This window comes from Watersipora subatra, chromosome 4 (assembly GCF_963576615.1).
Source record: "Watersipora subatra chromosome 4, tzWatSuba1.1, whole genome shotgun sequence".
Lineage (NCBI taxonomy): Eukaryota > Metazoa > Bryozoa > Gymnolaemata > Cheilostomatida > Watersiporidae > Watersipora > Watersipora subatra.
The window spans coordinates 41,918,890-42,043,063 of record NC_088711.1 but is presented as its reverse complement, the minus strand read 5'-3'; the positions used below and the strand labels follow the sequence as shown (position 1 = coordinate 42,043,063).

General features: G+C 36.8%; 6 protein-coding genes across 10 annotated transcripts; 3 read left to right on the top strand and 3 right to left on the bottom strand.

Annotated features, from left to right (window-relative positions):
* The first annotated feature begins 8,530 nt into the window (after nt 1-8,530).
* LOC137393088 (uncharacterized) lies at nt 8,531-24,064 on the top strand. The gene is made up of 3 exons (XM_068079495.1): nt 8,531-8,648; nt 21,821-21,943; nt 23,764-24,064. Exons 1-3 carry the CDS (start codon nt 8,549-8,551, stop codon nt 23,877-23,879), a joined length of 339 nt encoding a protein of 112 aa, XP_067935596.1. The 5' UTR covers nt 8,531-8,548; the 3' UTR covers nt 23,880-24,064.
* A 188-nt stretch (nt 24,065-24,252) lies between these two features.
* LOC137393087 (uncharacterized) lies at nt 24,253-39,505 on the bottom strand. The gene is made up of 6 exons (XM_068079494.1): nt 39,438-39,505; nt 36,247-36,379; nt 35,030-35,121; nt 32,717-32,855; nt 30,782-30,892; nt 24,253-24,752 (listed from the first exon to the last, which is right to left on the bottom strand). The coding sequence occupies exons 2-6, from the start codon at nt 36,331-36,333 to the stop codon at nt 24,714-24,716; spliced, it is 468 nt and encodes a 155-aa protein (XP_067935595.1). The 5' UTR covers nt 36,334-36,379; nt 39,438-39,505; the 3' UTR covers nt 24,253-24,713.
* A 712-nt stretch (nt 39,506-40,217) lies between these two features.
* Nucleotides 40,218-59,715, top strand: LOC137393084 (calumenin-like). Of its 2 annotated transcripts, none has more exons than XM_068079488.1 (8): nt 40,218-40,311; nt 53,404-53,511; nt 53,805-53,932; nt 54,411-54,604; nt 55,164-55,403; nt 56,545-56,636; nt 58,093-58,200; nt 59,031-59,715. In XM_068079488.1, the coding sequence occupies exons 1-8, from the start codon at nt 40,279-40,281 to the stop codon at nt 59,136-59,138; spliced, it is 1,011 nt and encodes a 336-aa protein (XP_067935589.1). In that variant the 5' UTR covers nt 40,218-40,278; the 3' UTR covers nt 59,139-59,715. The 2 variants fall into 2 exon arrangements, with proteins under 2 accessions (XP_067935589.1, XP_067935590.1); XM_068079489.1 differs by lacking the exon at nt 40,218-40,311 and adding an exon at nt 40,318-40,480.
* Nucleotides 59,716-61,684: 1,969 nt separating this feature from the next.
* Nucleotides 61,685-86,719, bottom strand: LOC137393081 (cysteine-rich with EGF-like domain protein 2). 3 transcript variants are annotated; one of them, XM_068079485.1, is made up of 13 exons: nt 86,597-86,719; nt 78,413-78,559; nt 77,115-77,197; nt 76,240-76,297; nt 74,013-74,130; nt 73,438-73,526; nt 73,227-73,350; nt 69,464-69,565; nt 67,278-67,367; nt 64,298-64,408; nt 63,899-64,048; nt 62,940-63,044; nt 61,685-61,985 (listed from the first exon to the last, which is right to left on the bottom strand). In XM_068079485.1, exons 2-13 carry the CDS (start codon nt 78,527-78,529, stop codon nt 61,975-61,977), a joined length of 1,158 nt encoding a protein of 385 aa, XP_067935586.1. In that variant the 5' UTR covers nt 78,530-78,559; nt 86,597-86,719; the 3' UTR covers nt 61,685-61,974. The 3 variants fall into 3 exon arrangements, with proteins under 3 accessions (XP_067935586.1, XP_067935584.1, XP_067935585.1); XM_068079483.1 differs by lacking the exon at nt 61,685-61,985 and having other exon boundaries at nt 62,208-63,044; XM_068079484.1 differs by lacking the exon at nt 61,685-61,985 and having other exon boundaries at nt 62,208-63,002.
* A 1,192-nt stretch (nt 86,720-87,911) lies between these two features.
* On the top strand, nt 87,912-92,743 carry LOC137393083 (zinc finger protein 880-like). Of its 2 annotated transcripts, none has more exons than XM_068079487.1 (4): nt 87,912-88,332; nt 89,137-89,406; nt 90,127-90,229; nt 92,125-92,743. In XM_068079487.1, exons 1-4 carry the CDS (start codon nt 88,074-88,076, stop codon nt 92,420-92,422), a joined length of 930 nt encoding a protein of 309 aa, XP_067935588.1. In that variant the 5' UTR covers nt 87,912-88,073; the 3' UTR covers nt 92,423-92,743. The 2 variants fall into 2 exon arrangements, with proteins under 2 accessions (XP_067935588.1, XP_067935587.1); XM_068079486.1 differs by having other exon boundaries at nt 89,137-89,508.
* An 83-nt stretch (nt 92,744-92,826) lies between these two features.
* On the bottom strand, nt 92,827-114,516 carry LOC137394260 (chromatin remodeling regulator CECR2-like). The gene is made up of 14 exons (XM_068080981.1): nt 114,468-114,516; nt 114,259-114,347; nt 113,617-113,723; nt 110,361-110,544; nt 108,402-108,529; nt 106,589-106,636; nt 105,206-105,401; nt 103,101-103,190; nt 102,333-102,504; nt 99,713-99,807; nt 98,104-98,251; nt 96,179-96,397; nt 93,666-93,946; nt 92,827-93,448 (listed from the first exon to the last, which is right to left on the bottom strand). The coding sequence occupies exons 1-14, from the start codon at nt 114,514-114,516 to the stop codon at nt 92,849-92,851; spliced, it is 2,406 nt and encodes an 801-aa protein (XP_067937082.1). The 3' UTR covers nt 92,827-92,848.
* Nucleotides 114,517-124,174: the final 9,658 nt, after the last annotated feature.

Here is a 124,174-nt window from a genome sequence, read left to right as displayed (position 1 = left end):
TATTTGCGCAATTAGCCAAATCGGCTTCGTAAACAAATCTATGCCATTTTTAATACGGCGCGTGTTCGCTATCACCGATAACACATAGGTCCTTAGTCTGTTTCCGCTATCGCCTTGTTAGAAACAGCTATCAGCGTTGATAGTAGCGGTGAAAATTTAATAACTCTGTTTAAATTGATTACCACAGCTAGCTATGATGGATTACATAATTCATTATAACCAAGTTTTACTAAGCCAACAAGCCTTACTAACGGAAAAAGTCGATAATGTAAAAGTTTTTTTATATTTGGAGCACCATCTACAAAAAGTCAGAGGTACATAGAACATGCTTAAGTATTAAGCTACCATAGACCCTATCTTCTGCCACCTGTTGACACGAAAATGCCCTGTAGCACCAGACTATCTTGACTGTTTAACAATCCACCTGTTAACGCTGCAAGTACGAATGTCGGTCAATAAAAACTGAAAAATTGTTATATCTCGTTTTGTCAGTTTCTGCTTACCGAAAAGGAGTTATCTCCTCATTGCTGGGAAATTCGACCTTTGCATTATCTAAGTCGGAACTGCGTAGGAAATTGCATTATGGTTTGGATCCGCCATCTTGTAGTCCACGTTGACATTTCGTTATAGTGTATTAGGCGCGATTAGTACGACCAATAATATTGCGTAGCTGGCCTACGTCACATTGGTATAGCGTGAGTTATTTCTCTTAATAGGGGCAGTGCTGATAACCTCCCCCTGTCACAGTCCTTGCACTCGTTGGTCTTCATATACAACATCTAACCGGGAGATTCGAACTATCCTTCTTTTTTTTGGGATGAACTTGAAGTAAATTCTGATCGTTGAGGATAGCCAACTCTCAACTCAAGAGCGAGTCCACGCAAACTTAATGAGTTGATGAACAGACTCGTGGGCGAGTCGATAAACAGACTCGTGGGTGAGCCGATAAACAGACTCGTGGGTGAGCCGATAAACAGACTCGATGGTGAGCCGATAAACAGACTCGATGGCGAGCCGATAAACAGACTCGAGGGCGAGCCGATAAACAGACTCGAGGGCGAGCCGATAAACAGACTCGATGGTGAGCCGATAAGCAGACTCGATGGTGAGCCGATGAACAGACTCGATGGCGAGCCGATAAACAGACTCGTGGGTGAGCCGATAAACAGACTCGGGAGTGAGCCGATAAACAGACTCGATGGTGAGCCGATAAACAGACTCGATGGTGAGCCGATAAACAGACTCGATAGTGAGCCGATAAACAGACTCGATGGCGAGCCGATAAACAGACTCGCTGGTGACTTCTCTCAATTGTTACACCCTAGCAAGCCAAGCGCAATAATTCTTGATGTTCGGTCAATAGCATTTATAGTGAAAGCAGCTATGATACGCTGGCTAATATCACAATGCTGAAGGCAGAAACAGTGACAAGAATTTTATACCCTATTTGCTTTTGAAAATCAAACAGAGCTTATTATAAAGAACGCAGTATCTTTATTGGTGTTATATCTCTCAGTACCAAGCAGTAACACACCAGCAATGATAAAACTGACAGGTTATATAGCAATTCCAAGAAAAATCTACAGTTGATTGGCTGCACAGTAATTAGGTCAACCAATTCCACAATAACATATTTCGAATACAAAAACGGTAACATTTGTCCCTAACTAATCACGCAATACGGGTATTAATAATTTTTAGTGTTTGTATAGTAACATACAAATTTTAGAACAATATGGTAATAAATGATTAACATAAAAAAACTGCTAGTATAACCCATACATATACACTACATTGGACAAGTGTTAAGCGTGTGCCTTATAAATGACTATTCAAATTTGTCTGAATTGCGACGAACGTAATATAGATCCATTGAGTCAGCAATTTGAAGCTGCCGGATTATAGGCTTGGAAAAGACGTCATCAACTCTCTTACGCATGCTGACTGTCTATAAATACGGGTACACACTGATTTACAGTTCATTCGCTTTTACAAGCATGAAGCACTCGTGCACCTTTTGCGATTTTTCTTGCCACAAGGAGCGTGACCTACAGAGGCACGCTCGTGTACACAGACACCGTTGCTCCTCCTGTGATGAGGTATTCACCACTCAGCCTCTCCTGCATGCGCACGTCTCTGCTGAGCACCGGAGAACACAGTCTACCCAGACTGAATCCCAGAGACCGAGGGCGCGTTCACCTCGTCGCCAACACCATCACCATCACCGAGGGCAACGCTACCAAAGGCCACGGCGGGACCGAAGGCCGTACTGGAGGCCAGCCCGTGATGCTTGCCCTACTCCACGGCATGAAGTGGAGTCCAAGATCGTCCGCCCATCGGTAGACTCCATCGGGGATGATAGTGACCCTCTCGGGCTACTGGACTCACCAGTCAAAATTGACTTCTGAGTGCCAGTAGTCCCACCAACCACCTCGGCCCTTCTCAGGGCCACCATTTCCATTTTAAGGGTTTTGTTCTGCGTCAACAATGGCGGAAACTCAGTGTCGTACTTATCATCCATTTTTTTTATTACAAACTCTCGACCGGTGAAGGCCGCTTCCGCGAGACGGTGATCGTCCTGCATCTTTACTATCAAAATCCGTGCCTGGTCACGGCAGGCTGTGGACATCCAAGAAGGAGTGACCAGTCTGCAGTGGGCGATCACTGATAAAAAGGTAGATTACAGTTATAACATATTTTCATAATTAAAGCCATTTTTATATTGAATCGCGCATCCCACAATGTAATAGCTATAAGGTTCACACCGTAATATTATTAAGCTCTGCTTAATAATATTATATAATAATAATAACAGCCAACGGCTATCTTTCTCTCGCATGCTCAGCGAGCTGTTAAATATTGTGATATGTAGAGAATTTTAAATACCGATAAATTTCAGTTACGGATAACTAATTTATAGCGAATTCTTTCATATCAAAATGATAAATAAATTGAAAAGAAATATGATTGCTTTGTAAATTTGAAGATATATCTGTTAAGAAAATTTAAACATAAACTCCATATTTCATATCAATAAACCCGATACCCGAAAAACCCGTAGGCAAAAAATACCCGAGCCTAGCACTACTAGCTACCCGATACTCGAAAAACCCGAACAGAAGGGGACGGGTCTAAACCCGTTGACCAAGAAGTACTCGTGCCCAGCACTAGCTTAATTGTGTTCATATGCAAATTTACTTCTATCAAATCTAAAGCTTGATGGAAGTAAATTGACATTTGACTATATGGGCTAAAAAAGCTCATTGGCATAAGGGGCCAATGAGCATTTCACGGAATGGGTGTGAAAAGTTCATTGCAAGCACCGTAAGTGCCAATAGAGGTGCCACTTAGAGTGCTCTAGGGGCACCCTAAATGCTCTGCCGTTTGCACCCTAAGAGATGCATCCTCTTAGGGTTGCAACATTTTAGGGGTGCTCGAAGTTCCCCACTGGCACCCCTAAGAGGTTTGAGCTGCTATTCGTTGAGGTGCAAGAATCAATTGTGAAGATGAAGAAAGTGTATTTGTCTTCACAAACAATATGAGTTTAGATTTTTTTCCTAACTGTTCACAATTTATCAGCCGGCTCAAATAGCAAAAAATCACAATGTATTGTGTATACTCCTTCACCCACAAGGAACCAAGTTTCAATGAAATAACAGCAGAGAAGAGACAAGAAAAAAGTATAAGATCATAAGGTGAGTCGTTTTCATTTGCTGCTGCTGTGTGAAAACATTAGAATCTTCTTAGGATGACTTCAAATAACACATTTTTTTCATATATTCCGAATATGCCTGTTTTTCTTTGTTTTGAGCTTTTTTGTTTCATTCAGAACAAGAGTTTGCAAGGATGCCGTCATCAGTTGTAGGGAGTTTGGCAATGGAGATGAATAGGAAAACGCTGTTCTAATTACACGGTGTCACTTAACGTTGTGCATTCCATTTGTTATGTTTGGCAGTACCAACAATTATTGTAATGACAGCGGGATTTATAGAAAAGTGGACAAAAGAGTCTGCAGTACTTAACACCTTGAAGTCCTCTATAAGTGAATACTGAAGGCATGCATATGAGAAGAAAATAATAGGTAGAGAGCTTTACTCTTTACAAATATCCGCCAGCTGCTGTCCTAAAACTCGTTAAAAGCGACGCGCATTACTTCTATTCTTCTGAATGCTGTGAAACCAATGTTGATGAAAATGTAAAAGAACTGCAAATCACATTATCTATATAAACAGTCCTTGACCTTGTAGGATGTATTGAGCCCCATTTGTTTCACACGCACTCTCATTAAACCCTTCTTTATTGAAAAACTAGCAGAATGTTTGGCATTGTACGGGTATAAAAATCAGCTTATAAACAGTGGCGGGTAATGTAGTTGCTTGCCACTTGCCATTAGCCTGGCACATTGCCAATGATTATTTTGAGTAAGCTACTATTCGTATTTCTAAACTTACTAATAAGAGTCGTGAGAGCAAGCTTTAGTGGCGCTGCGCCGTAATGCAATGCAGAATCGCTATACTATTTTAACCTAGATAACTACTCATATTGCCCAGAGAATCCAATGCATCTTGCGTAGCTCAATTGGTTAGCCTATTGCCTGGTGAAAGAGAGGTTCTGAGATCAAATCTTCTGCGATACAGATTCTTCATTCCATGATTGTAATAGCTTTCACTGGACAGACTGAATCACAGAATAACAAATGACACACAAACTTTGAGATTTATTTGAACAATAAAATATGTTTTTTCAACATTGAAAACCAGTAAGTTTCACTGGTGAACAAAATGAACTGTGTGTCAACATCACTGTGTTCAAAGAACAAAACCAATACAATGCATGAACCTACAATAAATTACATATTTTCTCAAAAAGACGTATCTTTGCAAATTTGTGTGACTCCTACTGTTGCCTTCGATAGACCTCCGCTGAATCCCTGAGACAGACTCATTGAACCCATAGGGTTTAGTAAGTCTGTCTCCGTAGGTAAGTCTGGTAATGCTGCAACTTGAACGCAATAACCACTAACGCAATAACCACTAACCACTAACGCAATAACCACTATCAATAACTAGAGAGGCAGGCAGCCGAACAACTAGTGGCGTCGTTTCAGCATGTATTTTTCTTTTGAGCGCATTAACCGCGATCAAATTTGTCAATTTTAATCTTGAAACAGCCTGACAGTTAGATCACTTCAAACATCAAAAACTATGGCGAATGATAACAAACACTGATACTTTCTGATGAACTTTACTAAAATTCTGTGTAAGTTTATCTTTAATGACAGCATGTGTGTCCACTCTCTGAGCAGTCGCTCCTTGGCCAGCTATTGCTACTTAGATTTCTCCAAGGCAGCAGGAACAAGCCTTAGCTCACACAGTGGCTGTCAATGCAACTGCTCCAGTTATAGTTGTTGATTTACAGTAATTACAAAGGGTATACGTTTCTACACGTTCCTTTAGTAATGTCACAGGGTGATTTTGAAACACCCCAAACATTTACAAAAGAAATTTCACAGCTAAAAATAACTACATAGAATAAAACAGCATAAAGCAATGACACTAATAAAGAATGACTCCTTAAGGCTTTCGACTTCATTTGTTTGGAGCTAAGACTAACGCTAGGCAGAAGGGAACAATAAAGTTCAAAGGAGTCTAATGGCATATCTTAGCAACGCGAAACTCTGTTTGAACAAATAATAAAATATTCAGAACTTCCTGTTCAAATTTAGTGGTAGCCGATACATCCCGTATCCAGGTTCAAGTTTTTGCTTGTACTTTATTTATAATAGAAAGAACCTCTCTCTTCCGCGAAGACGCAATGGGTATGTACTGATAGGAATATAGCTGTACTTGCTTTTGGTACATCAACCAAACATTTGATAACAGGACCTTTTAAAGCTATAATTTTTACTGCTTTTATTTAGTGCAGTTACTCTGGTGTTAAAAATGAACTTACAAAAACTTTTTTGTAGACATCTGAAAGTATCGATATTTTTTATTGTTTTTGATGTTTGAGATAAACTTATAGCCAGGATGTTTCAAAATTAAAGTCGATAGAACTTGATCACAATTAAAATGCTCAGATCAATTGAAAGTGCGATTATGACGTCTATTATAGCAAAGCGATTGACGGAATAGACACGTGTGACCCTTCAGCATAATATCTGATATCAACTACTGCAACAATATCAACTAATGACGTCATTTTGCACCTATTTTATTCTGAGCGTTTTAATTACTGAATAGTACAATTATAATATTATTATAATATAATATTATAATTATAATAATATTATAATATAATATTATAATATTACAATTATAATATTATTATATTATAATAATATTATAATTATAATAATATTATAATTATAATATTTAATTATAATTGTAATGTTTTTATCTTAGTAGCAGTTACTCTGGTATTAAGATGCTAGGTTTAACAGTTTTAAAGACGGTAGTTCTAACACCAGAGTAACTAAGATAAAAACATAGATCTCCAACATAGTCAGAATCTTCGAGGCACAAATCTAAATCGGATTGGTGTGGGTGTGTAAAATAGTGTGTGTGATTGTGCGTGTGCGTGTTTGTGCGTGCATGCAAGTGTGTGCGTATTTTGATTTATTTAAGCTGTTCATGATCAATATAGGCTTAGCAAGTTGCTCCTGACAGTTCTTTTGGTAGCCACTCTATGAAATGTTGAAATATTTCCCAAGTCCATTGGTAAACTATTCCACTGTGATGGAACTCTGTATTCAATTGTTTTATGCTGGAAGCAGTATAAAATATTAGTAACGGTAGACTGGTTTTCAAATATTTAGTATTGTAGTTAGGATCTTCTTTTACTTTATAATCATTTGAGTAAAACTTATCTCAAATATAATTTTTTTGTCTCAGATAAGATTAAGGTGAAAAAAAGTTATTTAAGTTTACATAAGCTTCATTTGAAGTAACACCTTTGCTCAAAATTTTAAAGTTTGTCTAATGATAGCGTATAGTTTTAATTTTTGTTAGAATATTTGGTACACAGTTTTGACATTTAACCTATTAAATATGTTAGCTCGCTTTACTAATGTTGCTTGATTCAAAATACTGAAAAGTTTAACTCCTTCATACATCTCTGATATGTTTTAAGTCTTAAGTAACAGATATCCAAGGCATGATTATTATATTTTGTACTTACCCAAAGATGCAATCAACAATTATATTGCTAATTATTTTAATATTCAATCAAAAGAGACAAGATGTATACCCAAACTTAGTTGTTTCAAGTCTTCTTTCTATAAATTTTTATTTTTGCGATTATGGCACCACACGGCAATACCATTCTTTGTATTTACTTTCTTTTGTGGCGCCATAGGTAAAACATTTTTTTATAAAAATAATTATGGACTGCCCAATAAAAGCATATATATTTTATGTATATATTTGTAATTTACTACGTAGAGTTACAATGTATAATTTATTACATATATTTCTATATTTATAATTTATTGCATATATTTATACATATATACTTTTATTTACATATATATATTTATTTATATATTCATTATATTTATACATACTTATATATCTTTGTACTATTTATATATATTTATATATATTTATATATATTTATATATATTTATACATATTTATTATATTTATACATATTTATTATATTTATACATATTTATTATATTTATACATACTTATATATGTTTACACATAGTTGTATTTACATATATTTATTATATTTATATATACTTATATATATAATAGTGGCAGTATTTGCAGTCTCTTGCGTAAAAGTGCTCAGTAATAAAATAGAGCGATAAATTTATAGAGCATACTACTATAAATTTACAAAGCACAAAAAACTAGTCTTCAAATAATATCAAAAGAAGGAACGTGGGCTCAATTTATGCACGATTTGATTATTCTGTGAGCAGGTGGTTCAATATACAAGATTTAGACCTAGTGTATATTTTAGCAAGCCGAAATCGTCCAGCAAGCATACTTTATACTATGTGAACTAATAAGACAGGCTTTGTTTTATTAGTTGTCTTATTTTATCTGATCTTTTTATTTTGAAGTTATCTTCAAAATAAAAAGATAAAAAAAGAGGAATCCGTTGCATTCTATTTCCTGCTCCGGACAGCTAATAAAAATTCTAAAGTTTGTAACCTTCCATTTACTACAAATAAACAGAACTATTGAGGCTCCTAGTATTCACTCTCAATATTTATTGTTTTCTTATAAAAGACAGTCACATGACAGAGCCAGCTCCTCCTCCTTACACCGAGAAACCAGAGAAGACAGTGATAGATCTGCAGTCAGCGCCGACACCAGCACCCGCTCCTACACCTGCTCCAGCACCTGTTCATGTTGCTGCCCCTGCTGCTGCTCCTGCCCCAGCTGCTGCTCCAGCTGCTGCTTCGGCTGCTGCTCCGGCTGCTGCTCCGGCTGCTGCTCCAGCTGCTGACTATGCTGCCCCTGCTCCAGCAGCAGCAGTCCCGGGTTATCCAGGTTATGGGCACATGCCGCCGCATGGCTATTACCCACCACCCATGTGGGCATCTCCTCCTCCTCAGCAGCAGCAGCAACAACAGCAAACAACAGTTAATACTAATGTGGTTGTGAGCCAACCTTCACCTGCAGTTGTACTTGGTAAGTGTCACTTGTCTGCCGGTGTCTTTGTTTGCTTTTAATAATGGAAACTTTTCAAGAGCCCTTTTAATGCAGCTTTTTCAGCTCATCATGAGAAAAAAGATTCAATGAACATACATACATATATATATACATATATATATATATATACAATATATACATATATACATGTATACAATATTCTGATTGGTATATATATATATATATATACATATATATACATACCAATCAGAAATGTATCCCGTTGTCCATAAAAGTGCTCGAAGTTTCCAGGTATATTCTTGGTCGAATAATCAAACTTTTTCGACTCCATAATAGACTAAGAGATAAAGTGCTCGAGTATTTGATGAGTGCTAAATATTTTAAAGGTTGACTTGCAACAAAATTCACATTACAGTTATTTGGTATCAAAAGATTCGCCATGTTTTACTCTGTTGTGTGGTAGGTGCCAAATATGTGGAAATGTGATTAAAAGCTCTTAAAAGCTCAAAAACAAAAAGCCGCCGTAGATTGGAATCTCTTGATTTCGATGACGTATCCGCGCTGTATGGTTATTGTCTTGTCACGTGATGTTCTCGCGTGAATTGAAAGGCCAATAAAAAGCTCAATATCAAACTTATCGTAGCAATAGTTTATGATAATCACTTCGGGTTTTACCTAAGACCCCGTATCAAATATAGATGCTCGCTACTTTACAGTTTCGGCTTGGCCATTCCGTTCGACTATTCATGTATGAGTTGCGATCATAAAAAATGTCAAATTCTGAAGAGTTAAGACCCTGGCGTTTTGAGCCTGACGCTCTATCTGAAGAAAATCCTCAACAGAATAAAACCTCCCAGCAAGTAAGCACCGCCACTAGCCAGCTCTTATGTGCCAAGCTAGCTAGTAGTAATTAGTTTTAGCTTGAGAGTGATAGAACGAATATTATTATATATGATTTTAATGATGATAATTATCGCTTCAATATTGCGAAAAAATAATTACAGATTTTTCTCGAATGACAACATTAACAATTTTAATATTTAAATCTAGTGCTGCACTGATTTACTGTTGGATAACATCGACCTGATGTATTAGCTATGGTTGCATAGACATATCTGTTCATTTCTTTAGGAGCTAATACCACCGGCTACAGAGTGGTGTGCCTGCGAGCGTTGTCAAGACATGCCATCTCTTCCTGATTGTTTGTGCTGCCATTATGCTGAGTTTGCGCATTGTCTCCTTCACCGAGGGGAGCATGAATGCCTGCGTATGCATCTTGGTGTAAACGAATTTGTGGCGTCTGCACCCCTTGAGTTGAGGTGGAATAATTACCTGTGATATCATAGTGAGTTGGATATTCATTTAATGCCAACAACACCAAGGTTATGCTAATGTGTCAAGCATTATCTACAATTCTTGTGTTACACATTTAATGCATCAGTTGAACACACATATTCTGAACTCGTGGAACACAAGGAGAACTGGTATATTTGGCTTGTACACTTACTACAGTAGAGAGTGTATTAGTTTTATGATTTTATTATATAAAGATCGAGATTATTTTGATGATCAGCAATTATTGTTTTTCAATAGTTGTTTTGGTAGATAATCTATTCCCATTTGGAGAGCCATCGCCAAATGCTCGGAAAAGGTTGTGTGCATACCGCAATCTTGTTTTGGTTTATGCCGCAAATCTTGTTTGCAAGTCTGCAAACTCTTCTTCATCATTCGTTGGTGGGAAAAGAGCCCGAATCTTAGACACCAAGCATGCAGGTAGAGGCCGTCGCTCACGGCGACAAATTTGCGGCATAAGCCAAAACACAAGCTTGCAGTATGCACACAACCTTTGTAACAACATCCGTTGTAATGGACCTCACTCTCAGGCCGTGGGAAATTAGATCGGACTGGCATCGCTTGAAGCCTTCCAGCTCCATGGTGTTAGAGCTGGTGGTCTCTGTTGACTGCAATGTAAAGAAAGTTACGACCAACAATTACTTTCACATTATTTGAATGAACTATTTAGCTAGATGAGCAACTTCATGTTTATGTATTGATAACTACTAAAAAATTTGGGTTTTTGTCAGGCTGTGAAGTAAAAACTGTCAAAGTTTTACCTTGACAAGATGGCTGCTGACTATTAAACCGCAGCTTTGATCCATCATAGTGTAGGCTCTGTATAGTGCGCAATGCCCCGGACTATCGCATCTACCGTCACCTGCCAAATCAAGCTCCCAATCGATTGCTGCCATCAATCCCTCGTTATGCAGGGTGTACTGCTCAGCAATACACTGTAAAATATTGTAAAACTTCATTATACAAGATTAATTTGTATCATTATCATTAGTCTAAGAATGTAGAATCCTCTTCCCCCTTTTTGTGCTATATTATGATGAATCAGAATTTTGAATTATAATATATTTTGCTTGAAAGATGACATATTTTCATTTCAAAAAAAAATTGTTTCTAAATGTTGTTATTCAATTAGTGTGCCAAGCTTTTACTCACATTTTCCAAGTTTATGAGTAAATATTAACACTCACACCATGTAAGTATTCTCTTTGTTGGTAGAGGCAAACGCTGTGGCTTGGTATTGCGATGTTCAGGAGCGACAGAAAACGGAGGTTCTGCGTAAGGCATCCGCCAGAAAAGAGTGATGCAGCTGCCAGCAGGGGGTTGATGACGTGAGCTCTGTTCACCCTGGCAGTTGTTTCCCAAGTGTACGATCGGTGACAGGAGGCACATGTAACCTTGAACTCTACCCATCCGCCTTCTTGCACCATCGTGAATGAGCAGGGGAGGGCGCAGGTGTGACAGTGAAATAGTCGCTGGAGTGCTGTCACACTTACTATTATTTTCTCCTCTTTGAAGGAGGATTCGGTTCTGAAATCACAACACAATAGTTGACTTGCAATAAGATTTGTACAACATCATTTCCTGTTATTATATCATATTTGCTTGATCAGAAAAAGAATAAATATATAGCCATGCAATCATGACACAGATTTTACAAAACCCTATCAGAATCCATGATATTGTAAACATAAAATGTGAGTAATAACTCTATGGATATTTTTTATATTTTGTCAAGTTTGGTTTAGTTCAGCTCTATCTTACATGTAATTGGAGAGCGTTTGACGCTGGCCAACATAGCGCTCAAACTCTCCCCAGTCTTCAGTGGTTGGCACAAACTCTTTATCTAATAATAATCAACTAATAATATTAATATGCTATTAACGATGATACCAGAAAATGACAATAACTATTTTATATAACATATCTATAAGTGAGTGGGGTTAAGAAATTTGGCGAAATTAATCGTGAAACAACATTATTTTATCAATTATATATTAATATATTACGTTTTACAGATAGATATGCAGTATGAATTAGTTTTGTTATTATAATAAGAATAATACACGTAATTAAAAAGATAAAATACTAATAATATAATATTACAATTAAATGACATTAATATTGTTATATTAAATATAGATTAATACAGTACTATTAGGAGAATACTAGATAATAACCCGAGTTACAACTACTAATACAAGTAGTTCATAAAATAAATTATTCACGTGCTTTGGTGATATGTGGAGTATGCAAACAGGTTAGAAAACATGTCGTCTTTGAACTGGCGAAAACAAAGGTAAGAGTAAGCAGACGAATAAATAAAGTTTGTCACATCCAGCTTCACCCAGTTGCTCCACGCCCGGTGAAGGTCTAGTCTTTTCTCAGCTCTTGGCCAAAAAAAGGTGCTTCTCAGTTTGGCAGCTGCACAAACACTATGTGGCGCGTTAGACATTATGACGAATTGAAATAAACAAGTTTAATATGAGATAGCGTGTTTGCCATTTGCGATAGATCAAACTTGAACTGAAACTAACATTATCTGATCATGTGACTTACAATTCCCGCTATATGGCGCGAAAAATTTCTACAGCATTTTTCAACCATCATAGCGGACCAAAAAGCTCATCATTTTTATCAGAGAATCATATGCAATCGTTCAAGCTAAGCTTAAAAAATTAAACATATTTTTATGCTATGTTTTGAGATATCAGTGCTCAAAGTTGCAGCATTACGATGCCGATAAAATAGACGCGTAAGAACAATAGACATGGTTTTTATCGCAAGCGTGAAGTATATTTGTGAAAATAGTTCGACGAATAAGGATGCATGAAAGTGTAAACATAAACTATCTCGCACACATTTTAGCCGTTTTAGCACACATACGTCACATTTTAGCCGTTTTGGAAAACGAATCCAAACTAGGGCGGTCTCGTGTGGCTGCGATTTTCTGTTCGTTTTTGAGCTTTTAAGAGCTTGTAATCACATTCCCACATATTTGGCACTTACAACACAATAGAGTAAGACATGGCGAATCTTTTGATACCAAATAACTGTAATGTGAATTTTGTTGCAAGTCAACCTTTAACATCTTTTTAGCATGAGACTCTAAGTTATACAGTTTTTATCATTTTTTCACTGCTCTTTTATTATCTATTATATATATATATATATACATGTATATACGTATATACATATATATATATATGTATACGTAAATATATATTACATATAATATATATATATATTACATATTATATATATATATCCAGAAAGATTATGTAGCGACCTCTCTGGATATATATATATAGATATATATAGATATATATATATATATCTATATATATATCCAGAGAGGTCGCTACGTAATCTTTCTGGATCATGCCAGAAACCAAACATTAGTGCATATGCCTGCAAGTCACAAACATTTACATTTATGATTTTTTAAACCTCTCGAGCCATTGTTCACACAGAATGTTTAAATGCTGTTTAAATGATGTTTCCATGCAACGCTAAGGGTTAACTCAAATTAGAGATCTATTGATTTCTCTGTGGTTTCTTTCCGTGTATTCTCTCTCGCTACGGCAAACCGAATCATAAAAATATTTTAAGTGTATGTACAAGATAAAAAAAAAGTTGGACAGTTTCTCATACTAAAATAATATTGTGTTGATATTATAATAATAATAATAATAATATCACCATACCTATAATGATATTATCATATTTACGCGCCTATTTGAATCAGAAGACAGTCAAATTGGGCTGCAAACAGGGTTTTTATAGAAAAAGAAGTATTATGTTTAATAATTTACAGTAAAGTTATAATATTGCAAAAACTTCAAAAGACTTTTAGTAATGAATTACTAAGTTATTAGCATATATCATAATTTATTAAAATTAAAATGGCAATACGAACTACGCGAATACAAATTACTACCTGCAAAGAAGTGAGCTTGCCAAGTTAATACACACTGCAATGTCAAAAACATTAAAACAGATTTTTTGCCTACCAAGTCTTGTAGCTAGTAAACTAAAGAAATAACTTTCATGCTGTGTTCTAAACGCAACCAATTCTCTACTCACTATTGATGCCTTCTGCCATGCCTTCTTTGCACGTTAATCTTTCATTCTGTCATATACATGTGCAATCAATTACTGAATATTTAATACTAGTCGAATATCCGGTGTTGCACAGGTAATGAAGAAAGTTTTTGCGTAAAAAGATATTTTAAATTTTCACTAGCTTTTTACCCAATGAATTGGAGTAACTTAAGCTAGTTAATCTTACTATAATAAGAGTCGTTATTATAACTTATACCAGAGACAAGAAAAAGGGGTTGCCATGGTCTTTAAGCGTGCTAGGGGAAGGGTGAGTATTTTTAAGATTAGCGGGTGTAGTAAGTATGATGTGCGCAATTATTCCATAGTATAGCAATGTACCTAATGTACAATGGACTAATGGTTTAGCATGCCTGTCTGCAGACCTGTAGGCATTGAGTTCAAATCCCATTGGCAGCGCATTTTTTATTCCTAAAGCTTTATCGCTGTAACTATAGACACATCAACGGATAAGCAGCAAACAGCAAACACTGAGACTTATATATTAATAGATCTAAACTATTTCATATTTCAAAATTCTGATTCAACAATTTAAATTCTCAATAAGCATCAAACATTCACTTTTGTTACGTTGTTCGGCATCCATATCATCTCCAAAGATATATGCTTTTAATTTTGCCAACATATAGAAAAGTATGTAAACTCCCTTTAGATCTGTATTACTTTGCTTGCATGTAGAAAATCTTTGCTTGGTTTGAAATAAAAACGATGCACCGTAGTCGGGCCGTAGTCATTCTAAAGACAAAATTGTTTTACTAATTTTGTCTATGTAACCTTGTTGGTAAAAGTCAAGCATTCACTTCTATTTCTTTATTTAGCACCAATATCATTTCCAAAGATAAATGTTTTTTTACCTGAAGCCTTTTTTTCCCCTTTTTTCCCCCATCAAATTTATTAATATTTTATAACTCTGATTAAACAATTTAAATGTCAGTTAAAGTTTTAAACAGAAGCAGTAACTGCTCAAATGATCTTCACCAACAGAGATTGTGCTCAGAGTCTGTTGTTATTGTCGGAGTATAAATTAGTGGGAAGGTACAGCAGATGCGGTACTTCTCTTCGCTGCCAATGGTGCTTACTGGTGCAACTTCCCAAGCCGCTTGACTGACCTTGCCAGTTTCTTTAGAGCAAATCAACCTTTATTGTTTACACAGTTTTAAAAACTAAAATTGCTCTTTTGTTTGGCACAAAGTGACTGGCGCCTGACGTAAGTGAATATGAACAAGGAAGTTTGTGATATTTCATGCAGAATTGATATGGTCGGCAGGAAAAAGAAACTATGGGTATGAGCAGACAGGGTGAATTAATCAGTCTACACAAGTTTCTATCTATGAGCTTACATTTGTAATATGTGACAAGTTATATCACTTTAGATACAAATTAAGTCCAATTACAAAATTGTTTGTTAACGCTATGTAATAGAGAAATTTCTCAGTTTTTCAAAACTGTTTTTGGAATTGGAGTAGCAGCAATTTAACCTAATATACAGCTTTTTATCGAGGGTGGTGTTGGTCAATATGGTAAACACAAAAAACAAAAATTTGTCGTCAAAGATATATATGATCAATTAGATTTTAAACAAAACGATTCGTTGACGTTTAGGAAGGTCATAGCAACCGCATGCTACAAACATTACATTTTCATGAATGTTGGGAATGACTTGGCTTTACAAAAGTTTAAGCCACATAGACAAGTTTCACCTTTGGAAGACTATTGCGTACTATTTAACATGCCTCATTTGTATTAAAAATAATACAACCTGTCACATATTTTAAGTTTTCTTGTAGTTTGAACTTTGACGTCAGCCATATTACTAAGTTTATTATTTTGTTATTATTATTATATTATAAAATATAATAATAATTATTAATAATATCTTAATTATTTAATAAGATATAATAAATATTATTATCTTATTAAATAATTTGTGTTTATGTTTGAGTTTCCCAAATAGCTGCAAATGTCTCAACGAGTTTTACTAATAGATTTTGTTGTTTAAGAATGTAACACTTAAATGATTGTAACAGATATGAAACGACAAGGTTGCAGAGCAAAAGATTTACAGAACTTACAGCGTTTTACCATTTTTAATTTGTCTAGAAAATCATAGAGTATGATTTCACACTTGGCTGGCTTTAGAGAAAAATTATTTTCATGTCTCTGTTCTTGGTCAGTGTGATAGCAGTGACATATACATGTGTGTCCTCTTTTCAAATTGGTCAAGTAGTTCACAAGAACCTGCTCTGTGTGTTTAAAAGGTTTTGGCTTCAATGCTTGTGCAAACTACTAAATGAGCTAGCTAATGCTTAAGCTATATAGCCCCATTATAGCTTTAGGCTGTAATGGAGTTCTATTATAGCTTAAACTATATAGTTCCGTTACAGTATCAGCTATATAGTTCCATTATAGCTTGAGCTACACCTACAGCTGCGTTATAGCTTAAGATATACAACTGGATTATAGCTAAAGCTATAGAGTTCAATTATAGTTTTAGCTATATAACTCAATTATAGCTTAAGCTATATAGATTCATAATAGCTTGCTATATTCTCATGTATTTACATGTAAAGCCGCTAAAAGATTAACAGCCAGTGTACCGGCCCTTATCTTGCAACAAAGCCTGTGTCAGTTGTCATGGTGATACCAACAGCTATTGTTCTAGAGTGTGTGAGCGATCATATTAACAACACAAAGCGAGAAATATTATCGCTAAGGTCTAAACAATCGTCAAGGCACAACTCCAGGCATAATTTACTTAATGGATTTGAGGAATGTTTTTATTTCAGTACGTTGTTAATCGAAAATGTAGAATCAAAACGCACTGCATAGGGTTCATGGCTCAACGTCCAAGAATTTCTTCATTGTTTTCAGCATAAGCTAACTCTGCATGTTTAATGAAGTTGATTTATCTCATTGTATAACGTTATATAAAACAACTAGTTGAATGTCTGGTGTTGCACGGGTATTGTTATTGGTGGAGTACGAATTAGTACCAAGAGACAGCGAATGTGGTACTTCTCCTTGCAGCCAGAGTGATTATTGGCGTACCTTCAAGCACTGCTTGACTAACCTTGCTGAGTCTTTTAGAGCAAATTAACCCTTAAAGGTTGACTTGCAACGAAATTCACATTACAGTTATTTGGTATCAAAAGATTCACCATGTCTTACTCTGCTGGGTTGCAGGTGCAAAATATGTGGAAATGTGATTACAAGCTCTTAAAAGCTCAAAAACGAACAGTTAATCGCAGCCATCACGAAATTGCCGTAGATTAGAATGTCTTTCCAAAACGGCTCAAATGGGACGTAGTTGAACAAGATGGCTTCTGTTCACACTTTCATGCAACCTCATTCGTCGATATAGTTTCACAAATGTGCTTCATGCATTCAATAAAACCATGTCTATTGTTCTTACGTGTCTGTTTCATCATCATTGTAATGCTGTCATTTTGAACACCAATGTTTCAAAACCTGCCGTAAAAATTCGTTTAATTTTTTAACCTTAGCTCGAAGGAGTGAATATCATCCACTGATAAACATGACGAGCCATTAGTCACCTGTGATAGCAGAAAAATGCTGCAAAAATTATTCCCGTTGTTTGGCAGGAAGTATGGGTCACATGATCAGATTACGACTAGACAATTAGACCAAGCCGAAACCAAACTGTAAACTAGCGAGCATCTATATTTAGTAAGGGCTCTTCGGTAAAACCCGAAGTGTTTGTCATAAACTAGTGCTACGAAAATTTTTATATTGAGCTTTTTATTGGCCTTTCAATTCACGTGAGAACATCACGGGTCAAACAATAACCAAATGGATTGATTACGTCAGAGAAATAAACTGATTCCGATCTACGGCGGTTTCATGACGGCGGCAATTAACTGTTCGTTTTTGAGCTTTTAAGAGCTTGTAATCACATTTCCACATATTTCGCACTTACAAAACAGCAGAGTAAGACATGGGGAATCTTTTGATACCAAATAACTGTAATGTGAATTTTGTTGCAAGTCAACCTTTAAGACTGGTTCACATTATGTCGCCGTAGCTCTACGTTGATGCCAAAATACTTTGAAGATTGTCAATAATAACAGTGTTTACACTACCACAAACCCTTTCGCTTGCATCAGCAAATACTTCGTGACATAGTGTTCTAACTTTTCTTTTTAATTTTTTATGAAGAAACTTCTTTGTTTCCGCTTGCTCGGACCAAATACTATGCCGGCAACAACTATCATAAATGTAAATATATCTCGCTATCCGCAATCATGAATTACTATCGCCAAAATAGTCCACATAGAACAGGCTGTCGTCGATGCTCAGCGAAATATGGAGAAAGTTTGACAGCTGTAAACGTTCCCTACATATTCACAATGCTTCGTCGATGCTATCGACCAGCGGTTCACATAACTGACGATGAATGTAGAAAGGATGTCGCCGACATATTGTGATATAGTGTGAACCAGCCTCTAGTGCTCACCCAGTTATGCAGACCATCACTCGTCTTTTGTTTTATACAAAGCGATTGGCAGCTCATGTAAGTGAATATGGACAAGGAAGTTTAGTAGTATTCCATGCGGAATTAATTAAGTCACCAGATAATAATAAACTAGTGGGCATGATCAGAGGAGTAAATTGATAGGAAACGCCGAAAAAATCCATATTAAGTATCTGCGGTAACTCACAGTGAAGATAATTAGTACATTGTAGCAAAAATGGATCATACTTGTAGATGTGCGGAAGCCACTAGAATTGAAGTGTCTGGATAAACTAAAAGAACCAGTTGTTTTCTGCTTAAGTTGTGTGAACCAAATACAGGTCTCCGATTTAAGTTTTCATATTTCCATCCTGGTCTTTACATCTTTTTTAAACTAATCGTCAATAGACCAAATTGTATATTGAACGAATCGGTTTTAGACGAAATGTCTTTAGACGAATTTGTCTATCAGCCTAATTGAATTTGAATGAACCTGTCTATCAGCCCAATTGGATTTGGACCAGTTGTATCAAGTCTGAATGAATCAGCCCACAAAAACTTTTCTCTTACATAAAAGTAGAGCTTACATAGTATGTTACCTTTTCTAGTAATTTGAATTATGACCTCAGCCATATTACCAAGTTTATTTATACCTTCTGAGATGGTTTGTGTCTGAGTATTTTCAAATAATAGCAATCGTCCCTAACCAGTTATGCTGATATATCTTTAGCGAAATTTTAAAAATGTAGTGATAGTGACAGATCTGACATGACGAGGTTTCAAACTGACCCTTCAACATCTTATTATTTTTCCATATCTCTGTACTTTGTCAATGTGATAGCAATAACATATCACATGACTATATAGCTCAATTATAGGTTAAGCTATATAGCTCTATTATAGCTCAAGAGCTCCATTATACATGTAGATTTCATTATAACTTAAACTTTGTAGCGCCATTATAACTTAAGCTATATAGCCCCATGTAAGCTTTTTCTTTTGGCATGGATATAAAGCTGCTAAAAATTTAACCACCAGGGCACAGGCTGTCATCTTGCAGCAAAGCGTATTTTAGTTGTCACGGTGATATAAACATACCATGTTCCACTTTGGGTTGTAAACAATCATGTTAACAACACAAAGTGAGAAATTTTTGGATGAAATAATTTAGTTTAATATTTTTGGACGGTCCTTTTTCTTTTAATCTCTGACATATCCAATCAATATGGAATATAAATTTTAACTGTGGAACGACACATTTATTTTTGGTGAAGACATTGCTTTAATGCAAGTGAATCTGGTTAATCGTGTAGGACTGCGTAGCCGATAGCCTTGCATCAAAATGCTTTAATGTTGTTTTTATTAGGTATCATAACTGCAGGTAGACGTAATCTGAATATTTGAAAAAAAACAATAACTATTAAAAGGTATTTTTTTAGATTTTACATCAGTGACCTCTCCATCTCTCTTCTTCCCCCTTGCAAACGCTTGCCTTCTTTCCTTTTTTTTGCAAGATCACTTATGTTTTTTTTTTCAACCCTTTGTTCTGGATCTGGATCTGGATGATGTTTAGTCCCTAGAGCCTCATGAGAAGCAAGAAAGGGGCCCTCCGATCGCTAGGTCTTTTTTTTTGTTTTTTTTTTGTTAGTCCGCTACAATCTCCCCAGTGCGGATCTCCCGAGATGTCCTGAGGATGAATCCCTGCAAAAACTGACCAGAGTCACAGGAGAGGGCGTTTAGATTGTTAGAACGTGTGGTCATGTAGTGAGTAGATGCGTTCATTTTGGTCAGTGTGTCATAGATGGATGGAAACGTATCTTTGTTTGATACGATATTAATGTACAAAGACAATCTCTGTTGCTGTCGCTGCTGTTGTTGAGCTTCGTCTTTCTCCCTCACCCACCTCACTCCCTCACCCACTCATTCTCCCTGTAAATGACCATAAAGCTTTTAAGCACCTTCAAGCGCATGATTGAAAATACATACCAGTTAACTTTAATGTTGTCTCCTCTGATATCTCACTCTCGATGTTTGTTTTTAACTAGAGTTGAGGCAGCCATTGTCTACTGACCACATATAGTAATAGGAATGCTAGGAACACAGTCAACAACTTAGACCGTCAGATAATGGGTCAAATTGCGAGAAAGGTCTGAGTTAGATTTCATTATTGAAGAACTTTAAAGATTTCATGTTATGCAACTGTGATCTTTTTAGTGTTACAGCCACATGTCCTCCAAATTAATGGCTGTCCTCCATTGTTCAAATCTAGCCGAATATCTGAATATTCTTTTTTAGACTACTTTCCTTGGTTTTATTCATCTATCAAACATTAACGCTGCCCCCCTCCGTATCGTAATGGTTATCACAGCCTTGACTACTCATGGCACCGCCTTAATAACTGAGAGGGCATCGCAGCAGCTAGGGAAAGAGGCTTCACTAGCTGGCATTACTATACCTCGTTAACAATATCTTTGGCTGCAATGCTTATCAATGCTGCCGGCAAGCAAAGGCCGCCTGTTCTAATAGCCTTTCTTTCATTTTTACTTCCTTATCAATGGCTCTAATTGAAATATCGGAGAAAATTACTTTGAATAGCAGCATTTTGTTAATAGAATCAAAACTTTGTTGTCGGTGAATATGTTCATGAATAAATTTCAGTGAAAGCTTTATCATATAGACAAAACCAAGACTCCTATTATTGTTCTACGTAAGTGTCTCATTAACTGTAAGCTCATGCAGCTGTTTCAATAACTGTATTTTGTGATAAGATCAAGGGGCATGTTATGGTTGGATAAATGCTTTCGATTCTACTGTGAGACTAGTATGGTTGGCTTTAGTTGAACCACTTTTGCATCGCTTGTCTCTCATTGACAAGCACTTATAATATCTGATATTAAAAGCTTGTCAGAAATGATAAACTCGCCAAAACTCAATAAGGATTCGTACAATTAAAAGTGACGAGGATAAACCCATTAATGTTCGAAAGTTATTTTGAAAAGTCTTTACTATAATAATAGCCATGTTCGTCCAAAGCCACGGTTGGATGTTGTACAAAAAGGTTTGCGATCTGCATGTACAACCACTCAAGCATTTGCATGCTTCCCATCAAATGTCGATACCCTAAGCAGCAGTTTGTCTAGTTAACATAACACAACAGATAACAAAGTAACCTCTCATTTCAATATGTGTGCACTTAGAGAAAACCAGGCACTCAATTATTCAATTGTCTTCTTTTAATGTTTTTCAGTCAATAACAGGGTAGGTCGTGATTGCCTCGGCTGTTCCATAACCAACATGCTTCTGTTCAACCCAGTGTTGGGACTCATAGCAGTTATCTTCTCTTGCATGGCCAGAGACGCTTACGAACAAGGTAAGTCCTTGCAATAACAAAATGAGTTTCTCAAAAAGGTGCAAATGATGTGTGTTCTAAGTTTTATGGAAAAACTAAAGTAAGCCCGATGATGCCCCGGATTTTTTTTATTCCCAATCAGATAGCGAGCAGGTGGATTCTCAAAAACCATATAAAGTTTGAAGCCAAATATTTTAGTGACCTGGTGGAAACTACAGAGCGTGCGAAGCTAGTGTGAAAAAAACAGTATGCGTGTAAAGCTTGGATAAAATTGGCAAAAAGATATGGAAAAGCAAGTAAAATTTATTAAACGTCGATTTTGTTAGCATAATGTAAAATTGTGATATATTTGCCCAAAAACCTTTTTATAGTATTGCTTTGATAATGAAAATAATTGTATCATCTGCGTGTACCTACTCTTGATTATCTCTCCGATGTCTTTGCTGTTGGACTTCTACTACAAATACTTCAAGAGACTCTGCTATTGTAATACAATATTATAATAATCATATAGAACTAAACAAATTTTTGTAAACTTTTTTGAAATATTTGTGGGCACTTTGAAACTTATATCAAATCTAAATAGCTCAGGTCATCTAAATAAGGAGTTACATGCTCCTGATGAGCCTATTAACATAATCTTGTTACCCCGTGCAATGTTTGCTAGTGTCGGTCAAATTGAGTTGTCCTCTCTCTACTGCATTCCAGCTACCTTCTTCTAATGTAAACTGACCTGCAGGAGCAGTTAATTGACGGTAAAACTGCTTCCCAAATTAGTTTTAAAGGCTGCGTAGTGATTTTTTTTAAAAGGAATTACATGAAAGTAAAATTAAATGGACAAACTGGTTTGGATTTAAATTTCAAGAAATGCCTGTTTAATTGTAGTTATGCAAATCTGACAATTTGCAGAAACGTATTTATTGCACTTGTGATTAAATGTTGCAAAACTTAATTTAAGATAAAGCTAAAATTGATCACATCTCAGTAAACAGAATTATGAACAAACCATCAGAGATAGCTCTGAATGGAGAAGCAGCGGTGTCAGACAATGTCAACAGTTCATGACAGCCATGTACCCCAAATAGTCACTTTTCTGTCGCCGTTATGATGGACAAGTGTGATACTTATGTGGTGGATAAACCTATTTAAATTCTATTCTCATTAAAATTATTTTGTATTTCTGTTTAAACATCAGTCTATTGGTTAAAAACATTTAACCTGATAAGAAAGTAGCAAAATATGCTCTTTATACTATTGTTGCTCGAGCTCAGTATGAAATATTCCACAGCTCTGACAATGGACTCAACAATGTTTAGATGTACTAGCCATTTTGGCACTGAAGGATATATATCTTAACGATTCATATTTTCTTCAATTTATAGTTGAAGCTTGTCATGTATTACTTGTTACTTTCACACCTGCACAAATGGCTACACATGTAATGGTTACACCTGTAGAAATAGCTACATCTGTACCAATGGTTGCAACCTGTACAAATGGTTACAACCTGCACAACTGGATATACCTGCAAAAATGGCTACACCTGTACAGCTGCAGAAATGGCTACACCTGTACAGCTGCAGAAATGGCTACACCTGTACAAAAGGTTACGCTTGTAAAAATGGTTGCACCTGTACAAATGGTTATATCAGAATGAATGATCAGACCCGTACAAATGATTACACCTGTACAACTGGCTACACCTGTACAAATGGTTACACCTGTAAAAATGGTTTTACCTGTACAAATGATTAAACCTGTACAAATGGCTACTCCCGTGCGAGTAGTTATATCTGTTCATACAAGTTATATCTGTTATATACAAGTTCATATGATTTTAGGTGACTCCGATAAAGGATTCGCTCATTTCAAGGTTGCCAGAATTTTGAACATTCTCTCACCACTTGTGACCGTTGGGATAATCATACTCGTCATTATCATTAGTTCCACAACTTAATAAAGCATTACAATAATCTAGAAATGTCCTATTCTAGAATATTCCATTTCATCCCCAAATCTGGTATATTAGTTGTAAATCGAATATTCTATTTTTTCAGGCAAGATTCTATTTCTGGTTTTACAAATCCTATCGTTTGATGTTTGTACGAAGATTTGGTGACTTTTTTTCAATTTACAATATTTTTCTAAATTCTTTTGAGTGACAGCATTTTAAATAAATAATAGCTAGTGTTCAGTATGAAACTAATGCAAACCAAGTAGCTGTTGGGAAACTTGATTGAAAGGTTATGCTGACACAAATATATAATAAACAGAGAACTGGTTGCGTGTGAAACTAATCTATTATAGTAATTTTGGTTAAAATAGACTAGTTTTGAGTCAGTATGACTCCGTCTTTCATACTTTGTACTGGAAGACTGAGCATAGGAGTTTATTTGACAAGAAAGCCCATGTATGATGTACAACAATGTTCCATTAAGGGAAAAATAAGTAGACATAACAACTATAAATAAACCAGATGCAAAGTAATTTATTTTACAGCTCCCTACCAAATTCACCACAACTGTCCATATAAAGTAAATATTTACTAATGCCTAGAATATGTCAAGTGACACAAAAAAGAACGATCTCAGTCTTTCAAAAACCGAGATAGTTGCTATCGTATTCTTCATGCATGAAATCAAGAGTGCTAAATAAGCTAGAAAAATGTAGTCATGCCCTTCCTCGAATATCGGCTCTGAGGCTCTGAAAATGAGCTGAGCGCGGATAGCCAACAGGTCTTGGTGAGCTATACAAGGGAAGATAACTAACTCTAATTCCACTCTTGATTTGTTCACACTGTTGTTGAAATGTCTCTGAACTCAGGAGTCAGCTACAAAAATTACTGCGAATGTGAACAAGAATTTAACGAGCGCAAAAGGCAGAAATCTTACAACACAAGGAGAAGACAACTTCTACAATGATCTTGAGAAGACAATTTCTAGTTAGTTTAAATTTAGCTTATTTTGATTTGACAGATAAAATCTGATGACCATTATAACACACAGGGTTATTACATCTGGAAACCTGCAATATGCTATGTAGCTTCTACACTACAGGTGTTACTTCCCATGCACAGCAGGGTGATGCTTCTCACAAGCCTGTGAAGCACGAAGTTATCGGCATTCCTTTGAAAATTTAGGTGATGTCACATTGGTGGACAAAGTCAACAAGAGCACAAAATGGGTAATTTTACTATTAGCTTAATATTTACATCTGAAAATTTAATAAAAATTTATAACTGCAAATCTTATAAAAGATACTGGCAATTGTCAAGGACAATTGTTTCGACTTATACACAATATGACAGCGATTACCCAAAGCGGTTACACATTGACTGTAAGCAGACCAATTTAATTACACTTTAGAAACAAAATCATATCATAATTTGTAGAACACTTGTGTGCTAACATAACCAATGGCTTTTATATTCACCCCTTCATAGAATCTGGTCTATGCTTACTGGATCTCTGCCAATTACCCTACAGGATGAATTTATTCGCGGAGTTATATTTCGCGAAAATTGTCTTTTCATGCATATTCGCGGATGAATTTATTCGCGGCTGAAAACTGCCGCTTTCTAGGAAAAGTTAACTCTATTGCGGCTAATAATAGTTATTACTACGCATGCGCACACTGCGTGTTCCGGTTTATATTTAGCTTACGACTGCGAGGCGATCATGCTATTCTACGGTAAACAATTTTTGCTGCGTCCAGAGGTTTTCACGAATATTCATCGCTTTGGAGGCCTTTAATAAGCCAACAACTTGTGGTGAGTAATGAGTTTTTACATTTACTAAATTAGTTGAATTTTACTTTGGTTCTTCGGTAAAACGCAATACTACCGTATTTTTTCCATCCCTACTGCTTCATTATTTGTTTTAGTGTGAGAGAAAGATTTTTCATCATACACCGAAGAACAATGATTGCAAGGGTGGTAGATGTCATTCTTACAAGAACACCAATCATTCAGGGAGGTCTGGAAATTCAGGTTGAAGTGACCGCAGCTACTTACGAGAAGAATATATCTGTTTTTAAAAAAGGAACAAAAACGCCTTTACGAGCGCAAATATTTGGCCAACCGGCAGAACTTTGCAATAGTAAGCCACGAGGAGAGTTCTGATAATAACTTCCCACCAGCCATGTAGTAGCGAGAGAATCGCCTTCAACACCTACCCAAGACAGTGACAGATCTGCTATTAGTAAAATAACTAGTCAAAAAGCACCATTACACGCTAGTATTCACACATCAAGAGTACCAGTTTAATTTTATTGCTAGACAACCGCCATATGGACTAAACTGTTTATATTTACTCCATTCATCATTTGTAAAATTTTATTTGTATTTAAAATATTTTATTTGTACACTCAAGTTTGTAATAAATTATAATATATCTATACATGAAATGAAATATATAATTTAATCATGTTTGCTACAGCGATATCAAGGAGTTGTCGATGAAGCAACTTGACTTCTAGGTTGACTGGTTGCCTTCCTGCCTTGATGAATATTACTACTTGTCTCTAGTTTTCGTAATCGGAGTAGGTTGTTTCATTCTCAATCTGCAGTGAACACAAAAAAGAAAAAATATTAACGAGTGTTGAGGAAGTACAAAAACAATAGCTGAAGTATTTGATGAAAGCGATCAGTTTTTAAACAAAAGAATTAACTAATGCAGTTGATTATGGAAAAACGTATCTGCACTGCAAATCAAATACATACCATAATGTCCAGATCAGAATCATGATCGTCCTTGACTTCGGTATTAGAGATTGATGAAGTTGATTCTAATGTAGAGAGACTAGGAGAGCTTTTTTGCTATGCTGAAGCCATGCCGAATAACTTGTAAAAACTTTGAATAATTTTGTAAAGTTTGAAGCTATGGCAATAAAGCTCGAAGCCTGACGATGATTTTAAAGAAGTTTTGGAACTCGGCTACGTTTAGTATTTCTGCCTCGCGGCTATTTTCGCGATGACGCCATTCTGCATATTTTGTGACAACCTCGAATAATTTTGTAAATAAATGTGGTACATTGCCAATGGTGTTAGCTCAAAGCTCAGGCAATGATTTTAAAAATGTTTTGGAACTCAATTACGTTTAGTATTTACATTAAAAACTAGGCTAGCGACTAGTTTTCAATTTGATGCAAGAGTTATTCTCTCTTGTGATTAAAAATAGAACTAATTATTCACTGAATTTAATAATTCGCGGGATTGACTGCTCGCGAAATCGCGAATTTTTATGACCAACGAATATTTTAATCCTGTAGGGTAGTAAAATGTCAATACTCTGGGTGCTACCAAATATCCGATTGGTTATGGCATTTGTCCTGTTACACTCGCAGTGATCATCATCCATGTTTTTCCGCTACCAAAGCATTCCACAAGTTCAGCAATGTTAGTAAACAACCCGTTAACCAGTTTTGCAATTTACGGAGACAATGTTCAAATATACTACAAACTAAAATTTTAAAATAAAAACATTTACCTAACCTATTGAAAAGAAAAATCTCAAATTTTTTTTATTTATTAGGCCTAAGAGGTTAGGAAAAATTAAAAAAAAGTAAAAGTTATAAAACGAATTCATTTATATAATCCAAGTTAGTACATTACAATGTATATTTCTATTATCAATTTTATTATCGAACTTGGGTGTTGCTGAGTCTACACTTCATATTTCTGTAAGGTAAAGCTAAAAACCTTTTTACTGATTTATTAATTTAGTTTGCCTTAAAATTTAATTTTAAGTTTTTGTACATAATTTTATATAATGTATTTTTTAGTGTTATACGTAATTACTTAAAGCATTTATCGTGGTTGTGAACTTCGGTACGAGTCAAACAGAATACGATGTATTCTTATATATGCCCCAATATATGACAGTTCCAATATAAATGCAAATGTTGAAACAGAATAACTTAGAATTTCAAGGTCTCAATGTAAGATTATAGTTAACTTATACTGCACAGAGTTTACCTGCTCATACCAACCTTTAATATAGGAAAATTTCAGGTTGTCACACGTTATAAAAAACTAGCTTCACGAAAAAATTGAATTCTGTGGAAAATTGCTAAAAAGATGTGGCCGTCTTTATTGTTTTTTTATTTAAGATGCTCTAAAATAATATATTACATATCTGCTATGTTATTTTTAGCAGACAATCTTTGCAATCGGACATCAGAATCAGGAAACACACCTGCACGCGAGCTTAAATGAAACATTGCATCAGCGGCAGCATTTTTTGAATACTCTATTATGTTATGCCTAGTTTTTAAAAGGAATATGTTCTCACTTCGTCTACAAATAAAATTTTGGTTTGCCTCACAATTAGTGAAACTGCTACAGTCTGTAACTGCTTTGCTAACTTACATGATAAATGACAAAGAAACCTGATGCACATTCATCCAAGGATTAATGTTAATGTGTGTGCATGATTTGTCAGGCAGGCAAATGGCAAGCTTGAATTGTTGCTGTTATAGCTTCATAGCGACTATTAATTTGACCGGCTGGAAAAGTTCATGTTGCGAGCGTTCTTACAGTTTTCCAATAGTTGTCTAAAAACTTTTTAAAACTAGCCTAATATTTGACACCATGAGTTCTGTAATTATGAATCTTGTTCTATGTACCAATATATTGAACATAAGTTCCATAGGTATGCATTGTCAAAGAATGGAAGTCTACCAGTTGCTGCTGTTCTTCAATAGTAGTAATATTATAACATGTTTCGAAACACATAAAAAGCACTGTTTTTTATCAATTAGATAAAATCTAAATATATAAATCTCAAACTCAGTGTGTATGTAGTTCAGTTTGTCCAGCTATAGTTATTAAAATATGGGGATGAAGAATCCGTATCGCAGGAGATTCGATCTCGAATCTTCCCGTTCACCAGGCAAATGCCTTACCAATTTAGCTATGTGAGATTGATGGATTCATTGGGCGATATATGTTGATGTGAGTGAAAATACGCTACTGCTCTCGGTTACCATGCAACGTAATGTTATGCTTGCTCTCCCGTGAGAGCAAGTAGTTAGCTCTTATTAGTAACCTTACTCAAATTAGCCATCGGCAATGTGCCAGGCTAATAGCAAGAGGTAGGCAACTCTCATGACCTCTCATTGTTTATAAGCTGATTTTAATACCCGTGCAACGCCAGGAATTCCCCTAGTAATCTATACTAAAATAAGAGCTATGTCTGGCCGTATGTCCAAAGATGGTAGATGGTAGTGCTTGGCACGAGTACTTCTTGGCCAATGAGTTTAGACTCGGACCTTTTTGTTCGAGTTTTTCGAGTATCGGGTAAATGGTGGTGCTTTGCATGAATACCTCTTGGCCAACGGGTTTTTCGGGTATCGGGTTTGTTGAGATGGGTTTATGTATTAAAATATATTTGTTCATGTATTAAAATAACATATTTTAAAATTTACGATGCAATTATAATTCTATTCAATTTATTTATTGTTTTTTACTATTTTCTAATGACCGATATTCGTGCTCGCAGCCTTAACCCTTTGAAGTTTGAACCCCAACTGTCAGTTTTCAGGCATGGCGTAGGGTGTGTCAGAATCTCTATCGGCCAGAATTCCAGCATTCACATGGCTTTGTTTACAAAAGCCGTTTCTAAGCAACAGCCGTAAATCAATCAAATTAATTTTCGCACAAGATATTAGACCAGCAACTTTACTCCCATATGTAACAGTTTCAAATATCTTTACTTTGTTTTAATACCAAACTTGATTTGAACAATATCGCGAACAAATTGACATGACTCATTTGTTGGTAGGTCATGAATGACTGTGATGCAAATAAAGATCTTTATAATACAAATTACAATTTTCCAGTATATTTTGAGTCATAAAATAATGATGAACATGTGCTCAATGAATATGATATTATTGTAAATGTTTTTACGAGTTTTTTAAAATAATACAAACTTTTATAGTTTTAGCCCGAATAATGATAAAGTACTGCTTTTTCTGTTTGATGACATTTGCTGTGGGTTGCCCGACTTTTTTACTAGTTTTTTACTAAATACCATTGTATTATGAGCACGTTCAGATATATATATGTAACAAAAGTTTAAAAACTTCGGATCATTGCCCAGATTTACTGACACGCAATGACAAAAAAGGCCAGTGTTCAAAGGGTTAACAGGCGGGTTATTAAACAGTGTTTAGAGAGCAGGGCGCAATAGACCGAGTTTTTGTCCCCTCTACTCGACGGATCCATGTACCAAAACCTGAACTCGAAAGTCAAAACCCAAACCTGCAAGACCGAGATACTTGAAATCTCTATTACCCGATACTCGAGAGAAGATAAACCCGCGAGTACGAGTTTTCGTACCAGTGCCCAGCACTAGTTGGTGGCCAGGAAAAAAAGATTATATCAAACTTAACTCGAACTCACAACTGTCAGCATGGTAGAACACTAACAACTGCGCCAATCGACCAATCACTGGCTCTTCATAACAACTGTACGCATAGGTATAACACCCGAGGATCTCTCAAGGCGCACTAGTTCACCAGGGTAGCTGTATTTATAAAGATTATTACATCGTCATATTTTTAACTGCACTAAAAATACAAATTCTTATATTTGTCAAGCATACATCTATAAAACGTGGGGGCAGAAAAACATATCTAGTTGGCACAATTTGACCAGACAAAGATAAAAAAATATCAAAGATGATATAGATAGTTAGCCACATTTGCAATATTCTGTCACATATTTTTGACTGCCTTTGTACAACACAGTGACAGGGCGACGGCAAGACAAAATAAATTCTTTTTTTATTGAGAGATTAAAAGAGAGCTATTATAGTAGACTTTGACTAAAGAAATAAAATTACGACACAAACAGACCTGATAAAGAACTTTGCCCTGGACGACGGCCACAGGAACTGGACCAAAATACCTGCTATCTCGTGAGCACCCGGTGTTGTCTCCAGCCACCCAGACATGTCCAGATGGAACCTACAGGTATGTACTGTATATTAATGTATATATATATATATATAGTTCAAAAGGTATCACCGTGGTAAGGGAGACAATCTTTAGAACGTTGTCCTTTTGGCGTTCATCGGTGACTATGAGAACCGGGGCCATTAGCATCGACGAAGCAATGTGAATAGCAAATGTGAATAGAAAGTCTGCAGCTGTCAAACTTTCCCAATATTTCGAAAGGGAATAAACGACAACCTGTACGATGTTCACCATTTCGATGATAGTGATTCACAATCGCAGATACCACGATTTATTTATTTCCGTTTATGATAGTTGCTGCGAGACTAGTATTTGATTCAATCAAAATCAAACTAAGAGGTTCCTTCGCTAAAATTTAAAAAAAAAGTGAGAACACTACGTCACTGATACAAACGCGGATGGGTTTGTGATAGTGTGAAAATTGTTATTAACGACCATCACCGAAGCATGTGTACCAGCCTCTAATGCCCAGTTATGCTCTAATCTCATAAATTAGCTAAGGAATAACGAGCTTCAACAAAATTGCATGAAGTAAAAGCTAAGTTACGTTGAGGTGGCTAAAGACAGACTATCTATAAAATCAACGGTTCGTCTTAACAATGAAGTGAAAACAACATTATCGTCAAAAACAACATTTAGTCATCATGCGATCGTCTATACAGAACTTATATTTCAAATAAGTATAGCGCTCACGGTTACCTGTAAATCCCTGGATAAAACCAACTTTTTCCATTACTAATTGTGAGTTGGTTTTTCATGTTTTACACTTGTTACTGTATTGTACTTTATCTCTAATTTGTAAAGATCACAGAAAACTTTGTATCCATCGGTTTTTTTACGCGTCATTACCGTTTGCACATGCGTTCACTCACAAAAAAGCTGCTATATTTGTAGAGAATGATCATCCTTCTCTTATTTAATAGTATTTTTTAGTATTGTTTTCATACTATAATAAAAAAATTGTAAACAAAAGCATAGTTTTCAAAAATTTATTGCAAAAGCTTCATCTTTTTAACGATAAAAGTTGTCTACAAAGATGGCCGGTAACGACATCATGAATGACATCAAGAGCACACATATTGTCTATTTGTAAAAAACATGCAAATGTAGCACCAGTAACAAGATTCAATGGGTATCACAAGTTGTTTAATATGATTGTAGAAGTTCTTATATGCATCGATCCCAAAATGTTGAGGGTCACGTATTAGCTTGTCTCACAAAAGCAACATTTCATTTGAATGAAATTTGACAAGTCTGTTCGCTTCGCACAAAAAAATATAATGACATCACGAAAAAGCGAAAGATTAAAACATGCAAGAGTAGTGTTGGCAAAAAAATTGCATTCCAGCACAAACGCAATGAGACACAGGAATTGTCAGCATACCACAAAGCGAAAGCGGGAGCTGTCGATACACCACGTGTCCACTGAATAGAATAAGCTATTAACATGAGATGAGCCAATAAAAGACAAAACTTGTCAACATGTCAGATGTTGAGAAAAAAGCTGACCGCAAGTAACAAGTCAAAGTAGGAGCTGTCAACTTGTCACCTGTATATAAAGGTATGAGGTGTCAACATGTCACCATCCAAGAAAAAGATCTGACAATACGTAACAAGTGAAAAAAAGGAGCTGTCAACATACAACAAGTGAAAGATCTGAAAATGTCACTCTAGCTTTCCAAGAGCTATCAACATTGTGAACATAGATATTCTTTGGAAAGAAATCACTGCATATGAAAATACAAATAGACTCCGCAATTAGCTGTATTACACGAATGCCACAAAAAACGCATGTGTGTCAACAATAGGACTCACACGAATATGATCAGCATAGTGGAGATATCTGTTGATCGGTTCAGTGCTGTCAGGCATTATATCACCTGACATGGCAGTGATTCGCTTTATTAGCAACTCGTCTGGGTTCGAGACACTCCTCAACATAACTACATCTCCCCTACAAGTAGAGCCCCTACATCATCATCTACAACACAGTTGTATTCGGAACTTATAAGTTCCGATGCGATCCGATGCGATATAAATGCGATCAAGTATTTATTGACTAATAGTTTTTATACTATGCTCCCTAACATAACTTGAATCGGTAGACTGAAAATACTTATCCGCCTGTTGCTGACTTGAATACTCAATGAAAGCAAGATATCATGCAACAAAAATTAGACTATGCAAAACTAATACCCAATATAAAGCTATGCTTTGATTTAAATTTGTCTGTCCATCATTACCCTAGGACACTTATATTTCGCTAGTATTTAGTTTCGTGAGTAGCACACAGAGTAAAATTTCGCTGCAACTTAATTTCGCGGCTCTGATGAGTGTGAAAATATAGCGATGTGAAAATAAATGCAGTGGAAAAAACAGATTACATTCCTCAGGTCCAGTTCGCTAATAAGAAAAAAATTCAATTTGGGACTAGTTCGTATTTGTAAACCACAGGTTGAAATGTGTGGGTGAGATCGACAATTCAATTTGATCACTTGCTGCCATTCGTTTCTTAGACTATCAATGACGTCTAGGTCCTACCGCCGTGACTTTCACACTCGAATCCCAAGAAGAAAATAAATAGGTAACAACCAACTTCACAACCAAAACTGTATAACCCTTACGCTGCCATAAACGCATTTATGCGTTTTCTAGGGGCCACTGTCATAAACGCATTATTGGACTTTCTCAACAATTGCGTGGTAACCTGATTTTATTATTTGTTGACCACATAACCCACGGTCTTTAAGAGTTTTATGAAATTGACTGTGTTGTCCAAAAATTTCTCTATAAAACCAGCCTAAAACAACGAAGCAATTTTAAACTTGTTTGAGAATTTCTAATCTAAAAACGAACATTTTTCTGGGAGTTCATTAACTACCCCGCGCGAGTCATATAACAGGTAATTAGTTGTTAATGACATAATAGCCAATTTAGATTTTCGTGATTATACAGATAATTAAAGTAGAGCTTGAAAAAATACTGTATACATATCATGAAGCAATATCGACAATTTCGGTAAAATGGCTGGCACTAGGCCGGTAGCGAATTTGTACATGGTTGGCAGTGAAAGAGATATTATGGTTGGACCTGATGAGGGTTGATATTGTTTTTGGTTGGTAATAAAATTCATCACTACAATAATTATTCTTCAATTTTATGACTTCACCTACCAGACTTTCAACCTCATCAGTTACAAATTCGGTGACTAAACTGATATAATCTTAATTTGCAATGCCATGCTGCTCAGTCGGTGTATTAGCTATAATGAGTTTACCAGAAATTTCCCATTGATCCCAACCACATACGAAAATTGCCTGCATTTCTAATATGACGATTTTATCGTGGATATCAATGAACAAAGCTATTTAACTTCGCGTTTTCGCTCGTTCGTTATGATAGTTTAGTTTCGTTTAGCTCATTAAATTTTCGATAGAGGATGACACCGCGAAAATGCGAAAGTTAGATGCCGCGAATACATAAGTGTCCTAGGGTAGTCTAAGAATGCTGGGAAAGGAGATGTTAACCATTTTTAAATTAAAAACCTTTTTATCTTCTGATCTGAATAGTGACTAAATATGGATTTGTCTCCCTTAGCCTATCATGTTTCATGATGCAGTGTCTAATAAAGCCAACTGCCTACCACTACAACTAAATAACAATGGTCCTTGCAAGCATAGGCCCATACAAAAACCTAAGTAATCTGGTTGTCTTTACATGCTAAGGCTGTTTGAAGGTTGTGTTAGGTAGAGGTGAACAGACCTGTGATGTAACAGTAAAGATGTACATGTAATTATAGCCTCTCAGTAATGCAGTAAGTAGTGCAAGTAACATGCCAGTATAGTGGTAACTAAAAGGTAATATTCTAGTACAGTAGTAACTATTGAAGGAAACATATTAGTACCACAGTGGGTAAAGAGGGTAATATATCAGTACTACAGTGAGTAGAGAGGGGAATATATCAGTACTACAGTGGGTAGAGAGGGGAATATATCAGTACCACAGTGGGTAGAGAGGGTAATATATCAGCACCCCAGTGGACAGGGAGGGTATTATATCAATACCACAGTGGGCGGGGAGGGTATTATATCAATAGCACAGTGGGTAGAGACCCTGTAAAATTCTTACCTTCTCAGATCTTTCTGAACAGCCATTTTTCTCTTGTCAACTAGAAGGACGGCATTCTCATCAACAGTTGGTAGCATTGACTCACCAGTCGTCTAAAAAATCAAGAAAACTGCTCTTACGCAATCAAAGGTGAGACAACTACGGATGATTTGAAATGAGTTGACTAGCTGAGAGCGCGTATTTAGTTGTCAGTTTCACCAACGTTATTTGGAGTTTTGCATCACAAGCCGCGTCGAGACGATGATTATATCAAGGCTATATTTGAAGCCGCTCTAAATGTTGCTGCTCCATTGTATTTGATATCACAAAATTCAGTAGGAAGAAAACTGCTTTGACACTTTCCTTACTGAACTTTCCAAAAAAATGCCAACTACCTAAAAACAGTAGCTGACAATTACTGGCGCTTAGAGTGTACCAACAAATGGCACAACTGTATAGGACCTTCCTTAGCGGATTTATTAGAGTGAGGTATTTTCAACGACTAAGAGAAGTCATACCCAGTTCGCTACAAAAAAATATGTGACATTTTGTGAGGGCTGCGTGGGTCTTATTTGAAGAATAATGAGTCACATTTTCCATTCATTTGTTGGCATTAACCTCCTCAGTTAAAGTTGTTAGTAAAACATCCAACTACTCTAATGCCTTAACAGTATTACTGGTAAAGTGATTGCTAGTGGAGTGATGGCTTATCGTTAAATGATAAACCATACCTGTTTACATCCTAAAACACTTCCAATAAAGTTGTCTCAGCATTGACAAAGTTCTATCGCATTAATTGATTAATGCATGTTACCTGGAGGTATGCTTTACTAGGAAAGTCAACACAAAAAAATAAACTCCAATTATTATTTATTTGGGTTATAAGTAACCCAAATAATATTTGGGTTACTTAATATTTAACCTAAATAATTAATATTTACCCGGAATATTTAATCTCTCATTTGCTAAACCACATTCGAATTAAACAAAAATTAAGAAAAGTGATGATCAACTGGAATTTTCATCCCCCCATAGATGCTTGAGAAAAACCATAAAGTTAACTGTTACATTTGTGATTCTAAAAGCTATTGTCTCATAGAATACCATATCTTTAACCAATGAGCTATTTTGGCTTGTTTTGTTGTCATGCAGAAGACACTTGGAAAAGGATTGACTACAGACTTCTATTGCCAACATGACAGAAAGGTTCAGATCTAGATCCTCAACTGAAAGCTTACCTTACATAATCCAATCCAGTCTCTTTGAATATTAAAAATGATGGCAGCTGAGGAAGCAGTAATGATGGCCTGCCTCAAAAAGGTCATAATAGGTAATAAAAGTTCACACGTCTTCAGCGAGTCATCCCACCAACTACATGATTAAGAATACTATTGACTCATTCTACTGTTACAGTAGATAACACAAATAGAAGCAAATGTCAAGGAAAATTGGGTTATGTTTATAATTAAGATGTGACATTAAAAAACCATATAAAGTTTACAATGAGTAGAATATATAACCAGATAAAACGACTACATATAAAAGAATGCTCGGAAGAACTGGCCGACTTCCAACTTATCAAAGATGGCTGACAATGTTGAATAATACATGAAGCATGAGATTAAAAATTAATTTACATGTCTTTAGCAAAAATCATGTGGAAACACATTCTTCCCAGCTTGATTTTCTTAGTATAATTGTCAAACAAAAAACATCTTTAAATAAATGGACAATCATGCTTAGCAAAGTTTTTACTGTAGAGTATGTACTAGAATGTTGGTAAAAAATGTTCGTATAGACAACCCTGATAGATAATAAGATGTACTTTTTTGTAGGGCTGTACATGAAATATTTGACTTTATTGAAGTTGTCTAATATGAAAAAAGTTGGGCGATGATTTTCTAGCTGTATGCTATCATAAAAGCTATTTTAAATGTTATAATCTAGAGAACTTCTGAAGAGGATAATTTGATATTTTTATTGACCAAACTTTATACCGGAGTCATATAAAAATGTCTGACGATGTGCTTTGGCAAACTTCACGTTATATTAAACAGAATGTTAATACTCTAAAAAGAGTACAACTTCTTCGACAATATCTGGTTTCTCAGTAAGGATAACCAAGTAAATACATCATGGAATACTAGATGGTCCAACATGTTTACAATATTCTCCAAGGTGTGTACCAGGGTTTTGAATTAGGGAGTTTGATAATGTTAAACTCAATTTTGAAATGTGGCCTGTTTCTATCAGCAGTTGCTATTTGTTAAGTGTTTTTACAGCCTGTCAAGCTATTAACACTGCTAGCTTCCTGCGTCAGGTATCCACATTAAATCTTTCAAAAATTGAAACAATCATCTTTGACAACTGGCGGTATCTCTTGGAGAATTGCGTGGTAATTAATTCTTTATTTACGAGGTTTGCAGTTTGAAGTTTTATCAGTTCAGATGTAAATATTAAAAGTTGACTTGCAACAAAATTCACATTACAGTTTTTTGATATCAAAAGATTCACCATGTCTTACTCTGTTGTGTTGTAGGTGTCAAATATGTGGGAGTGTGATTAAAAGCTTTTAAAAGCTAAAAAATGAACAGTTAATCGCAGTCACACGAGACCGCCGTAGTTTGGATTCTCCTTCCAGGTTTTTTCATGCAACCTTATTCGTCGAAATATTTTTACAAATATACTTCACGCATTCAATAAAACCATGTCTATTGTTCTTACGCGCCTGTTTTATCAACATTGTAATGCTGTCATTTTTAGCAGTGATATCTTATAACTTACTGTAAAAATTCATTTAATTTTTTAGCCTTACCTCGAAGGAGTACATATCATTGTCTGATAATCATGACGCGCCTGTTGGTCACTTGTGATAATCGAAAAGTGCTGCAAAAATTATTTGCGAAGTATTGGGTCACATGATCAGATTAAGACTTGCCGATTAGACCAGGCCGAAACAAGACTGTAAAGTAGCGAGCATCTATATTTGATCTTGGGGTCTTCGGTAAAACCCAGTGTTTGTCATAAACTAGTGCTACGATAAGTGTATATTGAGCTTTTTATTGGCCTTTCAATTCACGTGAGAACATCACGTGACAAGACAATAACCAAACTGTCATGACTACGTCAGAGAAATAAATAGATTCCAATCTACGGCGGCTTTTCATTTTTGAGCTTTTAAGAGATTGTAATCACTTTTCCACACATTTGACACCTACAACACAACAGAGTAAGACATGGTGAATCTTTTACCAAATAACTGTAATGTGAATTTTGTTGCAAGTCAACCTTTAAGCTAATCTTAAAATCGACGCTTTTTATGCTATTTTGTTTTTAGCAACTAAATAATTTCCATTAAAATTCATTGTTGTTCGTTATTGCAGGCTACCAAACTTTAAAAAACTTGTCACATTACCTATCTTGAGGTTACTATTTTGTGTATTGTGTTTTATCTTGAGGCTAAACTGTTTTCTGCTTATAAATAGTGCTAACTTTTAAGAGTTCTCATGGCGCATTAAACAAATTAGCCTGTTCCATAAAAAGGCTGGACTATATCTTCTCTAGATGACCACTTTGTATCTAAGCCACTTAAGTCTTAGACTTTTACTTAGGTCACATGCAATTTGGGTTGTCATTTATCAAAACCTTGAATTTTATTGCTTTTTATTTCAAAGCTTAGAACAGTAACATTCTTTGCAAAAAACCTCTTCTGTATAACTATTCTCAGAGTTTGCACCATATTATATTTCGAAATATTGCAAAAGTAGCATTGCCAGCAGATCAGTAAAAGAATTATGCAATTTTAGTTAACAAGATGTTGAGACAAAACTTGTTTTGAACTATTTGTTATACTTGTGTATTAAATGATAGCGCCTATTTTTATATTTGATGTCCACACTGAATGGGCAAATAGGTACTATATGAATACAACCGAATACTACGAGCTGCGACTACTGAACAAGAACATGCCATAGTTCAATTTGTATAGCTAAGTTCCTCTTAGTACACTGTATATACATCATTACATATTTCCTCTCTTGCTTCTGACCCCTTTAACCAATGTTGCTTTACCGTAGCCACTGTAGATACTAGTGCCTTATAAGACGTTTGTAGCTTTGATCTGTGCAGATTTATAAAATAGTCTCCTGAATGTTTTTAGAGTCTCACGGGCACAGGCTGTTACTGAGTGCAAGCTTGATTGAAGCAACAAACCATGAGTAGCAAGAAAACAACTGCAGAATTAAGCAAGAGTGGCTTCTTTGCTTTGGCAACCAAATTTTCCTTCTTTACTGCTAGTACAACAAATAATATTAATAAAAGCAACAACACAACTTAGCAACCACTACACCGTATTAATTAAATAAATAACCAAGCGCTATACTGCCTATCGAGAGTGGATTCTGAAGCAAAATATGCGTTGAATTTTCACCAGTGATAGCTGTAATCCAAAATTTTATTCAAAATATTTCATCGTCACACTGATCTTGTATCTCCGACTCATACAAAGTTAATGTTTTTGCATGTTTTTCACATTTTGTCAAAACTATTTAAGAATAAGCCATAAACAGAAGAGCGTTCAGATGGGCAAACGGTTTTAGAAAGTATGACAGTATTACATCTTCAATGGAAAACATGTCTTGGCACACTCTTGAAGAGAGAAGATGCACTAAGGATAAAAACACTTTACTGAAAATTTTAAATCAAGACCTTATGGTCGATTTTAAAAAGTTTACACTGTGCAACTCCGCCTATTTTACTCGTGGGTCTAATATTAGGCACACTATTAATACAGATGCCATGAAGTTCTCATTTTTTAACCGAGTCATGAAGTTTTGATATATATATGGAACAAGCTCAATAGCAGATTTTATTTAACTCTCGATTTTACAAGAATATCTGATCTCTTTTATCGTTATAGTCGCATCTTATCTCTAAAGGCTTATCGGGCCACAAGAGATATTTTATCGAGATAGATAGATAGAAGAAAATCCTAGAAATTTCCCAAAGCCGCGGTAAAGATCCGCAAGGCGTGCCGATAATATTAACCAAAAATCTCAACTGTACACGGGGCGGTAAAAGAAAACATACACACAAACTTACTGATAGTCACTATTTCCGAAAGTTTATCCTATTGGATAAAACACACGTGCTTGGCTGTAGCAGAACGCTAATTGGCAGAATATTTTGCTGCCGGAATTTCAGAAGCTATTCTCCGGCGTTTTGTCAATTCTTCCACGTCAGCAGAGACACATGATACTATTATTATATTGATGCGCAACGAAGACATACATTTTAAGCAAGCAGTAGGTTTCATTGAACAGGGGTTTCAGCTTGGTTCAAAGGCTTTTGCTTCATCAAGGAGCTAGACTTCTTGTTTTATTAGATAATTAACCCTAAGTTGTTGTTTTGATTCACTATCGTATTTTATTTGGATACGAACCAAAAAACCTAAACATGTTAGTTTGCTCAGGGGTAAGTTTTTTTTGTTTGAAAAACATTTAACAATGAACGGTCGCTCATTTTAAATATTTAGCACAACATTCGCCATGCTACTTACATCTAGTGTATATAGGCCTATGCAGTCCAGCTCGTGGCACTATAATAAGGATGATGTTCTGAATTAATTTTTAGATATTTTTGTTGAAGTGTTGATGGATGCCATGGATGAAAGTTAGATATATATATTTGCTGTTATATGTAAGAAGCGCGTAAAGAAAACAGGAAGAAGAACGGCATGGACACAACACATATAATATTAATAGTCAATTGCTAATCACGTATTGGATGTCTATGGTGTCAATAATTATGAAGTCTCGGCATACATAAAACAGGAGCAGACAACTCACACACAACGTGTACTACTTGGCTAAAATATGTTAAACTATAAATGTAGAAATGTGAAGAGTAATAGCTATGAAGAGTGTATGATTGATTTCCTCAACACGCCCCCTCAATCATAAAACCTAACTGTTTGAGCGCACAGTCATGTTTGATTCGATCGAGCGGTTTGGTCATGATGTCGGCGAGGTTATTGTCACTACTCACATATTTGTAGAGCATTGTCGTCTGTTCTCTGACAAAATGATATCGAATGTCAATATGTTTGGAGCGAGAATGTTTAACGCCATGTCCTTTGGATAGTGCTATTGCGCCCTGGTTGTCGGATAGAACTATGTTCTGCTCTGGTTGTTTAAGATCGAGTGAGAGGCAGAACGTACGCAGGTAGAGCATCTCCCTTGTGGTATCTGATAGAGCCATGTACTCGGCCTCACAGCTGGAAAGCGCTACGCTAGGCTGCTTTCTAGTTTTCCAGCTGATCGGACATGAGCCCAAGGTAGTTACAAAACCGGTGGTGGAACGTCTATCATCCGTGTCACCGGCCCAGTCCGAGTCGGAATAGCCTCTGAGAACACCTTCACTTGGGCTATATATCAGTGTGTGTGAAAGCGTGGCCTTAATATAGCGAAGTAGACGTTTCACTGCTGTAACATGCGCAGGTCCTGGCTTATCCAGATATTGTGAAAGTTTGGAGACAGACCAAGAGATATCTGGTCTGGTGGCTGTCATCAAGTATATAAGGCTGCCAACGATCTCACGATATGGGAACTTTGATATGTGTACCTGTTCATGCTCGTCATCTGTAGCCTTTTGGAGATGTGTGTCACTACCACTTGGAGTAGAAGCCGGCTTGCATTCAGCCATGCCATAACGTTTGAGTATTTGCTCAGCATAACGTTGTTGGTTGATCTGATAGCGTCCATCGTTCAGCCTTTTAAAGTCTATACCTAGAAACCACTGGAGTTGTCCCCTGTCGTCCATGTTGAATTTCTCCTGCAAAAGAGTTTTTACTGAGTTTATGTTTGTATCGGTTTTTCCGCCAACAATGATATCATCGACCCAAAACACTAGGATAGCATAATCATCATTATCCACTCTACCGCGAGTGTACAGACATGGATCCTGAACATTAGCTACAAATCTATTCGCTTTGAGATAATCAGTCAGTGTTTCATACCACATGCGGCCACTTTGCTTTAAACCATATATGGATTTGTTTAGTCGGCATGTAAGACGTGTGCTGCGGTTGGCTGTCATTTCATAGCCAGGTGGCTGTTGTATGTATAGTTCTTTATCGATTGGTGCATTAAGATATGCCCCCTTGACGTCTAACTGATGTAAAACGAGGTTTTCATTAGTTGCTTTTTGTAGCAAAGCACGTATAGAAGTGAACCGTGTAGTTGGTGAAAAAGTTTCATCATAGTCAACCCCTTGTACTTGAGTGAAACCTCTTGCGACATAACGAGCCTTGTACTGAACTTGATCCGGCATTTTGCCCTGCTTAAGTGTGTATACCCAACGCCCTTTAGTCTCCGTACATCCCTTTGGTAGAGGGGTCACTTCCCAGGTGTTGTTATCGCAGAGGGTTGTCACCTCTTTATCCATTGCAGCTTTCCACATGTGTGCCTGCTTGCTATTTGTCGCCTCGTCATAAGTGTTAGGTATCAGTGGAAAAGCAGTGTAAGCATAATCAACATTTGCTGAGAGTACGTAATCACTAAAACGAGCTGGAGTTTTGTGCTCCCTGCGCGGCCTACCTTGATCATTACCGTCAGTAGGCTGGGGACTCACAGGTACTTGCGGCACGGTGATGTCAACGGGTGTATCGTCATTTTGCCCAGTATTAACATTGCAAGGAGGCCAGAGTTCCTCGTGTTCTTCAACTGCCTTTTCGTCGGCATATTCGGGCTTGTGTATCCTTACATTTCGCGTCGTTATAATCCTTGAGTATTGAGAGTCAAGTATATAATAACTGTGGTTTGCTGTATTTACACCCAAGTAATAACCTGGATATCCCCGAACATCAAGTTTTTGTTTGTGGGATTCGTTGTAATATGTGCACGCACAGCCGAATTCATATATCTTCCGCATATCAGGCTTAGCTCTCGTGAACAGTTCATATGCAGTTGATTTTGTACGTCTTTGAAAGCTACGGTTACGAAGGTACTGGGCATGTCGCACAGCATATGTCCAATAGGGTTTAGTTATACCAGACTCGGAGAGTAAGCACCGTGCCATTTCTAGCAGACTGCGCCATGATCTCTCCGACTTGCCATTTTGATACGGCGTATATGGAGCTGTTGATGTGTATTTGATTTGATTTTCCACCAGTACGGTTTGGAACGATTTACTCACGTATTCCCCCCATTGTCACTGTGAATTTCCTGTGGTTGACCGACTGGCGCTACATCTGCGAGGAACTGTTTTAGAGCGGTAGTTGCTTCGTCTTTTGAACGAAGGAAGTACACAAATAAAATGCTAGAGTATTCATCAACAAAATTGATAATATACTTGAAGCCTTCACGTGATATTGGCATGATTGGCCCGGTAATGTCTGTATGTACCCGTTGAAGCGGTTTTGTAGCATGTACAGGCGCATCATCAGTAGCTTTTGGAAGTCTAGTAGCCTTGTTTTCATTACAAGTAGTACAAGTTTGGGTTACACTTTGTGACTTAGCAATTGACATACCTTGTGTGCATGCCTGCAGTTGATTTATGTCCTCATGGTTCATATGTCCCAAACATCTGTGCCATTCCTGTATGGTTCTTGTTGTGTATGCGCCATCTTGTCTATCCTCCAAGAAGTATAGTTTGCCGTGTTGTACAAGGTTGAATATAGTGTCACCAGATTGGATTGTGTTGTTGCCTTTAGAAAATATAGCAACAGCGCCAGCCTCTGTAGCTGCCTGAACAGAGAACAAGCTTACCGGAAAACTTGGGGCTAGCAAGGCGTTATGTAGTATCACCGTTTGTGATTTGCCAGTTGCATCTGTTATCATGAATTCAGCATCACCACGAGCGGTTACAAGTTGGTTACTGCGACGGCCATCCGCTACTTCAATCGTATGCTCTTTTGGAGCGAATGTGCTGTCGTATGCAATGAAGCGGTCGGGCGAGTTCACTATGTGTGTCGTGGCTCCAGTATCTACGAGCAACTTGCGTGAAGGAGTGTTACCCGGTGCGCCGTTATGAGCCTCACTCGCATTTACGACAAAATGAAAGGAGGTTGATGGATGAGCAGTATTTGGGGTAGTTGTAACTACATTTACGTTAGATTTATTCTGATTGAATAACCGCTTTCTTTTCTGACATATGGCTTCTACGTGTCCAATGATCTGGCAGTGGTCACAAAATAAAGACGCCCGGTCTTGAGAGCAATTACGGGCTTTATGTCCCGTATTTCCACAAGCTAGACATTGTATGCGAGTATCGCTTGTTGGTGGTGCAGTCCTTGGGTTACGATTTGTGGAGCACCATTTGCTATTACTATGCGTAACGAGCGCAGTGTTTGGAGGTGACCTCATTGCTTCGGTGTTAGCATACGTGTTGAGCGCAGATTTAAATTCAGATAATGTTTTTATTTTGTCAAGTTGCGTGTGCACAACTACGAACGGTTTGTAGGTTTCGGGTAAACCTTTCAATATCATAGCTATTACAAGGTTATCGCTTATTTGCTCACCAGATGTTCTTAAACCAGTAGCAGCACGTTCAGCTCTTATCAGGTAACCTGTTATATCTTCTGTGTCATTGAGCCGGAGTGTGGTGAGTTCTTCGTATAAAGAGAGTACTCTTGGTTTTTCAGTACTAGCGTAATGTTGTCGGAGCACTTTAAGTGCTTTTCTACCATCATTAGCAGCATCTGCCATGATAAGTTGGAGCGACCTTTCATCGAGAACCTGAACGAGTTCGGCGTATGTCCTTCTATTGCTGATATGAAAATCCTCTTCATCTTGGACAGAATCCTCTTTCGGTAAAGCTGCTTTGTAAAGCTTAATATCCAGCGTATATAGATAATTTGTGAATCTAGTTTCCCACATTTGATAGTCAGTTGGGTTACCGGAGTAAAATAAACGATTCCTGGGCCCATAACCTGTTGAAGTGTTGATGGATGCCATGGATGAAAGTTAGATATATATATTTGCTGTTATATGTAAGAAGCGCGTAAAGAAAACAGGAAGAAGAACGGCATGGACACAACACATATAATATTAATAGTCAATTGCTAATCACGTATTGGATGTCTATGGTGTCAATAATTATGAAGTCTCGGCATACATAAAACAGGAGCAGACAACTCACACACAACGTGTACTACTTGGCTAAAATATGTTAAACTATAAATGTAGAAATGTGAAGAGTAATAGCTATGAAGAGTGTATGATTGATTTCCTCAACAATTTTTTTATTCAAATCCTTTAGAGGGTATTTTTTCTGCAAGCAAAACACAAATAACCTGTGTTCAAAATTCAAAACTGTTCAATTATGTAACTTAACAGTAGAGTCATGTAATATTGTTTTACTACAACTTTGAACACGATGGGGCTGTGCAATTGAATCACGTTTTAACCAGAGAGCTTTATTTAATATAAAAGTTCCTGATGACAATATCTATTATAGACTATTTATTAACAATATCTATTATAGATCTATTATAGACAATTCTATTATAAGACTTATGGAAACTGGTGCAGTGAACAATTTATCTCTTTATTTCAGCATAGTCCGCTATTTAAAAGTATTTATTTATTTAAAAGAATCAAATCACTAGCTAGTCCAAAATTATGTAACTTTTTTAAACTCTCGTCTTTCTATGCTCCCAATTATCCAAAAAATACCTGTTGCACCAATCGGTACATTTGATTCAACACATATTTACATGTATACCATCTGTATATGCCTACAGAATAACTAATTATTCAACGAGTCATTGCAGCTCTTAACTTCTTTTCTTTTCTATTATTACAATCTACTTGAGCTTGTAGTGATAGTATAAAAGATCATTGTTTTAGACATTTTTCAACAAATTTTTTACATTCAGGGTAGACCAGTCTTAGTGCTCGTTTGATGTCATTGTTGTATAAAGGTGCGCACTCACATGTGGTTGAAGCAAAGAAGAACTCCGTCTGGATCTCCCTAGGCTTATGTACTCGCCTTGAGACTACCCCGTCCTTGACCACTCGTAACTTCTCGTAACCTCTCGTAACTACCTGTAACTACCATGACCTTGGACATTAGCGTAGCCCGCTGCCCAACAACCCGATTATACAACATGCCCTTTTTTTTCTTTTTTCTGTATGGGCCACTAACCAGAAATGCACTTGAACTCATTCAGGAACTCACCTTGCTGGTGAAGTTTACCTTACTCTTTAACCCTGGTCCTGGTCCATCAACTCTTCCTGTGTACCATGGCTCTCGAGCAACCCGGGGCTGCCGTCGTACTCAGCGGCACCACTCTCCTCACTCTCCTGATCCCCTCCACCTCCGTCACCACCACCGTGACCTCCGTCACCACCACCGTGACCTCCGTCACCACCACCGTGACCTCCGTCACCACCACCGTGACCTCCGTCACCACCACCGTGACCTCTGCCACCAACAACACTGCCTCCATCACTACCACCACCACTCTCAACTGGCTCGGAAACTGGTGGTTGGGCCAGTCACGACTCCTCAACCTCAGGTTCCGCCCCTTCCGTCTTGACCACGCTCTCCCCAATGGAGACGGGCCTAACAGGGATCCTGTGGGAAGTCTCCCCCTGGGCCATAATCGGCATAATCACCACACCACTGACAGATGGGTACCTTGCAGTCCTTCTGTCAGTGTCCACTTCTCCTGCACCTCCTGCAAGCATTACCAGGGCAATTCACCGCCAAGTGATCTCGCTTAACTCTACAGATCATGCACCAAAGCTTACCGCTACTGCCATATACCACAGGCTTTTTAGCCTCACTACCGTCCTTCCTCTCCCCCACTCTCTCCTCACTGCTCTTCTCCGGTCGTTCGTCACCACTAGCCTCGCCACCTGAACTGCTTTCCATCGAGATTGTAGTTTTGGTTGAAATTTCTCTACAACAATCTGCAACATGGCAACCATCTTTTAACAACGGTTAATAGTAAAAACTATCTTTATCTAGCCGGGGTTTACTGACCCAACCACTCCTTGTAACTGTGCCTTTGGCTATTGCCCCTTCTCTAGTACCCTGCGAGGTTTGGGTATCTCGACTACTCACATCGGGATCCCCACTGGCTAGGCCACTTCCAACCGTGGCACCGGGTGGTTCCTCCGATTCATCATTTAAACCACCTATTCTCTCCCCACCTCCACTAGGCCTAGGCTTGTTGTCTACCCAGTACTGTGTTTCACCTTCCTCACTATCCTCAAACAACTCACAAAAATCATTAGGGATGTTATGGTTAGCACCCTGACTACCGGTGTTAGTATCATTAGGGGAACCCCAGGAGAGATTGTTATTAAGAGGAAACAGATGTTTCCTATTTCTCCTGATCTCACCCGAACCCACCCGTATCCAATAACTCTCTGGTGTACTGTCCCTTCTTACCACCGTACCTGTTGCTCCTGTGTCAGTAGGTGCTTTCATGTAGACGACCTGTCCTGGTTCTAATTCCGGCAATTTTGATACCCTATGCTGGATATCCCAACTACTTTTCGATTTCAACTTCCTTTCCCTTTCTCTACTTTCGAACTCCTCGTAATTTACTTCCCCTTTACTGCTCACACCCAAATTCGATTTAACCGCTCTGCCAAACATTAGTTCCCCGGGTGAGTACCCAGTTGACAAAGGGGTTGTTCTATACACTAACAATGCCATATCCTTATCCCGCTCTTTTTTCCACAAACTTTTCACTGTTTTAACTGCACTTTCTGCCAAACCATTACTCTGGGGATCTCGAGGGCTACTAGTAATTACCCTGATACCGTACAAATCTGCAAACTCTCTAAACTCTTTACTATCATAACAAGGCCCATTATCTGACCGCAGAATGCTAGGGATACCGAATCTAGCAAACACTTTCTTCATAACCGTTATTACCTCCCTAGATGTTTGAGCGTTGATGTACAGTGCCTCAATCCACCTGGAATAGTAATCAACTATTAACAAATATAACTCGCCATCTAATACAAACACATCACTACCGAGTACTTCCCAAGGCTTTGTTGGCAACTCATATTCAACCATGGGTTGGTGCTTGACTGTCTCATGGATGACACAGGTATCACATTGCCCTATGAACTCATAGATGTCTACGCTAACTCCTGGCCACCAGAAGTGGCACCTAGCTCTCCGACGACATTTATCAATTCCCTGGTGCCCAACATGACACTTCTCTAAATACAACTTTCTCATAGACCTAGGTATGTATACCCTGTCTCTAAAGAAAAGTAGACCATCCCGTACAGTAAGCCATACCCTTGCACTATAAAGCTTTAGAAGCTCACTGCCGAACCTTTTGCCACCTCTCGGCCAACCTTCCGTAACAAATTTCAAACATTCAGCAGCCTCATCATCTTTCAACATTTCCGACCTTAATTCTATCGTTAAACTGTCCGTAAAATTGTCAGTAGTCACACTGCTAACTACAGCAGTATTTACATCCTCGCTCCTACTCATTTCACTTTCACTGTCCAATTTGCCATTAGGTCGGCTCAAAGAGTCGGCCAAATACATTTGCTCCCCGGGTGTATGAAATATCGTGTAGTCATACCTCATTAACCTCATTTTAAACCTCTGAACCCTGACTGGTAAGGCTGACAAGTCCTCACCTAACAGTGAAATAAGTGGCTTATGATCAGTCTCAATCTCAAACTTTCTGCCTACTAGATAGTAGTCAAACTTCCCACATGCCCATGTAATTGCCAATGCCTCCTTCTCTATCACCGCATATCTTTCCTCTGCCTCAGACATTTTTCTCGATGCATATTCCACTGGCTGCCACACATTACCCTCAGTCAATTGTAGCAATACTGCCCCTACTGCGTTTCTACTGGCATCTGCAGACACCCTATGCCTCCTACTCAAATCAAAGGCACACAAAACTGGTGCTTTAGATAAAGCTATCTTAACCTTCTCGAAAGCCTGTTCCTGATCTGGACCCCAATACTACTGTGATCTACTCCCTGACACCTTGTAGATAGGCGTGCATAACCCTGCTAACTCTATACTGAACTTGCTCAAATAATTTACCATCCCTGTAAACCTCCTAGCCTCCGTTTTATTAACCGGCGACTTCAAGCCTAGAACTGCCTCTACTTTACATGGGTCTGGCTTAATGCCAGCCGCACTAACCAAATGGCCCAGAAACTTAATTTCACTTTTTCCAAACTCGCACTTATCCTTCCTTAACGTCATGCCTGAACGCCTGATTTTTCCTTGCACCTCCCTCAATCTTGACCAATGTTCATCTGCATCCCTTCCATATACTAAGACATCGTCCATTAAGCATACTACTCCCTTCATGTTCCCAATAACTATTTCCATTGCTCTCTGGAAAAATTCAGGAGCTGAGGAGATACCAAATGGCATCCGATTGAGCCTATATCTACCCCAAGGGGTGATAAAGGTCATCAATGACTTTGATCCCTCCTCCACCTGAACTTGCCAAAACCCTGAATTCGCATCTAACTTCGAAAACATCGTTCCCTTAGACAATTCACTGAGCAGATCTGAAATCTTAGGCAAAGGGTAAACCTCTCGCTTGACAGATCTGTTCAGTCCAGTTTAATCTACACACATCCTTATCTTCCCCTCTGCCTTAGGCGCTATAGTTAGCCCTGAGCACCACTCAGTAGGTTCTTCAACCTGCTCAATCACTTTATTTTCCAACATGTTATCTAACTCCTGCTTAGCCTGCTCTCTTAAACCTGCTGCTATAGGTCGAGGCGAGTACAGCCTCACTGGCTCTATACCTTCCTTCAACTTAATCTTAAAAATACCTGGCATAGTGCCTAGACTTTTAAAAACTTCCCCGAACCCCTTTACTGGGTCAAACTCGCTGTTGCTCACCGCGTTGACTACAGCCAACAAATTCAGCTGCCTCAACTCGGTTATACCCAACAAGTTTGTCCTAGATCCCTTCATCACGTATACCTCTGTCTCCATAAATCTATATTTACTTTCCAACTGAACACCTGCTTTACCGACTACTCTTAGTTTACGACCATCTATTCCCGCCAAGACAGTAGATGGCTCCTCTAGCCGTAGGTTCAGCCTTTCGGCCGTCCCCTCGGTTACAGTCGACACCTCTGCCCCAGTATCAAATGTAAATTCAACGTTCTTCCCATTGATCTTTAAAACCTGTACAATTCTCCTTCCTAGTCAACTGTCATCCTCATACTTATCCCTAGAACCAGAGAACCTAACACTTCTGCCCTTACTACTATCTCGGTACCCTTCATACTGGCTCGTCGCGCGCCTCTCCTTATACTTCTCCCCCTCAAACCTATTCATACTGTTGTCCCTGTACCTGCTAAATTTGTCTCTAATCTCGCGGGGGCTTTCTCGGCCTCTGTACCTCTCCCTACTACTGTCCCTGCTACCATATCGCTCATAGCTATTATCCTGACTACCTCCTGCTGCTACCTCGTCTGTCATAACCTACATCTCCCTTATCCCTACAATAACTGTATACATGTCCTCGCCCTCCACAAGAAAAACATTTAATGGAGGGACAACTCCTCATCTCATGGCCACTACATCTGCAATTATAGCATACTCTATCTTCACTGCCTTCTCTACTGCTTCCTCTATATCTAGAGACATGCCTCTCCCTGCTATTATCTCTATACTTCCTACTGTCACTGTCCTTGTTATACTCCCGGCCTCTTGTCCCATATCTACTAGTATCATGCTCCTCACTACCATAATACCCTCTACTACTCCTAGGGCTACCCCTAGGGGAAGATCTACCTGCTGAATCATAACTTCTATCTCTATCATTACTCCTGTACTGCACTCGGCTATCAAACTCTGATACCTTTGCTACTTCTCTCTTAACCTCACTTTTTAAATCGGTACTTCTACCCTCATTTCTCAAAAATCTATCCGAGTTGTTGGCCATTTCACGAGCCCTCAATGCCTCATGCAATAACGCCCAAGTAAGATTGGCATTCTTCATTAAATCTCTGCTTACTTCTCTATCTCTCAACCCGTTAACCGCCACTATAAGGGCAAACCTTACCCTATCATTATTGTTAGCCACCTCTGCATATCTGCTCAAACTCTCTACCCGTTGTAAATATTCTCTATCACTTTCTCCAAGTGCCTGCCTGGCACTTGGAGAATCACAAAGGTTCTCAAAGTTTTTTAGATAAACAAAACTAGTATTTACTCAGCTGTATGTGTGCTTCTCAGTCGGCTTCTACTCTAATTATTGGTATCTTTGGTGTGGCAGGTCAGCCCGGTATATCGGTGACCTCGCTGCTTCTTCACTTTTCCCTCCATTATTTCTTACCATCTCAATATGTCAACAATTACATGATAAACCTTAAATTTTGTTTAAACTTGGCTTACATATTTAAAACATTTATTGGTACGGTTACAGTTCTAACATATTTAATTCCGAGAATCGGGAGAAATATCAATTACCTCAGCTATATTTTTTCCCTCATTAATAAAAAGAAAGGTCTATCATAAATCTTACACAAGGGTTTCTATTAGTAGAGGTACATCAATACCCAGCATTTACTTTAACATTCCAAGAGGAAGAGACCATGAATTGGTCAATATTTTTGGTAGCTCAAGGATTGATTCATAAGCTCGCCTCACAGCATTGGAAACAGCTAATTTATTTCCTGCAGTAACTCAGCAGCGCTAATCATACTTCTGCTTTTTTAGTTCTACATAGTTATGTGCTCAGCTGAAACCATTGGAGGTTTTTGAATCACCAAAAGCAAAACTTTTCAAGACTCATGGTATTGATTGCCAGTCATATACTTGGTAGCAGTATGCAACTGCAAACTGTTTTCCAATGGGCTAATCTAGTCAGTCATAAGTATATACAGTCATACGTGGATAACTCAAACTTCACGGGACCGAGTGAAAGTGTTCGAATTATCAGAGTGTTCAAGTTATCAGAGCACGCTCATAAGTCCATGTATTTATTAGTAGATACATATGCATATACAAATTGTAATATAAATCCAAAGCATAAATGGCTTGTTTCAAATTAAATACTTCTAATGTAAAGTTAAAAAAAATTTCATCAGAAAGTATAGAGATTTTTCTATCACTTGAGATTTGTTTGTTGTTTTATGTGAAGTGACTGCCAGGACATTTTCAGATTAAAATTGGCAAAACTTGATCGCTGTTGAAATGCTCAGAAGAAAAGGCTTATTTTTCTTTTGAGCGTTTTAACTAAGATCAAGTTTGTCAATTTTTCTTGAAGTTTATGCGAAGGTTACCACGCTTTTCCTTGCCTTCAAAGGACCATCGCTAAGCAGATGTTTGGTATAAATCAAATTTCACCAAACCTTTAGAAAAGTCGTAGACAAAAATATTTTGCCGATGATGGTAATAACGACGCCTATGAACTACTAAAAGTTGAGGTTTCTCTCTATTGCTTGGAATGAAGTGATATTCTAAAGTGATAACAACCATCTCGGTAGCCGTTGGGCAAAAAACTGTTCGAGTTAACGAAGTTGAGGTCGAGTTATCTGAAGCAATTTATCATTGCGCGGGAACGGACCAAACAAAACCGCTTGAGTTAACCATGTGTTCGAGCTATCCGAGGGCGAGTTATCCATGTTTGACTGTGTTCGATCCATGTTCGGATTTGAACACCCATTGTTTCACCTAATTCCAAAACAATTATATTAAATTATGCAAAACTGACAAAGCTTTTCCAAATGTTCAACTCCTATCTCTTTAGCTAACTTTTAGAATCTGTTTGTTGTACAGTTGTACCTATTTCACCGCTTCATGTCTTTTCTCAGACTTGACCTTTATGTTCCTGGCTGTCCTGTGTTCTTTTCATCTTTTTCACGATTCTCTCCATTCTGTTCCTGAAGTCATACTGCTGATAAATTTAATCTCTGCATCCACTACTATCTCTTCCCCTCTCTTTTTCTTTTTGTACTCCTGTATGACCCTTTTATTGAGCTGCCAGGTGATGTTTTCTGAGTACTATGACTGTACATGTACCTAGTTTTAACAAGACATTAGTGTCTTTATACACATGTCTGAATTTACTAGAGATGATGGAAAACTTAGTATCCTAATCAGTTGTTCAAAAACGACCTTATTACTCAGTGCCAGAATTTAAAAGCCCAGTGCAACCTGAGTCATCATTCGCTGTTATTCCTTTCAGCTCCATTATCTCTGGCTACTGGTTTGTCTACCTCTTAACCTTTTTTTACAAAGCTGATGGGTTGGTTGAACTATTCGTTACTTTTGTAAGATTATTTTTGGAGTCATCTCCTTTCAACAGTTCACTTATTAGTCTACCCTATTTCCTGTTGTATTTTTTTGTCAGGGCTCTGATTTCAGGTTTTCATCTCGGGTCTAGTTACAGTTGCCTGATGTACAGATTATTTTTATAGATGTTAAAGAAAAGCTTATACGGAGTGGGAGTCATTTTGGCCCTGTTGGCATTAACAACCTCTGGGTCAATAATTCCAGACAACCATGACAAAAGGACACAGGAGAGGGTAAACCTACGTGGCTTTCCTTTGTAGTTATTTATTTATTGCTTTAGTTTTATTCTATTGCTTTGTTAGTTTCAGATGTAAGTTTTTGGATGACGATACAACTGATATGGTGGAAAGAGACATCTGTTGAAAATCTTTCCTTCAATATTTTATTGCATTAATTCATTGATTTTACATCGAAATCAGAGATTTTTTTATGTATTTACTATATAAATATGACCAACTTCACTCAAACTTTTTTCTTCCAGTAGCTTTAGTTTATGCTCAAATAGTTCTTTATGTAAATCCTTTAGGAACTGAGTGATGCTGATCACAGTTTGAACGGACACAATGCAGAATATGATCACGAAGCATTCCTCGGAAGAGAGAAGGCTCGGGAGTTTGACCATTTCTCTCCAGAGCAGAGCATTCAGGGTCTCAAGTACGCTATGCTTTATCAAACCTATTTGAGAGTCAGTTCATAGTTGTTCTTGTAGAGGATTGTTCATTGTTACTGTCAGCTAAGTGAGGGTTTTAAATAATCACGAGTAACAAGCTTTGACAAATCCATTGGATCGAGATGTTCCATTTTCTTGATTGCTGCTCTTGGATGTGGATACTCTCCTACGCATTGATTTTCGCATTATGTGAGACCAAACTTTGTGTTTATATAACAGCAATATTTATGTTTTATCTGATGTTCCCTGGTGCAAGCTCTGATAATACCATCATGTAGAGTGTGAATATATAGGTGACAAGTTATGTTTAGTCACAGGGTGTAACTGCCAAGAGAATTACATTGAGCTGTAGTATACAGGTAATCTCTATCAGCTGGTATTCTTTCACACCAAGTTACATTAAATGGCAAAAAATATTATATAACTCGTTTCATCATATATTCTTTTACACGCAATTTGCAGAGTGATAGTGGATAAGATCGACTCCAACAACGATAAAAAGGTGACTGAGTCCGAGCTTGTTGCCTGGATAAAGTACATACAGAGACGTTACATTACGCAGAATGCAAAAGTGCAGTGGAACAACTATGAGTTAAAGCCTGATGACTCCATGTCTTGGGAGCACTATTTCAACAACACTTATGCAGGAATCTCAGGTAGCTGTTTTAAGTGAATCAGTTTTTTCCCCTGTGCGCTACGTATGAAGATGAAATAGTGTCTTACATTATGTTAGCCGTGTCTGAAAAACCTGCAATACTTATATGCATGTTTTGCTAAAACTCATTTTGCAGGAAAAAATCATCAATTTACTAATCCAAGTAAAATAGGGGTTGAACAAGAATGGCCTATAGTAAAACACGACGCTAAAGCTATATAATAATGTCAAACCAACTAGACTATTTGCATATGATATCGAGAGTTAGAAAGATACATTGCACACGATAACTAACTTTTTCAAGAAGCAATGGGGCTGTAAAGCTCTATTATCTACTGTATGTTTTTATATGCTACTTGTAATGCATATGTAATATATAGAAATAGATGTATGTGTACATCTTTATTCAATTTGTATGTATAGATGTACATGTATGCACTTGCAGTTTGTTTTGTTAAAAGATCTCCATTCTTGGCTTATTTGTTAGATTGAGTTTTTAGCCGTAATCGGGTTTTTACTGCAGTAGCCTGTGAGTCAGTAATTGCACACCCTTCCTGTAGATGAGGAGTTGAATGGAATGCAGTCAGGCGGTGCCTTCAGCCACAAAGAAATGAAAGACCGAGACTACCGAAGGTTTAAACTGGCCGACGTTGACTATGATGGGTTACTCGTATTTGAGGAGTACGTAAACTTCCTGCACCCAGAGGATGCACTGCATATGAGAGAGGTGGTGGTGCAGGAGGCCCTAGAGGATCTCGATAAGAACCACAATGGCGTGGTTAGCATGGATGAGTATTTGAGTACGTTCCTTTATACACTCTACCTGAGAATACTTATGACTCTGGAAGTATTTATTTGTTTTGTTGACACAACCTACATAGGCGTAACCTACATAGGCGCAACCTACATAGGTGCAACCTACATAGGCGCAACCTACATAGGCGCAACCTACATAGGCGCAACATACATAGGCGCAACCTACATAGGCGCAACCTACATAGGCGCAACCTACATAGGCGCAACATATATAGGCGCAACCTACATAGGCGCAACCTACATAGGCGCAACCTACATAGGCGCAACATACATAGGCGCAACCTACATAGGCGCAACCTACATAGGCGCAACCTACATAGGCGCAACATATATAGGCGCAACCTACATAGGCACAACCTACATAGGCGCAACATATATAGGCGCAACCTACATAGGCGCAACCTACATAGGCGCAACCTACATAGGCGCAACATACATAGGCGCAACCTACATAGGCGCAACCTACATAGGCGCAACCTACATAGGCGCAACATATATAGGCGCAACCTACATAGGCACAACCTACATAGGCACAACCTACATAGGCGCAACCTACATAGGCACAACCTCCGTAGGCATAACCTACATAGTTACTTTAATGGCTAGAGAATTGAAATGGCGTTAGAAAGATTAAAATATATTATTGATGGTCATTTTTTTGTTATCCTTCATTTGAGCTCACTGTTAATGGTTAGGGAGAACACATCCAAAAAAATATATTTCCGCTTTTTAAAGCTTGTTAAATGTTGCTATATTAGTTTCAATATATTCGTCAGGTGTGAGTTTGTTATTTGTCAGTAAGGTGCGCATTCTTAGTTGTGTTGTATTTATATTATGGCTTTGGAAGTTTTCAGCCACATGTAATTGTCAAGTCAGGCTTTTGGCATAAAAAATTATGCAAAACCATAACTCTTTGTAAAAATCTTTAATAACTCACATAAAAAAGGATAAAGTATTTATTGCAGAAGCTTGATTAGTTTTATTCTCTACATATTTTTGCTAAAATAATTAGCTCAAAACAAATTGTGTCAATTTAAATTCTGGAAATTCCAAGTAATCTGACATTTCTTACAGAACTACCAAACATCTAGCATAAGTTCATAAATCTCGTACATTGTGTCACAGGTGACATGTGGCCTCAACTAGGAAAGGAGGAAGAGCCTGATTGGATGGCTGAGGAGAGGGAGCACTTCAGCAAGTGGAGGGACCTCAACAAAGTAAGCTCTCTTTTTTCACACCCTTCTATGTGAACAGTCTCTTCGGGCCTTATTCAAGTAATGTGGAATGGATGCGGTGTGAATTCTGTGCTGGCCTCGGTGAATGAATAGCACATATTCACCCATGCAAGTTCATACCTCGACATACAAGCGTCCTAACATATGAGAAATTTCAGATACGAAGAGAATTTTGAACAAATTTTTACCTTGAGATACAAGAAAAATTTTGAGATACAAATATACAAGACGGTTCACGATGCAGTCGTTAGGTGGCCAAGTTTGCTAGAGGCTGCTTACCAGAACAGAATCGTTCAGTCTTTCTTGTCGGATCAAGAAAAGAACAAGCCAGAAGAAGAAATGTAACAAATCGAAAATGACTCCAAAAGTATAATTAACGTTTTTGTGTAACTTATGTTTTGTGTATCATAAGATTAAAACTTTATTGTAAGTATGTGTGTATAGTTTCTATTCAACTTTTATCTATTTTCATTTTCAATATATTTTATGCTGTCAAATCTTTCTCACACAGACGTTAGCTGCTACCTCCTGTCTCGAAGGTAAGAACTCTGAACAGTACCGTATATAATGTTACATTTGATTGGTTAAACTAGGCGATGAATTAGAACAATGAAAAACATGTTCGTTCATTGTAATACCCTGTTTTTGGATGATTTTTTAGAAGATGGGAACAGATTAATTTGTATTTTAATTATTTTACATAAGAAAAATTGATCTGAGATATGAGATAATTAATGTACGAGTTCGCTCAGAATATCCTGAGAGCTCGTATGTCAGGGTATGACTGTAGTCTGAATGACTGCCAAACAAAAAATTCTAGATTGCTTGGTAGGTCTAATTGTAGTTGAGGCCAGGCAGGTTGAACAGGACATCAGCAGAGACTACTGATTCGATATTGCTCTCAGGTCTAATAGATGTTTGCAGGTTATGAGTTATGTTTCCTTTGTATGTACGGTTAATATTTGTTAAATGATATAAAATTATGAGCTGTGATTTTATGCTGATTTGACATAGTTGTACCGGCTTCTACCTCTGCCATTCTTATTATTGTCAACTTATAAACATTTTACTAATTGGTCACATGAGTATAGGTTCTGTACACTGGTCAGTGGTAGGAGACCAAACTCTCTACACTAGTTAATAGTAGGAAAAAAGAGCGCTATACACTACTTAGTAGCCAGAGTACAAACTTAGTGCACTAGCCAGATGTTGGAGTGCATAATTTGTATACTAATCAGCAGTAGGAGTACAGACTCTAAACCCTAGTAATTGGTAGGGGTACAAGCTCAGTACAACAGTCACTAGCAAGGGGTAAAATTGCTGCACCATAGTCAGTAGTAGGAGTACAAGTGCCGTACACTACTCAGTGCTAGTACAAGCTCTTTACACTGATTAGAGGTAGTACAAGTTGTCTCTACTAACATGATTGTGATTGGAGGATGGAGTGCTGGATGCAGTTGAGATACAGCACTGGGTTATGCCTGATGACTATGACCACGCGATTGCAGAGGCCAAGCATCTCATATATGAGGCAGATTCTGACAAGGTAACACAACTGATTGCAAACTTATACCTTGTGGTGTATTGACATGTTCGATAAGGTTTGCTGTTTCAAAATTCTCTAAATGAGGTGTCGTCTCAGTCGTTTGAATTACAGCAAAAACTGCTGAAAAAGCTGGGGAGATATTACTGGTGTAAGGTTCATGACGTATTCACCTATTGGTGTAAAATGTGTGGTGTGTTCACTTATTGTTACTAGGGTTTTGGTGTGTTCACTTATTGTTGCTAGGGTTGTGGTGTGTTCACTTATTGTTACTAGAGTTGTGGTGTATTCACTTATTGTTGCTAGGGTTGTGGTGTGTTCACTTATTGTTACTAGGGTTTTGGTGTGCTCACTTATTGTTGCTAGGGTTGTGGCGTGTTCACTTATTGTTACTAGGGTTGTGGTGTGCTCACTTATTGTTACTAGGGTTGTGGTGTGTTCACTTATTGTTACTAGGGTTTTGGTATGTTCACTTATTGTTACTAGGGTTTTGGTGTGTTCACTTATTGTTACTAGTGTTTTGGTGTGTTCACTTACTGTTATTAGGGTTGTGGTGTGTTCAATTACTGTTGCTAGGGTTGTGGTGTGTTTAATTACTGTTATTAGGGTTGTGGTGTGTTCAATTACTGTTGCTAGGGTTGTGGTGTGTTTAATTACTGTTGTTAAGGTTGTGGTGTATTTGTTAGTGAATCATAAAATTGTAATTCTATAGTTGAAGCTTTGCTGAACAACTGTACTGTGTCATGCTAATTGTGGCATTGCTATTTCGTCTTAAAACCACTGAGCATTAGGAGCGTGTTGCTAAAAAATATTGACGGCCGACTTGCTTTCAGGATGGGTCACTCACGAAAGAAGAGATCGTTGACAATCATGATTTATTTGTCGGAAGCCAGGCTACGGACTTTGGGGAAGCCTTCAAATATGATCATGATGAATTCTAGACAAACTTGAAGAACAAGTCATTGTATTGCAGAGCATTAGCTATGCATTTTACTCCTGGCCATCACCCATGCTGTTCACAGTGCGGTGCCTACTTTTGTGAATATGTACTTACGATTTGTAGTTGCTATCATATTATCTTTATTTCATGTTATTCTTGCTTTAGGCTTGTCAGGTGCTAACATCATTTTTACTTTTTACACATTTATGATATGAGGCACATTAAGGAAATTTTTTTCTTTCACATAATAGGCACATTTTGATTTTCATTTACGTATATGACAATATGTACACTCATCTGCAGGTGACAGATGATAAGAAACGCCACTATTAGCTAGCTACATCTAAAGCGAACAGACTTGTCAAATTTCATTCAAACGAAATGTTGTTTTCTAAGAGACAAGCTAATACGTGACCCTCAACATTTTGGGATCGATGCATATAAGAACTTCTACAATCATATTAAACAACTTGTGATACCTATTGAATCTTGTTACTGGTGCTACATTTGCATGTTTTTTTACAAATAGACAACATGTGTGCTGTTTCTATCCTGCAAATACAAACATTGGATACTTAGTTGGTTTTGATAAGTTTTTGTTGTTCTGAAAGCTTCTCTCCTACATGCAAAATGGTAAACCTTTGGTTGAAGAAGTTACGGGTGATTATGTCAACAATGATGGTCACTATTACTAAAATGTAGATAACTACAGACCAAGATGTATTGAACAATTACAAGCTATTCTATGGCAATCTGTTCACTACATTCTCAATTCATTCCAATTTAGTTTGTACATACACAGATAATAGATAGAAATGCACTTCGAGGTACATAAAAATAGCGGTCTCTCTTAACAATTCACTATGAGCTCTTTTCGCTTAATACTTCAGCTACTGAAAATGATTTGGGTACAATGTGAAGCCTTATTATAGGTGTCACTTCATGGATTTGAGCTATATGATTGTTTGTAAGTGTGCATATATATAAATAGTCTCTTTACCATTTTATATGTCCTGTGCAATCATTTGTCCAACCGAAATTTTGATGATCACAAAGTCAATGACAAATTATTAGATATCAGTTTTTTCCTTGATTTTTTGTGCCCTTTCTACATTTTTGCCAAAGGTCGCGCTGGGTTTATTGTTTGCTTGATAGACGCGGTTTCAATAATTAGAGGGTTGATGCGCGGTTTCGCGTCTGGTCATTTATTGCTGGGGACAGCAATGGAAGCTGTTTTAGCAATCTAGTCAGTCATTTTTATTGCTTGCAGGTTATAGACGAGTCTAGACACTCATCTACTAAAACAGCAGTAAGTCACCACACGTGTTGTAATAGAAAAAACGATCTATTGTAGTTATCTCCACTTGACACACGAATGGGACAACTCCTTAACTTCGGTAACATTCGCTATACATCCACTTTGCAGACAGCTTCAGTCAATGTTGTATCCTTTCCACGATGGGATTGACAGCAAGGGTTTATGAAAAGTGAAGATAAGAAGCCATCATTATTCACCGCTACTTCGCAAATGGTTTTTAGGTTAAAATTTTTGCAATAGGGTATGAGTTACTCCTAAAGACTAGAACAAACCAGAAATCCCTCCTACAGCCATTAGAACCCTAGTCTAAAAATATAAACTAATAAGTTGAATATTTTTATGCGAAGTGTGTGCCATGCAACAACCAATTTGAGCATGGTACACTGTGTTACTCAGCTTAGTGCAGCACCTTAGTCCAGCATCAACCGATGGAAATACCAACCAGTGTCAATACGCAAAGGATGCTTCATTACTAACCTGTGATGAGAATAGAAACCAGGCCATGTATAAAACAAAATAAAGCAAGCACACACGTCACATGTTGCAAGACAAAAGAGTATGCGATAGATTTTAGAAGCGGAAGTTATCCCATCTCTGTAGCTTAGAAAAAGGAAGATAATGAAAAACTCAAGCAGCTCTATGGCAGAATAAGAAGGCACTGCAGAGAATAGAATGGAGAACGGACCATAGTAAAACAGGACGATGGAGCGGTATATTAATGTCAAACCGATTGGACTGTTCGCATATGATATCGAGAGTTAGACAAGTTAAAAAAGTTAGCAAAATTTTTGACACTTGCTACTCTATCCAACAAATTGTTTTATTAGCCAAGCCAGTTCAATATACAACAGTGCGTAGAGATTATATCCTACCTAATAGGCTAATGTTCACATCCTAGCTTAACATTTTTGCCATTTAGTGGGAATGCGTTGGCTCCAGAGTACAGTGCAGCTAAGGTGAATAAGTTGACAAGTATAAGTTGGCTGTTAATCCCTTTTCATTGTTATTATTAAAAATCAGCTTGGAAGTGAGATTTAATGACAGATGATCAAACTGTGATGCGGTAGTTTGCTTCTCATTATGTATAATAATGGTAGCCATTAGCATTACACTAATCTCAAACTTAGATTATCAGTAGTTGAAGACTCCATCTCTCAAAAATAGGTCACATTATGATATAAATACTCTTCTTCCTGGTGAGCTAAGGCTAGACTGCGAACAGGGCTGAAAGTTGTTGTATTATGACATCACTTACATTATTGTTATTAGAATAACCAGTAAACAACACAACAAGTGTATTTAAGAACAATAACGATAAATTATTGTGAAAATAAGTGAGGAAGGAAAACATGTGAACAAGCGAAACTGCTTCAGGTAAAAAGCCTCCATCCACTACACGCAGCATTAGTATTTCGGTGAATCCAAAGTTAATGCCATAGCAACATAAAAGACAGACACTTCGTTCATACTTAGCAACAGACAAGAGTTGATGTCGAGCGGTTGCAGACGTGTTTCAATGCTACAACTCATCTACAACAACCAAAGCACTCTTCAAGTTGCTGGAAACAGGTAGTTTCTACAAGCCATCTACACGCAACACAAACAATTATCTAGAGGTCTGGTGTGTGAAAAACAAACATCGACTTTAGGAATGTCTATTTGTTCAATAATCAGTGTGATATGAAATAGTGTGAGATTTGCTGAAGCACTTAGTAATTTGCTGACACACATCTCCAGCGGTGAGCAACTAACTACCAATAAGTGCACTATATTCAGGTTTTTTCAATCTTTACCCACAGCATCACTGGTTTTAGACATTTTAACGTTGTCTTTAAGACGAGATGCACCGATATAAAAATCTAATGAACAACATTTTCTCAAATCACTTATGAACTACAAATCAGCATATTCTAAAGATAAAGCCCGAGTTTGCAAGCTCACCATTGCCCCCAGTTAATAATTTAATTAATAAAGTTCATCAGCTGTAATGCTGGTGCACATCTCGATGAGATCAATTACAAAACAGGCTACATTACTCGCCCCACTTAACTGACAATGAGTCACATATTCCATGCAGCCTTAAAAATCATGAAACATTCTAAGGTGATGGCTAATTTAAAAAGATATTCCACAAGTTAGCCACAAAGTATTGACAATTACCATGAGCGTGATGGTAGCTAGAATTGAGAAACCCTACCTTACACATGTCTCATGCATACTGGCCAGCATAGCTGTATACAAATACTGCGTATACTAGAGTGGCCAATGATGTCTTCAACAACTCAGCATTAAAAACAAGACACATGACTAAATAAAGACCGGTGGCAGAGCTGAGCACCATCGTATCTAAGGTTCTATATTTCCTTTTCTGCCCAGGGGCCACACTGCCCGCCTCCTTCATCATAGAGTCTATGTCAATCTTAGGCTGGCTACCATCTTTGCCAACTGTGTCTGACTTTTTATTCACTTTCTTTGCACTTTTACCTTTCTTTGTCTTGTCTACACTCTCTTTTGCTTGTTTAGATTTTATATTTTGCTGCGTTTTTTCTAAATCATCTTTCGTCTCCGAACTGTTTACATCTGGGTTGTCTAAAAAAATAAAAAATATGCTTGCGCATATTTGTATGCCAATTCTTTTCTGAATGTAAAACCGTTTAAACAATCATCAAATTGGAAAAATAAGTATGTACGTATTTAGACAATAAGAAGGCCCTGAACTGTGATAATACGTATATAAACAAGACCAAAATACCTAAAAGCTAAAATCATGAAGCCACTGAATTCTCACCACTTCCAAAGCCAGCTACTACGTAAGTGGTCATCATGACACTAAATGCTGCAATGAGAGACACACCGGCAGCTGATAAACATCCTAATTTGGATTTACTTTTGTTTATTTGGGGATCAAGCTATCTAGAATGCTAGTTTATCCAATTTTGCAGCAACTCCCTTCAATCTTCAATAAACATGAGTTTGCAACGAATACTAATAATCTGGAAAGCTTCATACCACAAAGTTGTATATATTTAAGCTACACTAGTCTATCCATTATACCATCTTCATGATGTAATGAAAGCAAATAAAAACTTACAGTGCCTATGGCACACCATCAAGAGCTTTAAAAGTATTAATTTTACAGAAGCAAATTGTACATAAATTTTATCAGCTCTGTACTAGAACTAAATACATTAGCAAACTTTTAAAGTAACTGATAATACGACACAATAAACAGCAACCATAGTTATGGGCTGTGATTAACTGCCTATGAAACGAGCAAATAAGCTGAATATAACATAAATGTAACTCTACCCAACTCACATCAAAGTAACATTACAAGAAAAAACTTCGGCTAGTTAGGCCATCTTAAAACTAACATTTACCATATTGACAGGAGTACGCAACTTCAGTACCTAAAAAGGCTACCGTCTGTCTGCAACACCTACCCTCCGGCTCTGGTATGTCAACACACTTGTCTCCTTCTATCTTCTGATTGTCCAGTGTACACCTGCAGTCATATGAACCTTCGGTGTTCCGACACTCCGCACCTTCTAAAGACTTGCATAGCTCCGGCTTCTCTGTACACTCGTTGATATCTTTATAAAATACAAAATCATGTGGCAAGGTTCTTATAATACATTTGAATATGTTCGAAAAGAGCAGAAGAGCCAAACAAACAAAATTTTATAAAATGTTTGTAACTTCTGTATTCATGAGTGAATAGAAGAACAGTAGGTGATAAGCCTGCTGTCTTTTCCTATTAGGTAATACGCAGGTATAGTAGCCTTAGGTCCAAGAAGCTGTCCTTAACAAAATTTCTGTGAGAAACTTGCACTGTGCCTTACCATCACAAGATGAAGTATCAATATCTGGAGTTGTCCTCACATACCCCGGAATACACTCAGTACAGGCATTACTTTGAGCTCCAGTACAGGACAGACAGTTGCTGTGGCATGCTAAGATAACAGTAAACATGATGTAAATGCTTGATAGCATGTGACGTAGCATAGTAAAAATACAGGCTCTCAGGCTAAAGAAGAATCACGATCAGAGAGCATATTCACAGGCAATGCAGTCATACCTTGACACGTCACAACATCCGAAAAAACCTAGATAAGAGCAAAGAGCAACATTTCGAGCAAGTTTCTGCCTGGAGATACGAGATAACATTAAGATACGAACATACAAATCAGGTTTCAATGCAGCAACTAAATTGCCAAGTATGCGTCACGCTGCTTCCAAGAACATCATGGCTTGGTCTTTCAAGAAAAAAAAGTTTTAAAAAGCTGGCTAAAAGTTACAGCAAAAGCGAGTCGGAAAGCGCGAAGCCAGAAAAAGATAATGGAAAATTAACCCAAAGACCATATTAGGGTTAAGTTAAGTAAAATATTAAAACTTAGCCTTCAAGTATGTGTATAGTAAGCTAAATTCATTCAAGTTTTATGCGAAGTTCATGTTATGCAGCGTCACAAAAGTCTAGTGTACCAAACGCGTTGCTGTTAAGCCTCTGTCACACCATTAGCCATTATGACTGTCTCAAATGTAGGAACTCCATACAGTACTGTACATATTAATGTTACATTTTATTGTAGAACGTAACTAATAAATAGGTATTTGTTACTTTGTGAGCTTAACGCAAGCTTAATGCGTCCTCGGACTGAGCTCGGATGTCAATTTATCCGAATCTCAAGGCACTATTTCCTATATAAAATAACTAATACAAATTTATCCGTTAGCATAGTATGAAAAAGCTCCTAAACATGATACTATGGAGGAAAAGGGTGTTTTTAATTGTTGTAATTCAGTACGGGCGCTAAAAAAGTGACAAATCCTTTTTTAGTTATTATTATCTGCAATAAAATGTAATAATATTACATTTTATTACATAGGTATATTATACCTATGTAATCTACTTTATGGAGTGTTTACCTTGGAGACAGAAATTGTGGATAATGGCGGTCTGCGAAAGACTTGAAAGCAATGCTTTCGGTACACTAAACTATTCTGACCTTTGATCCTCCGTAATAAAAACTTTGAATTTAACTTCTATGAATTTAGCTTACTAAACACACACTTGAAGCTAAGTTTTAATACTTGACAAAATTCACTTTAATTTTGTCTCCGTATTGTTTTAGTATGGTTCCGGTTAGTCGGGTTTTGCTTGGTGTTGACTGTAACTTTTAGACAACCTTTAAAAACTTTCAAATTGATTCGAAGAAAAAAACCAAGTGATGCTGTTTTCGGAAGCGACCTCTTGACCTCTTGCACACTTGGCCATATAGTGGCCATCGACTACTACAACCGACCTCTTGCACACTTGGCCATATAGTGGCCATCGACTACTACAACCGGCCTCTTGCACACTTGGCCATATAGTGGCCATCGACTACTACAACCGACCTCTTGCACACTTGGCCATATAGTGGCCATCGACTACTACAACCGGCCTCTTGCACACTTGGCCATATAGTGGCCATCGACTACTACAACCGACCTCTTGCACACTTGGACATATAGTGGCCATCGACTACTACAACCAACCTCTTGCACACTTGGACATATAGTGGCCATCGACTACTACAACCGGCCTCTTGCACACTTGGCCATATAGTGGCCATCGACTACTACAACCGACCTCTTGCACACTTGGACATATAGTGGCCATCGACTACTACAACCGACCTCTTGCATACTTGGCCATATAGTGGCCATCGACTACTACAACCGACCTCTTGCACACTTGGCCATATAGTGGCCATCGACTACTACAACCGACCTCTTGCACACTTGGCCATATAGTGGCCATCGACTACTACAACCGACCTCTTGCACACTTGGCCATATAGTGGCCATCGACTACTACAACCGACCTATTGCACACTTGGCCATATAGTGGCCATCGACTACTACAACCGAACTCTTGCACACTTGGCCATATAGTGGCCATCGACTACTACAACCGACCTCTTGCACACTTGGCCATATAGTGGCCATCGACTACTACAACCGGCCTCTTGCACACTTGGCCATATAGTGGCCATCGACTACTACAACCGACCTCTTGCACACTTGGCCATATAGTGGCCATCGACTACTACAACCGGCTCATATCTCAAAGATTACTTATATTTCAAGGAAGAAACTTGCTCGAAAGTCAGCTCATATCTCGAGTTTCCCGCATGTTGGCAAACTCGTATGTAGACGTATGACTGTACCACAATTAAAATCACATTTTCCCATAATAATATCCTGTTTTAGGTGATTTTTCATAGTATGAGAATTAATTAATTTGTGTTAGTTATTTTATATAGGAAATAATGCTTTGAGATATGGGCACAGTGACATACGAGTTCAGTCCCAGAACGTATAAAGCTCGCATGTCGAGGTATGACTGTAGTACTACAAGAGCAGTTTTATAATAAACTTTTTCTTGACGTACAATAGGAAATTCACGACCTCTGACTTGAATGCACATCTCAAACATTTAAAGGGAGATCAATGAATGAGTCATGCAAGTATCGTAACAAATTGTTCGTTAAACATTAGGAAATGAAGACTTGTCTTCACTCTCATTCTAACCAATATGAAAAAGGTGAGCAGATAACTCTTTATATCGCAACATGGTAGGGGACAATGCTTGCCTGAACCACTACTCTAAAAATCAGTCAGTATGAGCTTTCTGTAACCAGGTTGTAGGTGAATTCCTAATAATTTCTAAAAGCTTTCGACCACAACAATGGCAGACCAATCACGCAATTGCCAACATCGTAAATGAGCAGTGAACGAGCTACGCTGTACTATATACTTGTACATAAAGAGACCAACCTTGACAGAGATATGAACCAATAGTATTGGAACAGTAGGTACTCGTCCTATCTTGGCATGGGTCATCTTCACTCGAGCACTCGTCTGTATCTGTCAGAACAGACACGGGCAGTTGAGAGCATTGATTACCTATGAATACTCCAGCCACAGCAATTGCTGTAACTGCAACTGAGGGAACGGGTTATCACACCCCCTAAACCCTCACAACCTGCATGTGCTGTCACAGGAGAAACATAGCATTTATGGAAACTACTAAACTTCTAAACACAGATTCTCTACGAAATAGCGTCTTACATTCAAATGGTTAAATTTTTTTTATGATGCAATGAGCGCTACACCTCATATTGCTAGAAGAATTCATGAAAATCGATAACTACAATCGTTTGCACATGAGATTTTTCTTTGATATTTCCACTCCTAACTATGCACTGTTATTTATTATACCAACTTATTGGTTAAAAGAATTTGAATAGCATGTGTCAATATTTTCTTCATTCTCGCCTGTGCATTCTCATTCCCAAATCAGATGAGTAAGTTTTCCAATTTCAACTTTTTCTAAATTACAGGGATAGAATAACTTCTGCCTCTAAAACCTATCACACATGTATACCTATTTTTTTCTGCAAAATGTGGTGGGTGTGCAGATTGTCCAAAACAACGACAATAAGTATGATCAACATACCATGCCATAACACATGGCGTAATTAACAAAGAAAAATAAGCGAAGCTGTTAAATTTGTTGCTAATCTGATCAAGAGTTGAAGCATGAAATGAATACCCAATATTCAATATAAAACATCCAATATCGCTACAATCACTAAAATTAAGGAATTATAAGCATAGATCAATCGTATAAACAGTAAAGCAATGAGATAATGCAAGTGTAGCCATTGGCTCTGCCATTTACCGCATCAACTTTTTAAACAAATTCCAAAATCGCCCTTCACACTGTGTAAGTGTGAGAGTGACACTCAAACCATGTGTTCTTAAATATGTTGTGAAATTTTTTACAACATAGATAGGCTCTAGTTGACTCGGAAAGCATGTTGACCCTTATGTTTTCAAGTTCAATTTATACAAAAAAACTTTGAAATGTTGAAAAACAAATAATTTATCAACAATAATTTCAGGTTATTGAAATGCAATGAACTAAGATCGTTACTCTTTGATGACCAGTTTTTGTGCAAATAGGTAATACATTTCATCAAAAAAATATTTAATTTGTAATCCCTAAACAGACAACGGCTTTGTTCTTTAATCCGAAATCGAGTGAGCTAAACCAAAACGGGAGCTGGAGCAGCTATCTGCTGCAGACGACAAGAGATTATTACAGCAAAGTGACATTAGCTCATGAGCTGAACTATAGGTTATGGAGTCTTCCTAAATCTAATTGTCACCATATTTGTAGCAGAGGCAGTATTTTTGCGCCTTCAATCAGGTTGTGACTGCTAAATTACTTTGAATTGTGGAAACCTTTCACACTTGTAATGAATTGTTAATGTAAGTTGACATCAAAACGGAGTAAATATGTTGAACAATATTTGAAAGAAGTGAACTTATGAGATTTTACCTGCTAGAATGGATAAAGTTCCTTTTCGTTATCTGTTGCAGAAAACTACATGTTATACAACCTCGCTAGCGCTACATATCCCAACCCACTACACACCAGAGAGACAACACAAATTCGCTATGTTTCCATGATTCGGAGTTGAGTTACCGTGTGATGAGTGTTTCAATAGACACTCGCATGTTGGGGATTAATGGATTAACTCTGGCACTTTATTAAAAAGATAAGGATTTCTACGCCAGAGGCCATAGTGATGCATTCAACACTGCTCAATTTGAAATAGGAATGACTAAAGTATGGAATGTGGAAGAACTTGTGTTGAGTTTTCTTGCGCACCATCTGCGACTGCCGTTTCCATCTTTCGTAAGCATGAAACACTCGATAACAATGTGTGATTAACAGAACTCACATGACTTGCGGATTTTTTCCACACCCATCCCACAGATGAAGCAACTGATTGCCAGAGATCACTTTAATGAATATTTGTTCTATCTTTCTATGCAATCTCCTAACTAGATTATGTAATTGCTGCCAATTCAGTTGTGACTCAGCAGGATTATCGGCAGCGTATCAAGAGAGACAGACAGTTAGAGGCATGGATATTACTGAGGAAGCATACCTTGACAGCCATGGGTGTCACTCCAAGTATATCCATCTTTACAATCATCACAAGCGATGGGCTCCCCTCCGGTGCAGGAGTCTTCACATGACTCATGACACGCTACGAAAGACAGATACACTATTATACAGACTAGTGGGAACTTCACTGAGAAGTGATATACTTACACAAAGCCAGTTTAGATTTCTAATCAGAGACAAACCTGTTGTTCTACCTCTAGACATTTTAAATAATAATAATATAATAAACTGTATTCTATTATGATTTTTAGACCAAAATATATCATAGTAATGAGCTTATTATTATATAAACTACTACATTGGAAATCTTGAGTGACGTGAGAGATCGTCATGCGTGTTAGGGATGTTGAGGAGAGTATTACACGGAGCACCCAGAAACGTCAAAAAAATTGCATATCTTAGTCTGTGCAGGCCCGTTTTGGAATTCGCTTGTGAGGTATGGGATCCATACCTCATAAAACATGAAACACAACTGGAAAATGTCCAGAGGCGCGCTGTGCGTTTTATTGCGGATCTTAAAGGGGTGGAGAGCGTAACTATGGCCAGAGACAAATTAGGGTTGGAATTGCTTAAGAACAGACGGAAGTCGGCTCGAATGGTTTTACTTATAAAAATTCTCTCCAGCAGTGTGCATGAGTCTTTAATCAATAATTTTAACAATATACACAATGACACACACTCACATCATACCAGATCGGTATCCAATGACGTACCTAGGGCTGTTCCAGCCAGCAAAACATTTTATCATAACAGTTTTTTACCGAGAACTTCTCGCGACCTACGAGGAAATTTTTAACGCACTTTTTATAGTCATGATTTTACTTACTTCGAATATTACTTGACTTTTATTGAAAACATTTGAACTAGATCTAGACACGTACATGATGGCCCTTTTTTTCCTCGGGGATCGAGGTCTTAGGGTTCGATTGACCAAGACCAAGAAGAAGACCAAGGCCTATGAAAATGAGCGAAGAACAAGCGTCTTAATTACAAAAACTTTGGAAAGTGAATGTTTGGCCGAAGAGATAGTGTCTCGGCTATCTATGCCAAATGTCGCGAGGTCAAGTCCCGCATGAAGCAATATTTTTTCCGTAACCTCACATATGTCTCCGGACAGACATAGGTCTTATTAAAGTAAAGAACATTTGTGTTTTATAGAAATTAACTTTCCAATGTTAGTGATATCTACATACATAAGCATGACACGTCTCTTTGTTTAGGTTTGGATACTATTAATTTTAATTTTTCCTTTATTAAAAAGTTTTTGCCATGAACTTTTAGTAAAGGTGTTTACAACTAAGATCCAATATTTACTCATCAACTACACTTTCTAAGCTTTATAAATGTCTAGTATAACCCTGTAGTTTAAAGAAACTGACTAGAATATGACTGTTCAATACTGTCATACCCTATATTCATATATTTTGATATTATAATATTTTTATATTCATACATTCTTTTATGTTGATATTTTAGTATTTTGATATTCTTATATTTTGTTCAAGTTAAAGATGTGAGCATAATGAAACTTCTTCACTTAGTGTATTTACCATATGTAACTTTTGTGTCAACAAACTGCTGATATTAAGAAAATAACTCTCTCTAATTTATTCACAAGGTATAACTGCAGACACGAACTTTGTAAATAAAAATATTTATCTTCTACTTGGCAAGAATTACTTCGCATACACAGAATCAATCTATGACAAGATGCACAGCAAACTACAAAATCACTAGATTGATTTGTTGGCCAAATATGTTGTAAAACTCTCTGATTAGACGATGCAATTTGCGCATCAAACATATACAGCTGGATAATGGATCCAGCCATGGATAATTCCTGTTACTATCCTCACTAGGGATAATAAGATGCACACCACCTCATTTCACTGATATATTTGTAGGATATCAGCAAAAGCTATCAACAACCCTGGATTGTACTCAGCCTTTATTGGTATAAGGTTAAGTTTAGAAATACCATTTTCCTACATCATCAACAAAGTATATAGTTTTTCCAAAAACTTGTACTGAACTATGCGCTATGGACTTTCTGAATGTATGCACCCTAGAACGGCTACAGACGATACTATAAATTTATGCGAATCTGAAAATGATAGCATTAAAGTTCAAAGACTGGATTTGGTTGGCCATAAGCAATGTCCTATCAAGTGCTGGACTATGATGCAAACATAAATGATTGAATTTGTGAATAGCGTAGGTTGGGTCGATCTACACGCTTAAAATTATGATTTCATCAATGTTGGCTGAGGCAGAAAAAATTTCAATAATCTTTTTTTAAATTAGACACAGCAATAATATTGCTGCTGTTATGATAAACTATAACAAAAAACATCAACTCAATAGCCAATTTCAGCAAAACAGCAGATTTCATAAATGAAGTTAATGTGTTTCAGTTTGCTGTAAGAAGACATTGTACGACAAACAACATAGTGCCACCTAGGTTTACAATACAATCAACTACTCACATTGGTGTGTATGAGAAGACAATTACCACCAACAACTACCACTACCCAACAATGCAAAACATCGACAAAGTTATAAATTTACCAGATACAGTGAAACATGGATAACTCGCCCTCGGATATAGCGAACACATGGTTAACTCGACTGGATTTGCTTCGTCCGTTCCCACGCAATGATAAATGGCTCTATATAACTCGAATTCAACACTGTTATAACGAACTGTCTTTTGCCCAACGGCTACCGAAACGGTTGCTATCGCTTTAGAAAATCACTTTATTCCAAGCCATAGAGGTAAACCTCAACTTTTCGTAATTCATAAGCGTCGTTATTACCTCCATCGGCAAAATATTTTTGTCAACAACTGTTCAAAGGTTTGGTGAAATTTGATTTATACTTCTATACGATGAATAGCACGGGCTAGCCGGGTCACGGGCGCAAGGATTTTCGCCACACACATACAAAACAAAAACAGCATGTTGTTTTTGTTTTGTATTTGCGTGGCGAAAATCCGTGAGTGCGTGACCCGGCTAGCCCGTGATGAATAGTTTTCCGGCGTTGATTCCGTGTTGAATTAACGTCGGAATGTTGAATGTTTAAAACGTCTTAAAAAATGTTGTAATCAAACGTATACGTTGTCTTAGTTAAAAAAAACTATTCATCGTTTGACCTAAACACAAAATACGTGTGTACATTCAATAAGTATCCATTCAAAAAGCGTGAGTGATATACAATGTACCGTAAAACCTCGTAAAACTTTTAATTGAACTGCCTCGGAGTGTTGCTCTTAACGAATCCCAGGTAAAGTAAGGTAATCTTTGCAAAAGCTTCAAGAAAGATCGGCAAAATTGATCGTGGGTAAAACGCTCAAAAGAAAAAGATGTCTTTTCTTTGAGCATTTCAGCAACGATCAAGTTTTGCCAATGTCAATCTAAAAAACGTCCTGGCAATAACATCACCTCAAACAACAAACCAATCTCAAGTGATAGAAAAATCTCTATACTTTTTGATAAAAACGTTTTAAACTTTACATTAGAAGCATTTAATTTGAAACAAGCCATTTGTGCTTTTGATTTATATTATAGTTTGTATATGTTCATGTATCTACTAATAAATAAGTAAATACATGGACTTGTGACAGTGCTCTGATAACTTGAACACTCTGATAATTCGAACACTTTTGCTCGGTCCCTTGAAGTTTGAGTTATCCGAGTTTCACTGTAATTAGGATGCACACAAAGAGTAAGTAATACAGGTCATACCTAAACAAGTGCTGATGGTTCCTGTCAGCTGCTCGTAGTAGTTGTCTGCACATTCCTCGCAAACCTTCCCAGTGTAGCCAGAGTCACATGTGCAACTTCCAGTTCCGGAGCGGGTGCCATCTCCCTAAGCCACGTAAGTAGGAACTGAGTGAAACATAAGAGCTACTAAACAGTTAGAGCTGAGAAGAAACAATTGACAAGCATTACTAACCTGGCACTTGCCGTGGCCTCCACAGACTTTACCATCGCTTGTTGGGCACTCGGAGCAAGTCGGGCCATACCTGCCATCTGTACAACAGGCTACAACAACATCCATATATAGCAGACATTTTTAAAGTCCCATAAGATAAAGACAGAGAAACTCCATTGTTTCTCTGAAACAACTGCTAAATATTTGACTATAAACATAAAGACATAAAAATAATCAGCTCTCAAAAACTACAGTACAAAATTTGTACTGAATTTACAGGAAATTTCTAGAAAAATATACATTGAACAGAAAAATTAACTCGCAAATTGGATATGATGTCTTCCAACTATAACAGAGCAATAAAATATGAGATGGAAAGTCAGTGCAGACAACCTTGATATCTGACTTCCAGATGTACCAATGGTATTATATCAGACTCCATACACTAGTTAGTAATAAGAGTACAGACTATATACACTAGTTAATAATAAGAGTACAGACTATATACACTGATCAGTGGTAGGAAGGAGTACAGGCTCTGTACAGGAAACTGTACTGGTAGAGACTATAACAAAATAAAAACCAGACAGACCCACCTTTAGACTGCTCAACACAAAGATGGTGGTGGAGACTTTCAGAGGAATCAAGATCTTTGTAGATGTTGAAGTACCAGTCTTCTATGTGCTCTTCATTCCGTTCAAAGAACATGTGACACTAGAAAATAGGCATGTTACATTGGGATAAGTGACATGTGACACTAGAAAATAGGCATGTTACATTGGAATAAGTGACATGTGACACTAGAAAATAGGCATGCTACATTGGAATAAGTGACATGCGACACTCGAAAATAGGCATGTTACATTGGAATAAGTGACATGTGACACTAGAAAAATAGGCATGTTACATTGGAATAAGTGACATGTGACACTAGAAAAATAGGCATGTTACATTGGAATAAGTGACATGTGACACTAAAGGGAGTAACATGAGAGATAAAAGTACGTAACATTATGACCAGTGGCTTGGGACATGACAGTGACTTATATGTAACACTAGAACAAGGGAAACAAGTGAAATGAACACTAGAATAAGTAACACCATGTCATGTGACACTAGAACAAGTGACATCGACATGTGACACTACACATGTGATATTAGAACATGTGACACTATGACGTGTGACAATATGACATGTGACACTATGACACGTGACACTATGACACATAACACTATGACACATGACATTATGACACGAGACACTATGACATGTGACACTATGACACGTGACACTATGACATGCGACACGCAACACTATGACATGTGACACTATGACATGTGACACGTGACACAATTACACGTAACACTATGACACGTGACACTATGACACATCCCACTATGACATGTGACACTATAACATGTGACACTACGACACATAACACGAGAACAAGTGACAGATGATACAAACACTAACAATTAAAACAGCTTCGGAAACCCAAGACTGATGGACACTTGAAATTCTTAAAGGTTGACTTGCAACAAAATTCACATTACCGCTATTTGATATGAAAAGATTCACCATGTCTTACTCTGTTGTGTTGTAGGTGCAAAATATGTGGAAAGGTGATTACAAGCTCTTAAAAGCTCAAAAACGAACAGAAAATCGCAGCCACACGAGACCGCCGTAGTTTGGATACCCTTTCCAAAACGGCTCAAATGTGATGTAGTTGTGAGAGATGGTTTCTGTTTACACTTTCTTGCAACCTTATTCGTCGGAATATTTTCACAAACATACTTCACGCATTCAATAAAACTATGTCTATTGTTCTTACGCATCTATTTTATCGTCATTGTAATGTTGTCACTTTTAGCACTGATATCTTATAACTTACCGTAAAAAATCGTTAAACTTTTTAACCTTAGCTCGAAGGAGTACATATCATTGTCTGATAATCATGACGAGCCTGTTGGTCACCTATGATAATCAAAAAGTGCTGCAAAAATTAGCTGCGAAGTATTGCGTCACATGATCAGATTACCACTTGACGATTGAATAATGCCGAAACAAAACTGTAAAGTAGCGAGCATCTATATTTGATACGGGGTCTTCGGTAAAACCCGAAGTGTTTGTCATAAACTAGTACTACAATAAGTTTTATATTGAGCTTTGTATTGGCCTTTGAATTCACGTGAGAACATACGTGACAAGACGACAACCAAATTTCGTGGCTACGTCATCAAAATAAAGAAATTCCAATCTACGGCGGCCTTTCGTTTTTGAGCTTTTAAGAGCTTGTAATCACATTTCCACATATTTGGCACTTACAACACAACAGAGTAAGACATGGTGAATCTTTTGATACCAAATAACTGTAATGTGAATTTTGTTGCAAGTCAACCTTTAAAAACTAGTTCTTATCCTAAAGGATGAACAGTTCGTGGGCACATCACAAGCTCACGGCTATAAGGCTGCTCGATCAAATGCAAAAAAGGATAAGTACTATTTAATAGCGCTGTTCGTAAGTTTAGATACCAAAGGATAAAGTTGGATGTTGATACACGCAGAGTTGCCGGAGAGTTGCCGGAGAGTTGCCGGAGACATCCTAAAATGCTACAAGCCTTCAGCCTATTGTGCCCAAAGCCATAAGAACCGAACCAACATATTTTAACAAGAACGTAACAAGGAATACAAACAAAGAAATTACCAAATGATTTTCCTAAAATAGTTCAGTAAGTTAGTTGACTGTTTGGCATTTATGAGAGGACCTTGATTCATGGATATTGCAATGATTCATAGACAGACTGATACAAAATAGGACTCACCTCTTTGTTATTTCCCCTGCAGATATGGTGATCAATTATCTCTACTAGCCTTGTCTCACTACAACAAATAACAAACAAGTCAAATCTAAGTCTAAATGGAAGGTTTATCATAACCCAAACCTTTACAGCCCCTACTAAACCTACGGTAGATAGATACATTTTATAGTTGATATTTACATTCTTTGTAGATTAAAGCGTCTTTAAATTCCCTGTACACACCCTAGATGGGTATAAGTGACAGAATATCAAAAAACTACCTGTCGTTGAATACATGATAAAAATTTGTTTATTCCTATACATTAGGAGATCCCTCAACCTGCCACTTTCAGGAATATGTGACAGACACTGTAATTACTCCAGCGATGACCTGCAAATCTAAAAGCACCTTTACACAGGCTTAAATGAGTTCGACTAATCACTGTTTACATTGAACGGATGATGCAGATATTAAATTGTGCGTATGTTGAGTTACCGTGTGATAGGTACTTCAATGGACATATACATGCAGCAGAATAACCCAGCAGTTTTGTTGAAAAAACAGATAAGCAATCCTATGCCAGAGATCATAGCGGCGCACTCCATTCTCATCAAATCCAAATCGGAATGAGCAAGGTGAAAAAAATGGCTAGAATTGAATAGCTTGCGAACAATTTCTTTGCGCACCATTAGCAAGTTGTGTTTCCATCTTTTGCGAGCACAAAACATGTGATAAAATTTTGCAAGTAACAAAACTCGTTTGATTTGCTGGTTATCCTCCTTTCCATCTAGTAGATGACGCAAACTTGCAAATTGACCAAGTCATAGACGGATAGTGAATGACGCTTGCATTCAGTGAGTGTAAAGCTACAAGTCATAACTTTAAACAAACTTCTCACCTTGTTTTCCATTTTCCTAAGCTCTTCTCTTCCCAGTTCGTATTACCTCCACCAAAGTTAGATTTGACAGTTTTTGCTAGTCCCTAAAACACGCTTCAAAATACAAGCTGGTCATCATCATATCTATTGTTATCTATTACTGTCATCATACCTGTTGTTATCTATTACTGTCATCATATCTGTTGTTATCTATTACTGTCATCATACCTGTTGTTATCTATTACTGTCATCATATCTGTTGTTATCTATTACTGTCATCATATCTGTTGTTATCTATTACTGTCATCATATCTGTTGTTATCTATTACTGTCATCCTATATGTGTGGTACTTCCAAAATCACAACTAGCAAGGCATGCAAGATCAACATTATTAGCAAATGTCATATGATATGTAAAAAGTTTGTATAAAATAATGATTGGAATATTAGGGCAAAGACAGTGTATGAAAGTATCAACATGTTATGTTAAGGATGTTCCAAATGCACTAGTACTATTCTTTACTATAGTAGGAGCCACGCCCATCCGTCTGTCCAAAGCCCTGATCGGAAGTTGAAAGACATATTCCATCGTATGCGACTCAAAGCAGCGAAAATAGGTTTGACTATCCGGCACACTACTACCTGCATCTTCCAGGATATTAGAATTATTGTGCACATACTAATTCTCTATAGTGTATTAGCATACCTAACAATCTCTTGTCACACACTGGACTATCAGAATACCAGTATATCATAAAAATATCTAGACACTTACTGCTCAGCATATGCAATCTGTAGTTGTGCTAACTATCAGCAAGGGCAAAGAGATTGTACAAAATCTGTTATCATACTATTATAGTCCGATATTTAGTTTAAACAAACTACACGATCAACATATTGACTGATTGCCAACATGGCTGCCTGATAAAGAGCAGTTAAGACAGTTTTCCAATTCTTGATTTATTACTGCCTAAAACTACCATTGAATGAACATCAAAAAGCTGAACTTTTACTATAATAAGAGCAGTGTTTGTGTGTCTGAAGCTACGGTAACAGGGTTAGTGAAAAAATTCCCTTGCAGAGAAATTGAACCCGGGCCTCTCGTTTCACAGACCATCCTCTTTAACCACTACTCTACTCAGCCACCAAGTAATTACATGAAATAATTAAGCACATGCTGATTACTCATGACGATCTCTCACGGTGCACGAGACTGCCGAGCGTACTAGTAAACGTAGAATTTCTTCATCTTAACTAACTCTAGAATAGATCCTTTGTTAGCAGAGCTTTTTCTGCTTTGCTAAATATTTGCGCTTTACCTCTTCAAAACTGGAGATGATGTCTTTGCATATATCACATGGAGTCTTGGCATGACTAGAGAAGAGTAGAGATGTGTATACTATTAGAAAGATGTAGGAGCACCGCCTAGGCAGCATTTGTCTCAATATCTCTATTGGTAAGAAAACCTGAAAATAACAGGATATATTTGAACATTATCTCAAGACTTAATTAAAGCAATGATGTACAACCCCCCATCGTTTTTGAGCTTTTAAGGGCTTGTAATCACATTTCCATGTATTTGGCACCTACAACACAACAGAGTAAGACATGGTGAATCTTTTGATACCAAATAACTGTAATGTGAATTTTGTTGCAAGTCAACCTTTATTAATTAACAAAAATACTTGGAAATGTTAATGCACTTGGTCAGATACGTAGATGACATTCAACAAACATTGATCTGTTCACAAGCACTAGTCTATCTGTAAGACTAAGCTACCCTGGTGTTGCAAACCTAGATTCAGACAGCAACAGATTCAAAACTGCAATCCTAAAACAACATCAAACAGCAACTCAGTGGGCATTTCAAGTTTAAATGCAGATATCTTATTTTGTTAGCATTTAAAACAATTTTGTTAGTTGTTTTCTAACACCTCTACTTGCAGGTATAAAATCTTTGACTCCATCAAACAGAATCGGATGTAAAAGCAAAGAGCTCGTTAGTAAAACACTTTGTTACCATTAGCAGGCTGTTGTGTACTAAAAATATTTAGTTTGCTTCAACTCACTATACAGACATTAGCACTGTGATATGCTGGATTATTTACCTCACTTTACTGCTATTGTTAAGGGAGATTTTCATCATTAAAACTTTTAAGCCTAGTCTTGTATATACAAGCAGGTTCCCTGATCCTAGACCATATAATAACAACTTCCCATCAACTGTGAAAGTACTTAGGTTAGCCTAACTCCTTTTGAACTGAATATCACTTTGCAGCTCCAAGCTTGTAGAACTCAATGACAAGAATACCAATCAAATGGTGTAAATAGTTTTTTACACACTTTCTAAAAAGTGATGTTTTAGAAGTAACCAAAGAACCAGGATGATAGCAGCAGATTGTGTTTAATAGAGTGTGTATATATTGATAATAAATAAAAAACAAAGTTTTAGTGTAAAGCTCTTGTGTTGAGAAGAAGCCTGCTAGCTTCGCCTATTTTGACCCTTCATTACAAAGAACTACAATCAGTGTGTCACTAGAAACTATGTTCTGTCAGCCACTTCTCATTACTCGGTCGATTGGAAGTGCCCTCAGTATTTCGAACACATCTTGAGAACAGTCCAATAAGTTTAAAACTTCGGAATTATATACTGAAAACGTATTATGCATAAAGCGGCCAAAATTTTGTAATCTTATGTAAGCCGGAAGTGCAAAAAAGACAAAGCAAATTATGCTGTCAAGCTTAATCGGGCCATAGGATCAGGTAGAAAAATAATCTTACAAATTATTTCTGGCCCAGGCTTCAAAGTGTTAAAAAGAAAGTCTTGAGACAAAATGAGGTAAAATACGCTAGTGTTGCAGCAGAGTTTCGTATAAACTTGGCAGTATGTCAACACATTGACTAGTCTAAGAATTATTTTATTAAGAGCAAGCATTAAAATGTAGACATATGCTTGTTTGTATCTGTGCAAAAGAAGGCATGCCATCTAGAATTTATTGTCGCCAAAGATATGGAATGCTAAGAGCTGAACATTTGGCTTCAAGACTTATAAATCATGATAGCATGTACTATATAAATAAGCTTTAAATTTATATATCAACACAGTAGCAATCGTCAAAAACTGTATCCTGTTTATCCTTTGTTAGTCAAAAGTTAAATTGCTTTGATCAAAAATCATAAACTCTGGCACCGCTTCCGAGTAGACAAAAGCACTCACGAATAGTTAGTAATGACAGATGGTCAACGAAGAACTTGGCTTAATGAGTTTATTAAAAAAAGGTCTTAAAATGACAAAAAGAGTCTAAAGACTGAGCTAGTGCCGAATTGTCAGAAATATAAAGGATGCCAGTGCAAGGAAACTAAATATGTTCACTGGCATAGCAGATTAAAGTCATAAAAATTTCCTAAACAACCTAGCCTTAACAGCGTAGTTGTTAGAGGCAGCTGAGACAGCACAAGACATATAGAGACAAAGGAAGATGACACCCGAGTGTAATTTCATCTTAGGCAGCCACATACCAATTAGTATTCTTCAGTAAGAATGAGAAAAGTTAGACTGGCCTCTTGTCAAAGCCCTTGCATTCCTGATAACCAAATACCTATTTTATAGCGAGCTGAACAGCATGGCAATATACCAAAAAGACAGGCACAAACATGCAATAATAGTTTGATCGTGATAATGCTGAGTATAGCAAATTACATTAGGTTAACAAGAATGACTTGCAGATGATTTACGCAATGGTTAGACTTTGTTAGCGTTATTACTTCTCTCAACATTTTTGAAAAACCTCTTCAATTAAACAACTTGTGAGACCTATTGAATCTTACGACTGGTGCTACATGTAAATGTCTTTTATCAACAGTTAACATTGATTGGGCTTTGCCAGTGTTACTATTTCTTGATTTTTTTGTAGGTTGAAGTTCGCCTATTAGTTCTTCATGTTTTGAAAATGCACTAAACAATAAAATGTTTTAATTACTTGACTTGGCCAAATACGTGTACCTCAAGCCAAACACCCTATCAATCTTCCAGCAATGCAATCATAGCAGTGCTAGAATCATGATGATGTAACAAATGAAAGGAGTAGAACAATACTGATGGTAAATTATGACACAACCACCTCTGCGTTTTTAGACAACTGATACAAAACCGTGCAAAACAACCAATCATTGGTTTAGTGAAAAACAATAGGATCTGCCAACTTGAATGTATTGACCATGACTATTGATTGCGGAAAATGAGGTACACCTGGTCTAGTGCTATGTACTATAGTTTATGCATAAAAAGAGCAAAACCACTACCCACATCAATATGTATATGAACACAACTCACAGTTCAGACACATTTGCATCCTAAAAATAAATGTCAATTATAAGGCTGTTATCTGCAAAATCAATCGAAACTTGATACTGGTAATTTAACAAATGACCAATTATTAAAAAAACATCTTTATAAACAGATTACCAAACTAATAATGAAAATCATAAAAAATAAGACAAGGCAGAGAGTTGACAAAAATAAAATTAAGCATTGGTAATAATTGCTAGATCGCACCGCCTGAAGTAAGGTTTAAAAGAGGCCAAGACCCATATTTCATAAAAATCATATATAAATGATGGGAGACATCGGTAGCTGAAATAATATCTTCAATCCATACGCAGATCTCACAAGGTTTAACAGCTCAATCCAAGAAAATGACGCAGCTTGAAAACTCCCAATAAACAAAAGCCATCAGGTTGTACATACAAAGTAAGGTTCTATTGTATCTCTATCTCGATAAAATATCTCTTGTGGCCCGATAAGCCTTTAGAGATAAGATGCGACTATAACGACAAAAGAGATCAGATATTCTTGTGAAATCGAGAGTTAAATAAAATCTGCTATTGAGCTTGTTCCATATATATATCAAAACTTCATGACTCGGTTAAAAAATGAGAACTTCATGGCATCTGTATTAATAGTGTGCCTAATATTAGACCCACGAGTAAAATAGGCGGAGTTGCACAGTGTAAACTTTTTAAAATCGACCATAAGGTCTTGATTTAAAATTTTCAGTAAAGTGTTTTTATCCTTAGTGCATCTTCTCTCTTCAAGAGTGTGCCAAGACATGTTTTCCATTGAAGATGTAATACTGTCATACTTTCTAAAACCGTTTGCCCATCTGAACGCTCTTCTGTTTATGGCTTCTAAATCCCTAATGATGTACATAAAATGTGGACTCCACACCTCTGAAGCATACTCCAATAAAGGACGACATACACTAAAATAAGCCGTTCTCTTAACAGCATGGGAAGTTCCTTTAAGAGTTCGCATAAGCATGTAAAGGGTGGCATTAGCCTTACGCATAATAAAATTTATATGATCACTAAAATTGAGCGATTTAGAAACCTGTATGCCCAGGTATACAAAGGAATGGGATGAAATAAGCGGAGTGCCTCCATAACTGTATGTATGCAAAAATTTAACCGGCTCCATTGACGTAGATGTGCATTTAGCTACATTAAATTTTAGTGCCAAGATCCGGCCCACGCAGCAACTCTGCTCAACTGGTCCTGCAATGCTTGGCTGTCGGACACGCAACTAACAGGCCTGTAAAGGATGGCATCATCGGCAAATAAGCGTATAGATGTTGATGGACAGTTTAAAGCCTCTGGCAGGTCATTGATGTAAATGAGAAAAAGTAGTGGTCCGAGCACTGAACCCTGAGGCACACCCGAGGTCACCTGGGTCGGCTGAGAAAGACAACCATTAACGATGACCCTGAATGTTCGACCCGAGAGCCAGTCTCGGATCCATGCCACTATGTTTGGATTTAGGCCATAGTATATAAGTTTATGCAATAATTTATTGTGAGGGACCGTATCAAAGGCTTTACTAAAATCTAGAACTAAAACGTCTACTTGAGTATTGTGATTGTTATAAGAAGCTAAATCTGATATTGTATGAATAAGCTGTGATTCACAGCTGTGTTTTTTGCGGAAACCATGTTGAGTTTCGCTTAGGATGTTGTTATGATCGAGAAAGTTGCGTATGCTGTGAGCAATAATATGCTCAATTAACTTCGACGGGACGCTAGTCAGAGAAATTGGCCTGTAGTTAAGCGGTGCTTTTTTGTCGCCTTTTTTGAAAACAGGTACGATGTTTGCACATTTCCAGTCTCTTGGAACACACCCTGTATTTAGGGAATGTTTAAAAATTAGTGTCAAAGTAGGAGCTATGTCTGTAGCTAAAAAATTAAGTAGTGCAGGACTGAGATTATCCGGGCCTGAGCCTTTACGGCGGTTGAGAGATTTCAGGATGGCCAGAACACCTTCCTCACCAATATCAATATCTGCCTGCGAGTTAACAGCCCTATCAGACATAGTGGCCGAGAGATTTAAAATTCTCTGCGAAGCACATTGCCATATCTGAATCAGTTACACAATTGTGTAAGTGATTTATGTTTGAGCTATTTCCCCCCTTTGCTGCCTTGGATACGAGTTGGAAAAGAGGCTTTGAGTCCCCATTATTAAGGCTTACAGTAATATGTGATTCTAAAAATTTGTTGTAATCCCTTTTAATGAGGCGTTTGGATAAATTGCCAATCGCTTTTAGTTGTTGTAAATTGTTGGGGGTAGGGTACTTTTTGAAAGTGTGGAAGAGTCTTCTTTTCTTACGACTCACTGTCCCGGCCTCCCGCGACAGCCAAAATCTCTTAGTTCTTGGTTTCCGCTCTGGGATTAGTGACTTAGCTATGTTTAAAATGCTGTGCTTAAAAATGTTCCATAAAAAATCTGTTGTACTTGAACTCACTAGAGCTTGAAGATGGTTATAAGGATTTGCTGTTTGTTCCCTTATGCTAACTACTTGAGCCTTGCCAAAATCAAAGAGCGTTCTAGTCGTGCAGTAAACCTGAGGAACAGTTTGTGGCAAAAAACTAGAAAAATCATAGCACAAGGTTGTGTGGTCCGAGAGGCCAACATCGGCATCCTTAAAAATAGGGCAGGGCTTAAAATTCGAAAAATCAAATCAAGTATATTGCCTCTGCTATGGGTGGGAAAAGTTACATGCTGCTCGAGATCATATTTTGAAACAAAAGATAAAAACTGTTTGGCTAGCCCTCGGCCACCTTGCGAAACGACCGGCTCATCAAGGGTCCATTGGATCTCGGGAAGATTAAAATCACCCAGTAAAACAAAATTACTGTCTGTACTATCCTCAAAAAAATTAAAAAGCGAACTCATTTGAGTTGAGCTTGGAGGACGATAGTATGCCACGAAACAAACACGGATGCCGTAAATGATCAACTTGACAACAAGCATTTCCTCAAGGGGATCAACGAAGGAACTCAATACTTGGACATCTTTAGTTAATTTTATTGCGACTAAAATGCCACCGCCTTTTGTTGGCCGATCTCTGCGAAAAATTTCATAATCCCCTAACTTTAGCTCATTGCTAGAGACCAGTGGATCCAAGCAAGTTTCAGTGAGTACGATGACAAGTGGACTGTAGTCTCGGACAAGGGTTTCCAAATAGTGTGTTTTATTTCGGATACTATTGCAGTTCCATAAAATCAATGTCATGGCAGAGTATTTCTAATGGTCTCCCTATTTGATAATTTTTGGAGAACCCTCTCAAACAAAGGGCAGTCACTGTGGCTCGTTGCATCATGATCCAACGACCCACAGTTACAGCACTTTAGAGGGTTAGTGCAATTTTTGTGGTCATTCTCTGGAGGGATTTCCTCACTGCAACGGCGACAAATTTTGTCAGAAGAGCACTTTGATGCGAGATGGCCATACCCCCAGCATTTGTAGCACTGAAGAGGCCTTGGCTTGGGTGGACGGGCCCTCTCGACATTTAGCTTTAAGCAAAGTTGCTGGATATAAATTCCATCCTCAATTGCATTGTGCAGATCATTCATTTCCTTAAAAATAAATTTTACGGTACCGGAAGCTGTTTTGTTCCTAGACATAAATCTGACAACCTTATCACAAGAAGGGTAAGTTAACTTAACATAATCGAGTAATTCATTTTCGGAAATATTTTCAGGGACCCCAAAGCAAATACCTTCCATGCGCGGTGAAGGTCTCTGAGGGCGTCTTAGCTTACAATTTTCAGTTGTGGGATTCCATTTTTCCAGTAGCTGATCAACAGATGAAGATTTCTCAAACTGTATCATTAGTTTAGGGTCGTTTTTGTCATGTTCAAACCGATTCAAAAACATAATAATCGGATTGTCTAACAGGTTGCTGATACTGTGCCTGATGGCCACATGATTGAGCGCCAGAGCTTTGTTGCCAAAGCTATGTACAACAACCCATTTGCTGGGATCAAAATCCACTCTATTAGGACGAAGTTTAGCCGTTTTTGGATGGCTCACTAGTGTGGCATCAGGCTGATTTGGTGATTTGACTACTGAGCTAAAAGTTTTAATGTGAGCAGAGCCGGTGCCCATGGGCTGCTGTTCTGTCTGAGTAAGATCAATGTTATCATTAGTGCAGGAATTCTTTAGATGTTCTATGAGATTGTTTGTTGCATTTAATTGAACTCTGAACTCGGTTAGGGTAGTAGCAAGTTTTGTTTCTAATGTTTCAGTGATTTGTTCTTTAATTTCAATCAGAGAGGTACCAACTTTTTGTTCAAAAGCCTTTAGCCCATCAACATCTATTAATGATTGGTCGTGCTGTTGAGAGCCAGCAACTAGTTTCTCAATTCTGGATTCGATGGTCTTGAAATTTGGGTGGTCACACCCAACACAGTACCAATGCACCCCAGGTATTGCTAAAGACTTGGCTAACTCCCTACTAAACTTCGTGCACGAATAGTGAAACCATGTGACACATATTTCACACTCGATTCCCTCCTCAGATACTACCTTATCACAAGCTCCACAAGTGTGGGAAGTAGGTTTATTTGCAGAGGTCTTTATCAATGATATACAGCCCCCCTGTATATCATTGATTGTATTAACAAAACAGAGTTAAAACCAACGACAAAGAGTCAGTGAAAATTTATATACGATAAACCAAATCTGAGCAAAAAGAGATAGACCGTCATTGGTAACTAACAAAATACAACAAATTGCTTCCTAGTCTCAGCAGACAGAGGCATCAATTTTACTTGAAATGAATTCTGACAAATAAACTACGCAGCTTAAAACAAGTGACACTATCTAGCTTAGCCATAAAAACTACGCATGTAATATTATAACTACAACCCTCAACATTATAACGACAGCCTCTTTACGTTTTTGGAAGCAGTTTTTTTTAGTCTTACTTAATTTTATTGTAAAACCTTTTTACAACAAATAACTAAAACTAATTTTATTTGATTATTTACGAAAAATGACCGATGAGCTTGGCGACATTTACTCCAAATACCATTACGATAAGAAACACGTCCGTTAAAACCTAACTAGATGAAAACGTAGTCATGCTAAAGTTTGGCTATTTCGTCGATCATAAAATCGCTTCCAATGTATAAAAACGTTTGTATGTGTGGAAGATACAATAAGTCTTACTTATGACAACAGCAAGCGTATTTTTGTCTGTTCACAATACTTTTAAACAAATTAGAACACGTAGCTTTTGAACTAATTGTAGGAATATATTCGGCGACAGAGTTTTTTTTACTTTGTTTTGGTTTTAGTGCCGCCAACCAATGCCCTTCTCCCACGTATTCGCTGCGGCGCATCGTCCTTGACATGCTCGATTATCTCGCCTTCTCCGTAAAAGATTTTGTATTCACTTATAACTGACACGGAGAAAATCGCGTACGAACTCATTCATTTGTGTACAATAGTAACTGACCACAATATAACTAATAAAGAATAGCGTTCGGATAATATGTTTGTTTTATTGTTTACTTTAAACGTTTGCAATAGCATTTAGATACTCAATCAGAACAATTTCTGAACAACAGAACAAATTCATTTCCGGTTGCATTTGTAGATCTTGTTACCTTAGATCTTACCGTAAGGACAAAATGCTTATGATTTTTTAATAAACGTTTTAGTTTTGTTTCTGTATTATTTCGTTTTATTTTTTAGATTTAGTCAGCTTTATTTTAATGCAATTAGTTCGACACGTTGTTAAAGTGGCTAAGAAACTTAATTTAGTTTTTGGAGACTTAAGAGTCTATATTCCAGTACTGTTTAATAAAAAAAGCAGTTTATTAAACTAAAATATTTATGCATAACGCAGCAAAGGCTCAGATTTACACACTAAGCTTGAAGTTGCGATATAGATAATTGTCTTAAATTTTACGTAAATTATTACAGACAATTTTTAGTAACGAATAAATATAAAATTTTAATCCTACCAATTGTAGGGGATCAAACATACCTGCCAACTCTCACGCATTGGGCGTGAGACTCACGCAATCACCCCAAAGAAAAAATGAAAATGCGTGAGATTTTTGCCCCAATTTCCACAACTTTATATATACTATCATTGATACATCAACTGCCCCAAAACCAAATCTCACGCATTGCCCCACTCTTGGGTTGGCAGGTCTGGGATTAAATATTTGATATTCTGAGGATATGAGACTAGTTCTTAATTTCTAGCTAGTATTTTTTATTTTGGTGTTATTTTTTTAGATGTCCACTTGCATGTGTATCATGAAACTGAAGACCAGTGAAAGTGTATTATTATTACTGCAATTCAAATACAAACTCGCTCTAATGCTTGCCCAGTATGACAGTAGACATTGCAACAAGTTCCTTTCCAAAAACGTTTTCTCAAACTACTGTGAAGTTCCGATGATATTTGGACTGTCATCTCTTTGCTTGAAAAATAAGTGTAAGTGAACATGATATATTGTGTATATTGCAGGTCTCTGCACAGTCAAGTTCATCTTCTGAATGAAGCGTTGATCAAAAGACCATGAAATCAATAAAACGCTATCAAATAACATGGTACCTCAGCGACTTCTAGTTGTTGATTCCTTTCTGTTTGGCTGAAATCAATGATTGACTATAATAAGACTTCTCTGATATGGAAGTTCTAAAAAGCAGCAAGTCAAGTCATTCTGATGCGTATACTTTCGTCACTGAAGGAGTCACTACGAAGTCAGGGGTTCGTAAAAGAACTCACAAACAATGTTTCAGCCCTAAGGCAGGCCAATCAGCCAAGCCAACAGTTAGGCCGACTGGAAAGCTTCAAATGTCCAAGCATTACGACTTCTTTTCTAGTGATGATGAACAAGACTCACCCGTAACTCCTTCAAAAAATAAAAGTGAACAATTTATTGAAGGTGGGTACAGCATAGGCCTATATATATTCAGATTGCTGCACCAAGCACATCTGTATGTCAGTGAATAATTACTTGTCTGTAAATCAACACACCATTGCGAAAATGGTCTGTTCCAAAATGATCATGAAAAGTATTTAATACAATCATCTAAGGTGTGGAAAAAGTGTCGACCTAACCTATGTTATGCCATTACCTCTGTGGGTATTCAACGGTTTTTCTGTGATAGCACCATGACTTGGGCCGACTGTTCATTCATTTGTTCACTGCTATGAATTCCTGCCATGCTAGCAATCCAACAGGACGAAAGCATTCAAGATACTCACAAATTTTTACTTCCAACTGCCTAATCTGATGAAGGTCAGGGTAAATGAAAAAGTTTTGGATCCTCTAGTAGCTCATGTTTCTTTGCGAGGATTCTCTGTTTGTCAATGTAGGAGTCGTCAATGCAGAATTCTTGTCAACGTGACACTGATTGTGACAATAGGTAAATTCGCAAACCTTTTATGGAGCGCTTGAACTGATGCTTTAGAAAAACATCTTGCTTTGTTTTATAATGGGCTTACTTAAAGTTGTTTGAATTTTTTTCTGAACTAATCTAATCATTGCTACATTGCTGCATCTATGAAGCAGATGATGAATTTCCCTGTGGTCTTACCTAAAACAAGTGGAGGCATGCCTGCTGGTAAATGGGTGCAAACATTGTATTATAATGCTGTTCAATTTGCTTCTGACCCGGTTCTTTTTACAAAAAAGATCACCAATGTTTCCTTTTCAAGTTAATAGTATCATTTTTTTTCGAAACAGCCAGTGACGTCAAAGGAAACAGCAGAGCAGTTGAAACAAAAGAACAAAAATCGGGTCAATCAGCTGTAAAGCTGTGCAAGACACAGGCCAAGTTCCAATGTTTGACGTGCAACAAGGCTCTGCGTAACAAGTACTGTCTCAAGTTGCACACTATGGCGGAACATGGCTATGCTTACTGCGAGTGCTCTCTAAGTAGGGTTTCTTGTTCAGGCCAATGCCAGGAAAGTGAAATGAAATTAGCAAAAGCTTGGAAAGGAAAACGTGACAGAGGTGAGAGATGCAAAAGCTGTTACAAGTTGGTTGAGTCGGGGATGATGGATAACCATGTGCAAAAGTACCATCACTTAGAGAAGTCTAGCCTCCATAGGTTAGGTAGGTCATAATTTGCTGCCTATGGCACCTGAAGAGTTTCTAACTTATTGCGGTTGCACTGACCTTTTCTGTAGGGTTACTCTTCCATGCGCATTTCTGAGAATTTGCCAATTAGGACTGTGACGCCTGTAGAACTCGGCTAAAAAATCCATTCCTTTTAGCTTAAATAAGTCACTATTCGTCTTTTTCGAGTCAAAATCAACAGGTGTTTGCCTGTTACATTTAACTTTAAATAAAAAGCTCCAAAATGTCGCCTTTCATCATAATTAGAGCATATCTACCTTTATCCTTTAGTTAAATACGTACAATGCCTACTTGTATCCTTTAGTTGAATAGAGAGAATACTTACCTGTATCCTCTAGTTGAATAGAGAGAGAGTACTTACCTGTATCCTTTAGTTGAATAGAGAGAGTACTTACCTGTATTTTTTTAGTTAAATAGAGAGAGTACTTACTTGTATTTTTTAGTTAAATAAAGAGAGTATTTACCTGGATCTTTTTGACAATATGTGAAGCATTAAATTTTTTCAAGCTAGTTAATATATTTTGTTTTCAATTGCTATTTCTATTGCTTTTGGTTGGCGTGTCATTTGACTACAAAGGCTGTTTTTATTACTAGAGAGTTCCAAGTGTCCCCAGTGTGGAGCGGAGCTTTCATCAAAGCAGGCTTTACTAGTTCATCTCAAGGGGCATGTGAAACACCTGCCGATAGCTACTACAGAGTAAGTCTTGTAGCAGTGTTCCTCACATCTTTCTCGGTGTACGTTAGTGGTGTACTACGCAGAAGAAGAAAGTCCATTCAAATAGTCATATCAATTTTAAACTACAGCGCAACCTCGTCATACGATTTTAATTCGTTCCAATGTTGGCGTCATAAGGCATAAATGTCATCTAGAGGGATATAGAAGCTCGTAGTAATTATGTAATGCAAACACCCCCTGGTAAAAATCATCAAAATGTTATACGTTCTACACATATAAAATATTAGTAACAAAATGTTAACCTTAGTAACTATAGTTGCCTACAGTAACTTTAGTGTATTTAGTGATTATGATCTGCATTAAATGCTACATTACAATGTACTATGTGCTGTATGTACCGTAGGCAGTTCTTACCTTTGAAAAATATATATACCATAAACATTGAATTTAATTTTGATGAATTCAGCTTACTGAACACATACTTAGAGCTAAGTTTTAGTATGTATTGTACTAAACTTTAATTTTGTCATCAACTAAAATTTTTAAACCAATCTATTTCTGGTTGCGTTTTCACTATGACAAATGACGCTGAACAGAGAAAGCGTGAGCACCGTATCGCTTTTATGCATTGTGAGAGGGATTTTAACGAACAGTATATCGGCATCTTCGTTATTCAAGCATATTTAGCACACCGACTGCCAAATTTGAATTTCGAGAAAGATTTCTGTTGATATCGTATGACAAAAATGAGGCAAAAAAAAACATTGTATGCCACATTATGAGGCGAAAAAATTGTACAACAGGGTTATCGTAACCCGAGTGTGCACTGGACTGTATTCAGCCTCCTTTTGGCTAGTGCATTGAGCTGTTTGTCTATATTGCTAGTCAGTATACGTTGTTTCTATATTGCTAGTCAGTATATGTTGTCTCTATATTGCTAGTCAGTATACGTTGTTTCTATATTGCTAGTCAGTATACGTTGTCTCTAAATTGCTAGTCAGTATATGTTGTCTCTATATTGCTAGTCAGTATATGTCGTCTCTATATTGCTAGTTAGTGTATGTTGTCTCCAAAGTTCGACAAAGCTCATGTCACACTTAATTTGCAGATTGCTCAGTACTGCCTTAGTTTTCACAATGCTCTGTACTTGCGTGGTTCCTCCAAATCCTGGTATCATACATTGTTCCCAGTGTTCAGTATAATAATTGGCTACGACAATATTTTCTACGAGTATTAAATGCATTTCCAGTTCCCATAGTGCCTGCAACAGTATTTGGGTATCTCGATCTTCAATAAATCCAAAAAAACTTACAATCACTTCAGCGCCCAAATATTTCGACATGTGATGTATGGTTTAAGCAAATTGTTATCTAGCATGCGGTGCAATTCCAATATACTCCCAACATTTTTTGAAACATGTAAACCAAGTGGAAAGGATATGAAGAGAAGTGAACCTAAAATTAATAAAAGCAGAGATGCTAACCATGATTAACAGAGATAACATGTTAAAATTATGTATAAAAACTAATTTTATAAGTAACTTAGCATTGGTACAAGGCGTTGCCTGGGTGAAGTAAGTACTCACAATCATATACATATAACAATATATCTATCCTGTGTCTATATATCTAGTTGTCCGTCTTTCCACACATATAGAACACCAAGTTTGCCAGTTTTTCTGTCTGCCTGTTTGCTCATAGAAATAGACCAAGGCTTGACTGTGCTCGCTATTACATTACACTTCTGACTTGCTTCCCAAATCATGCCATGCTTTATTTGACTGTTATGTATAAAAAATGGGTAGCTATGAATGACCAATATAAACCATGGCATAGATGGTTTTAAAATTTCATTGCCATCGATACAAACCTATGCATTTTATTATGTAAGAATTTATAAAGATTTTCTTTTTTCAGTGGCGAGCAATATGGAAATTCTTACCAGCTCACTCTGGATAGCAAATACAACCCTGACCGGGCTAGAGCGGTGAAGTATATTTTCCAAGGTGCATACAAGATGAAAAAGCAATTTATGGTAAACTGTAACACATGTGGTTTTGAGCCAAACATCCTGGACCAACATGAAATTTTTCGACACAGTCATGACCCATATCCAGCTATCTACTCTTGCCAAGTATGTGGGGAAAAAGAGATCGCACCTGAGCTTATTGCTAACCACACAGCCCAGCATAAACCAGACCTTGTTGCCACATGATCTTGTCAACCAATTGCTTACGATTTCAGCCTTTAATCGTAGCGAGGTCTCCCTAGTCGTACCGAGGTATACCAAATCATATCAAGGTATAGTAGTTTTTGGGCACAACTATCTACTTTCTGCAACGTCGCTATAGCTAGTCTTGGAATATTTTGCATTTATATGTCGTGAGCTACTTCTTCACACCATATTTAATCTCTATTCTATATATATATATATATATATATGTATACATGCCACCGTTGTTGAACCACAAGACTCTTGAGCGCTACTAGTCTTTTTGATGATTTTTTGTTTGTGCAAATAAATAAAATAAAATCAGCTACTCATCACCATTCATGAGTGTGTATAATTATGTACAATTAATTTCCTAGTCTCAAAATATACAAAGTGTACACAAATGAACATGGTTGGTATCTGCTGTTGTCATGCTACACGCTTATACGTCGGTCCAGTCGGCGCTGTGTCTACTGAGCTTCTCTTTAGCTGAGCAACGAGACCCTGAAAAGGTTCCTCAGGCACACTGTTCTGCTCAAATTTTAGACCATTGTTCGAGCTTGGGTTGTGCTGAGAGGTGATGGCTGTAGTGCCATTAGAGATTGTTGTGGTTAAAGGAGGTGATTTGCCCATCCATCGAGCTAGTTCCATACCCCTATCTCCTCTAGTAGCGAGCGAGTGAGTCGGGGAGAGCAGAGATATATGTTTTGACTTTTCTGAAGGTTTATGTTCTGATAGCTCAGCCTGCCTAGGTGGAGTCCCTGCATGCTGTGTTGACAGATGGCTGTTAGCTGAGTTATGACGAGCAATACCAAAAAGTAACTTAGAATCTGTAGGGACATTATGTGGCGACGTGTCCATGAGGATCTGCTGTGATTGAGACATGTCATATGAGTTTGTGCGTGCTGGCGGATTACTAGACGCTATAAGGTTGTAAGAATTTGAACTTTCATCTGGCTGATCAGACTCCGAGCTTTCTTCTGAACTAATGCCTCCTGTATTGACATTGGCTCTTACAGACTGCACTCGCTAAAAAATCAACAATAAATATGAGAGAGCAAAGAACAACATCGGTATAACTGTGAACTGACAAGCTGAAGGAAGCTCACAAAAACTGATGTTCAAAAGACAAAGTGCATGAAAGTTAACCAGAGTGCAACAGTCCATAATAACCCAGGACACAAAAATTTAAAATAAACATGTGAGCATAACGCCGCAGAATTACTATTGCCAAGTAGACAACTACCTGGCGATTACCAGCGTTTCTTGGTCTTCCACGAGTACTTTTGCTAATGTATCCTCTTTGAGGTCTTTCATAAGAATCGTTAGAAAAGTCACTGTCATTGTTGTTGTTACTTTCGCTGTCAGAGACAGAACTGGAATCGGAGAGTTGCTCCTGGTAGCTGACATTTCGAGTAGCTTCCGTTGAGGATTTGCGTCGTTGTGGTTTAGAATCATCCTCATGAAAGGACTTATCCATGAGACTGTCAAATTTTTTCTTTAGATTGATTGCCATTCCACCATATTCTACAAAATAGACAGGCTAAGCAGTCACCAAAGGTGCATGACTGACTTACCTAGCGACTCGACCATAGGCCCCGTCGATTGTATACAAGTCGAGAGCTGTCGTAATAACAAAAAGAACAGTTTCAGAATAATTGTCATATACATGAGGGACAAATCTACCATGACAGTAACGCACAAGACAAGATAGTAGCTATGAGATAAATGCATCTGACTTTAACCAAAAGTACAAACTTTGTAAAAAATTAAAAGGTCAAGTAACAATAAAGTCTGTTTTTAATGGTTACTAGCACCCTGGCAGTCCTGGTACATGGGGAGAGATTATCAGGTGTAATAACTATGTGTACAATTATTCTCCCAGGCAGCAAGGTGGTGCAGTTGGTAGTGTGCCCGGATGGATGCTAAGCCAAATATTCAAGTTCAATTCCTGTGCGATGCATTTTTTTCCTAACGCTTTAAGCATGACTTAGTACAGACGGACACGGCTCTAGTTATACAGTGGACGCTGCCTAATGTAATCACGAATAATGTTATCAACTGATTAATATTACCAGAATTCCTGATCCCCGCCTGAATGTACAATATACATTATAAATATGCTGCTTCCTGTAATCAGTATGTACATTATTGTAATCAAGTTTTTTCAAACCGGAAATAAAAAATTTGGAAAATGCGAAAATATGCTGTTACTTCTGAGTAAAAAAGTAACTGCGTCATTTTGGCGAAATGCTAATCCGAATTCCAAAATTTATTGTGGTAAAGTTTTAGAGGAAAATTGTTAACTCTGCGATCCATGATTAATGTTTTTATAAAGGTACCGGGCGAGCAGTTACACAGTACATAGTAGTTACACAGAGCAGTAACACCTTTTCGATTGAATACAAAACTGACCAAAATACGTGAGCCTTTATAAAATCATTTGTTAACCCTGTCGGGGAAGCGTTTCGGAAGAAACAATTCTAAACTGTTTCAAAAAGGGGGGTTCTCGTGTACCACTATGACCACAACAATAGAGGACCTTGTTGCCAAAAACCAAAAAAGCCAAGTGACATGACCAGAACCGACTTCAATGAGTGGATGGGGGGGGGGGGGGGGAGGGGGCGACGATAATCTCCAGGTGGCTGCGAAGTTAATAGAGCTCGATGTCTGAGAGACTGTTAAACAGTCAGGAACGGATAAAGTAGGCGCTGACGATGAGGTAGAGAAAGACCAACCACCACGTCTTTTATAAATTATTTAATGCGAAAAGACATGAAGAAAACAAAACTGGACGATTTCCTAAATAATGCATTGTAATGTATCTGTTGTAAGTTTTATTGTTTATTAAATTCATTATTTCATTTGAGTTTATTTTTGCAACACCCTATGAATGATAAACTAGCAAACTTTCATATTTTTGGTTACTGTTATCAATTGGTTATTGTTATCATTTTAGTAATAACAAAATGATCACATTGAGTGGCGTCCACTGTAGTAAAGATTACTCTATTCAGTATAATATAAATTTTTCCGTATGGTTTTCTTTTACATAGGTTTATATCAGGCATTTGTTTCAATGCTATAAAAATACTTATTCGAGGTATTTATGGAACTTTGAGATGAGTAAAGGTAGGGCCACACGAGACAAAATTCTCACGAAATCGGCGAAATTTGGACGAAACGATTCGTACGAATTGACATTTGGACGAATTCGTCCATCGTTGGTTGCGCACGATGAACGAATCCTGAATTGAACGAAACGTCAAAAGTTCCTACGAATCGTTGTTTGATTGGTCGGTTGAAAAGGTTAGTTGAATGTTGAAGGTCGTTTTCTTTGGCGCATATCTTTTTTCTTGGCGCATATCGTTTTCTTTGGCGCAAATGATTGAAACGGAATCGGCTTCAATTTATTACCGCGTTCTGAGTGGCTAGTTGAAAGTTAGTTTCGTACAAATCCGTGGTGGGGAAACTCCGTGTGGCAGGTCAGAAATTTCGTACGAATGGAATTTCCCAGATTAGTTGAAATTACACGATACGTGTGGCCCTACCTTTAAACAAAATAGTATATGTGTATTATTTAAGAAAATTTGTTCCAGGATAGGGCAGTTTTAGCGCATGAAGCAAATATTGTAATGAGTCAACTTCATATGTCAAGGTTTGATATAAAGTGTGAGACAGTTGGTGAGAAAATCTGCATACAAATTTAACAGCTGCCTCGCAGAGCTATAAATAATCTTCACGTAAGAAAAGACCTACCACTATTAGCTCCATTGTATTTAGTACAGTTTTCAACAATGAGATCAAAGTCAGTGATGAACTGAATCTTGGAGGTGTACTCTTTCTTGCCAGCCTTCCTCCGCATGACGGATATGTCCATAGGGTTCTTTATGATCTCAAAGTAGTCTGGGGCTATATCTGTCGTGACAGGCTCAAGGAAGGGCCAACAGTTCGAGTCTCGTTGTAGTTGGTATAGAACTAGAATGGACAGTAAGACACGTGAGTAGTGAAAGGAAGATATGACAATCTGTGAAACCCTCCTATACTATAATGTGTGACAAGTAACATAATATAATGAGTAAAGGTATAAATACATAATATCAATCTGTGGAACCTACACGGACTATATCACGTGGCAAGAAACATCAGATAATATGAATAAATGGTACATGGAATAAACTAACAATTGAATAATCATGACAAATGAAAAAACTGTAGAACAGATAGTTGTTTCCAACTCATTATAATTTGCTGTAAATACTTTGACAATAATACCGTAGATGAGTGAACATGGGACCAACACTGGTGTAGGATTTTACCCCTACAGTTGTTGGCACCTCCAGTCCTAAGCGAATGATGGACATGGTCAGATTAGAGGAGTCGATGTCAACACATATAAAAATAATCAACTCAACACCTTGCTCGAATAGAGCTGCTTTTAATTCAGTAACATCTTAGACAAATTGATATGATTTGGCTGTTCATTAGCTAGATGGAAACGTGGCCCACACTTCTGAAACAAGCGGTCCTGACAGCGTGTTTGGTCAAGCATTGATTGAGTACAAGAGTCATGTCTTTTTAGTATGGTTTGCTTTGCTGGCAATTCCAACAGATTTGCACATTTTAATGTTTGTGCAAACCTTTCTAACATTTAATATGAGCCACTTCCTAAACTAATAATTAAGTTCAGTATCGATGCTATGAACACCTGCTCGAGTATTAAATCATGAATTTGCCATAGTTATTACGTCGAACACCTAACCAGCTAAACCTGGAGGAGGTATGGGTTGTCTGTACAACCATGACTTGGAAACAAGTTGGTGGTTATAACTGTTAACATGTATCATGCAACAAGAAATCCGGGTCTTCTGCAGACGCCTTTGTTGAAGTGTTGTGATATCAGTCTTCATGTCTGGTAAGAAGGGCAGGTAGAAATCTGATTGTACAGTACTTAGATGCTTGACCAATTGTGCAAAAATGGTATTTAAAACTACAGTGAGTAAGGGGTCCTGTAAGTTGCTTACTCGTAACCTTGATCCAAAAGGTACTTTCATATTTGTCATATTTAAATCAGGTGTTGGGTAATTCTGACCACTCTCCATGATGTTACACAATACACAAGAGCGATAGGTCCTCTGACATTATCTTACTCAATATGCTGTTCGTCTACAGATACTATGTTACACCTACTAAAAGTGCTAGAAAGAGTAGGCCAACAGTACATATCATAAAAAGCTTTAGCTGCAGTTGAGCTGACACCTTTCTAATTCATAAATAATTTCTTGCCCATAATGTCTAGCCATCACTGATCCCCCACAAACACACAAAAAGGATTGACAAAGATAAGCTGGTGTGCACACTTTTTGGGCAACTCTATCTTTTGTGAAGTTTTTTATATGCACTTGATTCAAAGGGATACTTGTAATTTATATACACTTATTAATACAAGTTTGGAGTCAGCTGCATAACGAAAAGTGTATTCTGGTCTACATATCGAAAGGGAGAGGGATATAAGAGTCGAACAGTGAGGAGCTGATCTTTGGGATGGTTATATGATACAGTCTACATAATAAGGCACAGGCAGTCTACACACATACCAGGAAAAGTGAACTGCACAGTCAGATATTAGTTCGCATATTTTGATCCAGTCATAAATATAACCACTAATTGTATTTAATGCATACTTCTGTTGATTTTCTCATATTCCTTCGGGCCAAACTCGGTAGTCTTTGTCGGTCCATTGAGCTGCCGGTTCCTTTTGGTACGCTGGCGGTGAGAGAGGGTGACATGTGTGCCACCAGCCGTTGCATTGTACTCCTCCCAATCTGTGTCCTACAATGGACAACACAATCGGCAAACATTCAAGGCGTGTGCACTTTTGAAATATGGGGCTGAAAAGTTTACGGCGAATGTCCAGTTTGAGTCTCCGAGGGTGTAAAACTCAAAAAATGTGTTCCATATTGAAACCTACCATTTACAAAGGATTTAAAGCACCTAACCAATGCCTATGTCTAGCCAGCATGAAATAAGATAAAACAGCAGAAATACTATACAAAAAAGCGGTAAAGCCATAGACAGGAATAACTAAGGCTATCATTAACCATACTGTTAATATTTCTTTGAGAGCAAGAGCCTCATCGCACAACATCGCACTATAAATTATGTTCGACGTAATTAACTTAACAAGACCTGTTGGCAATTGAATACTACATACAGTTGTTTTTATACGGAAGACTAATAACAGTCTCGTTGTATAGCGTGCAGTGCTTTCAATCTCACAATCTGTACACCCAGGAAACAGCAATCAGCTCAAAAAAGATATGGCTGCCATAGCTCAACTGAAACTCATGAGTCCTCAGCTTTGTTACAACAGACTAACCCTACTTTGTATTGCCTTAATATGAAAGTTTTCCAAAATATGATATAAAGTTCCAGCAAATGCTTTACACTTCAACTTCTGGGTGTAAAGTCAATTTCTAGCCTATGATGTGCAGACCTTCAGAAACTTGGAAGCATTGCATTTATGAACATAACAGGCAAGAGTCTGGTAAAAATTAAGAAGAAAATGTAAGAAAACATTCCAATAGTAAAAAAATGTTAATTTAGAGAAAGTTTTTGTTAGAGTAGGCATATTTTTATCCCTGCATTTACTCCTGAATTCTTGAGCCACTATGGTACAGTAGTAATAACAACCTCAATTTTTATTAAAACTTTAGAACTTAGAACGGGAATACCTCTAGCAAACCGTCTTTAATATGAAATTTGTGTAATTAACTGAGACAAATAAAGACAATAGCGTTTGTACAAAAAACTCCTCTTTGTTGAAAACATGTTTTATGCATAAAATGCATGTAGACGAATGATGTGTATGAGCCAGTGTTGTTTTGTAATGTTTATCTGTTTAGGATTGAATGTCAAAGTTTGGCTATTCACTATTTTACTACTGAATTCAATAAATTGCAAAACAGCAATTGAAAATATTGCAAAGGTTCATGGTTGCAACTATGCATCAAATTGTGATGTATTTGATTTATAATAATGAATGAAATTAAAAGTACCAAAATTTATCAGTTTAATTTAGATGTGTAAGTTTACTGCAGCCAGGAAATGTCTGCTAACAAGCATCTACTGCAGTTGTCCATGACAGATTGTCTTCTCTTAATTGTTCGATCTATGTGTTTTCCATAGAATAGTTTTGGACAGGTGATGCAACTTAACTAGAACACATAAAATTAACAATAATAAATAGTTGCCCCAAACCACACCTACTCATTTATAGATACCCCATCATACCTCTGAGCTTTCCTCGGTCATGCTGGCATCGTCTGCTGAATTTAAAGCCCCAGATATTAGCTTGTGTTCCCTCATCAATGCCCGCATCGCCCGATCTGACAATTAGAGAACTAAACTGAGCTCATGGTAATGGATCATAATAGGGTCATTGGTTAGACTATCATGACACATAATCAGAATAATCAACCAACACTGAGATGAACATTAACAACCAAAAAAGTGTGTGTACAGTGAATCTAATTTCAGTGATGTTATTAGCAAGTACTTAGGTCTATAGGTGTATATACTAGTCAGTCTATAGATGCATTGTCTGATTTACATATTTCTTTTCGTAAACAATTTATGATTTATTTGAATTAATTCATTTGTGATATATACTAGAAAATCCCCTGTCATACAGCCCACGACCAAAGTGATATTAGAAAAAAGAAAGGGTACTTGCTGGTTGAGAAATGCAATATTAGTAGTCAAATGGTACTGCAGTGCAATAGGATAACTGCAATGGTAGCTGCAATAGTAGCTGTAATGTACTCGGTGTTATTATGTACAACAGCAGTAATGAAAGGAAGAGATTATATGTTTATATTTCTCCCCTGCAATAGGAGAAATGCAATATTAGAAGTAAAATGGCAAGCTGCTGTGTAATATACACAGTTTGAAAGTTGGTTGTGTTGAATGTAGAATGGTTTTGATGGCGATCTGTAACAGAAAGCGAGCATCAGCATTCACGCGTCTGGAAGTTTTCTGCAAACTGGAGCAAAATAAAAAATGTTCTCTTCTCGTCATAAAAGGGCATTGTAGTTCGGCCCTAGCTTGTACATAAGATGTAAAGAATTTTGGCTAACGTTCTAAATAATTTAATGAAACCTTTGGTAATTGGACAAAAAAAACATAGGCTGATAAACTGTGTACCACAATTTCGTACCTGTAAATCGGTCTATGCCTCAAACGGTCTACATTTATTACAAAAACCTTCAGATAAATAAATTCGAATGATTATTCTTATAATTAAATATTTTTGCAAGATATTAAAAACGGAAAGATATTAGAAACCTTCGGCCATTGGACAATGCCAGACTGGTGAAATGTGCACGTTTTTCTCGTGAAATACGCACGACTTAATGGTTCTACTCTCGGTCGCACGGCTTTATCGACGTTTCGTTAGCTGGTCTTAATTTTGAATAAAATAGGCCTATCAGGTTTTAATAGCGATTTTAGGTCAAATTAATCTGTCTATTTATGTATTATCTGATCAGATGGGTAAGGTTTAGGATATTGTCTACAAATTTCAAAGACTTGGTAACATATTTAAATAGGTTTATATGTGTTTTGTATCGTTATTGTACTTAAACGACTTCATTGAAAAATGGTTAAATTTGTTGATGAGATTTCGGTACAAGGGTTTGCGAAGGTGTAGATGAATAATTTTAGTGAGTTGTGCGCACATATGCATTTATGATAAAGCTACCAAACAATCGCTTCACTCGTGTTTGGTCGTGGGTTTATTCAATTTAGTTGTGTATATATATATGCTGCTTTAATAAACGAAGTTAAGAATGAGAACTCTAAACTCTGCGAGTTGAGTATATTAAAACGAGACGATTTTTGACTAAAATGTCTCGCGGCAGCTACAACGTTGTTTCACGCTGAGCGCTTCTCAGGCTGCATTTAACAGTTTTGCAAGATTATATATATACTACAATGCAAAAAATATTCAAACACTAACATTCATACTCATTGTTTTCACATTTCTAAATGTAGTAGTTCACAATTTTGTTCAGTTTTCAGAGATTCATGATATAGTTTTAACTAGTTCAAGTATGTATTGTACCACAAGCCAAGGAAATGTGTGGCTATATAAGCCTACCTCAAGAAACACTAAAAGTTCATGAACAAACATTAGACTATATGACATAAGCATAGATTTGTCAAGGGATCAGTGTTCATTGCTTGGCCAACCATTGTGACAGGTACAACCCAAGAGCTTCCATTTCCAGGCATATAACTATTTTTACGGAAACTAAGAGCAAGGACAGTAGATTCTGATCATTCGTTTATCAGCGAAACAATGTCATTGCAGAAGTGCAGACAACAGTTAAAATGTGAAGTGAAAGTTAATTCCAAATGTGCACAGCTTCGAACTTGACATAAAGGTCATGTCAGGGGTTACGACATGAATTACTATCATACTATCACTATTGTATTTACGGAGCTGAACAGACTTGATAAGTAACACCAGCAAGCCTATTCATGAGTGATCGAAAGGAAATTCATCATTTTTTCTTTAAATTACTTCAAAAAGAAAACATGATGAATGTACTGAAACTGATCAACTTCCACAAAAAGTAACATGAAAATGTCTTGCTCTTTGATCTCTTTCATTTGCTTAATTAAAACATCCAAAGCCATATAGAGCCAGCTCGTTGAAGGCATTAGTACGTGGTACATTATGACACCACATGCCAATGCATTTTTATTTACTGATTTTTTTATGGCATCTGTAAAACAATTTCCTATAAAATTGATTATGGACTCCCCAGTAGAAGCATAAAACTTAAAAAATCAGATTGTTTCCCACAAGGTATACATACAAATAGACTGTATTCGGTAACTTGCATACCCTGCCTAGCCTGATCCCGCGCTCGTTTCTCGTGCTCTCTTGCTAAAATCCTCTCCTCCCTCTCTCGAGCCATTTCTTCTCTTCGTTTCTGCTCAGCATACCTTTTCTTTTCCAGCTCCCGCTGTCGCATCTCCTCTCTCTCCTCAGCCTCTATTCGTGCCATTATAGCTTTCTGAAGGTAATGAAAACTCAGTCATGAACTGTACAACTACATAGAGCAGACATCTGGAGCCACATACTAGCGCACTTGATGTAAACTCAAATGTCTTCAGTTCCTACGAAGATGGTTTTAAATGTTCGTTTTTTTGAAAAACTTACATAGAAAATCTGACTTGTAGTTTTGAGGTGCATAGCAAAAACTACAGTCATTGTACAAATAATACCGTTAGCAATTCAACCCAAACCGCATTTAAAACATGTCTTCAAACTCCATTTATCGTATCAAATAAAAAACATTTAATAGTTGTTTTTATCTAAGATAGCAAAAACTGATGCAGAATCGATATAATTATTCCAGAATATTCTAAAATAACAGGGTTGACTTATACATAAGTAATACCTACAATAATGCAATTTTTGTCTTAAAAATATTTATAAACTTATGCATGAGATCGACATATACATGAGATCAACGTATACATGAGTATATACGGTAGTTATAAAATAAGAGAAGCTAACTCCTGCCAAAACCAGCATGAAGAACAGTTTTAGATTAGTGTTCTACTAGTTATTTTGGAACAGAAAGGAGAGACTACAAGCAACAACTACCTGTTCATCCATTTCAGCCCTTTTTCTAGCCAGTCTGTTTGACTCTCTCTTTGGCAGCATCTCTAAAAGTCGTCGCTTCATTGCCTTTTCCTGTAAAATCCACACCACGCTGCAGTAGATGTTAGCAATTTGAGAATTCACACCAAGCTTAGACTATTGTCAAATCATCGAATGAGAAAATCCGACGATATAATTTGTGCAAATCTTTAATACTGTTAAAGCGCTACAGTACTTATAATCCACTGATAGTATTTAGTTACAATATACAAAGACAAGGTGAATGCCCGGTGTTATACGGGTAATAAAAAAGTATTCACACAGAAAACTTGTTTGTTTAACATATACAACATTTATCGTTCTAGCTTATAAACTTCATATCACGAGAAAAGTGTTTTTGTGCAGTTCAAATAAAGTAGGAGAAAAAATCAATACTCATGAAAGTGTGTGTATAAAAAAGGTCACTATTACAGCAGAAGCTCGTTATATTCAAAGCTTTGATCGACAATACTGGTACCTCTCGATACCGGTACAAACGTAAAAATGAGACGTCGGACTGTCTTTATTAGATACTTTGTCTTACCAAACGGGGAGAGAATGTAGAGGCAATTCCTACTCCAGATAATACAATTGCCAGACATTACAGATTGCAGAATTACAGATTTACCAACACCGGAAATATGAGTGTAACGATACATTTGAAATTGAAACGGCATATTTGAAAAGTACGCATTAAAAAATAACTAATGGTAATAAAATTGGCTTTTTAAAATAGTCAATAAAATAAAAAATACAAAAGGTAATATTAATTAATAATAAAATGTGCACATTTGGCGCGTGTGCTCGTGAAAAGGATATACATTATATGGTAAGAGCTACTAGGAATGACAAGAACAACATAGTCTTGTGGTTAAACACGCTTGTTAGTAGACTTGCCATTTGAATGTCACTGAGATCAAATCCACTGCAAAGGGGATTTTCGTTGCTGAAACTTTATTAATATAACTGGACGAATGACAGACAAAGATTGAGATTTCTATATATAGATGTTAAAATGAACTATTATACTCAGTAGGCCTTGTGTTGGCAGTCTTTAAACACAAAACATGGAAGTAATAAGTGGATAGATATCTCTACCTAATGTTAACAGAAATGACAAAATGTCTTTCCCTCAGGAACAATTTTGCAGGTACATCCTTAACATGTTAGACGGAACTGAATGAACCTCCCCTGTATTGAGGCCTTCTTTTTCAAATACCTAAAGACCTGACTAATGTGATTTCCAAGTTTCCGATTTGTAAAAACTTTTTCAAACTTTGTAAAAAAATTTGTAAAAAAAATTTTCAAACTTGCGCTAAACAAGTTTGAATTTGCATAATGGCACACTCAAGTGTTGCTGACCATGCATATTCATTTCGACCATCAGAAGGGTAGATTGAAGTGCACTTAAAATCAGATCGTACAATCAATTTTTCTGGACTAACCACAAATAGACAAGTTACTTCTTTGCGTAATATTTAAGCGCTACACTGTACATAACCCAAATAATCAAAAAAACTTGAATGACTGCAAGTTCTGCTAACTGTTGAAATGGGTTAAAACGCTGCAATACTTACATAATGTGATGCGTGATTAACGTAAAAAAGTACAATAATCGGACTTTGTTGATACTGCATCAACATTAAGCCAAACATCAGGTTAAATAACCGACGTGTTAGTCCCACGAATTTAAAGCAACGAAATTGGCATAAAATCTATCAGCCAGAAAACATTACTGTCTCGAGTGCAGCAACACTTCATGTTGCGCTCGCTTCGTAAGTTTTTTGCATGAATAAAAAACTATGACAATTTAGCGCTATAGAAGCTAGTAAATGCTAGACTAAGGACTTCAGTCTGGCTGAAACCAAAATACAACTCTTCGGATTAAGTAAAAGAATAAAAGGATACAGGAGAGGGTTACAAATTAGTTAAGAATGTAGCTAATTATAGCACCAGCTCTATAGTTAGTTACAGTTGTAGCGGGTCCCAGTGGTGTGCCAGGGGTCGCAATGAACAATCTCAACAGCTATTGTAAATAGCCAAACCACTTTTGCGCATTTAAAGCTTACCTTCTCCTCAATTATATCTGAGATGAGAGGAACGAAGTCATTAATGATGATTTTTCTCAACTTTTTGTCCTGTTTATTTGATGATTTTTTAAGGTCCTTCACAAACTCCTGCCAGTCTTCCTCAGTTGAGCACTGGATTGTCCATTTACCATACACAACCTTTGGCTCAGCTTCATCGGCGGTGTCAACAGAATCCCTGCAATGCAATAATCATCACAGCCCACCATAACATCCACTTAGTCTCTATGGTCTGCTACAGAAACTACTCGACGATAAGAAATAACTACATTATACTTCAGAATCTCTACATCTCTTTGCAGTCTACGAAGGCCTTTCTACAGCATGCTACAGAACCTCTACAGTGTAATATTACAATATTTTTAGAGTAGGATTCATAACCTTTACACAGGTATTTTAAAGCATCTCTACAGTATACCACAATATATGTACGGTATATGACAAAATTTCCATAATATACCATAGAATATGTTTGCTACAGAATCTCTACACTACATTACTCTACAAAATCTTCAGAGTATAATACAGAATCTGTACATTATACTATAGAATCTCTACACAATGCTACATCATATCTACAGTATAACACAGAACCGCTACAGTACAACACAGAATCCCTACAGTATACTACCTAACATCTACAGTACATAACAGAATATTTATATACATTCTGGAGTATATTGCCGTATATTGGCTGTATATTACTGTAGTGTATACTAGAAACTCTGGGATACACTACAGTAATAGCATTACGCTACAGAATTGAGAATTAACACATAGAAGCAATATTTTTAAAAGTTAGGAAGACTTAAAATCATTTTAATGCAGCAGATATAATGTAACTCCGTCTACATATACGCGGCGGAATAATCACCTTAGTCCACTGGTCGCTGCAGGAAAAGTTTGCCCAATCCAAACATTCCCATTTTCAATGTCATTCAAACAGAACCCAGAATAACCCAGAATGAACTTATAGTACAAGCTAGAGGCAATATAAGGCTACCACCAGAAAATAAAAACCAACAAAACTTCATTGAAAAAATTATACTCATTAATTGATTAAAAAATTAACGGTATTAAAAATATTGTATTAAAAATATTTATTATTAAATAAAAACGGTATTCCTTTTCTTTTGGCATGGAATGAAAGGCTTTATTTTGTTGATGATTACCAATGTCAATAAAAGTAATACATACATACAAGTTTTAGTACAATAGATTCATCCACAATATAAGCAAGCAGCGTGTAGGGCAAGCAAGGTATAGGGCAAGCAAGGTATAGGGCAAGCAGGTACCATTTAATCAAACTGTTACAACTAGTTCAAGGCTTGAAGACAGCCTCATAACTGTAGGCAAAAACCATACCTGTTTTTGTGTTTCTTTTTCTTGTGTTTCTCTTTATGTTTCCTTTTTCTACAACAAATTATTAAAAAACTCAACTCTTCGGATGTAGCTACAGCTCCCCGGCAAAACATGCATTAAAATACCAACATGCTTTAGAAGTAGGAAATGAAAATGTTAAAAACATCACACAGCTTGGACTAATACTAAAAATAAGGAAACACAAGAGAAAGTAAGAAAAAATTTTAAGAGTCAATGATTTTAAAACCAAAGAGATAAATGAATTATGGGAAGGGGAACTAAGTACATACAATGTATGTAAAAATTTATGAACTTGAAATGTTTCGAGAAACTGGATGCATAGCTTGTTAGAAACTACTTTATCCACCGAGCCAAATATTTACTCATATCTGACAACATATGCGCCAAAAGTTTATACGTTGAGACCACCGTAAGCCCAGGTTAAACAATTTCAAAACTAATTCTAAAATCTTGGCCACTGACGAGTCTGATACCCAACTTTCCAGATTTCTAAGAGGTTACAATATATTTCAATATAAACCAGTAAACTGAAACACAGCAGCAATATGGACTGCCATATATATGCCTTTAAATGAATGTTGGAGAGTTGTTGGAGCGCAATTGATTTTTAGTTCACCATGTCTATCAAAAGTAAAGCTGACTACTTTTGTTTATTTTGTCGTCTCTGTCTGAACGTATTGCAACAAGCAACAAGAGACTTGTTCAAAGCATGAATCCACTAAAAACAATTCTTTACTCTGTAAATATAAACACAAAAGACATGCTTCGTCCAATGATTTACGCCATTAATCAATAACTTTTATAACGCAAACTTTTATAACAAAGATAAATTGAAACAGCAACCTGTTGTCTTAATAATAGATTCATGGTTGAACAGCTAATATTCCAACCCAATAAGAACATAAATGAGTGAAAATGGCTAAGAATACAGCTGTACATTGTTGTATATTTCTTTACAATATTTCTATCCATTACAACGATAAGCTTAATCTTCATGCATTACCCCGATTGGACTAACCAAAAACTTGGAAGCATTGTTTAATAAAAAATAGTAAATATCGCGCAATTCTATTCAATTAACCAAATTATAAATAGCAGACTAAATCCCAAGATGGCATACGATTGGCACAGGTAGAATAAAGGAATAGTTCCATTGAGCAGTGACTTTACATGTTTTTTCCAAGTTCGGTTTTGATCATAATACTGTACAAGTAGAGGATAACTATCTGTGTGTTCAGAAACTCACCCCTAATAATCTAATTGAATGAAATACATGCTAAATAAGTTTGTTTTGTAGCTTAAAAAACCAAAGCCGATTAGATCAACTTGTTTTCTAAACCTTCCATGTTAAAGCAATACTATTAAGGGAAAATGGCCTCTTGCGCTACTGTGAGTGGATGAATATGGTGAGAATCAGTAGAGAACTATGACCATCCCTTCACCTTCAGATATATATATTTAATGATATATTCACACCCATGTAGCAAAATTTTACAAAATCTAGAAAACGTACGCTTGCAGCCAAATAGCATTTTTTTCTCAAAGCTGCGATGTCAAGAAAATGCTGAAACAACTCAATACTGAAAGTGGTACGAGAGTTGTCTCCTCTTGTTATCAAGTAACACATTACCGTGATCTAGAGCATTATGAGATAGTGAACAAAGAGTTTGGGTCACAAAAAGTAATCAAACAAGCGCTTATAAAAAGCTTACATTGTATAAAAAAATGCATATCTGTATATCACCCAAAGGTATGCATTCATAATACAGTACAGACTAGAGTGTCTGCAACCTACTTGTGTTTCTCAGGGTTCTCCAACATTGGCTCCTCTTTGTAGAGTCGTTCGTCATTAAAGTTCCAGTAGTGACAACCCCGACCATCACAGCCAACTGGCTCGACTCTCATATCCTCCCCTGACAGTTGCTGTAAACAAAACAGCCATCTTCAACTCATAAATAGATGATTACGCGAATTAAAGTTTAGCATCTAGTCAGAAATCTCTAAAGATAGCTTTTCAAATAAAATTGTATTGTTCCGCTATTATGTAGCTCGGTCCTAAAACAAGCCGTCTCACATTCCATTCTTAAAACTATAACAATAAATTTTATGAGCAAGTCATCTCACAGACTTCAAACTCAAATAGAAATGCTAGCATAGATGTAGAAGAAACTGAATTGAACATATCTCAAGATTGTCGATCAAACAGTATTCATTTTTGATGAGCCTCGACAAGCTAGATGTAGACTAAGTTTGTTTCATAATTGAGAACTTCAGGCCGAGTATTATTCACGCCTGCAGAATTGATAGACTAAGGGCATTCCATATTTCAAGACTTTAGATTATGGGCGTTAACGTACACAACAGAGGATACATATAAGGTATGAGTATGCAACACTTAGGGTTCATTCTGATTGGTTAGCACCATATGTAACAACAATCGCCTCGAAAGTATTTCTAAATAATAGGGAAGCTATTTGTTCTTTGTGCCTAATCAGCCCATCTGATGATCTGTCACGGCAAACTAGGCTGTCAGGGTACTACTATATATAATAGAGATACCCTTATGCATTGTTTTCTCTCCTCCAAGTGCCCGGACGAACGAAAACAATATTTTTAAAGCTAACAATGTAAAAAATTTACATAAATTCTGAATGTTACATGAATTTACATTATAGATGGTTTGCGTTGTCTACTGTACATGCATATGAAAGCAGCCATTATAAAGCCGACTCATTTATCAAACTTTTCGGATAATTTTTTAGATAATTATTCGTTTGAACTTTCATTTGTCTATAGTTTAATCTATGTTACAATCTAGAAGTACATTTGTGCTTGATTGTTTTTATGGGTAACATGCACTGATTCTATTCTTCAGCAAAATATAGAAAAACAAATAGCTGCACAAACACTAGTGCTATCACATACCATTATATGATTATATATGTTAAAATACAAATATCCTGACGATACTTGAGTAAGGTAATGGAAAACCCAGTTCATAAGGACATCGTGGAAAACCCAGTTCATAAGGACATCATGGAAAACCCAAATTCATAAGGACATCATAAAAAACCCAGTTCATAAGGACATCATGGTCTTCACATGACCGAGGCCAAATTTCATTGGTCAATCTATTTGTCGACACGACACACCATTTAGTGGCGTCGGTGTGTTTAGCCACATCAAATATCTACACTCTGAATTGGCGAAACATTTCATTGGTGTTTTGTGTGTAGCCAGGAATTTAAATATTACAAAAAAGCACATGAAGTGTTTCATTTGAGTTTTTATTGAAAATATAAAAGCCGGCAAATCCTTTACTAATATATATATATATATATATATATATATATATATATATATATATATATATATATATATATGAAGTGGTGCATAAACCAGCAATTGAGATTCGTAGTTGTCAACATGTCAGTATGACATCAGATAGAGGGTAGAGCAAGGAATGTAAATTTATAATGGTGCTGGCAATCTGGCATAAATCCAAGCATGAAATTATTACTGTATAAAGTATCCCAACTTCTCAGGTCACATTTCCTCTAATGCTCTGCATATCCCTGTCAACTGTCAATGGTTGATTTCTCTTGCATACCAAACAGAGATATGCACAAAGAAGCTGACAGCACCCTATGTTGTATTCACAGATCATCATATTAGGTTGTAAGAACTGATATAGTTGGTAAATCTATCGATGCGGCGAATGACTAGTGCAGTCTAAGGCCTGAGAATGACCTACCTTGATGGCATCAGCCACATCTTCTGCATCAAGGCGACTCATGCAAAGTGAGTAAACAATATCAACCTTGTCATGCAGTGATAACTCCCTAAAATCTCTGTTCACCAGAGGATTTTCTCGCTTACATTCCACAGCCCACTTCTGGTGTAGATAGTCTCGCAAGGGTGACTCATAATTGTAAAACCTGAAGCAATGTGAATTTGTTTTAAATTCTTAATAAATATAAAAAAAATTGTGAAGGAAATCTTCTTTAGAGAACAAGTTCACAGGAATTCATAAGTTGATAAGTTCATTCAGAAGTTCGTAAGGAGATTTCAAAAAGTCCAAGCTCTGGCTGAACCACAACTAATCTCTGCAATCTTTGAATAAACTAATTGGCAACAAGGAGGCTAATAAATAATTGGTAAAAAAGCTGGTAAATAGTTACTAAGGAAGCTAATAAATAGTTGCTAAGAAAACTAGTGGGTAGTTGCTAAGGAAGCTAAAGAATAGTTTGTGAAGTGGCTGGTAAATGGTTGCTAAGGAGACTGGTAAATGGTTGCTAAGGAGGCTGGTAAATGGTTGCTAAGGAGACTGGTAAATGGCTACTAAGGAAGCTGGTAAATGGTTACTAAGGAAGCTGGTAAATGGTTGCCAAGGAGGCTGGTAAATGGTTGTTAAGGAAGTTAGCACATGGTTGGTAAGGAAGCTAGTCGATAGTTGCTGTTGGAGCCAGAAAAAAGTTACTAATGAAGCAAATAAATAGTTGTTATAGAATCTAGTAAATAGTTACTACTGAAATTAGCAAATTTTTGCAAAGGAAGTTAGTAAATATTTGCTAAGAAAACTAGGAAAGAGTTGCTAAGAAAGCTAGGAAGGAGTTGCTAAGAAAGCTAGGAAAGAGTTGCTAAGAAAGCTAGGAAAGAGTTGCCAAGGAAACTAGTAATGAGTTGCTAAGGAAACCAGTAAATAATTGCTAAGGAAGCTAGTAAATAGTTGCTAAGGAAACTGGTAAGTAGTTGCTAAGGAAACTAGTAAAGAGTTGCTAAGGAAACTAGTAAATAGTTGCTAAGGAAACTAGTAAATAGTTGCTAAGGAAACTAGTAAGTAATAGCTGTACTTATAAGTAGTTTCCTTAGCTAACTTCATGCTTAGCAAAGACCCAATGATAGAACTGCTTCTCATCATTACAGAAAGAACAGTTAAGTAGCGAAGACATTGAAAATGTTCTTAGTTTTAAAGCAGGTTACAGAAAATTAAACATAGTAAGATGGTATGGGAACAGACTATGTAACTATACTTACAAAACAACTGCAAGCTCTAGATTTAGCTAATAATGTTGGAATATGTTTGGGACTCTTACTGGGTGGATTCAGAAATGTAACTTGGTTGCTAAGGCTGAATCTATGCCTTATACAAAATACCATAAAACCTCTAATTGAATGCCATGGAGCACTAATTTCCAACCATTCTTCTATAGTGACGGTCAATTGGAGGCGGTGTTCAAATAGAGGCTGGCGGTGTATTTTTTAAATGGCTCGTCAGAATTCTCGAAAGATAAATTTAGCTCTATTACAGGCGAAGCGAAAGTCACCTATATTTTGCTCTCTTATTCTAGTGAAGCGATATTAAACCTTTTGGATGCAAAAAATCTGCTAACTTACCTCCAACTTGTCAAAGATCTCTTAATAAATATGCATCAAGAAACCGAGAAATATCTCTACCAGTTAATATCTATTGCTTGCAATTGACCTGCGATGATATTATCGTCTGTGTCCTTATTTGCAATGTAGGCATTTAAAAGTTTTATTCCATTCTAAATTTCAAGACACATTTTTATTTTAAAACTATATTTAACAATGTTGCATAAAAGCTCATCGCACTCATCGTTATGTTTGCTACAGTTTGCAGCCAAAACTGCTTTTTATGTGCAATAGAAGTGGAGTTATGAGCATCGATCCATTGTAAGCCGTGCTAAGATATATCGACAAAGATGCGAACTTAACCTTCGGCCCAAAACTTGCAAACCATTTTTTATGCATGTTCTTCGAAGTATTAAGACCGCGATAAACCAGGAGCTACTATTAGCCTAAGACAGTCCGTATATGTATTTCCATGGTATTGTTTTCAAAGTTCATCTACCAATATAAATTCAAACCGGTTTTTATATAGGTACATGTACTTCAAAGTATGAAGACCGCGTTAAACAAGGAACTACTATTAGCCCGAGACCGTTATTGATTATTTCTATGGTGTTGCTTTCGAAGTTTTAATGAGAAAAGCGAAAAGCTTTGGAGTTGGATAACAAGAGAATTGATTGTTAATAATGTAAATGATTCATTATTAATACGATTCTGTGGACACTTTTCTACTGATCACTCAATATTAAGGGATCATAAAGATCAAAGATAGTCAAATAGATGTGGTGTTCTATTTGTAAACATCTCGTAGTGGCGGTCAAATAGAGGTGGCGGTCAAATAGAGGTGGCGGTCAAATAGAGGTGGCGGTCAAATAGAGGTGGCGGTCAAATAGAGGTGGCGGTCAAATAGAGGTGGCATTCAATTAGAGGTTTTATGGTATTTCTGTTTTTGGTTTGCTATATTAGATGAACAAGTCTACTAGCAAGTTCCAGATATCACACAGGCACTGTACTCTAACCTATACACCAACTTTTACTTGCTTGCAGATAAGCTTGTTTTTATCTGTGTGATTGAATAGAACATTTTTTGTCTGTTTTTAGTCAATAATATTTCTTGAAAATATTTAAAATCTTCAGTTTAACATTTAGTCACAGGGCTATATTAAACACAATAACTTTTAACAGTTACATGTTTTACTGTTTGATGCAAAACATTAAGTGTGTGTCTAATGCTACAATATAATATATATACCAATCTGTGGCTTAGTTCAACTTAACCTTCAATCAGCACTTGCACCAAAACTACTGAAATAACTAAGCGTTTGCCAACAACTACTCAAGTTTTAGCCAACATTGATGGCCAACTGGTACATGTAATCTAGGTGTGGCCAGGACACTAGTGGTAGGAAAAAGAGTCATTACATAATAATACACGATTTTGCATGCAACTAAAAGAAAAATGTTTTAAATAAAAACGATTTAAGTTCAGCTGATAACGATTAACACTTGAGTAAAGATTAACAAAACCTAGAATATGACGGCAGAAAAAGCACTGCTTTGCAAAATCATCCATTTATGCCTTTGTCATGCTAGAGTCTAATAAAACAACCTACAGTAAGCAAGTAGTTAGTACTAACTCGATAGATTTGCTGCTATAAAAACCTGATAAGAGTGCAGCAATTAGCTGATTAAGTAGATCCGATCCTTCAGCAGTGCAAGAAGCGAGAAATCCATTTTCAAGCTCCTAGAATGCAACAAGAAAAGGGAACGTCTAAACTTTCCTAAATACTACAATGGTGAAATAAGCATGTACACGTCTTTGCAATATTCACCAGACGATGAACCAAACTTTTAATACATGAAGACGCAGATTAAAATAATGCTTGGTACATATACATTTAAGCACACGAAAAAACCCTTGAATCAATAAACATAGTTACCTTTTCAATAGCCGCTACTCAAGTTTCTTTCAAACGGCTTTCGTAACGCTTACCGAACAACAAATTGCTCAAAAACATTGTAATCATATTTAGCAACCAAATATATGTAGGTACATTAAACAAGGGTATGATGGCGTAAAAACACGTTGCTAGGTTATAATGGATGCTATTACTACATAACTTATTTGGTTCGTTGAGTATTTACTATAATAGCATGGTCGCATACCGTTGCACATGGGGGCGAATTATATACGACCACATGTTTGATTTTTCTAGCGACATTTAAAAGGAAGAAACAAACAGTAGAACAGTCAATTGAGACAAATTAAATGAAGTTACCTCCACATGCAACTCTGGGAGACTGAATGCTCCATGAAACGTGGATACAAAATGAGCTATTGAAGGCAGTTCCCATCTTGAATGTAAATCTACAACAACCGTTATATAAAATTTCTTCTGGCATATTACTAAACTTTCATAAAACAAATATGCACTAACGTAAAGCAAAACTGCTAAAGCATGAAGAGAAGGCTAACTTCACGACTTACCCTCCATGACAGAATAGAGGGCGCCGCGAATGGTCTGCGGACCAGGCATTTAAACCATAGAGTGGTAATCGTCCCGTAGTCATAACGGAAAAATGTTTTACGAGATTAAATGAGTGGTTGCCCATTCAACCCGTTCACAACTAGCCATAATCAGACTTAAACGTGTTGTTAGCAACAATTGTTAATTACTGTCTCCAACACAAACACATACCGTTTTTAAATAATGATCATTCAATGAAAATTGTGGTACAATTATCAAAAAACGTATACTGTATTGAGAAGACAACTCTTTGTACACAAAATTATTTCTGCATTATATCAATGATATACAGCCCCCACTGGGAGGCTGTATATCATTGATTATATATGGGCAATCTTTATTGTGGTAATCAATAGTCATATTTCACAACATGTTTTCCACAAGGTACCACAGCAAGTAAACTAACTAAAAAGCAGTGTACAACAAAAAATAAAAAAGAACAACACAAAAAACTATAGTCTAACTAAAAAACTAATGAATGGTCTAACTAATATAATAATGTTGAAACTGAATGCATAAAAATGTAAAAAGCAAACTTAAGGGTTGGTATGAGTATTGTTTAGACAAAAAGTGGACAAATAAAAGCTTTGTGAGAATAGTTATGCATATCTATGACAAAATAATTTCTAGTTATGAAAACAACGCATAATATAAAAATGTTGAAATAGGTAAGATTAGATGGTGAATGGTATTATTGGTCAGAGGATAGTAAGTGCAGTTTGAGTTTTGTTTTAAAAGATTGTAGAGAAAAAGTTCTTAAATGAGTGCAGAGGTTATTAAATGAATTTAGCAGGTTACTGTTGAGTTTGTTGTGGTTTATGAAACTAGGTAATTTAAATCTAGCCCTGGTTTTGTAACCATGGTTTACAGTTTGGAAGCTATAGCAGTTATTGTGGAGTATTAAATGAGCAGTGAGGCAGGTAAAGTACTGTGATAGCTTGGGTAAGGGAAGAACACCAGAAGTGCTTGTTATCAAGTTGGTAGGTGGTAAGTGATGGTTTTTATAATGTACGTTTAGGTCTTTGCATATAAGTCGTAAAGCTTTCTTTGTAAGATAAACATTGTGTTGGTATATTTTACTGGTGTTTTAGGATAGTGTTGTGTTGTAGGCCATATATAAAGTAGGAATGGATAAAATTATAGTAATATAGTCTGGCAGTATCAAAGCTCATAAGATGACGAATGTTATAAAATAAATGTAGGTTAGATGATATTTTATTTGAAATGAATGAGATGTGGTCTAGCCATGATAAAGAGTCGTTGATGATGAAGCCAAGTAGTTTAGAAGTAGATTGTCTTATTAAGGTACTGTCAAATATAGAAATTGTCAGAGGGAAATTCAATGGTGGATATAATAAGATATAGTGAAATTTCGAAATGTTAAGAAACATCTGTTTTGTGACGCACCACTATTGAATAAGTCTTAGGTCTGATTTTATTTTAGATTGGAGGCATGAAGGGACAGTTTCAAATATAGAGCATGAGGTATCTTTAGCATAAGCATGAGGTGTGCTGTGGAGCGGTAACTTAAGTAAAATGTTAATAAAAATTTGAAACAGTGTGGGTGCAAGAATTGAACATTGTAGAACGCCAATAGCTTATAAATTGGCCTTGTTCAAGTATTCATCGACCTACAACAGCTCATTGAATTTGTCCCTCTCGATAAGTTTTTCTCGGAATAGCTGCAAAGCTTTAAATTTTTGTACGATGGCAAGGACATTAATAAAAATTATTTCCTTCTTTAGAACTTTTTAAGCTATAGTGTACAAATATTATGTAAGTTAGGATGGTCTTTACAGCTGCTACCAGGGTATGGCGGTGTGGCTATTTACTGGGTCCTTATTTGAGTTTATTTTTTGTGGAGCTGAACTATGGTCAAGGTGATCTGCTAGCTCAGATATAAAGTATTTATTCTTGTGTCAGTCTGTATGTGATAAAGCTAGGCACAAAAATGCACAAAGCAGCTTACTGATAAGATTAATCATTAATTAAAATTATCCCTCAAAAGGATTATTATGAATATGCTTTAAATCTGGTCTGGCTTATTTTAGCAGGAAATGAGCTTTGTGCGTATATAAATAGCAACAGCAACGTAAGTACATGTACTTTTATGAACACACTGAAAGATTCCCTTGTTTTTGGCATTTATTTATGAAGAGCAGACAACCCCTAGGTAAATGTACTTCCGCTTTTTTAGTTGCACATACTTTTCTGCCAATCAAAAAAGTCTGCAAATAGTGCATAAAGCTCGTTTGTACTGTCTTAGTTTTTACAAAAATGTACTTAGTTAATGCATTTAAGCAGAGTTAGTAACTAAGTGTTTGCGTAAAATTCCCCAACCTTGCTATTCGTCTGCGTCCAAATCATTGAGGATCACTCTTTTAACAACTTTACACCAACCAATCCTACACTAGCAACAACTTTATGGTTATGTTTAGCAAATCTTTTATTGCAGAGAAAGTCTGTCTTGTCAAATTAGCAAAAAAGCAACTTGAAGCTGAATGGTCTATTTGTTACCATCGGTAGCCCTTTCAGATATTTAGCCAAACATAAAAGCGTCAACAATATATTGTTAATTACTTAGCACAGTTGTCTGCATTCTTATGTTTATGCAATTACTTACACCCTCTTCAAATATAATTTTTTGACCAAAGTTATTATTTGCTGCACTAAACAGGAAAGAGAGTGGGTAAAATTTGGACAGCTCACATGATAGCGAGAACAGCTATTATCATTATCATGTTAGAAATGATGAGACTACCCAATAGTTCATACGTTTGGTTGTCTTGGCACCCTTGCTAGAGCCAAGTTAATTCATTTACTTTTCACATATTTCACATTATTACATGAAAAATTGTTTCCTTGTTCTAACTAAATAAATCAAAAGCTTTTCAGCCTTTCAGGCCTATTATATAGAACTGAGGCCTGGACAGTGTACCAGCTAAAATGCTGATTTAGTACTGAATGTGAATCTGGTAAATTTTTTTCAATAACTTCGAGAGTCAACAATTATAATCAGTCTCTTTTCATAGCAGAGTTGATAAAACTAGGATTATCATGTTATATCTTCTTAAAGAGAATTCAGCCATTTTACATATTCGCGTAGCCCTTTTTCTTTAAAGTCACAAACTATTGCTAAAGTTGTTCAAATTATGTTGCAATAGTATAACAAAATTAATTAGTTGTGAATACAATATGCAAATAACTAGACAATCTTTTGACTTTGGTCAAGGTCAGTCGAATTCGCATTTTCATTTAACAAAATTGATTACCAATTGCTGCTTATTGAGAACTTACTCAATATTAAACATTAAAAGTTTTTGCATCTAATGGTATGCGGTTTATGATGGTTTCTAGCAAAAGTAAGGCAGTAAATTATCACTACCAGGAAATATCTCTTAAAAATGTGGTTTCATAATTTCTTACTGCATTGTAAAATTTTATACAAAAAAACTGGTAATACTTTGTATGTGGGAGTTTTATAAGTTAGTTATTATATAAACTGTGTTATGTAACCTACGAACTAGACTTTAACCAAAAATAGACAGTATATGGTTTATGGTGGTTTCTAGCAAAAGTAAGGCAGTAAATTATCACTACCAGGAAATGTCTCTTAAAAATGTGGTTTCATAATTTCTTACTGCATTGTAAAATTTTATACAAAAAAACTGGTAATACTTTGTATGTGGGAGTTTTATAAGTTAGTTATTATATAAACTGTGTTATGTAACCTACGAACTAGACTTTAACCAAAAATAAACAGTATGTATATGGTTTATGATGGTTTCTAGCAAAAGTAAAGCAGTAAATCATCACTACCAGGAAATGTCTCTTAAAAATGTGGTTTCATAATTTCTTACTGCATTGTAAAATTTTATACAAAAAAACTGGTAATACTTTGTATGTGGGAGTTTTATAAGTTAGTTATTATATAAACTGTGTTATGTAACCTACGAACTAGACTTTAACCAAAAATAGACTGTATGTATATGGTTTATGGTAGTTTCTAGCAAAAGTAAAGCAGTAAATCATCACCACCAGGAAATATCTCTTAAAAATTGGTCTCATAATTTCTGACTACATCATAGAATTTTATACAAACAAAATGGTAGTACTATTTATGTGCGAGTTTTATAAATTAGTTATTATATAAACTGTGTTATGTAACCTGCAAACTAGACTTTAACTAAAAATAGACAGGTCTGTTTATCTCTCTATTTTTTGCACTGGCGGAGTCCACCATCTTCTAGTACATTGACTGTTTTGTGTATGTGCGTGTGTGTATGCGTTTGCGTGCGTGTGTGTGCGTGCATGTGTGCGTGGGTGTGTGCGTGTGTGCGTGTGTGCATGCATGTGTGTGTGCGCACGCGCTGTGTGTGTGCGTGCGTGTGCATGTTTGTGTGTGTGTGCGTGTGTGCGTGTGTGCGTGCATGTGTGTGTGCATGTGCGTGAGCGTGTGTGCGTGTGCGTGAGCGTGTGTGTGTGCGTGCGTGCGTGTGCGAGTGTGTGTGTGCGTGCGTGTGCGAGTGTGTGTGTGCTTGTGTGTGTGTGTGTGCACGAGCGTATGTGTTTTATTGCATGTAATTTATGGATGAAGCAGAGAAAATAACAAAAAGACAAACATAAAGCAAAAGGGATCCTCCAATAAACTAAGACTAGCAGCAGGACAGCCTCGCTGGCAGTTTGCAGAAAAACAGACACAGTTATGGTATTATGCAGATGAGCGAGCACCGGTAGCACCCATGACTAGCAGCTCACAAGCGCTATATATTTCTCAAAGATTGTCGTCTGTCTGTCATCTGGTTGGATAGCTGTTCAATCTGCTAGAGCTATGTGCTGGTCAGTATAATCGCAGGTTTGCAACCCAATTGTCTAACCACCAGTTCACAAAAGATTGAGAACCTTTACTATATACTTTATACACTCTTTTCACACGCTAAATGACGTATTAATTTGAAACTTTATTAACTCTATGAAACACGATGCTTTTTCGTCTTTTTGTGAACTTAAGTATCAGGCTTTTCATAAGACAAGCGAGACAATTGTATTATCTCGAGTAGGAATAGCCTCTACAATCTCTCTCCGTTTGGTCAGATAAAGACAGTCCGATATCTCATTTTTACATTTGTACCAGTATCAAGAGGTACCAGTATCGTCGTATTCAATTCTTTGATGGATATCTTTTGCTAGAACAGTAAACTTTTTTACAAACACGCACGCGCACACACAATAATTAATTGTATCATATACCAAGTCATCTTTTATTGTAATCATAGCAAAGCAGACTTAATTTAGCTATTACTTGGTATTTTACATTTACATTTAAATACTTTTATAGTTGTTTTATTTTGTTTCTTAATTTATTTGACCCGCACAAAACATTTTTCTCATGATATGAAGTTTGAAAGTTAGAATGGTTACTGTTGTTACATGTTAAATAAAAATAAATTTTCTGTGCAAAGACAATTATTACCCAGGCAACGCTGGGCATTCAACTAGTAATACTGTAAATGATGAAATTTGTTCTAGATTGTTCTAGAATTGGGATTGTTATACTGGCTTCATGTCAGTACATTTTTTAAAGCTAACAGCTGGTAAATTGATCTGCTAAAGCATTACGCTATTGGATTGATGATAGCATCAACGAGGCATATGTGCATATTAAAGTAATTTATTATGCAAAAGATATTAGTTGCATATAGCGTGTAATGAAGCGCATGTTTTTAAAAGCTTTCACTCACAGGAAGTAATACCGTACTAGATGTTAGTACGATCAAGATCCACCAATCACAAAATAGCCACAAAGTCTTGTTTATCTTTTCCTACTTGCACCGGCCTCCACTGCTAACAGTTTTGATCTACGTAGAAATTCTTTAATCTAATAATAGGAGTTACCTACACAAACTTTGTACTAATTTTAGCAGTAGGGGATAACTCCTAGTAATACTAACAAATACTCCAGCACATTAGCCTAACAAGCTGCCTTCTAACAGCTTGACTACCACAATCAAGATAGACTTAGCTTCAGCCAGCAAGCATAAACTTTGAGTATGCGGGTTCTAGTGCGTACTGCCGCACAAGGCCTTACAATTTTATGATCTAGCTTTATTAAGTTCACTGTTAAAATAAGTTGAAAATAGACCATGCACAACTCTTAGAACAAGAAAGTTTTATGAGATCTTTGAGACTTTTTTGAGATCATAAAAATTTGTTATACAAAGAGTTGTGCATGGTCTATTTTTAACTTATTTTAACAGTGAACTTAATAAAGCTAGATCATAAAATTTTAATGACCTGTGTGGCAGTACGCACTAGAGCCCGTATCATACTCAAAGTTTATGCTTGCTGGCTGAAACTAAGTCTATCTTGATTGTGGTAGTCCAACTGTTAGAAGGCAGCTTATTCGCTAATGTGCTGGAGTATTTGTTAGTATTACTAGGAGTTATCCCCTACTGCTAAAATTAGTACAGAGTTTGTGTAGGTAACTCCTATTATTTGATTAAAGAATTTCTACATAGATCAAAACTGTTAGCAGTGGAGGCCGGTGCAAGTAAGAAAAGACAAACATGACTTTGTGACTAGTTTGTGATTGGTAGATATTGATCGTACTAACATTTAGTACGATATTACTTCCTGTGAGTGAAAGCTTTTAAAAACATGCGCTTCATTACACGCTATATGCACCTAATATCTTTTGCATAATAAATTACTTTAATATGTACATCTGCCTCGTTGATGCTAACATCAATCCAATAACATATTGCTTTAGCAGATCAACTTACCAGCTGTTAGCATTAAAAAATGTACTGACACGAAGCCAGTACAACAATCACAATTCTAGAACAATCTAGAACAAGTTTCATCATTTACAGTATTATTGATAACAATATTTTTAAATCATTACTGAAATTCTAGTTGAGAAAAAACAGCAGGATGCCATTTTATGTAATTTTCTGCTGGCGACTTTGATGCCAGTGCTTTTTTTGAAAAATTTCAGAATCATTTGTGGAGGAACAAATATGTAACCATCTGAGCTAATAGGAAGGTACACAGAGCTGTACTTCTAATAGCCCTATTATATGGAGCTGAAGCCTGGACAGCATACCAAACGCAAGTGAAGAGAATGCATGCAGTCATGATGAGACAACTACCCAACAACATGAATCTCACCTAGAAAGATAAAGTCAAGAACACTGAAATCCTAAGACAAGCTGAGCTCCCATCCATGGCAAATATTCTGATAAAAAAAAGCCTAAGATGGCTGGAACATGTGCACAGAAACAGTCATGACCGATTGCCACGACAATTATTATATTTACAACTCTATGAAGGAAATAGGAATCTGGACAGACCCAGGCTAAGATAAAAAGATGTAGCTAAACGTTACATGAAGTTGAGAGAACTAGACACAAAAGATGAATTGGAACTGCCAGTGTTTCCTTTGGGAATTTTCAGAATCATATGTGGAGGAACAAATATGTAACCATCTGAAATAAGTGTCAGGTTTACAGAGCTGTAATCCTAAAAGGCCTATTATATAGAACTGAGGCCTGGACAGTGTACCAGCTAAAATGCTAATTTAGTACTGAATGTGAATCCGGTAAATCTTTTACAATAACTTTGAGAGTCAACAATTATAATACAGTTTTCAACACTCAGTAAAGTTACTGTATGTACATTTCATATTCTCTTCTCGCTGCTAGCAATTGTAATCTTCCCAGAATTCATTGCACAGACAGAGTAATCTTTAACATTAACATTTTAGTTTAATGAATTCCAATAATCAATGGGTACAACAAGAGAAAGTATGAGGCAAAAGTAATTACGTGAGCAGTTAAGAAATAAGGATTTCTATTCAAGTATTGTGCAAGTTATTTCGCTTTTCAAATGATATTGAATGAGTATAAAAGGATTGCTTACTGCGAAATGAAATCTGCATCAAATAAGTCACAGATACAATTACAACACAAAAGTAAGCTAATACAAAAAGTTCCTGTAGACAGATGCAATAACTTGACTATAAAGAAACATGAGACGACAATGCTCGCATGAGAACGATGCTTGCAGCAATGTAGTATTAACAGCTATAGCCTAAAGGTCTAGAATACTGTGACCTGGTAGTCTAGAGCACCGACTTGTAAACATCAAGTTGAGGCTGAGTAGAACATTGAAGAGTTTAGACAATCATGTAAACATCGTTTTATATTAAGCCTCACTTCCGGTGGCAGCGTACGTTAAAAAAAATTGCATACACTTGCATTGAGAGAAATTTTTCTTACACTTTTTGAAGCTTAGAACCAGTGCTCAAAAATAAATATTGGCTGGAAGACTTTTATATTAGTCTAAACTAACAAAGAGGTTTAAATTCTAATAATAATTAAAAAATTAATTCTTGTTCAAAAAACGGATTTTACCAATTACTTGATATACAATTTTGGAGTTTTTTTGAACATTTAGAAAATGAAAATTTCTACTATATGAGAATCACTAACAAAATAAAGAATGGAAAAGTAGAATCGTTGTGGATAAGTAACCCTAGCTACTTTTTGAAGTGGGTTTTTGGAAGGTGACAGGTAGTGTCTCAGTAATATGTTATCAATTGGAGGCGTGGCATTTCCGCCCCCACAGCTAACTAGCTATGACGTCATTGTCTAAACTCTTATAATCTTAAACTCAGGGTTGCGGTTCAATCCCCAAAACAAGGTCATCGGCGGTGACAGGAATAACATCCAACCTTGATTTGCTCTCTGCAACTGGGCATGTGTCCAGTCGTTGAGGTCCCCTTGCCATTAGACTCAGCTAGCCGGGGCATGGCTCTCGTGGGGGATTGGGAGAGAGAATAATCCTCCACGAGAGCCATGCCCAGGCTAAGACTCAGCCATGTCCAGTCAAGATCACAGAACCATTGTTTGTGCAACAAAGCTCTTAAAACATGCACTGCCTCTGCTAAACAAACATCATACTCAATCTTCCATTTCATCATACGGCCACTTTTAGAGCCAGTGTTGTTATTTCCTCATTGACTGTGTGAACTGGCTTTTTCCTGAATGTCCTGCATGTCAGAAAGGGACCGGTCTAATCACTCTATTAATGCAACTTATGCCTAGTAAGACTGTGGAGTACTCACATCAAACACAATATTTTGCAAATCACAAAAGAAGCATATATTCTTAATATATTTTTATGGTTTCTATTGAATCGGCGAAGCAAAATTTTACTGCAATTCCATTAGTCTATGGCAGGTTAAAGCTTGTATGTTATAAAATAGATCAAGGAAATCGGATGACTGAAGTTTCATTGAACTTTGGAGTCATTCTGTTAGACACCTGCAATTGTTGTCATAACGTTTCAGTAGACGATAGAGTTATTTGTTAGACACCTGCGATTATCGTCATGAAGTTTCAGTAAACTTTGGAGTCTTTTTTTAGACTCCTGCAACTGTTGTCATGCTTTGTTAGGTGACTCTAGTTGGTTCTGAACATTGTGACAATATTCACTGCAGACGTACCATTTAGTCAGGTAACTGTAAAAGGATGCATTAAGTCAAATCGATTCAAATACGCTGTTGACATGTTAGTCATTGCATAAAACAGGCAGATATTCTAGAAAGGTGCTACAAACGTAGCGAAACGCACAAGAATAATCAATGCATTACTATGAGGTAAAA

Coding starts and splice junctions, on each gene's coding strand:
- LOC137393083 (XM_068079486.1), top strand. CDS start 88,074: ATGGAAGTTCTAAAAAGCAGCAAGTCAAGTCATTCTGATGCGTATACT. Junction 88,333..89,136: donor AAGTGAACAATTTATTGAAG/GTGGGTACAGCA, acceptor TTTTCGAAACAG/CCAGTGACGTCAAAGGAAAC. Junction 89,509..90,126: donor GTCTAGCCTCCATAGGTTAG/GTAGGTCATAAT, acceptor TTTTATTACTAG/AGAGTTCCAAGTGTCCCCAG.
- LOC137394260 (XM_068080981.1), bottom strand. CDS start 114,516: ATGCCTGGTCCGCAGACCATTCGCGGCGCCCTCTATTCTGTCATGGAG. Junction 98,252..99,712: donor TGACCGAGGAAAGCTCAGAG/GTATGATGGGGT, acceptor TGTCCATTGTAG/GACACAGATTGGGAGGAGTA. Junction 93,947..96,178: donor ATACAATGGAGCTAATAGTG/GTAGGTCTTTTC, acceptor TCTATTTTGTAG/AATATGGTGGAATGGCAATC.
- LOC137393088 (XM_068079495.1), top strand. CDS start 8,549: ATGTGGGCATCTCCTCCTCCTCAGCAGCAGCAGCAACAACAGCAAACA. Junction 8,649..21,820: donor TTCACCTGCAGTTGTACTTG/GTAAGTGTCACT, acceptor AATGTTTTTCAG/TCAATAACAGGGTAGGTCGT. Junction 21,944..23,763: donor CAGAGACGCTTACGAACAAG/GTAAGTCCTTGC, acceptor ATATGATTTTAG/GTGACTCCGATAAAGGATTC.
- LOC137393081 (XM_068079483.1), bottom strand. CDS start 78,529: ATGCTGCCTAGGCGGTGCTCCTACATCTTTCTAATAGTATACACATCT. Junction 77,198..78,412: donor TCATCTCCAGTTTTGAAGAG/GTAAAGCGCAAA, acceptor AGCGTGTTTTAG/GGACTAGCAAAAACTGTCAA. Junction 73,351..73,437: donor GAGGCCACGGCAAGTGCCAG/GTTAGTAATGCT, acceptor TACGTGGCTTAG/GGAGATGGCACCCGCTCCGG.
- LOC137393087 (XM_068079494.1), bottom strand. CDS start 36,333: ATGACCTTTTTGAGGCAGGCCATCATTACTGCTTCCTCAGCTGCCATC. Junction 35,122..36,246: donor ACTGGATTGGATTATGTAAG/GTAAGCTTTCAG, acceptor TTGATTTTTTAG/ACGACTGGTGAGTCAATGCT. Junction 32,856..35,029: donor GTTCAGAAAGATCTGAGAAG/GTAAGAATTTTA, acceptor CTCTACTTGTAG/GGGAGATGTAGTTATGTTGA.
- LOC137393084 (XM_068079488.1), top strand. CDS start 40,279: ATGCGCAACGAAGACATACATTTTAAGCAAGCA. Junction 54,605..55,163: donor CACTTATGCAGGAATCTCAG/GTAGCTGTTTTA, acceptor CCCTTCCTGTAG/ATGAGGAGTTGAATGGAATG. Junction 56,637..58,092: donor AGTGGAGGGACCTCAACAAA/GTAAGCTCTCTT, acceptor TTGTGATTGGAG/GATGGAGTGCTGGATGCAGT.